Source organism: Danio rerio, chromosome 19, assembly GCF_049306965.1.
Source record: "Danio rerio strain Tuebingen ecotype United States chromosome 19, GRCz12tu, whole genome shotgun sequence".
In the NCBI taxonomy this organism is placed as follows: domain Eukaryota; kingdom Metazoa; phylum Chordata; class Actinopteri; order Cypriniformes; family Danionidae; genus Danio; species Danio rerio.
In genome coordinates, this window is record NC_133194.1 from 31,093,226 (window position 1) to 31,237,404 (window position 144,179).

The 144,179-nt window shown below is 36.6% G+C and overlaps 1 protein-coding gene, 1 long non-coding RNA gene and 1 other non-coding gene across 3 annotated transcripts; all 3 read right to left on the reverse strand.

Moving 5' to 3' along the window:
* Window positions 1-6,631: 6,631 nt before the first annotated feature.
* On the reverse strand, window positions 6,632-109,065 carry linc.sox4a (linc RNA sox4a). Its single transcript, XR_659033.5, has 5 exons — window positions 108,920-109,065; window positions 62,401-62,586; window positions 62,222-62,301; window positions 15,425-15,573; window positions 6,632-7,677 (listed from the first exon to the last, which is right to left on the reverse strand). It is a non-coding gene; the product is annotated as a linc RNA sox4a (long non-coding RNA).
* On the reverse strand, window positions 53,218-53,340 carry mir7145 (microRNA mir-7145). The gene has a single exon (NR_105066.1). It is a non-coding gene; the product is annotated as a microRNA mir-7145 (primary transcript).
* A 5,797-nt stretch (window positions 109,066-114,862) lies between the features above and the next one.
* Window positions 114,863-118,123, reverse strand: sox4a (SRY-box transcription factor 4a). The gene has a single exon (NM_213122.2). The coding sequence runs from the start codon at window positions 117,720-117,722 to the stop codon at window positions 116,631-116,633; it is 1,092 nt and encodes a 363-aa protein (NP_998287.1). The 5' UTR covers window positions 117,723-118,123; the 3' UTR covers window positions 114,863-116,630.
* Window positions 118,124-144,179: the final 26,056 nt, after the last annotated feature.

Below are 144,179 nucleotides of genomic sequence, written 5' to 3' on the forward strand. Positions count from 1 at the left end.
TTCTAATCATTCCAATAAAAAAAATTATAATTATTTATTTATTTTTTATTGTATTTTATATAAAAATATAGTTTGATTTTATTTTATGAATAAAAATCATTAAAATCTTTAGGATTACATTTGCCTGGCAATAACTATTACTTGACGTTTTACCTTACTCACCTGCAGTGTCTTGCATTAACCCTGTTTGAAAATCTAGAATGATGCCATCATTGAGAAATTCACGGCATTTCCCATTGACAATTTTTAGCCCTGTTGCTATGAGGACAGCGAGTTTGTGCACTATGGATCTGAAGGCAGGGTTGGTGTGACTGATAGACTGTAATCACCTCACTCTACAGGAAGCAGGAACTGCAGGACTCCACGCACACACACTAAAGTGACATTTACAAAGACACTCACTCACTATCTAAAACTCACACACATATACGCATACGCAGCACTTCAAACCTCCCTGCGGTCCTTTGACGTTCCCGTATTCGTCTGATGTCATCTCAAGTTTTATTCAAAGCAGGTTAAGCATGTGTCCAAAAAAAGGGGGGGATTTGTGAAGGTGCGCTCAGTGACTGTACACAGCTTTACATGTAGCTTGGAAGAGTGTTGAAGAAAAGCAGCTTAGAGGAGAGATTTTTTTTTTCTTTGATGGCCTTTAAGAGCAATCCTTAAATAGACGTCACACAGAGGCACCAAAACACAGATCCCCTGCACTCTGCAGATGACAAACAAGAACACTATCAGCTTCACCAGTTTCCTCCACAAATTAACACCTGCCATGGGCCAATCAGAACAGACGTCTTCTCTAGAGACAGAACAAGTTGCATAGAGCTGTTAATATATAAAGTAGGCCAAGATTGAGATTGTGTATTTCATTGGAAATATTGAACATATTTAATTTTAAACAATAAATCATTAATTAATCAATAAATCATTTAATTCAATAATCAATGTAATTTATTCCTGTAATTGCATATTCATTGATTCATATTTTCTACTGAAACTTCTTTTACTTCTAAAATCAATTAACCTCAATCAGATTTGATGCTCTAAAAGCATAAATAAAAATAACAACAACAACAACAATGATAAAATTATTAATATTAATAATCATCATCATCATCATCATCATCATCATCATCATCATAATAATAATATTATATTACAATAAAATAATAATAATGATAGTAATAATACTAAAAAATATTAATAATAACGATATTATTATTATTATTATTATTATTAGCAGTAGTAGTAGTAATATTATTAGTAGTAGTAGTATTAATACTATTACTAATACAAATAATAATAATAATAATAATAATAATATGGCGACGCGGTGACGCAGTAGGTAGTGCTTTCGCCTCACAGCAAGAGGGTTGCTGGTTTGAGCCTCAGCTGGGTCAGTTGGTATTACTGTGTGTTCGCGTGGGTTTCCTCTGGGTGCTCCGGTTTCCCCCACAGTCCAAAGACATGCGGTATAGATGAATTGAGTAAGCTTAATTGTCCGTAGTGTATAAATGTGAAAGAGTTTGTCTGGATGTTTCCCAGTGATGGGTTGCAGCTGGAAGGGCATTTGCCGCATAAAAACTTGCTGAATAAGTTGGCGGTTCAATCCGCTATGGCAAACTCGGATAAATAAAGGGACTAAGCCAAAAGGAAAATGAATAAAAGAATGAATGAATAATCATAATACTACTACCGATGTCTAATTTACATAATTCAAACAAACAAATATATAAAAACAAACAAACAAATAATTTAAAATATTTATGAAAATTGTGATAAATTCATCTGTAAAAATATTTAAGAATATTATATAAATATTATTTCACAATTAATTAACCTTTGATTTTATAACCATTACCAGCTGATAATAACTGAGCTTCGAGTCAGCATAGGACGTTGATTTTTGATCCATTTGATATTAAAGGCTGAAGTAACTGAAGTAACAAATAGAGCCTTTCTTTTATATACAAAATATACATATTAAACAAGAACTTAAAAATAATAATAATAATCCAGTTATAATGATAATGCAGTTATAATAATAACAACAACAACACAATGATAATAATAATAATAATAATAATACAATTATAATGATGATGCAGTTATAATAATAATACAATTATAATGACAATACAGTTAAGATAACAACAACAACAATAAAATAATAATAATAATGATAATAATGTTATCCTGCTAATAATAATAATAATAATAATAATAATAATAATGTTATTATTATTATTATTATTATTATTATTATTATTATTAATAATAATAATAATAATAATAATAATAATAAATTATTATTAGTATTAGTATTATTTATTATTGATGTTGTTTACATAAATATTAATCTTTTATTAATGGATGTCAGCTGAAAATGATGGATCAAGATGATGGATTCAACAGTAAAGCCTTACTAGAAAAAAAAAAGGCTCTTGTATATGTATATTCCTCATATGGTTCTGCCCCGATTTTCAGTGGTCCAGAGTTAACTTTGGTGACGTAATGGCATACAGCTGAGCAACTGTGATTCTGGCAAGAGCAAGAATCATAAACAAACACATACAGCCACACAGACGTCAAAGACACATGCAGACAAATGCTACAAGGCCACAAGTACGTCTGCTGGCTTCTCTTACTGTCCGGTTTCTTAAAAAAAGCTGCCATAGATCAATCAGACACAAGAAAGCAGCATCATGCTCTTTGTCTTCGTCTAGACAGCTCAAGACTGAACGCTTCATTTGACTTTCAAATGCAACAGGGAGTGCTTAAATTAAGGGGACTTACCCTCCTATTTCACGGATACAGGATAAAATAACTCTAGACCCTACATAATTACCACAATTACTTCTCCCAAATTACATAATAACCCATACGTTCAAAAACGCTTTAAGAATCTCCTATATGCGGTTTGGGACAGAAAAGCAGGCTGGAATCTTTCAGACATGTTTCCTCTGTGTTTAAGTGCGGCTCTGCAGTAACGATGAGGTTTGGCTGCGCAGATCCAGAGCGGCTCCATGTTCACATTTAATGGAGACGCACAGCTGCACACTGCTGTATGGAAGGCCAATTAAAGACTCGAGGGAGACCGTGATTAACACTGTCGATTGTGTGAATACAAGTCAGGGAGTCAACAAATTTTCCAGCCCCAGAGATTAAGTAATGCTGGTTAATGTGCTTTTATGAGGAAAAGACAATTTGCTAGAAAGGAAGTGGCCAATAGAAAAAGCACCGAGGCTTTTTAAAGGCCAAGCACCGGAGACTTTTCTAAGTTTTCATTTTTATTATTACAATTCTTTTTCTTTATTTTTTTTCTTTTTTTTTTTTTATAAATTAGAACATTTATTTAACAAGGACATCTAAAAATTATTATGATTTAATTCTGAATTGCTAGCTCTCATTTGGATTTGATTTTATGCTTATAGATTCAATACAAACGCACTTGGCATCTTTAAAAAAGAATGGTTAACATGTACAAACACTAAAAATGATGGGTTTATTTTTGTAAAAATAATAATAATAAAAATATATATATATATATATATATTCGAGCGTTTTTTTGTTTTCGCGGATCCGCGAGAGGACGCTATGCGTGCTTTTTCGCGTCTCGGGCGGGCACCTCTCGGGAGCGCGCGGCGTTCGCACCTGTGCCGTTCTCGCGCGCAAAGTCGCCGGATCGAAAAAAAAAAAAAAAAAAAAGCAAAAGCCCTCGTCTTCGATTTCGACCGCGTTTTCGGATCCCGCCGCGTTCTCGCCCTTATTTTCCGGATTCCGTTTTTCGTCTTACCTGATTTCCGGAACCCGCTGTTCTCCGGACTCGATCCAGGTCGTCGTCCACCGCGGCTGGCTCCGGCTCCTCCTCCTCCTCCTCCGGGGCCTCCGCTCCGCCGACGCAACGCTGTGAGCTAGGTGGACAAACTGATTGCGTCGGGAAACCCCTCCACTCGGAGGCGAGCCGTCGGCCGGCGAGCGCGAAGAGGAGGGGCGGAGCTCGAAAAAAAACAAACGCGGCCTTTACGTACCTCCGGCCACGTAAATCGCGGTCTCCAGAAATGTCCGCGGGGCTACGTTTCCAGAATGAGCTTGGGTTGTATTTTTCAAGACACTTCTTTACAGCTTAAAGTGAAATTTAAAGGCTGAACTGGGTTAATTAGGTTAACTAGGCAGGTTAGGGTAATTAGGCAAGTTATTGTATAACAATGGTTTGTTTTGTAGACTATCAAACAAAAACTGCTTATAGAGACTAATCATTTTGTCCTTAAAATGGTGTTCAAAAAATTTCAAAACTGCTTTATTCTTTCCGGAATGAAACAAATAAGACTTTTTCCAGAAGAAAAAAATATTATCAGACATACTGTGAAAATTTCCTTGCTCTGTTAAACATCGCTTGGGAAATATTTAAAAAGAAAAAAAAAAAAATCAAAGGAGGGCAAATAATTCTGACTTCAACTGTTCAAGTGTGCCAAGAAAATATCCTCCACACTGTTATATCACCACCACCAGCCTAAACCATTGATACAAGGTAGGATGGATCCATGCTTTCATGTTGTTGACACAAATTCTGACCCTACTATCAGAATGTTGCAGCAGAAATCAAGACTCTTCAGACCAGTCATCGTTTTTCCAGTCTTTTATTGTCCAATTTTGATGACCCTGTGCAAATTGTAGCCTCAGTTTTCTGGTGGTTGTCCATGAAAATAGAAGTAGATCAGCAGTTTCTGGAATAGTCAGACCAGCATGTCTACATGTCTAAATGCATTGCGTTGCTGCCATGTGACTGGCAGCAACTATAAATAACCTATATTTAAAGTTATATATAGATAAGCTATTTATATATAACATATTTAAAGTCTAAATCCCCTTATTAATATTATTTTTTTTTTTTTTTGGTACTGACTTGGATTTGAAATTCTGACCTTCATAAACATTGCTGCTACTTAGACAACTAAAGTTGTTAGTTACCTGCTAATTAAATGAGAAATGCAAATGCAAATGCAAATAAACTGAGATCTTACTATAAAATAACCTCCCCATTGGATTTTAATTCATCACTAGAGGCCACATTCAAAAGAGTTCCAGCCAAGCAAAGGCCACAGTGTCAATAAAGCAAGAGAAGTGGACTGTCAGTAGTCACCAGAGCATGGCATGCTAAGCTAATTGGAAGCGACCAAATTACGCTCTAATAGTGTCATGTACATGATGATGCATCACCTGTGCTCTCACAAACACAGCATACTGTTTCATCCTGTCATGAGCCTGAAACTCTTTTACACCCTGTCACAGATATTCCTCCATTTGTCCAGGTCATTAGCAAACAAGTGGGTTTATACACCGCTAAAGAACGGCAAACAATGCCGTCTAATTAACATTGTGGCTCTGTGTGGGAGGTGGTAGAAGCTAATTTAGAAAAAGATTGTGTCAATTTTTGCTAAATTTCTAGAAACCCTGTTTGATGAGAGTATAATTCAAATAACAATAAAACCATTTAGCTAAATATTTGATATTTGTTATTATTTACCCATATGGTTCCAAACCTGCACCAAAAATACACTATACCTGACAAATGTCTTGTTGCCCATCCAAGTTTTTGGAACAACAAATAATAACTTGTTTTCTAGTGGATTATTTGGTTTCAGAAAAGGCTTATATAAAAGGCAAGGGCCTCTAGATTACACTTCATTCCTTCATTTTCTTGTCGGCTTAGTCCCTTTATCAATCCGGAGTTGCCACAGCGGAATGAACCGCCAACTTATCCAGCAAGTTTTTACAGTGACTGGGCTGGCCAATCCTGGAGCACCTTGACCTTCTTTGCTTTCAGGTACTTTAAGGGTAAAGTATAAGGAGCACAAATGTCTTAATACCTCAGGCTGTTGATGTTGCCATCCACTCTGCAGATCGTTCGCACACCCCCATACTGAATGTCACCCCAAACCATGATTTTTCCTTCACCAAACTTGACTGAATTCTGTAAGATCATGGGTCCATACTGGTTCCAATAGGTCTTCTGCTGTATTTGTGATGTTTGGGATGCAGCTTAAAAGATGATTGATCAGAAAAATCTACCTTCTGCCACTTTTCCATATGATAGAAGTCAAGCTATTATTTGTTGCTCTTACAACTGGGATCGATGACAAGACTTCTGAATGATGTTATGTTAAATTATTTTAGCCAAATGGAACCAAAGAACAAAATTTATTCTGAACCAACAAGATTTCATCACTTTTATTTGAATTATTTAGCAAATTTAGTCATCTTAATCATCTAATTTCGACAAACAAAATTACAGTTTAAAATTATTATTTTGTTCCATATATAACATATGGATTGAACAAGTAAAAAGAGACTGATCTCAAACTGGTAATAACAAATGAATTGTTGAGTGAAGAAACAATAATTATTGCATAGGAATAACCTCCGAACTCAAAACTTCAATTGAAACTCTTCCATATATTTAAAATAAATGGAGATTAAATAGGTCTAACCCTTTACTTAGTAAAAATTATGCTGGGAAGGAAATTATAAATTTACTACTCAGTTAGTAATATCAACAAAAATAATTTAATAAATAACATAAAATAAGGACTATTTAAACTCAAAATTTCAAAATCAGTCCGACAATAAATTGAATTGGGTTTCTTTCCATTTAAAGATGTTTACTGAATTTTCAAACAGCATGACAATAAACTCCGGTCTTGTTTCTTTCATTTTTCTATATCATAATAAAACTTAATAATAATACATAATACAGCAAACCGTTTCAACCAAAAGAATAGGGAGAAATCAACAAATTCACACAAGTAAACATGTAAACAAGTGTAAACTGTACATGAATAAGAGCACTAATAATAAGTTGTATTAAATCAAACTATGGCTCTTACAGACTTTTTTTATACACATTTAAGCCGACTGAACAATAATGAACAAAAATACTGAACATTTTCAAACTGTAATTAAAATAAGCAGCAAATGTAATTTTCTCTGTGTGTATTTTTCTGTTTATGGCATGTGGGTGAAAAAAAACAACAACAGGATTTTCCTTTTTAGGTAGCTGTACTTTTAACCCCAAGATCCAAAAATAAAAGGTTAATCCAGAAGTTCATCCTAAAATAAAAAACTCCCTTACTATTTAGTACTGTACATACTCTGAACAATATTGCAAACCAGCAGCACTGACATTCACAGTAGAAACCAAAATGTCAGTGGCTGCTTCTTACCAGCATTCTTTAATATCTTCATTATTGGCATTTGACAGAAGAAAGAAACTCAAACCGGTTGAGCAGAAGTAGAAGATGAGTAAATGAAGAAAGAATTTTTGGGTGAACTATCACTTTAAGAAGACTGTATAACATGAAAGAAGCACATAAAATGACAACACTTAGTCATAAGAGTGTCCACTTCAGCACAAAGCAGACAAAGTGAGAGAGAATGAGAAAAAGAGTGTTCGAGATCAGCCTTAGGTTACAGGAAGAGAGCCAGAATAACACATGTCTTCCTGCAGGTTTTATATATAGGCCGTAGAATCCAAGGCTTTTCCTTTGATGTCACAGGGAAGCAGATGGAGAGATATGTCCACGCTTTCCCGCTTTAGCCCAGAGGTATCATTCAGAACCAGAACACGACTATCCTCCACACTCGGCCATCAGTTATGTGCGGTTCCCACGCTGAAGGCTTTGGGAGATAAAGGATGGAAATACATAATAAAACAAACCACAATAAATACAGGAAAGACAAAAATCCCACTCGCTCCAGATGTGCAGAAATTTGTTTTCCTGCAACCTCATATAAATCTCAAATAACTATTGTCAGTTACAAACGCTGTCATTTTTAGCATGCTGATATGCTTCGCCTGCACCCATTGGGACTGACTTCCTTAAAATGTGGAAAAAAGACACGCTTTCTAAATCGACTAGTCCATCTAAAAAGGATTCATCTCCCCAAAAAAGAATGACATGACACTGAGTAAAGTATGAATGTTTTCCTTTCCAGTTGAATCTGTCCAACATAAATGTGCAACTTTTTTAAAACACTAAACTGTAAAAATAGTTTTGAGCTTTATATTTCAAGTTATGTTTTTTTCTTGATGCTAAGTCCATTTAATTGATGTTAAAGTGACTTGTAAAGTTAATTTGGTTCAACTTAACCCAGCAGGCACACAACGTCATAAGACGTTAATATAAGGTTAGATTTAGGTTGCGACGTCAGGTGACCAAAATTAAATCGCTGTGTCCGAAACTGCATACTTCCATACTATTCAGTACGCCAAAATCAGTATGCGAGCCGAGTAGTATGTCCGAATTAATAGAATTTGAAAATCAGTATGCGAGAAGTACCCGGATGACTTACTACTTTCGGCAAGATTCTGGAGTGCGCATCCCATGCACGCTGCGCTATCCCATGATGCCCTGCGAGAGAATTCATGAATGGGAGTGAAGCGACTGACGCTGGTAGGTCATGTAACCATAACAATATGGCGGATGTAGTACATCAGAATTCCATTCATACTTTTCACATTCATACTGTATAAAGCATACTTTTTTAACAGCCAAGTAGTACATTTAAATTTAAATGCAGTACCTACTAAATAGTAGGCAGTTTCGGTTACAGCCGTTGTCTAGTCAGCGCTGATGGACAACGTTACTTTGACGTCCAATAACAATGTCAAACTAGAAAAGTAAAGTTTGTAGACAAACTTTATGGTGGCTTGAGAAAGCCTCGTCTTAAAGTTTGAAGTCATTTAAAAGTTTAAATTATTGAAGTAGTTTTTAAAAGGATCAAAACAGTCGGCATATAGAGAAAACTACATATAGGTTAGCATGTTTCTAGTATGGTTTGGCATGTTTCTTGCTTGGCCGTTGATAGGAAATTCAGAGTGTTGCTAGGGTGTTCTGAGTGGTTGCTAAGGTGTTGCTAGGCAGTTGCTGGAGTGTTCTCACTGGCTGCTAGGTGGTTGCCAAGATGTTGCTATGGTGGTTTGACTGGTTGTTATGGCATTGCTAGGTGGTTGCTAAGGTGTTCTCAGTGGTTGCTAGACAATTGCTAAGGTGTTGTTAGGCAGTTGCTTTGGTGTTCCAGGTAGTTGTCAAGGTGTTGCTAGTTGATTGCTAGGGTATTCTAAGTGGTTGCTAAGTTGTTGCTATGCGGTTGCTAGGTCATTGGTTGCTAGCCAGTTGCTAAAGCATTGCTAAGTGGTTGCTAGGTGTTGCTAGGCAGTTGCTAGGGTGTTTGAGTGGTTCCTAAGGTGTTGCTGGGTGATTGCTAACATGTCTTGAGTGGTTACTAAGCGATTGCTAGGGTCTTTTAGGTGGTTGCCAAGGCATTGCTAGGTGGTTGCTAATGTGTTCTAGGTTGTTGTCAAGGTGTTACTAGGTGCTTGTTAGAGTGTTGCTAAGGCCTTGCTAGGCGGTTGCTAGGTTGTTCTAAGTGATTGCTACGGTGTTGCTAAGTGGTTACTAAGGCATTGCTAGGTGGTTGCTAGGGTGTTAATAATATTGTGAAATTCAAGATTTGTGAGTCATACAGCTAAGTTGCTACTAAGCAGTTGCTAACATAAATTAACATGGTTCTAGTATGAATAAGCACGTTGCTAGCATGTTTCTAGTATAAACTAGCATGTTGCTAACATGAATTTAGTACAAATTAACATGCTGCTAGAATGTTATGAATTAGCATGTTGCTGATATGATTAGTCTGTTGTTATGTCCAATGTAAAGTCAATGCCAGTATTTTTTTTTTTTACAATGAAAGTCTATGGGACAGTTGCTAAGGTGCCATAAGTGGTTGCTAGGGTGTGGCTAGTAAGTGTAAAGGTCATCAGAGATCGGCAGATTGGTAGTCTGAATTAAATAAGTCCAAACTTAAGTCTGTATGACAGTCTGGGGGGAAGTTATGATGTCCATTGTTAAGCCAATGGTACATTCGGGTTCCGTTTTGGGAAAACAGTAAATCAGATCAGTTGGAAAAGATATAGCAACTTAATTTAGTAAAGTTTGGAAGTTTGGAGTTAGTTTGGTGGTTGTAGTATGAATGGTTTACGAGGAGATGCATTCTTAAATAGTCTGAGAAGAACAAGAAGACGGAAGAATAATACGTTTATGTAGTATAAAAGTATGTTGACAAATACTGACATTTATTCGTCAGGTATGGCAACCAAAATACAACGTCTGATAGATGTCATAGTGGTAACGTCCACACAATGTCAAACTGTAACATTATTAGACGTTGATATTTGGTTGATTTTAGGTTGGACACTGACATCGGTCAGATGTTGGGTTCTGACATCAACCAGATTTTTCACTTCTAAATAAAATGCAAAGTCCCAACTATGTTGGGGTACAATGTCAATCTGAGGTCATGTGGATAGCCTGTGCCTGCTGGTCAAATGAAGGCAACAAAACTTGTTTACAGTGTAGAAGTCGTCTAACATTAACTTGCAATTGACATTTTGTAAACCCAAAAAAATGCAAAACATGTTAGTATGTATAACCAACACAATGTTCAAAACAATGTTAACCTAAAGGCTTATTTATACTTCTGCATCAAGTGATCGGCGTGACCCACGGCGCATTTAACGCGCGTAGCTGTGCATTCATACTTCTGCGCGCTGTTTCTCTCGCTCTGCAATAACACTTCCGAAACGCTAGTTGGCAGTGAGGTGTTAATTTTTCTCTGTGTTGAGTTACTATGCTAGTGCTTTGTTTTTTCTGAACGCTTCCTTGATGTACAAGTGGTTCTAACTCGCTCATTTTAAGGCAGGAACCGCCGGACGTGCAACAACTTTAACCATGAAGTAAACACAAAACAAAACTTTCCATCCGGAGCTCTTACACGGGACTCCACACTTGTAAACAATCGCTCCATCGGGCTCGCGCGGCTCTAAGTCCCACCCAAACTCCTCAGAGCTAACAAGCCGACCAACTTACAGAGGTTGCACTACGCATCGTTGCACCGTAGTTTTGAAAGGTGCACGTCAGCGACCCCGAAGGCCACAGCGAGGGCTATGCGTCCACTCGTAGGCCGCGCCGTAGCATATGCGTGAGCTTGACGTAGAAGTATAAATAAGCCTTAAGGCAAAGCACGCTAGCAGTAATGTTCAAAACCTGCTTTTAATTTGCAATGTTAGCCAAGTCCAAAAATATAACAATATGTAAACAAAAAATATTGTTAGAAACGTCCTAAAACATCCTAGCAACTGGCTAACACACATAAGCAGTTTGCCTAAATTCTAGTAACATGCTAAAACAGTTGTTTCACTTCATTGACATTCATAACTGCTTTCTTGTGGCCTCAGATGGAATCTTATTTTAAGGAGATGTTCAACTTTTTACCACGATTTTTATTTATTTTATTTGTTTTGCTTTTACTGCCCTGCAGATTTATACAAAACACTTTTGAGAGAGTAGAAACTGAAAAGCTAACACACAAAACTAAAAAATAACACAAACACACACTCAATCAAAATCCAATTTCAACCACTTTGTCTTTTGTTGAAGTAATTTATCCATTCATTCAAATAATTTAGGCGGAAAAGTGACTAAAAGCTGTTGAATATAGAGAGACAACTTCTAACGGCAATTTTTAGATTGCTAACGGCCCATCAGTTACCGAAAACACGGTAAACAACATGTTGTCAGCACAAGAGAAACCCTCAGTGGGAAGTTTAATTTTCAAATGAATTCCCTGAATGCATGGCTGCAAAAAAATAAACACAAAAAAATTTCCAAACCTAAATTTGTTAGATGACTACTCAGCCATCCTGACCCATCATTACAATTTAGCTTGTTCACAACCCAAAGTGTGGCAAAACAACTCTCGATTCCAAAGTCATCCAATTGTTTTCAAACCCCCAACCAACCTCATTTAAACATGACAGCCTCTCTCATGGAAAACATGACTGGAGAGCTTAATGCAGACCAATTAAACACCTAACAGCATCCCACTAAACAAAGGGGATTTTCAGATTAGCAAACCTAGTTAAGCCACTTCAGACTGTTTATTTCCCCACATCGGCGGCTTCCTCTTCCAGCTCGACTTGTGATGAAGCTCAAACCACCCCCAGATCCCATTTCTCCTCCTCTTTCCCACATTCCTCACCCTTCTCTCTTCTCCACATCCTCTGCATGACGTGCCGAAGAGGAGGAACAGGAAAATGAGAACGAGCAACAGCAACAGGGATGTTTGTCCCAATACGTCCTGTGCAATTTTACTCCTGTGTCATTTGAACTCGCTTGGATCGCATAGTGCTCTAAAGCGGATAAAAGGATTTGTCAAAGAGCCACTCTGGACACTCTAAAGGTTGCGGATTTTTCGAACTTCCATCGTGCTCCACTTTTCAGAAATTCCAATCACAACTCAACAAGGCCGATGCTTAACAGAGAATCAAATTAAAAACCCATCACGCAACCAAGTATTAATTGGCGCAAAGTCTACCAGCAAGCCGCTATGACTCTATTAGTGCTAATGTTCCTGCTCAGGAGTAGATAAAGCAGACTTAACAGCAGCTACTAAGCTGAGCTCCCAGTCCTCCTTGTATAATGAGTGGAACATCTGTTGACAGACTAATACAATTAAAGGAAGATCTCTTAATCACCATGCCACACTACGCCTAATCCTGCCTAGCACTGAGGTCAGTCCACTCCATTAGCGCTACACGCGAACTGACATCAGTGCTTTAGCATAGGCAATGTTTACTGCAAGTTCCTTTGAGCGGTCAAAATCAAGAGAGAGAAAGAAAGAAAGAAAGAAAGAAAGAAAGAAAGAAAGAAAGAAAGAAAGAAACCACATGGGATGTTTTTTCCTAATTATCTTGAATATATTTTAATGTACATTGTAAAAATATCATACACAGTTGGCGTTAACAGTTGCTCATTTGTTTTCTTTTAATATTGCATTATGGCACCTTGCTCTTTTTTCTCACTTTTGATAAAGAAAAGGTCTTTTATTGACATTTCTATTAGTTTAAAACAATGTATTGCCTGGGTTGGTCCTGTAAATTATATTACAAAGATGAATGATAAATATCGGAAATGATCTGTCAGAATTTGCAGTTATAGCTTAAATTTCTCTCTATATATTTTTTTTTTCATACAATATATTGTTTCAAACTATTTACAAAATGTTAAGTCACTTTGTTTGTTTAACCATGCTTACATCTTTTTGCCGAGTGCACAATTTTTACTATTACTATGTTAGGGGCTGTTGCACCGAATGCACTTTTTGCATTGAGAGGCACCTTTTTGAATGATTTACTAATGGCTGTGAGCGTTTTGAGCGCTGCTTATGCGCCCTGTTGCCTTGCGTTTTAACCGCCTCGCATTTTTGCCATAGACCACTCACAGTTGAAATAAGTCAACTCTGAGCGGAAAAAGCATGTTACAGTCACATCGGTTTCACTCTCTAATCAAATGAATGCAGAGGCAGAGTTTCCATTGAGGTGTCTGCAGTGTTTATGTTGTCAAGACAACTATGAAGACTTTTGAAGATGGAGGAGAGACTTGGGGTTGCTGTTTAGAGTTATCCGGTACTGTATGACTCAAAAATCTGGAATTTCAAAATATTATTAAATATGAAATTTGTACCAATATCAATAGCAACACTCTTGCACGATACCAAGCTGATTCAGTCATTGCGACATAAAAAGCACACTGTGTTTCTTTTTTTCTTGTCAGCAAAAAAGTCTATTGTGTGGTGCGCCTCGTGTTTTTGAAACAGAAAAGCATGTTCGGTGTGATCGGCCACTTAAGAGGGTTTTTAGTAGTAGTAGTAGATGAGGTCACACTTGTTTTTTTATGGTCTGTTGAATTTAAGTTACATTGCATCTACATGCCAACTAGTTCTCATTAGATTATAAGTAACCCTAAGGGTTATGGTTAGTGTAAGTTGACATTTACTTGCAAAGTTTCTTATAGTCAGTTAAATGTCTGTTGAAGGAGCAGTATCAACAGATATTAAGCAGACAGTCTAATACTCAAATGGACCATCAAATTAAAGTGTCACCGTAGATTATTTATAATTATTAATATGCATACATTTTTCATAATTTTGTACATTAAATTATTTTTTTAGTCTCACTAAATCAAAATGGTCAATGGTCGCCAGCTGAAACTAAGCAGGGATGTGTCCAGTCAGTACCTGGATGGGGAAACACATGGGAAAGCTGGGTTGCTGCTGGGAGTTGTGTTAGTGAGACCAACAGCGAGCACTCAACCTACAGTTTGTGTGGGTCCTAATGCCCCAGTATATTGATGGGGACTCTATACTGCTCAGTGAGTGCCATCTTTAAGATGAGATGTTAAACCGAGGTCCTGACTTTCTGTGGTCGTTCAAAATACCAGGATGTCCTTTGAAAATGAGCAGGAATTTAACCCCGGCATCCTGGCCAAATTTGTCCACTAGCCTCTGTCCATCATAGCCTCACCATCCCCATATCATGATTGCCCTTATAACTCTGTCTCCTCTCCACCAATCAGCTGGTGAGTGGTCTGGCACAATATCGCTGCCACATCATCATCCAGGTAGATGCTGCACACTGGTGGTGGATGAGGAGATTCCCCCCAAAATTGTGTAAAGCACTTTGAGTGTCCAGAAAAGTGCTATATAGATTTAAGGAACTATTATTATTATTATAAAATCCAAAATGAATGTCTGATCAAGGAAAAAAGAGAATTACAAGACATTATTATATATATCCCCCCTTTCCTTTTTGTATGTTAGGATGTCTTTGCTTTAAATATGAATCAGCAGTTTTTAAAACAAGCCTTCTTTTAAACCGCTTCCATTTCCATGCTTTAGGTTAATGCTAAATCGGTCACTCTGAAATTAAAGCATATCCTAAAAGAGGCCTATTCACGCAACATACTGCATTTGTAAATCGCATTTTAATGTAGTGAACCAATATAGACTAAAATGAGTTTCAAGTTATTGACCCAGAATCACAATGCAACTTCTAAAAGTGCTTGCTAATACTGAATCAGGTTTTATTCTGGTAACAAAATAGATGCTGGCTTCAGCTGTTTGTAATTCTGTTTAGTTACCTAGGGAATAGGGGAAAGGCCTTCATTACATCATATTCCAAGTAGCAAAAAGTGTTTTCAGATGCCTGTATAAGTTTCACGAGGAAATAAAATAGAAAGCCAAAACCGAGTCCCAACTTTTCACATTAATACGAGTGACTCTTCAGTGACCTGCCGTACAAGACTAAGCCATTTGATAGAAACTCAACACCCAATAAATCTCATACAAGAGAGCTATCACTTTACATCAATCTGTTACAACATGATCCAAATGTTCAGTTTTAATCAAAACTGAAAACTCAGAATACCCGGACATGAATATGAAAATGCTTTGGAAATATCTATAGGAAGATGTGTACATGTAAGTGAGTAGATGGATGGTTTAAAGAGAAGTGGCTAGGGTTTACCTGATACTGAGAGCCGCTGAGCTAGTTAAACCGAGAGTACGAAGAGAGGTCATTTAAGGTCAGGGTTCAGGAGGTCAGGGCATTGCCGGAGAGCTGAACTGTGAGTGATGTGGTAATGCTTCCTGATGCTCTTTGCTGCTGAACTCCAACTGTAATTAAGAAGAACACATTGCTCACAGATGTTCCACACAAGTCAACACCTTAAAGAAAGCCCTGAGAGAGTTTGAAGGGGAAGGACAGAGAGACTTTTTTTTTGTTTTGTTTTATGTGGATTTCAAAGAGTGTTTGCAGAACCGAATCAAAAGTGCAGTCAGCAGAAATGTGGCCAGGGTCATTGCTAAAAAAAAATCACGGAACCCAGGACAAAACATTTATGGATGCAAGTTTTCTCTCTTCCATTCTCTTAAAAAGAAACGTTACAAAAAGGAATTTAGCAGTGGTGATGTTGAAGAACTATTTTGGGTTCTTTAATTTAATCAAAGTCAATGTGTGAAAAACATTTTAAACATCTAAAAGGACCTTTCTTTAACAATAAAGAACTTAATTAAATAAAAAAGTTCCATGGATGTTAAAAGTTTTTCATGAAATCACCAATGCCATGTTTTTAAAAGTACAGGGTCAATGTGAAAAGGCTAGTAATGTGTAAATACATAGCAGTGTTTAAACCATGCCAGCTGTGTGCTAAATCATGATCTAAACAAGCTAATAACGTGCCGAAGAAAACAAAAACATGCCACTTATCTAAAATTACTAGCATCAGGTGTGATGTTAAGTGTCATAAATCATGCAGGCTTTTTCGATAGATATGGTATATCATGCTAGCAACTTGGTTCAAGTTAGCAGTGTCTAAATTGTGTTCTAAACATTTTAGCAATGTGCTAACAGTGTTTCAAATCATACTAGAAACATTCCAACAATGTGTTCCACCTGATATCTGTTAAAACTGTCTAAATCTTGTTACAAACATGCTAACAACATGCTAAAACATGTTGCTAGTGTTTTAAATCATACTAGAAATATTCAAAGTGTGCCACATGTCATATATTCTGAAGCATGTTTGCAACATGTTTAAAAAGTTGTCGCTTCACTGCACTGCCATTTATTCAAGAGAAAGTTAAGAACCCAGTCATGTACAGCAGCGAGTTGCTATGATACTTTCCCACATGCATAGTGTGGGCACATACTGCTTTCCTTGTTTTTAAAGAGAGACAAGTTCTACAGAGGTTTTTAGCATGCTAATACTACAGTACCTGTTAGCATTCTATACAACACGCTGTCAGCTCATTAGAAACCCTAAAGTTCTGTTCACATGAATCAAAATAACTATAAATATACTATAAATATTTGAGTCCACATTGATGATTGATACAATTCTGTTAATTTTTCATTTGGTATTACATGCTTATAACCAGCAAATGTCCTCAGTGTGCTGCTAGCACATCTTACTAGTGATTCCAGCTCATGTAATCTTAATTTGTTCATTAATTGGCTTAGTCTCTTTATTAATATGGGGTTTCACCATAGCGGAATGAACCGCCAACTTATTCAGCATATGTTTTACGCAACGGATACCCTTCCAGCTGCAACCCAACACTGGGAAACACCCATACACTCTTGCATTTACACACATACACTATGGCCAATTTAGCTTATTCAATTTACCTATAGCGCATACCTTTGGACTGTGAGGGAAACCGGAGCACCCGGAGGGACATGCAAACTCCATACAGAAACACCAACTGATCCAGCCGGGGCTCGAACCAGCAACCTTTTTGCTGTGAGGCGATGGTGCTACCCACAACACCTCCGTGAGCCTATGTAATCTTTATTTACTAAAAATGTATTAAAATCAAAATTATTTAGTGATCAGAGTCAGAGCAGTGGAATAAAAACAGCACAAACTATTATTCCCAGCATTTTCAAAAGAGGGAGCACAAGACTCTGAATCTAGCACTGGATGAGGTACTTTTATTTGTATACTTCAATTTGATAGCCTGACTTGCATAACTTAAAAATATTTTGTATAATTATTTCCCATGGTATAATCAATGAAAGGAGGGCTTAGCATCAAGCAGTGAGCTTCTCCACAATGTCATGTAGCTATAAATTATGTGAGCCCTTTATGTTTATTTCAATGAACTCTGATTAGCTGTCAGTCTTTTACTATATTAGCTGAGAAAAAAAAAAATCACAACAATCTCTACAACTTTATCATTACCTCAGTGGTCTGAACAACTAATGTTGTATCCAATTTAGAAGTATTAAAAATGTTTTTATCAGTATCTGTATAGTAGTTATTGTGGGTGCAAACAGACCTTAAGTAAACTGTACATGGTCTAGGCCTATATAGTTTATCACATGACCCTGGACAATATTTTAATTTCTCTCTGGTGACAGCCCTGAATGTGGCAAAATAATGGGTGAGAGAACAAAAAAGCCCTATTGTTTCACCAAATATGAAAACATGAACACAAGTGTTACATAAAGCACAGACACTTTCATTGAACTGATGAACAAAAGGGAACCTTGATTTTACTTGAAGACATTGAATATGCAAACGTGCTGTATCAAAGTTTTATTCAAAAACTGTTTTTTATTAATTTATATTTTTGCATGAATCTTTTTAGTAAATGAAAGATTAAAATTTTTGGCCAAGACTGACTGTAGCACACATATAAAATGTATTTGACAGCGGGCTTTGAAGCAACATTTAACATTTAAGAAGTCATTATTTTCATGTGAATTAGACAGAACTGAACTTGACATTTCATTCATGAGGAAAGTGAAAAAACTTGCTTAAAAACGCAAAAAGAAATTCTTTGCAACCTTCAGGCCTGAAGAAAAGGCCACTGAAAATATCAATGAATGATTCCTGAAAAAAAAAAAAAAACTCTTTGATGAATAACTTTAAATGTTGCAAGTTAAAGGGAATTAAAATCATTTATAATCATTGTGATATTTCATGTTTGAACTTAAACACATCTTAAATGCTTTAAAATAAAATTTAATTTGTAACTTTAACTGTATCAGTTATTGTTCATAACCTTTATAACTTAACAGGGAAAATATGTCTATACTCTAGCATTTATTCATTCATTCAATTTTTTTTGGCTTAGTCTCTGTTTCAGAGGTCGTCACAGTGGAATAAACTGCCAGCTAATCCAGCATATGTTTTACGTAGTGGATGCCCTTCACACACACACTCTTACAATACGGCCAGTTCAATTTATTCAATTTAGCTATTGCACATGTGTTTAGATTGTGGGGGAAACCAGAGCACCCGGAGGAAACCCACACCAACATGGGGAAAATATGCAAACTCCACACAGAAATGACAATTGACCTAACTGGAACTTGAACCAGTGACCTTCACGCCCCATTGACACGGGGCATCAGCGTCAACGCTTCCAATTCTCTTTGAATTAAGCAATGTCAGACATTGTCGAACTGCATTGTGAACTTTTTAAAAATTGTTAAAATTTTGGTTTTGTACACCATGATTTCATATAAAATTCACTTTAATGTGTTATATGACTAAAACATGGTTATAAACAAATATTTTCTCAATTCAAACGAGTAGCTGCGTGGACCCAGAAACAGTATTTCATATTCGTGACCACTTAACAAGCGGATAGTGTGATTGTAGGTGGTATGAATTCAATTTAAATGTACTACACCCACCGTGTTTTTGACGAAATCCGGCTTCACTCTCATTCATAAAATATTTCCTATGGTATCATATGTCCATCAGATGCACAGAATCCAGTAGTAGAAGTAGTAGCTCATCTGGACACTTTTCACCCACTGTTTATCCAATACTGTGAATTTGGACTACTTTTTGGCTCACATACAAAATAGGGAAGTTTGCAATTTTGTTTATGTTTATACATATATACTGTCTCTGAGAATATATGTAACTTTAAAAACATTTGTAAAAGTATTTTACTGTTTTTGTAAAAGCCATTGAATATGTTCTGAAAACATTTACAAGACTGGTTTAAAAGTAAGTTTTCAGTCAGGATTAGATGTGGATGAAACGTCTAATGGTTTCTTTGTCCCATCAATACAGCTTCCACAGACAATCAGTCTGCCAAGCCAGTCTGCCTTCCAGGCAACTTCACCGTCTGATTTCATTCCCGCAAACAGCACAAAGCATTTAAATTCCCACATACGCTCTCCAGGATGTGTTTAAACAGCCCACTTCTATCTAACAGTCACAAACACTCGCATTTCACTTCCAGCTCATGTCAAACACCCTCAGGATCCTACAGTTTGGAGGATGATAATCTGCCTGCTCACACACTAACTTCCCCATTCTGATGGTGACTACATCCCTCTGCAAAACAGTGGAGAGTACAAAACGAGAAGTAAACGTGCCTGGAGGCAACAACGGTTCGGCTCAGATAGCCATGAAGAGACGCTGCCTGTCTCCATGCGCACAATGGAGGCCCTCAGTAAACAACGCTTTCTCTGCCACATATCAAAAGCCAAATATCAAGGCAATTGACCTTGTTAATACATCACTGCTTCTGTCTAACCCTCTCTAAAAGGCTGTTGAGCCATTGTTTCAGGCTGACTGATTTTCTATAGTCACTGTGTGCTGTCCGGATTTCACACATCACTGATTCGTTGCTCTATTGATGGCGACACCGACTCAAGCCCCACCGAGAACTGATCGCGTCTATGCAAGTATGCCGGATCACACACGCACACAGACAAAGTCCTGGCGAAGGTCAAAATGAGAAACACTATCACCTCTCTAATGTCCGTCAATTGATTCTTGAACACAGCAGTGAGATTAACCAGACAGTAAATGGAGATTTTAGCTTAAATGAATTGTTCCTCGTGCTCTTGTTGACTTTTACATGTACCCAAGAGATAAAATGGACATTCGCCAAGAACCAAATGTGTGTGAAAATCAGCATTATTGAGTATATGAAACAGTGGTACTGTTGAGAACAGATGTTCACCTAAGGCTTTCTGCCAAAATACAAACTCCACAGCAAAATATTTGAAACTTTTCCCTTTTAGTTAAAGATTGAACAAGAAATGACATGTGCATGAGAAATATCACTGGCTGCAGTTCACTTAGCGACCACCAGTGTCACTATTAACAAGGGTTTCTGTTATTCTATTTATGGGCCATTTTAAACAAACATTTCAAACTAAATTTAAAACTGAATTTTTATTCAGAGTGCTATTTTACATACACAGTTAAAATATTCATCAATAACAGTTGTCTGGACTTCAGTGTTTTTTTTTTTTTTCTATTTTCACATTGCATTATGGGACATTGATCTTTGGCTTATAAACCTTTGATTTTGAAAAAAACTACAGTTTAACAAAAAAACTTTTCCTGAATGTTATGTAGTTTTAAACAATACAGCATATAGAATAATAAATAATACATATAAACGTGTAAAGTAACATAAAAAGTACTGCAATTTACAAATATATATTCACACAGACAGACAGACAGACAGACAGACAGAGAGACAGACAGAGAGAGGGAGAGAGAGAGAGAGAGGGGGGGAGCGAGGGAGGGAGGGAGGGAGCAGAGAGAGGGAGGGAGGGAGGGAGGGAGGGAGGGGAGAGAGAGAGGGAGGGAGGGAGAGAGGCAGGCAGGCAGGCAGACAGACAGACAGACAGACAGACAGACAGACAGATAGACAGATCAATCGATCGATCACAGACAGACAGACAGACAGACAGACAGACAGACAGACAGACAGACAGACAGACAGACAGACAGACAGACAGACAGACAGACAGACAGACAGACAGACAGACAGACAGACAGACAGACAGACAGACAGATAGATAGATAGATAGATAGATAGATAGATAGATAGATAGATAGATAGATAGATAGATAGATAGATAGATAGAAAGACAACAATAACTCAAAATACCACTCGATACAACTGAGGTATGCAGAAGAGCATCTCTGAATGCATAACATGTTGAACCTTGATGCGGATGGGCTACATCAGCAGAATGCCACACCAGCTGCGACTCCTGTCAGCCAAGAACAGGAAACTGAGGCTACAATTCGCACAGGCTTACCAAAATTGGACAATAGAAGAGTGGAAAAATATTGCCTGGTCTGAAGAATCTTGATTTCTGCTGCGATATTTGTATGGTAGGGTCAGAATTTGGCATCAAAAACATAGAAGCATGGATAGATCTTGTCATGCATCAATGGTTCAGGCTGGTGGTGGTGGTGTAATGGTGTGGGAAATTTTCTTGGCATACTTTGAGCCCATTAGTACCAATCGAGCATTTTGTCAACACCCCAGCCTACCTGAGTGTTGTTGCTGACCATGTCCATTCCTTTATATATATTGTCTGAGTTGTGAATGTAAAATACAGTACTTTTTGTTACTTTTTTATTAATCAAAAAACAATCAACATCAAAAAAAAATTAGAAGACATGAACAACATTGTTATTAAAAAAGTAGTAAAGTTGAAAAAAACACTCTTCAGAATTGTGCCTTCCTCTAAAGTACTCCGATTTGTAATAAAATGAATGTGTGTATTGAAGTTATAACAGAACATTCATTTCTGGATCAATTATCCCTTTAAGACCCCTCTGTCTTTTGTGAGTAATCTCACAAAAATCTCCTATAGAGTTTCAGACGAGATCTCAACAACATCACACACTGCTCAGACTTTAAAAGCCATCAAAATGAACTCAGCGAACCCATTTCTCATTCAACTCTTCAAAGACCAGCAGATTATCCAAGTTATGTGATCCAAATTAATTTCATAGCGCTTTACTCCAACAGCAAGCCAACAACTGTCCCATTTATTTGTATTGTTCCTAAAGAGTTTTAGGTGAAAAGGGATAAAATACTAAATTCAAACAAAACTAAGAACTCATTTAAATTTCCAGAGCTAAAACAGGGTAACCTCTGAGCAATAATAAAACAAATGTAAGAAGTGATTATCTGAGACAATAGATGAGTGTGTACACAGTCGCACAACTGCCTCATAAGATTTAATGGATTTGTTTCTAATTTGGAACGTGGTATTGGCCAGATCTGTGAGAGAATTGGCAGTTTACAGTGCCTTACCTCATAATGGACTCATTAAGGTTATTTTAGTAAATGAAAACTGAGCTAAGACTAAAACTATTGATCAAAAAGCAATTGGATCTGAAATGAATTGAATGAATAAATTAATAAATGAATGAAACTAAATGAATTATTTCTGAAGAAGTAAAAAACTAATTGAAATAGCAATTCGTCAAAAACAAATAATAATTTTCAAAATAATTAAGTACTTATCATGTGTCAGTAAATCTGATCTGTTATTTAATGACAGACAAGTCTTCGCATTGATCCCGTGGGCCAACCTGATCACCTGCCGGTGACCTACTCACACATGCAGTTCTCCACGATGGACCTCCTGTGTTCTCCAGCTTCCGGCACATAGACTGCAGTTCTGCATAGGAACTGAACTGTTGAAATACATCCAGTCAAGCACATAATTCGAGCACATTTTGTTATCAGTAATTTGAACTGTTCTAAATTGTAAACCTGGCATAATGAGAATTGCACTATATTTATATATATATATATATATATATATATATATATATATATATATATATATATATATATATATATATATATATATATATATATATATATATATATATATATATATGTATATATAATTATTTTTTTATGTATATATAAACTACATACATGAACTAAGATGTTTGCAAATGAGCTCATGCAAACTGTGCAAACATTAAACTTGGTTTTGGTAGAAACTGGAAGTGCTTTGTGAATTCTTCTCAAGGACCTGAAATTAAACATGAATTATAACCAGTTATGAAGTTATAATCACTTCCTATTATTTTTGCCAAAACATCGATATATGTCAAGCTACATCTTGGTAATTTACGTCACAAAAAAACCTAAGATTACACTTGCTAAATTTATTTTTGATCTTATTAAATCTCTAGGATGAGTTTGTTAAAATACAGTACAAAGTCTGAAACGGAAAAAAATGCAAAGTAAAAATAACTGACTTCCAGTTGGGTTTTAGATTTCGCTTAAAGAAGCTTTTTTTTTGTAGGTAATGAGAACTTCCATGTGTTTTTGTATGTATACATGAATGTGTCTAGGTCACAGGTCTCAATCTCAATTCCTGGAGGGATTGCACAGAAGAAACTCTGCACAGTTTTGCTCCAACCCTATCAAACACAACTGATCCAAATAACCGAGGTGTTCAAAAGAGTCATGAACGACTTCATTAGTTTGATTAGCTGTGTTTTATCAGGGTTGGAGCAAAACTGTGCATAGATGTGGCCCTCAAGATATTGAGTTTAAGATCTATGGCATATACAGTTAAAGTCATAATTGTTAGCCCCACTGAATTATTAGCCACTGTTTATTTTTTCCCCCAATTTCTGTTTAACAGAAAAATGATTTCTTTAACACATTTCTAAACATAATAGTTTAAATAACTCATTTCTAATAACTGCTTTATTATATATTTTCCATGATGACAGTAAATAATATTCTACTAGATATTTTTCAAGACACTTCTATACAGCTTAAAGTGACATTTCAAGACTTAACTAGGTTAATTAGGTTAACTAGGCAGGATTGGGTAAAATATTTCTTCAGTAGACTATAGAAAAACGACATAGCTTAAAGGGGCTAATAATTATTATTTTTTTTTTTATTGAAATTGCTTTTATTCTAGCCGAAATAAAACAAATAAGACTTTCTTCAGAAGAAAAAATATTATCAGACATACTTTCAGACATGTCCTTGCTCTGTTAAACATCATTTGTGATTTATTTAAAAAAATAAATTCTAAGGGGGGCTAATAATTCTGACTGTAGGTCAGAGGTATCCAAACTCGGTCCTGGCGGGCCAGTGTCCTGGAGAGTTTAGTTCCAACCCTAATCAAACACACCTGAACGAGCTAATCAAGCTCTTACTATATATACTAGAAATTTCCTGGCAGATGTGTTGAAGCAGGTTTGATCTAAACTCAGTTTGGACATCACTAACATAGGTGGTATTGTGAAGCCATTTGCCACAGATTTCTGGAAGCCATATCTACCTAAATCTTAGCCTTTTCTGGCGTCTGTGAAAAGTTTTGTGCGTTTCCGAGAATGCTTAGGCCTTCAAAAAATGATTTACTTTAGAAAAGCAGAAGCCGGAATACTAATAAATGAAGCAATTCTAAGAGGATCTTCGCACCCGCAGTGCTCAGGCCCGAATAACTTTGCAACCGAAAGGCAAATGAGTGATCCTCTCAGCACTCAAAAGACACCATATTTTTCCTTACGCTCTGCATTTTGTGTTACGTGTTCATTTACAGAGTGCCAGACTTTAATTCAGCCTCAGTTTTGGGCTGTGAAGCACATGTGCTCATGATGTCAGCGCTGTGGTCTCTGGAAAGAGCTTGCTGTGCACTTACTGATGACTGACTGTATTTTGTGGTGTTGGAGATCAGTGAGAGAGCTGAGTTAATGTGTGTATGAGGAGGTATGGCTTTGGCTTCAATGCCGTGACTCTACAGAGAGCTTGTGGGTAGCAGTTACAGCCTCTCAGCTCAGGAAGGATCTAGTCTCCAGTCTTTAGTCTCGAAGCGCAGTTCAAAAGGAGCTATGATGGATGTTTAGCATGCATGTGTTTGTTCGGTTGCTTGCTGATGGCCTACCACAGAGATGTTAGGGGTTTTATGAAGAGAGCAGGGTTTACTTTTACACTGTAAAGACTAGCATCTGGGACAGTCTACCAGACGCTTTAGACCAACAGGCATTTAGTGAGTCGCGGAAAACTGTCAAAAATAAATGAATATATACACAAGCAGATTAAGTTAGCCATACATGTTTTATGAATCAAAGATTGTGCTAGAAAACAAGTCGTGAACACATAATGTGCTTTGTGTTGTGTTCACTGTACATTACAAAAAAAGTGTTCACTTAGATTGGCAATTAGGTTGCATATATTAAACAGGTTTTTACAGACAAGGCATATGCTTAAGACTAAATTGTATATCTGAGCTGTTTTAATTAAAATAAAAATGACCTGAATAATGTTATATATCATAATATATTGTTATATAATATAGCATTAATTGTTGTGCCTCAAGATAATCACTTTTTTTTCTATGGTAAATTTATAAAAATGACTTGCTTGAACTACAGCCTAATTCTGTCTAAATCTAAAAACTGATTGTTAATCCAGGCCAAAATCAATAGACTTTGAAGGGCCAGTAAGTAAAAACTGGATATTACTCAGTATCCTTTGACTTAGTCCCCGATTAACACATGGGTCACCACTGCTTAATGAACCGCCAATTACTCTGACATATGTTTTATGCAACAGATGCACTGTCAATTTCGTCTTCTGTGCCCTGAGTTTCTTTGCAAAAAAAAAAAGTTAAATAAACAAAATAATGACTGCAGGTTAAAGAAGAATTGTGGAGTAAAAGTACCTAAACAACATAGGAAATGTATTTAAGTGAAAGTACCCTTTATGTTCTAGTAAAGTACAATTCCTGAAAAAAAAATTATACTGTCATTTGAGTATTTGCAATTTGTTCATTCACAACACGGCTAATTTCTAATAGTACAAACATTTTATTTCAAACAAGCTCTGCTTTCCAGGTCCCAGAAATGATGTTGTCGTATACACTCACTGACCACTTGTATTAGGTACACCTGTTCAACTGCTTGGTAACACAAATTTCAAATCAGCCAATCACACAGCAGCAACTCAATGAATTTAGGCATGTTGACATGATCAAGGCGATCTGCTGCAGTTCAAATCGAGCATCAGAATGGGCAAGAAAAGTAACTTATCTGACTTTGAACATGGCATGGTGGTGCCAGACGGGCTGGTCTACTTTTTCTATGGCTACTTCCAGCAGGATAACACACCATGTCATAAAGCGTGAATCATCTCAGACAGAGTTTACTGTACTCAAATGGCTTCCACAGTCACCAGATCTCAATCCAATAGTGTATCTTTGGGATGTGGTGGAGCGAGAGATTCCCATCATGGATGTGCAGCCGACAAATCTGCAGCAACTGCGTGAAGTTATCATATCAATATGGACGAAAGGAATATTTAAAGTACCTTGTTGAGTTTATGCCACGAAAGATTAAGGCGGTTCTGAAGGTAAAAGCAGGTCCAACCCGGTACTAGTAAGGTGTACCCAATAAAGTGGCCAGTGGGTATATAATAACTGCCAGAAAGTTTTACATTTAAAAACTAGTAGACCAGATATGCCTATGTCTTAATTTAAAAACTGACATGACAGTATATGCCAGCCTAATCTGGTCTTTTCAAGAGAGTTATGATATCTGGCGCTAATAAAATCTGGAGAGTGGGTTAAAAAAAAGGTGAAAAAATGCTCTAACAGACTTGCACGAACAACTTTCAGGTTTATCCAACGCTAGCGTGTGAAAATACCTCATCTCATTTGACCCACACTTAGAAGTCATAAATTAATCAGCAAGTGTGATTTTTTCTATTTCCTTCATGCCCGTTTTTGGCCAGCAGAACATTGGGTGAGAAAAAAAGAGACACAAGTGCTACCAGACTTGTGGCTTGCATCCTTTTCAGAGAATAGCAGAAAAAGGAAAAATGTAATTTCTTTCCATGCGGTCCCTTCTCTATTATTAGACTGCCATCATTCACAGTTAAGAAGATGGACAGATAGGTGCGATCTCTCAATGGGTAAATGCAACACCAACGCTCGAAGAGCATGTGTCATGGTGGCTGGGGAGCAGGAAAGGAGTGTGTGCGAATAACCCACGGGCCTGTGACAGCGTGTGACTGATGATGTCACCATTGAGAAGGAAGGATGAGGAGTGTCAATCATTCTCCCTCTCATTTATCTTTAAATGGCCATCAAAAGGAAGTAGTGAGACCTCAAGTCAGTGGAAAACGACTTCCCATCCAATACCAGATGACAGGAAATGATGACTAAGTTTAGAGGCGAGAATTGTCTTACAAAAAAGGCAAGACAAAGGCATATGATTTTTTCCCTAAACTCTCTCTTTTAAGGAACACTTCACTTTGTGTCCACTTTGGGCGGTTGGCCCATAGGATTATTTTACAACTGCCCTAGAGTTAAACAGTTAAGTTTTCCTAGTTTTTTAAGCACTCAGCTGATCTCCAGGTCTGGTAGGAGCACTTTTAGTTAGCTTAAAAATGAAAACAAGAGTTTTGATCTTTTTCCTATTTAAAGCATGACTGTTCTGTAGTTATGGTGGCTTGAGAAAGTCAACATACTGTTATACTACAGAAACTTCATATTCTTCCATCTTCTTCGTCTTAGACTATTTTAAGAATGCATCATAGTAACTTTCCCATAGACTTCTATTGTAAAAAAAAAAACTGCCATTGAAAGCAACCTTCAAGCAACATCTTAGCAACCACCAAGCAAAACTCTTAGCAACCAGCAACCACCTACCAACCACTCAGAACATTCTAGCAACACCTTAGCAACTACCCATAGATATATACACTAGATATCGCAAAGGGACCCTGAGCATGCGTCAATAGCGCCGCCACATTGGTACAGTGCTCCCAGGACAAATGTCATTCAACTGCACTAGTTATTACGTGAAGATGCGGGACTTTAGCGCTGTTCAAGGGTGTAGTAATGAGCAAACAAAGAAAACAAAGCACAAAGGCAAAACATTTCATAGGTAAGATTAAGTTTTTTCAGTTTTTGTATCTTCTGAACTTTTGTGCTAATCAGGTAACGTTATTGATGATAACAGTCACTTACTCCATTTACCATAAAACAAAGTAGCTCCAACTCGCACTAAACACTCGGCTTATGCTAGTTTTGTTGAATAAAATCAGCAAACAATGCAAAAGAAATATAACAACGAGATGCTGCGCTGCCAGAAACTTGTATTATTGTCGGCTAACGTTAGTAAAAGAGTCGTTCGGGGGATTCATTCACAAACGAATCGCTCCCTCCGTCAGTATGAGAAGTGAAAGCAGGAGAGGAGAGGTGCGTTTCAGGACACGGATTAGATTAAATTTAACAGGGAGGGTGAATAATACATTTCTGTACACACAAACACAAGCTTTTTGTCAGGAATGCCCGTGCTGTCACTGATCCATCAATGAAAAGTGATGTAAAATTATAATTTTCGTAATTAGAAAAAATAAATTACATACTAACATCCAGGAAAACTCCCGATCATAGATATATGTGTATATCTCTGGCTTTGGATGGCCACAGTCCTCCACTGTACCTTGGTCCTGCATTCATTTCAAAGGAGCGCTACCCTGTAGCAAGATGGCGGCGCTATTGACGCATTCCGTCCAACAGACAACAATAGGCCAGGCGACATCTAATGTATATATCTATGAGCAACTACCTAGAACACCTTTGCAACCACTTAGAACACCCTAGAAGCCACTTAGCAATGCCTTAGCAACCAACTACAAACACCTTAGCAACAATTTAGAACTCCTTAGCAACTGCCTAGCAACACCTTAGCAACCACCTAGTAACGCCTTAGGAACTGCCTTGCAACCACTCAGAACACCCTAGCAACCACCTAGCAATGACCTAGAACACCTTAGCAACTGCCTAGAAACACATTAGCAACCCCTTGAATTCAAACAAAAAATATGCTAATTTATGTTAGCAACTGCTAGCAACTACTCAGAACACCTTAACCATCCCCTAGCAACACATTATTAACTGTTTAGCAACATCTTAGCAACCACCTAGCAACACCTTAGCAATCACCTAGCAACCACTTGGAACACCCTTGAAACACCTTATCAACAACCTAGAACAGCCTAGTAACCCCCTAGCAACACCATAGCAACCACTTAGTAATGCATTAGCAACCATCTAGCAACACACCTTAGCAACCACTCAGAACACTAAAGCTACACCTTAGCAACAACTTAGAACACCTTGGCAACTGCCTAGCAACATGATTACAAACTACATAAAACTACATAAAGAATAAAATAAATGTTTGTCACATGGCTGTGAACATTTATTATTAACTCTTGAATTGCAAATAAACCTGGCAGAAACAAAAACAGCTGATTGTAGCCTATATTTTCCTATTATTTAGTTGAAAGATTGAACCAAACAGTCAAGAAAAGTGGTGTGACAAATAAACCTATAAATATGGATATGAATGTATTTACTAATTATTAAGATAATTCAAAGTACCAGGATTAGCCTAGGTTATTAGTTTCAGCACTTGTTATCTGGGTATTAATATACCTAAAAATGCTTAGACTGACAAATCAGAATTAAGCATTCCAGAGAGCAGTGTTATAATTTCTAGTAACCTAATTTAATTAATTAAAACAATTTATTCAATGTTCTTAGGGGACATTTTCAGCATCCCAAATTTTAGGCATTCCTCTCCTCACTGTTCTAACTAATAAAGTTACTAATATTCATATTGATACTTAAATTAATAAAATAATATTATAATTATTCAGAGTTAACTGACAAAGTGACCAATTTCAGCCACACCAAGCAGGACTGTTCAGATCCTAAAGATACTACTTCAGATAATACAGAGAATATTTGATGAGAGGCTGAAGTGGGTGGTGATGTCAAAACAAGTAAGAAACTGCAAGTTTTAAATGCCTAAATCTAGTTTGACTAACATATTGACACTCACACCCCAAAAAACTTCCATTTTAATTTCAGGGGGAACTTGAGTGTGTATATTTTGGAGTTTAGTGTTCATATGTTTTAGCACAATGAAATCATAGAAGAGCGTAATGAAATAGTGTGGAGATTTCTGAAACGTCTCCCTTGTGGCAATCCAATCAAACAGTATTTTCTTTCTGCTTCAAAATATTTACATATCAAGGGCAGGAATACAGTTTTCTTTGGAATGGAACAATATTTATACCCTAGAATAATGAACTAGCGTTGCATTTCTTCAAAGTAAGTGAATTCAGATCATTTTCATATCAACACCAAGTTGTTTAAGAGGAAAACACATCTTCACTGGAGTCTCCCAAGAGTGTTGACTGTCTCTCTAAGATCTGACGGTGGAATATCAGGACGATGAAAATAGAACTGTCTATTTTGACCTCTTCAGAGGAGCAGGACCTGAGGGAGAGCAGGAACAGTTTTTGCTGCATCTGGATCTCTGACTAAAGCAAACACACCCAAAGTAAACTTACGAATGAGGTTTTTAGATTTCAGATGTTTCTTTAAAACAGCAAACAGCTAACCTGAGTTTTTTATTTATTTTTTAGGAGTAAAATTTTCTGGTTTTCATATGTTTCTTGTCTTTTGGAACAAGAAAATGCATTAAAATAATGTAATGAAATAATCAAAGCAATCAGTTATCAGGGATATACAATATGCACAGAACTAAATGCATTATTTAGTGATTATCTAAAATAATTATAAATTGGTATAAAATAAAAATCTCTGTCTATATACTCCTATTGAGATGGGACAGGCTTAAAGGGTCATGAAACCCCCCTTTTTCAGTTCAAGTTAACCTCAGAATTTTTTTTTCAAATTCAAAAAATACTACATGATGGGCATGGAGCGCTGTGAGCAGAGGAAGGAGTGGCCAATGGCTGACAAAGGAGGGGGAAAAGAGAGGGAAGAGCAACTGTCATGATTTTATAGTTTACTAAGTTAAAGTGCAAATAAATAAACAGTAAGTAATTTGATACTTTGCTGCACAGACAAAAGATTATTCATAATTTTATTTAAGATATACACATAACCACAATCTGTTAAATCATCATAAAGATAATCATGTTTAAATGAGGACGACTTTTCTCCTCCTGAATCCCCGGGTCTGAATTCAGACACAGTGGATAGCAGTGCAGCAGGTCTCTCTATTTCAACCATTAACCCTGCCGGTAATCCAGAGGATATTAAACATAAGGGAACATGGCAGCACGGATATAGGCAATGAGTCTAAATGGTAATGAACTCAACCAAGAAAAGACAAAGTCCGCCATTCCCTAATTCTCGTACAGCTATCCCCCCAAAAAATGTTTGCTACACACAAACAGCATTGCTGTATCGACCCTGACAGCATCGCAGGGTAAACCAGGTTGTTGAAAGATCAGGTACGGTTGCGGCTAGAATTTACAGAGAATTATTTATATTATTTATTAAATATACCGTTATTTTATTAACGTCTACCCTTACCCCTACCCTAAACCCAACCGTCACATTACTGTAAAAACAACAGTTGTACCGAATATTATTTGTTATTTATTTAAAATAACAAGTTAACGAGAATTATTTATGGTTTTTATTAAATTACCCAATAAGTTGTATTTTATTAACGCCTACCCCCACCCCAACCCTAAACTCGTCACAGAACTGCAAAAATATAAATTGTTGTTATACAGTGTTACAAAAATTATGCTCAATTGATCCTTAAGGATCGACATGTTGAATGTTCAGAGATGCACTTCTGCATACCTCTGTTGTAACGAGTGGTTGAGTTACTGTTGCCTTTCTAACAGCTTGAATCTAGCCATTCTCCTTTGACCTCCAGCATCAACAAGGCAATTGCACCCACAGAACTGCCGCTCACTGGATATTTTTTTCTTTAAACCATTCTCTGTAAACCCTTGAGATGGTTGTGGGTGAAAATCCCTGTAGATTAGCTGTTTCTGAAATACTCAGACCAGCCCGTCTGGCACCAACAATCATGCCACTTTCAAAGTCACTTAAATCACCTTTCTTCCCCATTCTTATACTCTGTTTGAACTGCAGCAGATCATCCTGACCATGTCTACATGCCTAAATGCAGTTGCTGCCATGTGATTGGCTGATTAGAAATGTGCGTTACCGAGCAGCTGGACAGGTGTACCTAATATTAGTGGCTGGTGAGTGCATATAAATCAACATATTTTACAATGTACTTTCTCAAGAAAATTCACCTACTGTAAAATAAAGGTAAAGCATTTAAATGTCAGCACATGGCACTTACAGTAATATAAAAGGGTTCTCATAAACATTTTATATAAATGTCAATAAGGTCATAACATTTATTATTAAACATTAAAAATACAATAGACTTCAGTATTACATGATATCAAAGTATACCAAATATCCCGTCTAAATAATTGTGAAGTTTGTTGAGACAGGACTGTCCAGCTCATGAGGACTCTCTCCTAAATCCCAGTTAATAAGACCTCCATACATGTGGGACTGGTCAAGACGCAGCGACAGAGCCAGCACTCCACTCTCCCACGATTTGTATATAAATAAAAACAATAGCAATTTACAGCAAGAACACAAAGAGAGAGAGAGAGTGTAGATCCTTTAGCCCAATGGGAACATGGATGTGCAAAGCGTACGAGAAACGCAGAACTAATCCGTCTTGTGTTGTTTCATTTGACAGATTTAGAGAAAATCGCCACATGTCTGCAGTCAAAACGATATTATTTGGGGACATGACCCCTAGTGATGGAACAGGATCTGTTGTGGGCATAAAGCGGGAGAGAGGAGAAAAAAAATGAGGAGGATTTTTGGAATGGGATTAAAGAAAAGCTGACAGAGATGGAGAGGCTGGGTCGTGTTTCTTTGCATGTCATGCGTCTCTGATCCAGCCAATCAGATGGCATGAGCGCTGGTTCATTTGCGAGTTTACTGGGTCACCGGCACAGCTGTGTGTGGGGAGGCGCCAGGGAGCTGTTAAAGCAGTGTCTGGAGGTACCAGTGAGTGTCTGATTGGGAGAAGCCTGCGCTAGAAAGCCTCGCAATTTTTTGGCTGCATGTCTGCGAGGCAGAAACAGAGAAGCGGAGAGTGTGTGCAAGCAGAAACGGAGCCAGAGAGAGACAAAAAGGGCATAATTCTAACCGTTATGCATATGCGTGTGTGTGTTTGCATGAAAGGAGGAGAGCGAAAGCGCCACGGGTATTGCATCGGAATTCAGGGTAATGTTCAATGAGGTGAAAAAGCAATTCAGGTCTAGAGAAGGGTTACGCAAACACGTTTTCTGTGTGTCTCTGTGTTTCCAAGACTCTGAAATGTGCAAGCATAATAATGGAGTGTTTGGAAATGCTCTGTAGCCATGCAGTGACCTTCAGCTTAAGCCAGTATCCTCACACATGGGTATTGAAGTTGCACACTGTTTTAATGTCTTGTTTATAAGCAACAAATCAAATTTCTTTGACTGTTTTCTAGTAAGTGTGGTGTAATGGGGAGGTTGTTTGTACAGAAACACTTATTCATTCAAAAATTCTCAGAGGCTATGAAAAAAAAAAATATATAAATTTGGAATGGAATACTGACTGTCAAGTGCACGCTGTATACTGCAAACCAACCAACAACTATTGATGTGTGATACCGGCCTCAATGTGTTATGGGAATATATTGATGTTAATATTTAAACAATATTTGGCTGAGTGTGAGGTTGTGATGGTGTCATCTCTGGTTTAGGTCTCTCAAGGATAAATATGACACTAAAACAAGCAGCAGGTGGTGGCAGGTGCTTGTATTAAGTTCTTTGTTGAATTACTTATTAGATGTTTCATTACAATTTGTTCAGAATTAGGGTTGTCACGATACCTTTAATTCAACTAACGATTCTATACCAGCTGAAGTATCATTATACAAAGCAGTATATCGATAACAACTCAAATTAGAAAGAAAATTGTCAGAAATACTATATTTTACATGTTATAATAGGTCTTGAATTTAATTTATCACTTTGTGAGTCGTTCTTTTTAAGAGATTGTCGTGATTGTTGTAGTTACTAAATCACATTGAAAGGAACAGAAATGAACCGATTCAGATGTGCATTTGAAACGTCAGAAAACTTGCAACCTTAAAGGGCTCCACAGACTATAAAATAAAAACGGTTTATTGTTGCACAAATGTGTGAGTATTTTAGTGACTTGTCCACATTATCTATCGCAGATAGACTGTTAATGACGGCAATACCGTTTTCAAACTACAGTGGCACCACCAGTATTTTGAAGCTATAGTATCGCGACACTACCATAGTACCGGTAAACCATGCAACTCTTTTCAGAATAGCTCACTGTTAAGTGACTTTCTTAATTAATTATCATTGAATCACTGGCTCTCTTGATTTGTTCAAAAAAAGAAGTTTTGTGAAAACAACCACCTGGATGTAGTTTATCCTGCTTATTACAAGACTACTTGCCCCCTAAAATGTAAAAATTATACAAAAAAATTATTCTGAGCTGTAATAGTTTATTTATTTTTTTATTAAGGACAAAGTTGACAGAAACAAAATGGCTGAATGGAATATACACTAACCTACATATTCAGTCATAAGATGACATTAACCGCAGTGACCTGTTATATAAGACAATAAAATATAAGATGTAAAAACAACCGCCTGGATGTACTTTATCGTACTTTTGATGCAGGATGATTCAAAGTACCTGGATGAGCTTGTGTTATAATTTTCAGCTGTTGTGATCTAGGAATAACATACCCTAGAATGTAGTCCAACATGGTGTTTTAACAACTTTTAATAAATTACAAGATAAATACAGATAGAAAATGAAGAGCAAATAATTTGCATCAATTGTTCAATGACAACCACAAGAGATGACTTCTCTACTATCTATACATTAGGGGTGTAATGGTAAATGTATTCGTCCAGAACCATTACAGGGGTCACGGTTTGGTTCATGCATATATATATATATATATATATATATATATATATATATATATATATATATATATATATATATATATATACATATATACATATACATATATATATATATATATATATATATATATATATATATATATATATATATATATATATATATATATATATATATATATATATATATGTATATGTATATATGTATATATATACATATATACACATATATATATATATATATATATATATATATATATATATATATATATATATATATCATTATATGTTGCTGCTTGTTCAAACTAAATATTTAAAATGAACTGAAACAACAAATCTTTTGGGGGATACCTTTATTGTTATATGTTCATTCCACCTAAAATTGTAAAAACTATTTCATTAACTTAATAGACTTTTATTGGGACAACATGAAGGAATTGTGTGGAACCCTACATCTACATCTTTTGCAGTGTATGTCAGAATTCATAGAACAGTAGGTACCTGGATGACCTACTACTTCCGGTGAGATTCTGAAGTGCGTTTAAGATGGATGCTACACTATCTCAAAATGTACCGCAAGAGAATTCATGATTGGGAGTGAAGTGACGCAACTGTCATGTGGAAATGAAAAATGGAGGATGTAGTCTGCCGAATTCCATTCATACTACTCACAATTCATACTATATAGAACAGGGGTGGGGAAACTCTGTCCTTGAGGGCTGGTGTCCTGCACAGTTTAGCTCCAACTCTAATAAAACACACCTGCTTATAGATTTCTAGTGATCTTGAAGACACTGATTAGTTTGTTCAGGTGTGTTTGATTAGTGTTGGAGCTAAGCTGTGCATGACACTGGCCCTCCAAGACAGAGTTTGCCCACCCATGTAGAACATACTTTTCTAAAGGTATAAAATTCAAATAATGTTTCTCCCTGACAAGCCCCCAACTCAAAACTCAGAGCTTTAAGAACAATAAGAGTTTCCCACTCATAATGACGACTTAGGTGCCATTCACTTGCATTCAATTCATAAATACTATTTATCTGACATGACTTGAACGCACCGTAAGATCACACAGTAGCAGTGACTGTGGCGCTGCATGTTCCACAAAGCACACAGAGAGCATGTGAATAGCCAGGAACAATTAGGCAATTTGTCATGAATTAGAGGCCACCGTCATGGCTGGTTCCTCATTAAGTCATGAGTGGACGGCCTAATTGAGCAACGTTCTTGTGTCTGGAGAAGCTTTGAAAAATGAGAGCCATACAGCACAGAGCAACATTAGGAGCTCTCTATTACTCGCTCCCCATACAGCCCACCACCCTAATGAGGTAGAATCGAGTCCCCTTGCCCCTCTCAAAGCAGTAGGGGAGCACAATAATGCTGGAACACCTGCTCCTGCCAGCAGGGGGCAACCAAATGGATCAGTCCAGACCCTCATTCGTCCCTGGGCTTTCACTCACTTTCCCAGTCGGATCACTTGAAATGAGCCAAGTACATCATATCACTAATGTGAAAGTAATAACTGCATTTCTAGTCGCAAAAGTGCCTTAGGCTGCAGCGGTAATGATGTGCAGAGCTTGGACCAAAAAAAAAAGGAAGAAAGAAAGAAAGAAACCCTGCACAGGGATTGTGAATGTTTTAAAAGGAGTAAGGGTTGGTGTGTCTTGTTAATGCATTCTGCTGGAAAATACAGCTCGTATTGGTGATGGCTGGTTTTACATGACTTCAAGATGGCCGTTTATGGCCATTAGCTGGTCCTCTATGCTTCAGAGGCTTTAGTTGGATGTTTTTAGCAGGCTAGAGTACAGATGAAACCAGTAAAAAAAAAAATTAAAAAATTATATATATGATCTCTCTACCTGTAAATGACGAGTCAATCTAGTGGACCTACAAAGTGGTTATAATTGAGGATTCCTATTTGATTTATCCGCTAATAAATATAAACTTTGATGAAAAATCCTCTCTCTCATATTTATTTTTCAGTTTTTCTCTTTTAATAAATCTGCAAAAATGTGTTTTTCTGTCAAAAAGGGATGCTGGGTGTACATTAAAGAGGAAAAAAATTATCTGGATTTTAAATTGTTTTAGCAAATAGATACACTCTCACCAGTCCTTACTCCTTGTTTGCGTCTAATACCCCAGTTTGTCAAGTAAAACTGCCGAACTGCAGTTAAAGTCAGGCATGCTGCTGATTTGATTCAGAAGGGCACTTTTTTGTCAGATGGCTCACCAGTCAGGTATACATTCACGCTAAAATATAAAGATAAAAGTCATCATAGCTTGCGTAAAATAGACCCAGCTCCCAAACCAACTTTGAGAATAAATTAACGGTGATATCGGCGGAAAGAATGGCAAAAGAGTCTTGCGTTAACAGCCCACCACTATAATATATATATATATATATATATATATATATATATATATATATATATATATATATATATATACACGCACACACTCATAAACTGTTCAAACACACACACATACGCACACACAAATGTAGAGAAGAGATGAAGAGATGGAAAGATAGTTTTAAAATTGGTTCTCACACCTGTTACCATTTAAGCACATGAAACGACTGTTAGATTCTGGTCAGTTGTCTCTAGTGATGGTGTTGAACCGCAACTTGAGCCCCTCTGCTGTGCTAAACAGGAAGCAGAGTTTGTGAGGTTACAGTCCTGCGTGCTGCACATCTCTACATCTGCTGGTTGCCTTTCCTGTTTTGACGGCTACTGTCTGCCTCTCTCCAAATAATGCTTTTGGCACCAGCACAACCTTAACTGCCCTGCTCAGACCTCATATCGTTCCTCACAAAAAGAGGAACTGACTTAAACGTACATCCGTTAAAACTCCACAAACACTCTGACAAACAGGGAACTCAGCCTTCTCCAAACAGGCCTGGAAGAGGAGACGTGTTTGCAGGGGTGTCAGTTTTCTTGAATACTGTACCTTCAGTTTTTGGGGATTTGTACTCAATTACAGTTCCAATTGACAAGTCAAACTTTTACGCAAGTTTTCACAGTATTTCCTATCATTTTTTTTCTTCTGGAAAAAGTCTTATTTTAGTTTGGCTGGAAAAAGTTTGATAAAAGTCATTATTAGCCACCTTAAGATACATTTTTGAGAGGCTACAGAAAAAAAAAAAAACACTGTTGTCCAATGCCTTGCCCAATAAAACTAAATTGCCTAATCTAATTATAATCTACTGTAGTTAAACCTTTAAATTGCATAAATAACTCATAAAACACTGAACATGGCAAAAACATATATTTTCTCTGTTGCAAAGGACTTGAAAAATATTTGACACACATATACACAAACATTATTAGTCAATAGTTTCCTAATTAACCCAGCTTAGTTAACTTGCTAGTTTAGATTTTACTTAAGCAGAAAGTGTCAAAAATGATACTTAAGTGAAAGTACAGATACAGAATGAAAAATGTACTTATAGTGACCCAGATACTGGTACTTTTGAGCAAAAATAAATTCACTCAGTATCTGTACTTTTACTTGAGGATCATTTTTTATATTTTTTGTACGCCTGCACATTTGCTTGATGGGTGAACTGACTCCCAGTTTAAAGAGACTTATGTTTTTGTCAGTTATAAAGCTTGTCCTCTGCATGGCTGTGAAAATAAAGACATTTATCTTTGCTGAATGAACGCAGCGTTCCTCTCTCTTGGGCCGCAGAGGCCTTTTCAGCTGGAATGAGAATCAGTAATTGTGTGGTGAGGAGGCCAAATAACAGACTCGAAACTACATGTTTATTTGTCTGGAGAAGTCTGAAGCTTTGGGAAGAAAAGCTTGTGTACAATAAACTGGTGTCATTTGATAATGCATTATTTTTAAACATTTATATAAACAACTGGTTTTGTATTATGTTTTTTGTACCATTTAATTTTATATATTATTCCATGATAAAGAGAAGATAACAATAAATGATTCATAATGATAAATGTATATTTTTTATAAATTACAAATATGTTTTAACTTATAAACAAATAAATCATAACTAGTAAAAATGTTCATCATCTCACCTACAAAAATATTATTCATGAATGAATTTTAATGAAAATGATCACAGTTTATATCCTGAACTAACCTTTTTTTGTCATATTATTTGATATTTATCAGCTCATCAACACGCAATTCTGATGATCATCATATCTTTATACATCTTTTTTTTTTGTAACTGCATGCTTGTTGCACCACATGATGTTGTTGATTGAATGGCTAGTTTGTGTACTGTCTTTATTTAAAGAGCCCCTATTATGCATTAAAAATGTCATATTTTGGTTTTGGTGGCTCTAACAACAGGCTGATATGGGTGCAAGGTTAAAAAACACTTTCATTGTCTTTTAATATGCATTTATTTTTACCTAATTATCCCAACAACTCCCATATGATTCGTTCAGCGATTCATTTTTTCCCAAACCCCTCCTTAGCGCGATGCTAATCTGCGCTGATTGGTTCGATGACACAGTCTGTTGTGATTGGTCGACTGCGTTCGCCGAGAAATAGAGAGAAATGCCCACCATGGCTTTTCAACAATACTGAAGTAGTCAGAGGACAGAGTGTATGTGTGAGCCCAATGCAAGAGTGCATTAAAGCAGTACAGTTAAACACCAGTATATTGCTCTATTTTTAACCGTAAGTAAAAACACACATTCAGTATTAATCCGCACAGTGGCAAAAGCTGAACTATTTTGAAACTTGACCATCGCACGTATGTAGGAACAGCTGACGGTGGCCATAGCTATGACAAACGGCAATTAACTAGATACAGTACAAGCCACATGGAGTGGTTAAAAGCATCAAAACACATTTAAATATATGATTTGCAGGCTGGAGAAAACAAGTAGGCAACCATTTCAATCGCACTTAAGTTACTAACACTGGTGAAGTAGAGGAAGAAACTGATCCAACAACTTTGTAATGTTACTAATAAAGTTCCTGTCAAGCTCTGAGAAAGTCCCATACATCGATATTCTTTTCTGATTCTTTCTTAAACAAACGTCCAATGAATCCCTGTTGTAAGCGTGTAGACTGCTGAAGCACTTGTCAGAAAACGACAGGAACACAGCACAAGGCTGGGGCTATAATGTTAAGGTAATTTTGCAAAAATAATCTTCAACCACTGACTCATTCACAGCCTCATGTTTGGGTAGGGATAATAACCCTAACTTTCCCTCACACTCAGCACAGTGTCTTTGCGACATGATTCAACCAGAATCTGCTACAGTGTTTGTTTTCCTCTTTTTCTTTCTACAGTGGGCGTTACCAAGGGTTTAAATTTTCCCGGGTCTGCGCACGCAACAAATGGATGGGGTTCATTATTGAAATTACGCTGACACGGCTAAAGATTTGTTACCGATACAATTAATTCAAACCACTTTGAGTCTTTTATAGATGGATCAATAGTTTTAAACACGACACACTTTCAGATTTAAGCCTTAGCAGAATATTTCACTTAACTTGCAACTAACGCTGCATGGAAGGTCATTTTCAAAAGTCCATAATAGGGGCTCTTAAATAATATTAAAATACTATTAATTATATAAGATTAAATGAATAAATAAATAAAATGGCCCAATTTCTGTTTTAAAGAAGAGAAGATTTCTTCAGCACATTTCTAAACATAATACTTTTAATAGCTTATCTCTAAATAATGATTTATTTTATCTTTGCCATGATGACAGTAAATAGTATCTTTATTTTATTTTTTAATTTTTTAAATAATAATCTACATATTTTTCAATACACTTTCATACAGCATTAAAAGGCTTAACTAGGTTAATTAGGTTAACTAGGCAGGCTAGAGTAATTAGGGATTTATGGTTTGTTCTGTAGTTTATCGAAAAAAAAATGCTTAAAAGGGCTAATCATTTTGTTCTTAAAATTGTGTTTAAAAAAATGAAAAACTGCTTTTATTAATGCCAAAATAAAACAATAAGACTTTCTCCAAAAGAAAAAATATTATCAGACATACTGTAAAAATTTCCTTTCTCCGTTAATCATCATTTGGGAAATATAAAAAAATAAATAAATGTTCAAAGTGGGGCTAAAAATTCTGACTTCAACTGTGTGTGTGTGTGTGTGTGTGTGGGTGGGTGGATGGATGGATGGATGGATGGATAGATGGATAGATGGATAGATGGATAGATAGATAGATAGATAGATAGATAGATAGATAGATAGATAGATAGATAGATAGATAGATAGATAGATAGATAGAAGCACACCACACATATATTTACATATATTTATATAAAAAAACACAATGTATTATATGCCAACTTATTCCTGTGTACATATGTCTTAAATCTGCATGCATGTGCCCTTGTGTCCAGATGTGTGTGTAAATCCAATGATGAGGGATAATTCATGTTTATAGACACTATAAATGTCCATATGTGAACAGTATGGACATATTAAAGTAGGAAATGGACTAAACATGAGGTTTGCATGCAGATATTGCATGCGTGTCTATGTTTAAATGCATGCGTATGAATACACACAAAAAGTATACATACACATACGTATACATGAGAGTGACAAGACGTCCTGTTGGTCCCTGGACAGACCCATATTTCAGTTGTATCTTTAGTGTACTGACATATAATGAAATAATTGTGGTTTGTCCTCATTGCTGAGCTCTAGCAGTAATTCTCGGTTATGTCAAAATAGCTTAATTAATAGTAGACATCGTATAAACTGACAGGGCTGGACACAAGACAGGAAACAATCGACGACGAACTGGCAAAGGACTGAAAACATGAGGGGGATTATAAAGCAAAAAGTAAATTAACACAGGTGAACACAATTAACTAATAATGGGTTGACAAGGAGGGTGGGACTAGACAATAGACGGGAGAGCGCATGACACAGAGAGACAATACAAGCCATGCGCTCACATAACACAACACTGAAGCACACGACAAAAGCACGTGACCACAATGTAAACACCGAGCCACGTGCTTTGACAAAAGACGCAAGACACGAGCACACGATAGATAAACCCCTTACCGTGCGCTCACACATAAGCAACGCGAATGCTTCATCTCAGCGCCAACCAAAACTGAAACCAACTAGACGGAGGCGCCGAGAATAAAGCAGCGCGCTGCTGACAGAACAAACACAAACACTAGTACAAGAGCGCGCGCGTCTGAGGGACGCAGAGCGTGCGCGGCCACATCATGTGGCAGCGCGCACACTCTGCGTACACCCACGACGGCGCGCGCGCACACAGAGACAGAAACAGGACCAGACATTGAGTAGTGTCAGAGCTCTGCCACCAAAACAAGAATTTACAAGACCAAAGTGGCAGAACCCTGACACTAGCCCCCCCCAAAAGGGACGCCACCTGGCGTCCCTAAAGGGAACATCCAACAAGGTACAAGACAGACAAGAAACACTACAAGATAACAAAACAGGCAACATCAGACACAAGACAGGGAGGTGAACAGCCAAGCCAGACCCAACAAGACAAACAAGGGAGGGATGGGAGGGCAAGACCAGGGAGGATCAGGAGGGACAATCCAGGGTGGATTCAGTGGGTCGAGGGCCCCGGCAGGGAGCCAGGGTGGAGCCGGAGGGTCCGTCCAGGGTGCAGGGAGGGAACACCAGGGAGGAGCAGGAGGGACGACCCAGGGAGAGTCTATCAGGGGAGACAAGGCAGGAGGTCGGTGGGGAGCCGGCTGGGCTGGAGGCCTGTGGGGAGCCGGCTGGGCTAGAAGCGGCTGGGCTGAAGCCGGCAGGGCTGGAGACCAGAAGGGAGCCGGCAGGGCAGGGAGCTGGGCTGGTGCCGGCAGGGCTAGACGTCTGGTTGGCGCCGGCAGGGCAAGGAGCCGGGCTGGGGCCGGCAGGGCAAGACGTCTGGGTTGTGCCGGCAGGGCAAGGAGCCGGGCTGGGGCCGGCAGGGCAAGACGTCTGGGTGGTGCCGGCAGGGCAAGGGGCCGGGCTGGGGTCGGCTGGGCAAGACGTCTGGGTGGCGCCGGCAGGGCAAGGAGCTGGGCTGATGCCGGCAGGGCTAGACGTCTGGTTGGCGCCGGCAGGGCAAGGAGCTGGGCTGATGCCGGCAGGGCTAGACGTCTGGGTGGCGCCGGCAGGGCAAGGAGCTGGGCTGGCGCCGGCAGGGCAAGGAGCTGGGCTGGTGCCGGCAGGGCAAGGAGCCGGGTTGTGGCCGGCTGGGCAAGACGTCTGGGTGGTGCCGGCAGGGCAAGGAGCCGGGCTGGGGCCGGCAGGGCAAGACGTCTGGGTGGTGCCGGCAGGGCAAGGAGCCGGACTGGGACCGGCACTGAGGGGCGCTCTGGGGCTGGAGCCGACACTGGAGGGCGCTCTGGGGCTGGAGCCGACACTGGAGGGCGCTCTGGGGCTGGAGCCGACACTGGAGGGCGCTCTGGGGCTGGAGCCGACACTGGAGGGCGCTCTGGGGCTGGAGCCGACACTGGAGGGCGCTCTGGGGCTGGAGCCGACACTGGAGGGCGCTCTGGGGCTGGAGCCGACACTGGAGGGCGCTCTGGGGCTGGAGCCGACACTGGAGGGCGCTCTGGAGCTGGAGCCGACACTGGAGGGCGCTCTGGGGCTGGAGCCGACACTGGAGGGCGCTCTGGGGCTGGAGCCGACACTGGAGGGCGCTCTGGGGCTGGAGCCGACACTGGAGGGCGCTCTGGGGCTAGAGCCGACACTGGAGGGCGCTCTGGGGCTGGAGCCGACACTGGAGGGCGCTCTGGGGCTGGAGCCGACACTGGAGGACGCTCTGGGGCTGGAGCCGACACTGGAGGGCGCTCTGGGGCTGGTGGTATGGTGGAGGAGCCCTTTCTCCTCCTACGCTTCCTTATTTTTGGTGGCGGGAAGCTGGCCACCTTTTCAGACACTAGTGGGCACTCCACTACCTCTGAAAGAGTTGCAGTGTCTGTTTCGGGCACCTCGAGGGATGATGCTGCCGCCAGGGTGGTTGCTGGATGGGCTGCAGTGGGTTTAGTCACCTCTAGGTGGGTGACAGGTGAGGAGGGCCCGTTCTTCCTCCTCCGTCTCCGTTGGTGGGTCATCTGAGGACTGGGGATTTGGCAGTCTGTGAGCGGGATGGGCGGTGGGCCAAGGGGAGGCAGGCCACCATCTCCCTGGCTGTGGTACAAATAGCTCACAAACTGCCAGAATGACAGTATCCCCAGCATCCCCATCTCCCAGGCCTGAAGGGGGCTGTTGAGTCCAGCATTGAAAGCCTCCTTCAGTGCTGTGGTGGTAAACTCAAGCCCCTCTGCTGCGTAGACAAACTGGTAGGCAAACTCCTTGACTGTAGATACCCCTTGATGGAGTGAAAGGAGTCTGCCTAAACGCTCCTTCTGCTGGCATGCAGAGGGACGAGAAGTGGGAGATGGGAAAAGGAAGATACCCATTTTTCTGCTGAGTCCTCTGGTGGCCAGTTCGTACTGTCACGTTCGGTGAGGGGAAAAAGGAGCGAGGACTCAGGTGCAGCAAATAATGGATGTTTATTAAGAATAAAATAAAAACAAAAAGGCAAAACAAACAACCCCGAGGGGGAAAACTCTAATAAAACAAATAAATGAACAAACAAACTTGACTAGACTGGCAGGACTGGCAGGACAAGACAGGGCTGGACACAAGACAGGAAACAATCGACGACGAACTGGCAAAGGACTGAAAACATGAGGGGGATTATAAAGCAAAAAGTAAATTGACACACAGGTGAACACAATTAACTAATAATGGGTTGACAAGGAGGGTGGGACTAGACAATAGACGGGAGAGCGCATGACACAGAGAGACAATACAAGCCATGCGCTCACATAACACAACACTGAAGCACACGACAAAAGCACGTGACCACAATGTAAACACCGAGCCACGTGCTTTGACAAAAGACGCAAGACACGAGCACACGATAGATAAACCCCTTACCGTGCGCTCACACATAAGCAACGCGCATGCTTCATCTCAGCGCCAACCAAAACTGAAACCAACTAGACGGAGGCGCCGAGAATAAAGCAGCGCGCTGCTGACAGAACAAACACAAACACTAGTACAAGAGCGCGCGCGTCTGAGGGACGCAGAGCGTGCGCGGCCACATCATGTGGCAGCGCGCACACTCTGCGTACACCCACGACGGCGCGCGCGCACACAGAGACAGAAACAGGACCAGACATTGAGTAGTGTCAGAGCTCTGCCACCAAAACAAGAATTTACAAGACCAAAGTGGCAGAACCCTGACAACTACTAATAATAATAATGATGATAATAATAATAATCATCATAATAACACATGTAATAATAATAATAATAATAATAATAATAACAACAACATGTATAATAACAATATATATATATTAATAATAAAATAAAATAATAATAATGTATAATAACACACATAATAATAATAATAATATTAATAATAATAATAATAATATTAATAATAATAATAATAATAATAATAATAATAATAATAATAGTAATAATAATAATAATCATCATCATCATCATCATCATCATCCAGAAATCGTTAACTTACAAGTTTTTGAACTGTCAAAGTTTTTTTTTTTTTTTTTTTTTACGGTTAATCATTAAATTACTTTGTAAAAGTTATGTTATAATATATGAATAATATTTTAGGATAAAAATATTATTTAAATTTGTTATGGTTAACTTGCCATCTGACAGAAAGCAAGGAAGACAAATTTAGTGATTTACAGTATTTATATGGATTAAATCAGGAACGAATATTCTCAAGTATTTTGAAACAATATAACTGCAGCGCATTTCACATTTTGTCTGTGGAGCTGCAAAAAATTAATAATCATAAAACCATTTGTCAGACACTTTTCATGTAACTTTTTTACCTTAGAAAAGCCATTCAAGACTAAAAAATAATTAGCAGAAAAAAATAAACATAGAGAGAAGCATATTGCAGAAAACATGCACTATTATACATATTATAAGTTTTGTTCAGTCATTATTAATGTTGAGAGAACAGCATTCGTTTAAGTCTGATTGTTCAGTCTTCACGTGTCAGTTTCTATATCCACACACTATCAGACACAAAAGGAGAACAGCAAAAGGTGTAAAATACACACACAATGTGCTGTTAAACCATTTAAAATCATGACTGAAATGTTTATATTCATTAACATCAATTCCACTTTTGTCAGACATTAAAATATTTGTGCCTGCAGCAGTGTAACTTTGGATTAAGAAGGAAAAAGTTTAAATCCTATTTCCTGCATTTACATACAATTAGGGATTATGGAGATAGAAAACGCAGAAAATAATAAAACTGATTAAACTTCAATTTCAAAATAATCTAAAAATAAATAGGAAAAAAAAAAAAAAAAGATGTGCATTGTAAAAAGTGATGGTTTTAGTGCATAAACCAGGCATTTAAAGTGATTAGTTGACTTTAATAAAGTGTGTAATACCATAGCCTAAAATAAAATAAAGTAAATGAACTATGCACATAAGCATTATGTCAACTTAACATTTCCAAGTTTTTGGAACTGATTTACTCACTTATTTTAAGTACAATCAACTTGTAACTATTAAGGCTATTGGTTTAGTCACTTTAAGTAAAGTAGCTAATCACTTTTTACATGATTTAATCATTTAAAGTGTGTGTTGAATCATAATTTTACAATGTGCAGCTGGGATGCAGCACAGCATGATTTTGTCAATATATTTGCTTCAATATACCATATATGACTAAACATGGTGATAAATGACTTTTAATATAGAGTTCTCTCAATTTAAATAAGTAGAGGCTTGCACCCACAAACAGCATTTCATACACCACAACCTAACAAGTCTTTTAAAAAAACACATATTTCAATGTTAATTCAATATAATTGTCTGTTTAGGGTTTTGTCCTGTACTCCACTTTGAGAAATCTGGTCACTGCTGATGCTTCTGAGGGGCTGTGGTTGAGATCACTCTCACTAACTCCCAACTATCTTAGTCAGCAAAGCTTTGCATTGGTTAAGTGTCTGCTCAAAGAAATTACAAACCCCGAGAAGATAAAGTCTTAAATTCGCTATAAATCCATCTGAGGGAGGGGGTGTTGGGAGGAGGGGACGAGGGGGATTTGGATATGGCACAGAATTTACTCAGCAAAAAAATCTCCCAGCGTAAATCAGCGTGAAGAGAGTGATGGGAAACCGGTTTGGAGGCATTGTGTCAGTCTCATCACGGCAGGAGAAGTGCTGGAGAGGAAAATACTTAAGTGGGGGAAAAAAACTTCAGGAATCCAGAGTGGCTGAATATACACACTCATATGCACTACACTACACACACACACAGCAAAACATGAAAGAAAATGCCTCAAGTTCCTCAATCAAAGCGGTCGGGTTGTTATGAACATGTGGGTGACTGGTGTGTCAATGAAAAGCGCAGTCGCTAACAAGCACATTTTTAATCTTTAGCATTTTAAATGAAGGAATGGCACTTTGACTAAACATGCCGGACAACCGAGACAGACATGGAAAACTTTGATCATTATTGTTTGCAGGGCTTTCAAATTCTCCTAAATAGTCTTTAAAACATGCCAGCCTTTGATGTTTAAGGTTCTGATGAGCAGATGGAAGCCTAAACTTAAGTGCAGACTGATGAAAGAACATGAACATGCTAGCTTAAAGCGATAGTTCACCAAAAAAAGACGTGAAGTATTGCTTAGTCACCCGCATGTATGATTTTCTCTTTCATGAAAAACTCTTTGGTCTGTGCAAATATAATGAATGGGGACTGAATATTGATTAAATACGAAAAGGAAAAAAAAAAAACACCACAAAAATGTCATGAAAGCATCTGATATGACTCAGAGTCTACTGAAGCTATATGATGGTCTTGCACATAATGTTGTTGTTTTTTTTTCACTAGCGAGGTTTTTTATCAAATTTATAAAAATTTATATTTATATTCGCTTATATGCATTTCAAAAAGTTAAATAAGCAAAGATTGTTTCACAGAGAATACAATAATTTTGCATGAAAAGCAGTTAAAATTATGAAAGCAAAAGTTGCTAAAACTGTCAACAGTAGGATGAAGGGATGTACAGACAGAGGGACAATTGGATGGACAAATGGATGTACAGACGAATGGACGAAAGAACCGAGGGGAAATTATTAAACCAAATAGTTGCAAAAATTGTGGATGGATGCATAAATGGATGTACTGACGGACTGACGGCAGATGGACGGACGGACGGACGGATGGATGGATAAATGGACAAACGCGCAGAGGGATGGATGGATGGATGGTTGTACAAACAAATGGATGTATGGACAAGTGGATGTACTGCTGGATGGACGAATGAATAGATGGATGAACCGATGGATGGACAAATGGATTTACTGCCAGATCAATGGACAGACAGATGGATGTACTGATGAATAGATGTACAGAAGAATGGACAGACGGATGGATGGTAAAATGGATGTACAGACAAATGAATGTTTGGACAAGATGGACGGACAGACAAATGGATGTTTACTGTCGAATGAATGGATAGACGGAAGAATGGATGAGAAATTATGATACCAAATAGTTGCTAAAACTGTGGATGGATGGATAAATGGATGTACAGACAGATAGATGGATGAATGGATAAATGGATGGACAGATGAATGATGTATAGACAGACAGACAGATGGACGGACGGACGAATGATTGATGTATGGATAGACAGATGGGTGGAGAAATGGATGTATGGACAGATGGATGAACAAGTGGATGTATTGCCGGATGAATGGACGGACCGATAATTGTACCAATGGATGGACAAATGGATTTACTGATGGATGGATGTATGGGCAAATGGATGTACAGATAAATGGATGGAAGAACGGACAGAAAATTATGATACCAAATAGTTGGTAAAACTGTGGGTGGATAGATAAATGGATGTACTGACAGACAGACAGACGGATGGATGGAGGGATAAATGGATGGACTGCTGGATGGACGGATGGACAGTTGCATGTACCAATGGATGTACAAATGGATTACTGCCGGGGGGATGGGAGGACGGAAGAACGGACGGGAAATTATGATACCAAATATTTGCTAAAACTGCGGATGGATGAATAAATAGATGATGGAGACGGATGGATCGAAGGATTGCACAGATGAATAGATGTATAGACAGACGGATGGATGATGGATGGATGGATGGAAGGATGGATGGATGGATGGATGGATGGATGGATGGATGTACAGACGCATGGATGGATGGATGGACGTACAGACACATGTACAGATGAATGGACAGACAGATGGATGGAGAAATGGATGTACGAACAAATGGATGGATGGATGGATGAATGTACAGACGTGTGGATGGATGGATGGATGGATGGATGGATGGATGGATGGATGGATGGATGGATGGATGGATAGACGCATGGATGGATGGATGGACGTACAGACACATGTACAGATGAATGGACAGAAAGATGGATGGAGAAATGGATGTACGAACAAATGGACATACGACCCAAATGGATGTATGGACAGATGGATGGAAAAGTGGATCAACTGCCTGATGGATGGACAGATAGATGGATGTAGCATTGGATGGACAAATGGATTTACTGCCGAATGGATGGATTGACAAATGGATGTACAGACAGATGGATAGAAGAATGGATGAGAAATTATGATACCAGATAGTTGCTAAAACTGTGAGTGAATGGGTAAATGAATGTACAGACAGACAGATGAATGGACAAATAAATTAATAAACAAATGGATGGATGGATGGATGGATGGATGGATGGATGAATGAATGGACAGATGAACAAATGCTTATATAGATAGATGAATGTACAGACAAATGGACTGATGGATAGATGGAGAAATGGATGTACGGACAAATGGATGTTCAAATAAATGAATGTATGGACAGATGGATGGACAAATGGATGTATTGCTGGATGGACGGACCTGATTCATGGGTGCATGTGAATCAAGTGTGAGGTGCAAGGCATTGCGGTACATGTAGTCCTTGTGAGTGGCCGATAGAAAGAGATGGGTGGATGTACAGGAGGAAAGAGACATGGATGAATGCATGTACAGTTGGACAGACAAATAAACAAATAGATGGGTGGATGGATGGATGATTAGGTGGATGGATCGACGGATGGATGGATTATGAGTTAGTCCAGGAAAAGATTGGAAGTTTAACTTTAAAGGGTCACAAAACACCAAAACACATTTTTTGAGCTGTTGACAGTCATATATGTGTCCCACACTGCTAAAAACACTATTAGGACACATATATTTCACTAAAAAGTGTAAATTGGTTGTTTTTGCGTTATTTCATGCAAATTCGTACTTCCGGTTTGAAACGAAAGCTGCGTCACGGCCATGACATAATAGCGTTGTATTCCAGAGTGCAGACTGTGCCAGAGTGAGTCTTATTACGTCTTACAGTGTGATGCATTAATGCATGAGTAAGGCTTGGTTCAAACCAATCAGCGCGCTCTATTGTGCAACTTCATTAATATTCATTGCTGTCAGAGTGTAGACGGCAGAGACGCCACGTTGTATTGGCAAAACAAGCATGGAGTGTTGCTTTTATAGTTTGCTGCCGTTAAGTTTTGTTTTCATTTTCTCTCTGTGAGAGCTCAGACTCACGCGTGGATTAACAGTGTACGCGACGCGCGACAACAATAACTTACGTGTCTAAGGAGGATTATTGTTTACCTGAGAGCTGTTCTCATCTGCAAATGCTGAGATCCGGATTCGCTTGTAGTCTCCTCTAAATAAAGACGCGGCTCTAGTTGCTGGTGATTGTCCTGTCTCTACAGATTTGGTAAGTGAGCGACCAGTGCTCTTTGTTTATACAGTTCGTATTTTATTCGTATCAAACAAACTATTGCACCGAGTGTAAACAAGTTAGCACTAACAGTTACAACCAAACTATAACCTCGTGTTGGATTTTGTGACCGGAATAACACACGCGGCTTTCTGACGCTACCTGCCGTGTGCATCTAAGTTTCCGGGAAATGCTGAGTTTTTTTTTCCTCTCATTCGCCGTGCGGTATCAAACATTGCATGAAAAATACACGCTTAGAGCAGATCCTCGAATCCAATATCTCGTTTGTCGGGAGGGACATGAATGAATTCCCTGAATGAAAGAGCCAAACTGCAGTTAAAGTCCACCATTTAATAATTTGGCAAATAATTCGACAACAGATGTCCATATAAACACAGTCACATTGTCCGCTGTGGTTGTGTGTTTTGACTCTGAAATTCAGCGCGCCCAAATAGACACTCCCACACCAAGCCTCTTTTCTTCCTCCGACACTCCCCCCTAAACAGAGCTGGACACGCCCACTTTTCAGACTTTTTCCAAAGTAGAGGTGTGAAAACACCCTGCTGAAACAAGGGGGTTTCATGGCCCTTTAAAGTTCCCATAATCGTGTTAATGCATGTGGAGATGTTCTGCAATAAACTGTATAACCAACTAAAGTTAGTTTAAAAACATTAACATGTACTTTAATTACATATTTTTATTATAATTTTTAAGAATAAATGTTTTTGGGTAGGTAGTGAAGACAACGAGCTAAATCATAGCCAGATGGAGGGAAAGATATGCAGCTCATTCTCAGATACCTTCTGTTAAACAGCTATATTATATTATACTATATCTTGCAAATGGGGCATAATAGGATGACTTTAAAATCAAACACACTTCTTGTGTGAAGTTCTCCAGCTCCAGTAGATCTTTTCATGTTTATTTAGACTATTCACGACTTGTAAGATTATCAATACAATTCTCATATTGCAGTACGTGCTCTCACTTCTTTCATCATTTTTTAATTAAAAAGCTCCTCTGTGAGATCTGATAAGAGGGAGATCTCAAGCAAAACAAGAAAATAAAAACCTCCCTAGCCATAAAAAAAAACAATCCATAATTCATAGTCTTCTGTCTAGTCTGCGGGCAAAAGTCATAGTGACATGTATTATTGATCGCACGCTTCTTATGTTATTAATTCACAATACTGGCTTGAGGAAGAGAGATGAGAGCTGACGATTTCTGCTGTGCATGAAGATCTTCAGAGTACAACATTATAAATGCTGTCTTTAAGAAAGCCTTTTAGACATGAGAGACTGCAATGAGTGCTCAATTCAGCTGGCATTTCTTCTTTGAAAATGTTATTAATAAATCATTATTTTAAAAAGTATTATTCACTGTTTGCCGACTTATACTAAAGCAAAACATACTACAACATGTCAAAATGTCTTAGTTCTCTATTATATGAATTCTGTTATTGCTTTTCTGAATGAGAAACTGCTCCAGAAGAGTTGTTGTCAGAGTGAGCTGTCAAAATGATTCAGACAGAATCGTAAACTGATTCACCGTGTTTTGCTAAAATGTTTGAGCAAATCATTGTAAACAATTGACTCAGAGTGACTCATGTGTGAAACAGATCTTACTAGTTCTAAACAGCAGACCGGGAACAAGAGACATATTAAAAGCCAAAATATTGTTACGTGTGCACTGGGAAACATGCAACTTGTTATTCTACTAAATCATTAAACCTGTAGAGCCTGATATCAGAATTGTTTTTATTTATTTAATTTTTTTTTCTGTAGCAATTAGACAAAATATTAATATTAATATTAATATATAAAAAATATTTCATTTTGAATATAATTTTAAAGTGTCCAGTGTTATTATGAAGCACATTTTTTATATAGGGGGAGCAATAAGCAAAACCAAAGATTCACTAAAGCTGCATTAATATTTATTTTTAATTATGTTTTCAAACAGATATATAATATATAAATAAACAATCTTTGCTAATAACTTTTATAATAAATTATTGAAAGAACAATAGAAAGAATAAATTAATGAAAAAAATTGCAGAATTTCAGAATCTCAGAAGCCTCGAGTATTTTATTTGTTACTGACATTTTTTAAATCCCAAAAAGCAAAAACAAAACAAAACTCAAAAAACAGACAAAACACACACACACATTAAAACAAAACACGCAGTCAATGAATAAATAAAATAAAATAAAATAAAATAAAATAAAACTCTGCTAAATAGTTTCTTTTTGTCATAATTTTCCCACCCTTCATTAGCTCCAAACCAGGTTGAGTTTGTTTCTTCTGTTAAGCAGAAGACAAGATACATTCATGAGTGTTGGAAACTGGTAACCATTGGCTTCCATTGTTGTTTATGTATGTATTTATGTATGTATTATTGATTATTTAGTTTGTGTTGAATACTATACTTACTGATAACAGTTTTCAAAATGGAAAACAAGGTCCCAAAATATTATACAATTTTGTATTATTATTATTAAAAATGTGAGTAAAAATAGATATACATACATGTGGCTTTCAAGAATTTGTATTTATTCCAGCGACGCTCCAGGGACAGACGAGTCTTCGCTGAGGCCCTCTTCCAGCCTCCACCACAGTGACTGAAGCTCTGCACAAGATTTTTGGCCAGCGGAGAAATTAAAATGGTCGTGCCCAACTGAGTCTGGTTCTCTCAAGGTTTTTTTTCTTCACTCCCATCAGGTGAAGTTTTTTTTCCCTCTCCGCTGTCGCCACTGCCTCGCATGGTTCAGGATTGGTAGAGCTACGCATCGATGAATTTGCTCTTTAGTGTTTGAACTCTCAGTAATGATTAAATCACACTGAACTGAGCTAAACTGAACTGAACTGAACTTAAACACTAAAACCTGAACCACACTGTTCCAGTTACTATGACCATTTATGTGAAGCTGCTTTGACACAATCTACATTGTAAAACCGCTATACAAATAAAGCTGAATTGAATTGAATTATTAAATAAACAAACAAATAAACCCTAATAACAGTCAATGAACAAAAGAAAAGAAAGAAAGAAAGAAAGAAAGAAAGAAAGAAAGAAAGAAAGAAAGAAAGAAAGAAAGAAAGAACAAATACAAAAAATACAAAAACAAAAAAACAAAGAGAAAACAAACACAGAAATAAAAGCATATATAGCACAGTCAATGAATAAATAATTAAATAGACAAACAAACAAATACAAAAAACAAAGACAAAGACAAGACACACACAAACAATACATAAATCAATTAATAAATAAATAAATAAATATATAAATAAATAAATAAATAGACAAACAAACAAAACACAAAAAACATAGACAAAACACACACACACACACACACAAATAAAAAACAAAGCACAGTCAATAAATAAATAAATAAATAAATAAATAAATAGACAAACAAACAACACAAAAAACAAAGACAAAACACACACACACAAATCAAAATAAAGCACAGTCAATGAATAAATAAATAAATAGACAAACTAACAAATACAAAAAACAAAACAAAAAAACAATGACAAATAACACATACTCACACACACACACACACACACACACACACACACACACACACACACACACACACACACACACACACACACACACACAAACATAACCAATGAACAAATAAATAAATAAATAAATAAATAAATAAATAAATAAATACAAACAAACAAACCCAAAACATACAAAAAACAAAGACAAAACACAAGCACAAATATAAACAACACAGTCAATGAATAAATAAATAAACAAACAAAAAAACAAACAAATATACAAAAAATATTTTTAGACATGTTTATTTTGATACATATTATTTATTTATTAATTTGTGTGTTTAGTTTTTTGAATATGTTTGTGTGTTTCGTCTTTGTTTTTTGTGTTTTTTATATATATAATTTTTTTGTGTTTATTTGTTTGTTTCTTTCATAAATATAAATTCTTAAAAGCCACATGTGTGTATATCTATTTCTACTCACATTTTTAATAATAATAATACAAAATTGTATAATATTTTCAAACCTTGGGACCTGTTTTCCATTTTGACAACTGCTATCAGTAAGTATTCAACTAAATATTCAATTACAAACTAAATAATCAAAGTAAATAAATAAATACAGATATAAACAACAATGCAATACAATGGCTACCAGTTTCTAACACTTGTCAAAGTATCTTCTCTTGTGCTCAACAGAAGAAACAAACTCAACCTAAGCTAATGAAGGGTGGGTAAATGAATAAATGTCAAATAAATGAGTGGCAGAATTTTTTTCTTTAAGATAGATTTGCTACCCACACACACACACACAAAGAAAAATTAAATAATTACTTAATGACCACCTTAATACTTAAAAACACTATTAAATTACTAGTCTAGCTTTAGTATTGTATCCAGCACTGCCTGGATGAAGCTGTAACACACTCATGTGTCTCTAGAGAGCGGCTGCTTTTCAGAGTCTGTCATTGGGTCTTCCTGTGGGGAAGGTCAAAGTGGAAAGAGCCAACACAGGGTAACTGAGCGGCCCCTCAACAAAAGAGAAACGCTGGGAGTCCCACACATCAGGCTTTCTCCAGGCCTGCAGGATATGCCCCCCGCTCGCGATCTGTTACCGCAGGAAGAAACAGCCCTGTCATTGTGAGCAAGTAGGTCAGTGGACCCCGAGCAGCTGAGAGACCACAAATCAGTCAAATATAAAGTCCAGAAGAGCTCAGAGGACAAGCAAAACACTCGCTTGAAGCAAATGTTTACTGTTTGGCTGTGTATAAAAAATACAACGTGTTACTTACAGAGTTAGCTTACCAAAAAGTGAAAATTCTGTCCGTTCTTTATATCTGAATATGAGACAAAATAAAATCTGAGTATGTATTTTAAGTCAACAGATAAAAATATATATATAAAAACCTTTCTGAACTGATTAAAGCTCCTTTTGTGCTCCAAGAAGATCACGAAATAATCAGTGAATTAGCATTTTGTGGTGATCAAATTATTTAATTAAATGTTTGTTATCATCATCATCATCATTATTATTCATCATTATATCATCATCATTATTGTTGTTGTTTTTGTTTTTTATTATATGTTTATTATTAAAATAAACAAATAAATGTATGCATGTATGGATGGATTGATTGAAAATTATAAACTGCACCTAAATTACAGTTTTAAAAAGAAACAGCAAGCAATTTAGTAAGCTAGACTTAAACTTTAAAAGAAGTAAAATAAAATGGAATTTTATTCATTCCAAAAATAAAATAAATAACAAGTTAAGTCAAAAAAGTTCATGTGGTGCAAATTTTTAGAAGGTTCTGAAACCAGTACTGTATATATCAAGATTGAATTTGTTGTCTCTTTATTAAAACAGAAATTACAAATCATTTAGGTAATCTTTTTTTGAATAACAAATAAATTATTTTATTATTTTTATTTTATTTTATTTATTTATTTTTTTTATTTTATTTTTTTGCATCAGTAGCAAAATTACTTCTTTAAGCAGATGTTGGTATTTAACGTGACCTTTCTTTGAACGATGCATCCAAGTACAACCGATTTTGGGAGACTGTATGAAAATTTATAATAATAATAATGTGTAATGTAACATTAGGACTCTTTAAGTACTTTACAGAGTTGTTCTTTAGATTTAGCGCTGTCATAGATTGTATTTTCTGTCAGAGTGATTTCTTACTATTCAGATCTGGACTCTTTGGAGGCCATTTCATTATCATGCTAAACAATAAACCAATAATCAATCAAGTGCATGATAGGTGCATCAAAGGTATTACATAATGGGCTCTACTTTACACAGTCTAAAGTGCATGGCGTAAAGGTATTAAGGGCATCTTCAAATCCACTTTTCTAATTTTAAGGATGGAAAAATAAAGTTTGGGCGCATGGTCTAACAGGGTTGTGCTTATTCATCTAATAAGCCGATATTGTGTTTTAAGCATATTGTGCATTAAACCAATCAGAAGCTCATCTCCTATTCCCTTTAAGAGTCAGTGTCATTGTGCCATGGCACATTAGCTATTTACATGGTGGACTCTGTAAGAGGAAAAACTTAATACTTAACGAGCAAAAAAAAAAAAACAGTTAAACAGCCCATCTGCAGCCCGAAGATAAAGAACGAGTCTCCTCCATTCTGCCTTTTTACTTTCTCTCTATTTCTTCACCTTTGTGGATAAGGAAACGGTATTGTACGCACTCCACTGAGATATCCATAGCTAATATGTTTAATTTGGTTTTCATGTTAAGCGCAGAGATTTTTTCAAAACTATTTATAAATTCAGTTATAATTTTCTACAAACAAATAAATGAAAAACAATAAAGCATGGTCAAGTTATATACAAACACGCCTCCTATTCTTATGCCCCAAATGGTGATGCAGACGTCTCTAAAACCCGACAGGAGGACAAATCTAAACAAATCTCTTAATAAAACAAATAAAAAATAAGCATATAATAAATAATACTAATAATAACAACATTATACAAAAGCAAATTGTCATGAATGAACTGACAATTTATGTAGAAAATAATAATTGTTGTAATATTTTATTTCATGAATTCCTTTTCATTTGTAAAGATATTTGCGTATTGCTGTACATCCTGTGTGTATTAAACAGTGTGTATGCATTAAGGGTGCACAACTAGCAAGCTCTGCGCTGGACTTTAGACCTGTTTTGAGCTGGTCAATAGCGCAGTCTATTTTAGTTCCACAGCTCCTTTCTAGACCTGAACACCCATAAGTTCACAAAGCGGTGCATATGGATTTGCTATTTAAACATTGTAGCGCAAAATGGGAAAATTAGAGTTGTGTTGTCTGAAAATAGCAACACATCACACCAAACATGTCTTGCGCCTTATCGCACCAGGTGTATAACAGGGCCCAATGACTTACAGTCTGTTTTCAGCAACATTTCACCATTCACAATCCCATCAATTCAGACAATAATGTAGGGCTGTAAGATAAAGTTCAATTAAATCGCCTGAGGATGTTTCTCCATGACTCCAAAACAGCAGAAAAATTCCATAATAATTGTTGAATAAACAGAAGATTTAGCTGTTTTCACAGATTCAGTGTGACTAATAGCTACACAACTATCATAATACAAGGTTTATGAGTTGTATTATTATTTTTTTCAAGCAATATAATATTATATAGTAATACAATGTACGGACGGACGGACGGAGAGACAGACAGACAGACAGACAGACAGACAGACAGACCGACAGACAGACAGACAGACAGACAGACAGACAGACAGACAGACAGACAGACAGACACAGACAGACAGACAGACAGACAGACAGACAGACAGACAGACAGACAGACAGACAGACAGACAGATAGATAGATAGATAGATAGATAGATAGATAGATAGATAGAAAGATATTATACTCTATTTTCCGAAATTCCATTCCTCAAATATGTTTATCTTGCCATCTCAAGGAAAATATCCATTATTTGCCCTACATAAATAATCAATAACAACAGTCCAGCCTGAAGCCCATATAAAACAAAACGAGTGTAACTGACAGGCAAATGTGTTTATCTATGGTGCCTCTGGTTACACGCATGCACTTCAGTTTGTATTATGTGTTTACATTACTACAGAAACTGGCAAAGCCAAAAGGGTTAATGCAATGAATGACATCTGACCTCATCTTCAACCCAGGAAACAGCAACAAACAGCATAAAGACATAGACATCCATATATGCATCCGCACAGGGGGGAGGTTAGCATCTGGCTAAGCTATCAGCACTCTTGCAACGTCTCTTGTCAATTTACGAGTCCTGTTTTCTGAAGTTAGAGCTCACTATGGTGCTTTAAATATGCAGCTGAAGAGAGCACATGCCCATCTCTGACCTCAATACAACAGCATATTCCTGCTATTCAACCTCAGTCTTATAACACACATAAACTGGCGCTGTTAACAAAACCACCACTGGCTTTCAGCTTTGTAAGAGGTGCAGCAATAACAGTAAGTTTAAAAATATTACCATGTTGACTATCAATGATAAATGACAATGTAGATTATATCAAAATGTCTGGTCTATTAAAATGGCCAGAGTTATGAAAAATTAAAGGACATTGTAATAAAAAAAGAGATATCTGTATTGGCTATTTTGTCAATATTTATATCATCATGTGGACTATTAATGATAAATGACAATATAGATTATAAAAAAATTTCTGGTCAACTGAAATGGTCAGAGTCATGAAAAATTGAAGGACATATATTTTTTTAAATAACTGTTTTGGCTGTTTTTTTTTTTCATTTTCTGCAGTGTTTTAGTAAAATTATTAATCTGTGTTGGTCAAAGTATTTATCAAATGAATAAAATAATTAATCACATGATTCGCAGCTCTATATACAGTATATTAGCCCTCCTGAATTATAAGCCCCTTGTTTATTTTTATTTTTATTTTTTATATTGAGAGATTATGTATTTTTATGTTTAAGAGTAGAGTATATGCTGGTGTTTAACTGCATTGCTTTATTGCATTCCTGCAGTGGGCTCTGTAGCTACTGAAGCTGTAGTGGGCATTTCTTTCTGTCTCGTGCTGAACCCAGTCGACAAATCTCAATAGACTGGGTTATCGGTCCAATCATCGCAGATTAGCGCTAAGGAGGGGTTTGGGAACAAATTAATCGCTGAACGATTCATATGGGAGTTGCTGGGATAATTAGGTAAAAATAAATGCATATTATAAGACTATAGCCCCTTTCACACAGTGATACCGGCAAATATCCGGAAAATTTCCGGAACTACTTTACCGGAATGTTCAAAAAAACGCTGTTCACACAGGCGAGGACGTTATGGAATTTTTCCGGAAAAGAGCATTCACACATCCATCGCAAAATGCCGGTAAATTCTGACATCATTAACCAGAAATGACCCCTAATAGGCTGCGCTTGTGTTTGTAAACATTTGACTACATTACAAACTCTTCGGATGGATCAGTATTGAGTACAACTCTAATGAAAACATAGGGAAACACTTTCGCATGTCGAGATGTTCATGATATGTGTGTGCTAGCGCTATGGGTGCTCACGGGCACACGCAAAGCATGAAGGTAAACAAACAACGGATTATCATAAACATTTTATCGATAATTATTTACACAGCATTAAGAAGGAACATAGAAACATTATCTGACTAACATCTTGCAGCTAAAGGTGTCTGGAAAAAATATTCAAAGGCTTTTATTCTCATAAACCGCGCGCACGTGAATGCGTCTGACTGTTCTGATTGGCTAAAGCAGGTGTCTCACGTCAGCCCGTTCTAGACGTGCACGCGCTTATTCCGGAAATCTTCCTTCTGCGTTCACACAGCGCAGCATTCCGGCAAATTACCGGTAATGTTACAACTTCTCTTTCTGGAAAATAGCCAGAACGAATTTACCGGTATTTTCAAAAAGGACCTGTTCACACATACAAGCTTTCCGGAAAATTGCCGGTAATTTTCCAGAAAGGTCTGTATGTGTGAAAGGAGCTAATGAAAGTGTTTTTTTGACCTTGCACCCATATCAGCTAGCTGTTGGTGACCAAAACCAAAATATGACATTTTTTTATGCAAAATAGGGGCTCTTTAATCTTATTTTAAGATATTCTACCTGATATTACTTCAGTTTATATATAAAAAGCTAATTTAGTTGTGCTACATAAGGTAAACAAAGTGTTGTACATAAAAAGGTAAATTTATATTTAGTCAATCAAACAGTTGCTGGTAGTCAAAGACTTACAATGTCAATTAATTTATTGTCCCTTTTAATTTCATGATTTTCTTAAGATTGTTTATGGTTGGTGGCAGGGCTTTACATTAACACCCGCCAACCCGCCAAATGCGGGTGGATATCGGAGGTGGGTTAGACAGTTACTGTGGTGGGTTAGACAGCCACTCCCACAAGCCACTATGGCCGAAACCTCACTTTTAAATTACCAGTGCTGGCTCGTCATCACTAGATTAGACTGTCTGTTAGTTTATGACCGTTTGTCTATATGTGTACAAATGTGATCTTAGAATCGAGAAGCAGCACGTCTGACAAAAACAGCTTTCCGCGCGAACAAAAAAAAGCAAGTGAACAACGAATGAGAGGATCAGGCGCACTGTGATCAAGCTTTCCTCGCTCACTGACGAGCTTTAGTGTCACACGTGCACAGATGATTTGATGCGCGCAAGTGTTTAAAAACTCCTGTGCCGTTTCCTCACTCGAAGCAACCGTGCCTGGAATTGAAACTAGTGTGATGCTCGTGCATCCACAGTTCTTCAAGGTCTTGAGATTCTTTGTAAGCAGCAGCAGCAGTTGTTGTAGTTTTTGCTTTACCCGTTGTTTGAACAGATTATTAATTGGACTAACATTAACCATGTGCATGGCATCATCCTTTCATTATCGCGCACAGAATGTTTTTACCCACTTTCTTTAGCTTGCTGTTAGTTTTGTTAATATAGTTTAATAATCACCCTTTACAATAATATTGCTTTAATATGTTGTTGTAGGCATAGTTGACCGGTGATCTGAGGTCTGGAGCCAGAACAAACCACTGTGCATAGTTCTAGATGCATGAGAATATGTATATTTTTAAATGTCAGCTGTTTTGTTGAATAAAAAGTGTATGTATACAGCAGTATTTTGCTTGTTTTGACAATTTTTTTAAAATTTGAGGCAAGGAAATAATTAGTTTGGTGTGGCCAGAGAAAAAAAGGTAAATCCTTATTGTGTTGAGCCCTGAAAAGTCCTGTAAAGGAAAACTAATTTGCAATCCGACACTTTTTTATGAAAGCATAACCTATTTGCTCATGCTCATTGAGTAAGCTCATAAACAAAAAACAGTTAAATGAACGAGGAGGCAAGTGGAAAAAACACAAAATCTAAATGAAGTAATTTTAGCATGCCACAACCCATGCCAAAGTCAAGTTTTTGCAAATAAAATATATTTTCCCAACAACAAAATTGTAGCTAGTGAAAAAAGGCGAGTGGCTAGTAATGGTGGAAAACTACTAGCCACAGCGGCTGGTGATCAAAAAAAGTTAAGGTCAAGCCCTGGTTGGTGTTTTTTTCTCATATGAAAAATGTATTTAGACCTATTTTGTTATCATTGTGTGTGTGTGTGTGTAAACAGGACACCATCCAACAACCCCCTGCACCAGTACCCTCTCCCCTGAATTTTTTATTTTTTTTTTCTGCTCATAATGTACATACTGCTCTTCTGGTTTTGAAGTATTTGTAAAACGGTTTGGATAAAGGCACCTGCTGAACAAATAATTATATTGAAATGTAACCAAATGGAAGATAAATAGAGGGGAGAGTTAACTGCTACTCACAGTGACCACTAGGTGCAGAGTTGTGTGCAAACCAGCAAAATGACTTGGCAGCATTGTGCCGAGATAATTTGGACATCAAGCTGAAAGCATAGTTAAGCAACAAGGTCAGCATGACAGGTTACGCTGCCTCACAAGTGTGGGAAAAGCATGGCACTCGGCCGTCGGCCTTGATTACTCACTACTTCAGAGGGAGCCAGGTCCAGTTTCTCCACAAGCCTGGTTAAAGAGAGGCCGGAGTCATCGGTCTGTCACTGCCGGTTTCCAGTCACGCAGACAGGCAAACAATGAGGAGGAAGTCATGAAATCAACCACAGGCTCTGGCTTCTGTTGTGTCTGGGAAAAGACCTCAGCTCCCACACAAGAACCTGTGGAGTGGACAAAAGAGAGAAGGTCAAAGATCATTCCGGAAACAACAAGATTCTGGCCTGCAAACTCTGTCTAACTGTTATTTTAGGACATCAGGGCCACATTCCTTTCGAGCTCTTGGCTTTTAAACACTAAGACAATCGATCAGAAGGGAAGATGGAGAGAAAGATCTGTGTTTTTTGAACAGGCTAAAGGTTTTGCTAAATGTTTATGTTCATAAAGATGATATGATACCATGTTAGGTGAATGAAAACTCTTACAAAAAATAGGTGCACTTCAAATGTGTAAATTACATTTAAAAAGATGATGTGAAACTGCAAGCATAATTACATTAAAAGAATGGAAACTAGAGCTGTGCAATATGACAAAAATCTCTTATCATGATAACAAATAAAGGACAACTTTTATTATTATTATTTAAAGTGTTCAATCGGTAGCATGGTGGCTCAGAGGTTGGGACTGTCACCAATCCCGGCTGGGTCATTTGGCATTTCTGTGTGGAGTTTGCATGTTCTCCCCGTGTTCGTGTGGGTTTCCTCCGGGTGCTGCAGTTTCCCTCACAGTCCAAAGACATGCAGTACAGGTGATATGGATAAATTAAATTGTCCGTAGTGTATCAGTGTGTGTGTGAATGAGAGTTTCCCTGAACTGAGTTGCGGCTGGAAGGGCATCTGCTGTGTAAAACATATGCCAGAATAGTTGGTGGTTCATTCCACGGTGACAACCCCTGATAAATAAGGAACTAAGACAGTAGGAAATTGATTGAATGAATAAAAGTATATAATAAATCAATGTACTCATTCATATGTAATGATATTTCTCACTTTATTAAGAACTTCAGGGCAAATGTTAGATTAATAATGTAAATATGAATATAAATAAAATAAAAAGCACTTTTCAAAAAGTAATGACACAGACAGGTCCAACATAAAAATGAGAAATGTAAACTTTGTACTTTTAAGATTTCAACTAGATCACAATGTTGTTATCCGTTTTTCTCCCTGGATCCCCTGTAACAACAGGTAATATTGCATTCAAATAAATTATGACGTACACAATGCATTTGTGTCACCACAAAATAAACAACAGACCATAATATGAAACAGTGTATATATATATATATATATATATATATATATATATATATATATATATATATATATATATATAGATGATAGATAGATAGATAGATAGATAGATAGATAGATAGATAGATAGATAGATAGATAGATAGATAGATAGATAGATAGATAGATAGACACACACACACACACACAGTTGAAATCAGAATTATTAAACCCTAATATATTTATTTTTTTTATTTTTTGAATATTTAAATGATGTTTAACAGAGCAAGGAAAATTTTACAGGTTGTCTGATAATATTTTTTCTTCTGAAGAAAGGCTTATTTCTTTTATTTCGGCAAGAATAAAAGCAGTTTGTAACTAACAACCATTTTGGGGTCAAAATTATTAGCCACTTTAAGCTATGCAAGGTTCAAGCCCCGGCTGGGTCATTTGTCATTTCTGTGTGGAGTTTGCATGTTCATCTAATCTAAAGGCCACGCAACGTTTGTAAGTTAGTTGGTGAGTTGCTGACTTTCCATTGACCCAGTACACTCTGTGGTTTTACATGCCCTACGATGTTATGACTGAGTTGCTGATGTTCCCAATTGCTACCACCTTGTTATAATACCACTAACAGTGGCCATGAAATATTAACTGACATGGAATATTTAGTAGTGAGGAAATTTCACAAATGGACTCATTGCACAGGTGGCAACCTATCACAGCACCACGCTTGATTTCATTGAGCTCCTGAGAGCAAGCCATTCTTCTTTGTAGAAGCAGTCTGCATGACTAGCTGCTGGATTTTATACACCTGTGGCCATTGAAGGGATTGGAACACCAAAATTCAATGAAAACCTTTGGCAATAAAGTCTATTATGACTCTAGAATCATTTATTATACATGAAAGCTTGAAGGCTGAATGGCTGGAAGGACTGATTGATTTACATTTGCTCATTTATCCGATGTTTTTTATTCAAAGCAAATTACAAATGAGGATATAAAAGTAACTTAAGATCACAAGAGAGCAGTGATAAAGACTTGGCATAAGCTTGGGATAAAGTTAGAAGTTAGTTCAGCATTATTATTAATACTAATGTTGTTCTGTATTTGCATTTGAGTGTTTGTAGGAAAGTGTCTGATGCATATAGAGAGAAGAGGAAAGAGTGTGTTACCTACAGGTGGTTTCTCAAGCCCACTCACCAGTGTAAAGCACACTCAGGATTGCAAAACGGTACCCCATGAACATGAGTGTACATAAGTACTGTAAGTAAATCTGATGCATATGGAGGAAAAATAGTGTGTCTACTCTAGGTGATTTGTCAAGCCCACTCATCTCAGAACATTTTAGAAGGAATTTACAAACGTTATATTTAAAGGGCACCTATGATGAAAATCAACTTTGTAAGCTGTTTGGACAGAACTGTCAGTATGAACAGTTGAAATCAAAATTATTAAACCGCCTTTGATTTTTTTTCTTTTTTAAATATTTCCCAAATGATGTTTAACAGAGCAAGGACATTTTCACAGTATTTCTGATAATATTTTTTTGATAATCTTCTAGAGAAAGTCTTGTTTTATTTTAGCTGGAATAAATGCAGTTTTAATTTTTTTTTTTTTTAAGGTCAAAACTATTAGCCCTTTAAAGCGATGTTTTTTTTTGATAGTCTACAACAGTGGTTCTCAAACTGTGGTACGCGTACCACTAGTGGTACGCGGGCTTCCTCCTAGTGGTACGCGGAGGAATCGCTGAATAATGAAAGAAATATTAACACTTTAAATCCTTTTATGTGTAATATAACATCGATGTGATCAGCATTGGCTTTTTTGTGAAGCGTACGACCACAACGCTGTGCTTAGAGTGTTTATTTTAGTGCATTGTGTCATAAGCTGCTGAAAATCAGTTTCCGAAGTTTAAGAATTGATTCTGGAGCGTGATTTGACTGACATGAAAAGTAGCCAATCACAGTCGACCTTGTCTAGTTGCGTGAAATGTAAGGGCGGGACAAAGGCTTTCTGTGTTGCAGAGACAGAAAAAACAACTTAAAAACAAATGTTTTGTTGGAATAATGCTTCTTGGATGTTTTCACTATAGAGACGTCTAGCTGAGTAATTAAACCGCGGACATATTTCCTGCCTTTTTGATGATCTACAAACACGTTTCGCTCTCCGACAGCCAGTCGACTCGCCTCTGACCTGTCACTCCTCTATACAGTCTTAATGGCGGCGCGGGAATGAAGGTATTGCGCAATAACTCATTTCTGCAAATGTGGCGAGTGCTCTATTTTAACACGAGAGCGCATTCATGTACGCAAATCGCTAAAACAGATATGCGAGCTCTTAAATATGCTTTTTTCAAATGAACTGCAAGTGCTCTCATGATCGCGTGTGTGCTCAGATAGAATACAATCGCGATCTTTCCACTATTAAAGTAGACATTATTTATCTTTGCTCCTTGACTATTTAGTCAAAAGTATTCAAAGTTATCAAGTATTTAAAAATAGATTGATGCATGATCGATGACAATGCTAATGGTCTTCTTATTTGGCTGTGTTGTCAAGTGAAACTTACTTTTAGCAAAGGTGGAACTTTTTTATTTCTTTACGACAAAAGAATTATGCTGGAAATGTTTCTGGATGAGGTATTTGTGTGATTTACACATTTAGCTGTATTCTGATCTGTCTTAAAGCATTACAGGTCAAAGCAATCCATTGTTACTTATTGTTTATTTATCAACATTTACAATAAGGCTCTTAAAGCACTGCTTTGATAAGTGTAGTGTTGTCATATTTCAAATACCTCAAGTAAAATAAAGTCATTTGTTTTATTTTTTACTGACAGTGTACTTGTATTTTTTAAGTTTCTATTTTAGATTAAGATCAAGTGTAAAATAAAATCTACATGTGATGGACAGCTATTTAAGAAACAAATTTGCCATATTGTAAAGAAACATAGTGTAAAATATGTAAATAAAAGGATAAATAAAAATATTTTACCATATACTTTAATTTAACCTTTCAAAGCTTAAAAATATCTTTTTTTAAAAATGGGCAAAAAGTGTCTCTATGGCCTTAAAGATTATTTGGTAGTTTTACCAGTGCTATTGAAAAAGATTAGTTGTCATGAAAGAAAAAAATCGGCCATACTTGCTTTTGTAGTGCAAATTCCTATACATGTAGCTTTGGGATTTAAGCAATCAAACCATTAAATCAGGTTTACACTTAAAAAAAGTGATTTCATAATGAAAATCTGATTTTTTTTTTCAAAAGTAACCAACTAGTACTTTTTAAAAGAGTACTTTGTACTTTTACCTAATATTAGCATTATTTACTAAAAATTTTGTTATTTTAGCAGTGTAATAGTATTTTTACTTGAGTACAAAAAAGATTTCACAAGCATTTAGTGCAGGTTTATTATATTATTAATATATGATTAATAAATATTATTATTAATGGTTTTTATTTGTATCTATTCCTATGCAATGTTTTATGGGTTGCTGAGAATACATTTCAGGTCTTCAATACATAGCATGTCAGTCTTGAAAAAAAAAATAGGTGCTGGAATTGATTTTCATTAGGCTGTGCCTGTATGAACCCTGTCATATGTACATTTAACATTTATTTCAAGATTTGTCTGAAAGTGTAGAAATATGACATATAGCCTATATTTATAAGGTCCAAGCAGCATTTCCAGCTTTTGATGAATAGGCTACTATGAATACTTGAGATTTAAGTACAGCAGTTTTCTTTTTACTTTTTAAGAACAGCGCCATTTTTTAACAAACTTTTAAAAATACGTTTTAACTAAAACTGCAAGCACAGTTAATGTTCAGACTATTTAAAATGTTTAAAGTGACTGACATTAATACATATTCTTAATAATAGGAAGTAATCTGCATAGTTTTTAAACTATGCACACCTGTAGCTGCTTAACTAGGCCTATGATGCTATTTTTTAATACTGGTTAAAAAATAGCGTCGTAAGGTGGTACTTGGAGAGACGATTTTTTTCTAAGGTGGTACTTGGTGAAAAAAGTTTGAGAACCACTGGTCTACAAAACAAACCATCATTATACAATAACTTGCCTAATTAACCTATATAATCTAGTTAAACCTTTAAATGTCACTTTAAACTGTATAAGTGTCTTGAAAAATATCTAGTAAAATATTATTTACTGTCATCATGGCAAAGATAAAAGAAGTCAGTTATTAGAGATGAGTTATTAAAACTATTATGTTTAGAAATGTGTTGAAAAAAATCTTCTCTCCGTTACACAGAAATTGGGGGAAAAAAAAGGGCTAATAATAATTCAGACTTCAACTGTATACTGTGTCCGCTGTTATATTAGAGTGATATAAAGCCAACAAGCCCCCATTTTTTTTTATTTCCTGACGTTAAAATAGGACAAAAATCCCTGTGATTTTGAGGCCCACGGCAATGTGACATGAGAGTGTGTTTTTCCCACCCACTGAATTGATAAGTGCCACGTTTCATGTTCATGCTATAATAATATGTATACATATTTCCACAGAACATTTTTTTGCAAATAAACTGGGATTAAAAAATCTGTTCCAAATCTTTGTGATTTTTATAATTTTACAATGATTTTAAAACTGAGCATGTTTGTAATAAAGACAAAATAAGTAAAATCAAAATAAAAACAAAGTAAAATTGCCATGTAAAGCCGTGGTCGCACTGCACTTTTCTCCCTATAGACTTCCATTCATACGCACACAAATGCATCAGACTGGAAACACAAGGTCGTGCAGCAAGTTTCGCAGTTCGCTGCATTGAAAAGTTCAAGCTTGGTGAACTCTGACCTGCGAAATCACATCCCATGATTGCGTGAGACCAATCGAGGAACAAAACATGACCTCTCTGGAGAGAAATTTAAAATATGGAGCAATCGTTCACTTTTTTAATGTCTATTCATCTTGTTTAATCCCACCGCTTTTCGCAGCGCCGTACTACAGAATTTCGCACACACAAACTCTAGTGTGACTGTGGCATAATTCTCAACCGCTATTATCACCACAGGTGCATGATGTCAGTAAACGCTAATGTGTGTACTGTGTGTGTGTGTGTGTGTGTGTGTGTGTGTGTGTGTGTGTGTGTGTGTGTGTGTGTGTGTGTGTGTGTGTACAAAAAGCATTTGTGTAAGACTCATTTCAGAAAGGCTTGAATAAACTCAAATAAATAAACTTACTTGGTATTTTTGACTAATGAGCTGTATTTCAGCTTCATCTGTGTCTGTCTCTGTCACTGTGCTGTTTATCTGACGTCATGCATGATGAGAAGCAGACACACATGTAGGAACGGTGGGTGGGGAAAAGCAGCTCATTTGCATTTAAAACCGCAGCTACAATGTATTCAGACACCAAAATGGGCAGATTCTGGAGGCTGTAATATATTATTTGATGGGTATTTTAAGTTGAAACTTTACAGACACATTCTGGAGACACCAAAGGCCTATCTTACATCTTGTAAAAGCAGAACAAAATGTGTGCTTTATTGCATAAAATTGACAGGACAAAGATTAGAAATAACATGAGGGTGCTAATTAAAAGCAAAAAGTAAAGTATTTGGTGCACTATATCCCTTTAAGCCAATATTTTTTTCAGGAAAACATCCATGATTTATGTCGCACCACATAGTTTTCACCCTTGCCTTGCATTATAAAAAGGTCAATTATCTCATACTTCAAGTGAAAGTTCAGATTAGAGTTACTATAACTAGACATTTGGGAAGTCCCGGGTTAAAAAGCTATGTCAATGAGTGTACAATTGTGTGACAAGTGTTTGTGTGCTAAAACAGGTGAGAGGTTGTATAAATAGGCCTATTTAAGTCAGCCCCATATGAAATTGCTCCATGCCCTTTAAAAAAACTAAATAAGATCTACAAAAAAAAAAGGTAAGTTTATGACATTCCAATGCCATTTTGATGTGGGCAAGATCTACAGGATTCAAACAGCATTAGCATACTTTACATTTCAATGCCCAAACTGCTGTGCACAGCAACCCACACACACACAGAGACACACACACAGGTCCTTCTTTCAGGCCTGTGGGTTGAGGAATGTGAGTGTGTCCAGGTGCAGACGGAAAAGATTTGGGACTTTCCCCCTCAGCCCTTCTGATCCCTGCAGCAGAGCTCATGACTCAACACGGTCACACACATCAGGGGAGAGAGAGAGAGAGAGAGAGAGAGAGAGAGAGAGAGAGAGAGAGAGAGAGAGGCCTAATGCCTACAGAACATTTTCCCACCTCTTCCCTATCAGCACTGGCTAAGTTTACCCACAAGTCACTGACAAGTGCTCTCTGAGGGCTCAATGGCAGGAAAGGAAGTGTGAAAAGGGCTCTCTTGTAGGTATTTATTAATACACTCCACATTTATACTTATCAAAATATATATTTAGAGCATAATATATAGCTATGAATGGCATACTTTGATTATTCAAATAGAGCTACATGCCATAGCAGAGGATTCTAACAACAAATTGATACACATATGTTTGGCTTGGTTAACAGTATAAATTATACTATGGCAACAATGTATTTAAAAACATATACATTTATATATAATTCAATAATGCTCTCATATGTAGCACAAACCCAGCCAACACTATCTTTTTTTTTTTTTAAATGGGATCAATCAATCAATCAATCAATCAATCAATTTAGTAAATAAGGAAATAAGTAATTGATTAGAAAATAAATGTGTTAAAACGCTGTGACTAAACATAACAACTAAACATAACATGCTAATTGACTTGAAATTGTTTAATGTAAAACCTTTAAAAAAATACTAAAAGGGCACCTATTTTACCCCTTTTCAAAATTTAAGATAAGTCTTTTGTGTCTCCAGATTGTATCTTTAAATTTTCAGCTCAAAACACCCATCAGACTATTTATTATACCTTTTAGAATATCAGAATTTTTCCACTTTGAACACAATGTAGTTGTTTTTGTTGCCTGTGCCTTCATTGCTAGTTCTCCCTGCCTACCGTTCCCATGTGTCTGTCAGTGTGCCTCAAGCTCCGCCTCAGCTGTGTCAGATAAACAGCATAGTGACAGAAAAAAAGGAAGCAGATCTTACATAGCACTTGTGAGAAATACTACAGTAAGAACATTGCCAATTATTATTTATTGTATTTGTTATTGAGTTGTTGTTGTTCAAGCCTTTCTGCAATGAGTCACATACAATGTTGTTACAAAGTTCACACAAGCACAAACACACACAGCGCTTACGTTTAACTTTATATATATATATATACATATATATATATATATATATATATATATATATATATATATATATATATATATATATATACATATATTATTATTATTATTATAAGTCCCAAACCACCTCAAACCTGTTTGTTTGTTTAAAGGTTTCGTCCACTATGATATCATATTTTAAACTTTAGTTGACGCGTAATGTTGCTGTGTAAACATAAACAACATCTCTTAATGCAGTACGCTCAAAGTTCAATACCAAGGGAGATATTATCTTTTACAGAGTTAGCTTATCAAAGCCTGCAGCAAAAGTTTGGGGACTGCAAAAAAATACATTCGGGCAAGTGAATTAGTGAATTCACAAATGCTTCAGGTTATGCACTACATCACGAGCATACACCCTTCACAACAAAGGGGTGTGGCCAGAGGCGCTGAAATCCTGCAATGCAGCAGAGAAAGCTAAAATACTGTTGAAACACTGCTATTTCCACAGAACGTCTGTTTCTGTATTTGGGCTTCCAGATGACATGACACAAAGAGAGAACTGCTTACAGTTTCATTTGAATTATGTTGCAGAGAATTATAAACAAAATATATAGCTAGCATTTGAAAAAGGACAGCTTTCAGAATCTCTCCCAGCTCAGTGCTGTATTTAGCTAAAAACTCCTGAAAGAAGGAGCACCTCCAACCATGATAGAAGAAGCTCTAGATTGTCGACAACAACATGTAAGCATTTATATTGGTTAAATTGATCTATTACATGCATAGTTTCTAGCGTTAACGGTATGCGGTAGCATTGACAGTTTTTACACAGTGCAAAAGCGTGTGCTTGCATGGGCATGACGCTTTTCCAATCACAGCACATTATGATAGCTGACCAATCAGAGCCTCTTGTGGGTGGGCTATCAGAGGAACTAGGAAATATGACAGTTGCTTTCATGTTAGCTGAGTAGCTGTATATAATCAAACGGAAGACATATGAAAAAATAACATGATTGTTTACAAATGAAGCATGAGCACACATTGCCTTGCACCCCATAAACACAACCAAGCCTTAAAAGTACACTCTGGACCAGGATTTTTATTTAAAATTTGGCACTTCCATCACTCATTTCTCAATACTTCAAAATATGCATCATCATAGCGTGATGGAAAGCCAGCTAGTATTTCATGTCACAACTTAACAAGCAGATTGTGTACACTAAACTCAGAATAAAAATGTATGTTTGTTTTACAGAAATGTCAAGTAAAAACCACTGTGACCAGCTTGACCACCTTAAGATGTCATGACCTTGATTTTCCAACAGGGCAGTCCAAGTAAAAGAGCAGCAGAGACTGGTGGTATCTGCAGTGCACATATGCTGAGGTTGATCACACTATGGCAGTTCTCAGAGTTCACAGCTGTGCTGCCCGCCAGAGCTGGGCCAACCTGGCAGTGGTCAACAGCTGAAGCAGAGGAGGGCACTAAAGCAGCTTTGTGACGGCCCACGTTCCCTTCATACAAGCCTGATGATGCATTCCCAGCCCTTAACAGAAAAGCGGCCCTTTACAATAACTGACACTGAATTCTCAGCACTCAGCACTGAGGTTCCTCTTCATAGATCATACCGCCACACAGTCAGAGGTGGCACATTCTCTAAGTTCCTTCACGCTGCCTGTGAGCACATGAAGAGGCCACTTGACCTTACAATCAAGCTAATTAATTAAGCAAGGATCTGGCAAAAGTGCAAGGCTAAATCTGATTTGGTTTTCAAACTGCAAATGCTAAGAGACAATTTAGGTAGGAATTTGCATATGGTACCAAGCTTTTTATGTATTTATTTATTTTAATAAAAAGTATTGTCTGCGCTATGTGTGCCAACAATATTTTTTTCTAATGTACTTTCCATCTAAACAATGTGTCCATCACTGGTGACTGTGTACAACTGCTGTATCCATTGCTTTAGGTTGCCGTAATCCTGTAAGCAGCTGCAAAGAGCTAAAAAAGCCACATGATTTGAAGCTATTGCCAGCTGCTTGCCATCTCAGAGTTAAACACACATCAAAAGTTCCTCATTTAACACTGTGGAGGAGGGAGAAGGGAAGATAGAGATGGTGGGAGAAAGAAAAAGAAACAGCAGAGGGAAGAAAATTTGGATAATAAACGAAAGCATGTGTTGGAGAGAGTGTGGGGACAGTCGAAGGCCTGCTTAACACCACACGCACAAGCAGTAAGTGAAGCAGCAGCGTGACTGCAGTTGTGCATTTACACTAACCACGTTTCAGCTTAGCTTTTGGTTTGGGAACAAAACAGTCACTGTATTTTTTTTTTTCCACTGAACCTCCATCATGTTCCTTCTCTTTAAGAAATTGAACATATGGAATTCGAGAGAGATTCTACAGCATATTCGACCAATTCAAAACTATTTTCTAAATGTTAATTAATAATTTAATCTCAGAAAGCAGTTATGCATTTGTACATTACATTTCTGCATTTGTAAATATAGTGGAAGTCAGATGAAGTACCTGAGGTGGTTTAATGAGTTTTACTTAATAAGCTTTATATTAGGTTACACTTGCCATCCACATTACTCTGAGATCTTTGACCTATGAAAATGGAGCATTTTAAAAAACACTACCCGATGTTCCCCTCTCAATGAATTGCAACCTTATAGTGGTAGAGGGGTTTGAGTGCCTGAGTGATGCAGGAAGCTGATTGCCCCTGGTAGGGTTTTCTAAGGCAAAAAGCTCCTAGGTGACAGGTCAGACTAAATGCGGTTCAAAAGCAGTTGCACAGCTGGAACCCCTCCCTAGAGCCAAACCTGGGATTGGGGCACATAATAGAGCACCTGGTTTAATTGATCCTGGCCAGGTTCAACCCAAACAAGCAACGTGAGACCTGCAGGAGGAGCCAAAAGGGGCTTTGTGCATTGTGTAATGGGCAGTGGTCAAAGTTCAGAACCACGATGACCTAATTGTTGGACAAAGAAACTGGCACTTTGGAGGTCCATGATCAACTTTATGGTTGTTTCATTTGCTTTCCAACTGCATGTCTTGCTCACTCATGTAAAAAAGGGGAAAAAGCTTTCAACTAGTCACCACCTGCTGGTGAGCTGAATTTGCTGACAGAGGAAGAGGCCTGACCGGCCCAAATGTATTGTGAGGGTCCTCTGGGAACATCTAGATGAACCACATGTCAGAGGGGTTTTCAACTCTCACCTCCAGATTAACTTTGACTAGATCTTGAGTGAGGATGGAGACATTAAGATAGAGTTGTCCATGTTCTCCGATTGCTTTGTTGATGCGGTTGTAAGGAGCTATGGATGCAAGGCATGTAGTATCTGTCGTAATGGCAATCCACAAACAGTGGTGGACACTGAAAGGGATGCAGTCAAACTGAAGGAAGAGTCCTACTAGGCTTGGTTGGCTTGTGGGACTCCCAAAACAACTGATGGGTACCAACAGGCTAAGCGTGGTGCAGCCCAGGCAGTTGCCATAAAAACTCAGCCCTATGAAAAATTTAGGGAGACCATAAAGAAAGATTACCAGTTGACATCAAAGATATTCTGACAAACCCTCCAGCATCTCAAGAGTGGGAAGCAGTTCTACACCAACACTGTTTACAGGGAAAGTGTGGAGCTGTTGACTTTGACTGGGGATGTTGAGGGATAGTGGACTCATGACAGATACTGACTCGCCTTCCATTGAGGAAGCAGAGACCGGGGATGCAGAGGTTGACTCACCCATAACCTAAGCTGAAGTCACTGATGTGGTTTGCAAACTCCACAGTGGCAAAGCAGTAGAGGTGGATGAGATCCATTCCGTGTACCACAGATCTTTGGATGTTGTGGGGCTGTCTTGACTGACAGGCCTCTACAACATTGGCTGAGTTCAGTTAAAGTGCCTCTGAACTGGGCAGCTGGGGGGTTCCTATTTTCAAGAAGGGGGACCGGCGCATGTGCTCCAACTATAGGGGATCACTCTCCTAAGCCTCCTTGGAAAAGTCTATGCAAAGGTACTGGAGAGGACAACCTGATGGTTGAACCTCAGATACAGGAGAAACAATGCAGATTTAAATTAACCCGTGGAACACTGGATTAGTTTTACACCATCATTAGGGTGTTCAAGGCTTCATAAGAGTATACCCAACCAGTCCATATGTGTTTTGTGAACTTGGGAGAAGGCATTGGACTGTGTCTGTGTGGTGTTCTGTTAAGGACTGCCCGGTCTCTGTATGACTGGAGCAGGAGTTTGGTTCGCATTGCCGGCAATAAGTCAGATTTGCTTCCGGTGCATTTGATTGCAGTTGGATTGTGACAGGGCTATACTTTGTCACTGGTACTGTTCATTATGTTTATGGACAGAATTTCTAGACAGAGCCTAGGGGGAGAGGGGGTCTGGTTCGGGGAACAGGATTTAATATTTGCTATTTGCAGATGATGTTGTCCTGTTGGTCTTATCATACATGGACATTCAGCAAGCACTGGGAGAGTTTGCTGCCATATGTAATGTAGCAGGGATGGGAATCAGCACCTCCAATTGGAGGCCATAGTGCTTATCCAAAAAAGGTTTGCCAACTCCAGGTTGGAAGAAAGTCATTGTCACAGGTGGAGGAGTCTAAGTATCCTGGGGTTTTGTTCACGAGTGAGGAAAGGATGGAACATGATATCTTGTTGTGCTGGAAAAACACATCAAATGTCTCAATTGAAAATATATGTAAAAGATAAATACATTTTTTTTTAAGTAAATGAGTTCAAATGATAAAATCTCCACTACATTTTGTTGCTCAGTAACAAAGCTGCTGCTTTTTTAAATGAACAAAACTGATTTCTGTGTGAGTATATTAATCAGTAAAACTGTAATCAGGAGTCAATTACTGCTTGAACTTGATTTGATTGTCATGAATCTTACACAAAGCAGACCAATTTTAGACTCACTTTCAGTTAAATGTTCACATCTGCGGTTGCGTCATAATGCACAAAGCATATTTCCGACTCAAGCATATGAGGGAGACAGGAAGTTTGAGGGCATTTTAGGTCCTGAGAGTCTTTTTATTAAAAGCCACTGCATTACATAAAGTCAGCACTCGGATCAGAAAATCAGGTGATAGAGGAAAAACACATAGACCTCAGAGAAGAGTACGTGCACTGAGAGAGAAAATAGGCACAGAACGCTTAGTCACGGCTTTGAGCGAGGCCGCCACACAGGGTGAAATAGATTTGGTTGTAGTTCCTGGCACAATGAGGTCTTTCACATGTTGCCCTGAGGGTGGTCCACTTTGGCCGATCCTATCAAGCAGCCCTCCACTGTGAGATCTACAATCTACCAAACACACAGCGCTCACACAGGTGCGTCAAGCCACACAGGTGCTGGTGGTTGGAGAATAGAGAGGGTCATGGGAAAGGATGGAAAATGGGTATCTAAAGAGACACGTATACAGTGGAAAGCTAGCATGCAAGCACAGAACAAAGTAGACTGTACCAGTCTTTGTAAATCTATCCAATTCTGATATCTAGGGCTCTGCGGGGAAGGCAATGACTTCACATTTATGTAAAGGTCAGATCTATATGTGTGAATTAGTCATGTGTATATGCGCGTGCACACACACACACTTTTTCAAAAAGAGGAATTGGGATTTTTCTGTGCAAACAACTAAATGCAGGTACTTGAAAAAAAAAACAGTAATTTTATCTTTGCATATTTTTTTATACAAGGAAATGATAGTACATATCCATTGTTTTTAAACCAGAGATTTTTATATTGAGGTGTTGCAAAGGCATCAACCGAATTATAGGGGAGTATGAGGGAAAGATAAAATATCATTTACACATACATAATATATAAAAAGAGTGGGCCATTTATATGGATACACCTTAATAAAATAGGAATGGTTGGTGATATTAAAGTCCTGTTTGTGGCATATTAGCATATGTGAGGGGGCAAAGTTTTCAAGATGGGTGGTGACCATGGTGGCCATTTTGAAGTCGGCCATCTTGGATCCAACTTTTGTTTTTTCAATAGGAAGAGGGTCATTTGACAAATATTGGCAATTTCACAAGAAAAACAATGGTGTGCTTGGTTTTAACGTAACTTTATTCTTTCATGAGTTATTTACAAGTTTCTGATCACTTATAAAATGTGTTCAATATGCTGCCCATTGTGTTGGATTGTCAATGCAACCCTCTTCTCCCATTGTTCACACACTGATAGAAACACCGCAGGAGAAATGCCAGCACAGGCATAATACTGCTAATATAATTTTTTTATGAAATTAAAGATTTTTTTTTATTTGGAAATTATATTACATAAAGCAAATCTAATAATATGTAGCTTAAAAAAGTAAATTAATTATTAATAATAATTTATGTAAACAGCGATTAGCATTAAAACGTCTATCCCTCACTTCCTTTCTCTTCTAAATTAATTTTTTCTACTAATCTAACAAAAAAAAACACACATAAAATGTGTGTGTGTGTTTGTGTGTGTGTATATATATATATATATATATATATATATATATATATATATATATATATATATATACACACACACACACACAACAGTTCTTTCTGGATCTCAAATCTGATTGGCTGATAGCTGTGATATTATTAAGTAATATCAGCATCCCTACAGCATGTTTACCATTTGTGTATTACTTCGCCCACATACAGCCAGCAACAAGCAGACACTATGGATTGACAAATATTACTTCTCTTCGACAACAAAATATACTTTTGACGCTTTTTTAGTCGAGAATGTAGTTGTTTAGATTGCAACTATGCAGTTTATTTGCAAGAATAGTGCCTATTTTAAAATATTTACAATTTCGAAAAGACAGCTCGTCGGCGACAGTTGACGTTTTCTATCAACAAGATGGCGACAGAACCTCATAATAAGCCCTTACGCTTAGAAGACATAACAGTCTGATTTCTAACTATAGCAGATCAAATCAATATTGAACTGGTAAGCACACCTGCCAACACTTCCGTTTTTAATGGGAGTATCTCGTATTTCAGACCAGTCTCCCACAAACATCCCATTTTTATTTCTTTCTAATTAAACTCTCGAATTTCACCCACCCCTCTCTTTGGTACAGTCTGTAAACTAAACACCCCTGGGTTGCCAACTTTGGTACAGTACCCGATCGAAGCGGTCGCCCAAAACCCGCTGCATCAACCCCCCAACCCCTCCCCCCAATATATATACTGTATAAATGCAATATCACACTCATAGCAGTGCGATATGGCTGTATATTGTCACAGGTGGTACACTGAAGCACTTGGGCTGTGGCCTCGTGTCAACGCACACCTCCCACCAGTGCAGTTATACAGCCTTATCGCATTGTTACTCGAGTGATATTGCTCATTGAACTTGTTTGAAATTAAATGTATTATCTTCCTATTGCTAAAGATGCTAGGTCACCAAACTCTTATTTAAATGAATACAACTTTTTAATAAAACCGGTTTGTTTACATAAGCCAAAATATACTGGCTATATTCAGTCAAAAATTGATAAAAATATTAATTTTCAAAGGAATGTACTCGTTTATCCTGAGCTATTTCTTATGTGTAATAATCAAGCAGAAATACAGATCATGCAGTTTTTCCATTTATGAAATCCAGACAGCACAAATATTAAAAAAATGGTTCCCATATTTTGTACAGTTAGTTATTCTTGTAAGATATCCCAATCACAGCTTCTCTTAATATATTCTAAACTAAACATTTTAGCCCATTTGCGGAATTCGCCATTTCAGTTTCATTCTGCTTTAAAATAGATAAATTCTGCTCTATAAAATAAATTTTAAAAAGATAAAAACTAGATTATGTGATAAACCACACACTTACTTATTCCAATAATTGCTTTTGCATCTAAAAACACATTATCAGCATTCAGAGTAAATTTTCTCCAGACAATATTTTAATTAATTAATTTATTTTTTTACTGGCTTCAGTACATAAACAATATAGATGTCATATAATACTGCGTAAACATCATTTAAAAATCACTCTTAATATTTTCACATACTGTATAAATAGGCTATTATATATGAAAATATACAGCTGGAATTGAAGCCTTTGCAATAATATTATTATTTCTGGCTGACTTTGGTAACAAAAATCAAAAAAAAAAAAAAAAAAGTAGAAGAAGAAAGGAAAATAAAAGAAAAGTAAAACATCCTGTCACAATGTCGCAAACAGAAGTAAGCTTAGGCTCATTAAAAAATGACTTCATGGCATAAAAATGTCTAGTACATGATGCTATAAAGTTTATTTAAACACTAATAGAAATGTATTATGGCAATTCAGAAATCAAATGGTCAATGAGTGACATTAAATGATTCATCACATTTAAAAAAAATCCCTCTAGCATAACCTCTTATTAAAAAAAGAAAACATTTTAAATAAAAACAATCAACAAATAAAAATAAATAAATAAAGACACCAACATTTTAGCCAATCACACTGTCTATTTTTCTTCTCTCTGCTCCTCTACAAGCAAAGAAAGGATATATACACTTAAAGAGACATTTCTTGTGACATTATTTAGCTCTAAAATAAACCCTGGACCACCCCTTTAAAGGGGTGATCCGGTATGTAATTTTAAGGCTTGGTTGTGTTAATAAGATGCAAAACAATGTGTGCTCATTTTTCACTTAAAGAAAATCTTGGTATTTTTTCATAAATCTCACTTTGATATATACAGCTACTCAGCTAACATGAAAACGACTGGTATATTTCCCTAGTTCCTCTAAAAGGCCTGCCCTCAAGTGGCTCTGATTGGTCATGTGTCATAATGTGCTGTGATTCGCAGATCGACTCCACGTCACGCCCGTACAAGCACACACGTTTTGTGTAAACAGTCAATCTCATGCCCGCTCTCTAAAATAAAATCTGACTAGTGTCTGTAACGAGTGAAAATGGGGTATGGCTTCTTTAAGAGAGTTTGCCATTGTGTGTGTGTCTTATGTGTGTGCGTGTGTATGAACTATCTGTAGACGCGTATAACACAAGAAGCGCATGTGCATGGAGTGATGTTTTTTTTTTATTTTTCTCTGTTGCTCGGATTAAGTTATTTTCTGTAATTTACAGTGACACTGTTGACAGAAGAATAAAGCACAAGATGTGGGATGCGACCTGTGTGAGCCTTGATTATTTTTTCTGCTGCTACATAAGTTAGGCAAGCTCTCCTGTATTTTTTGTTTTAACTCAACGCGTTACACTACGTCTTTCACATATATCCGGAATATGCATGTGTAAGTAATATGAATCGTTCACATATCTTTTGCAGGTTCATTATCTAAGATGTAATATGCATGGAAAAGCAACCTGTGTTTTGTGAAATCATGCTTGCTATGTATTTTATAATTCTCTCTGGAACATAATTTCTATTGAACTGTAAGCACTTCTGTCTTTGTGTCGTGTCCTTTGGAAGCCCAAATACAGAAACAGAAGAAGCTCTGTGGAAATAGCAGGACAGTTTCATGAGAAATCGGGTCCCCCCTGACAATTGGGTCCGCCCAGGACAGCATCTTCTCCCTCTGCTGTAACATTTACAGCACCTCTGGCCACACCCCTTAGCTGCACAGTGTGTGTGCACGGTAAAATGTTTGTGATCTCACAAGGCCCGGAAGTATTTTTTGTAGTCCCCAAAATTCGTTCATTGTACGCTTTGCTAAGCTAACTCTGTAAAAACCAAAGTCTCCCTTTGCATTAAACTTTGAACATTTTCATTCCGAGATGCTGTTTATGTTCACACAGCTACATTACACATCAACTAAAGTTTAAAATATGATATCGTAGTGGACCACCCCTTTAAAGATTAGTTACTTCATTTTAAAAAAATGAGCGAACCCACTGCATTGAAGTCAATAAACTCATTGTAACATCAAACTGTTTAGTTTACTTATTTTTCATAATTATGCACATAGTTCATTTACTTAATAATTTTAAGGCAATGGATGGTATTTACTCATGTTTTAAGTAAACTCAATGAACCGCTTTAAAAAGCAACGGGTTGACTTTTTTTTTAAGCAAAGTCAAATAATCACTTTATAGGCTTGCTTTAGAAGTTCTGTAAAAGCATTGGCAGAGACATGTTTTTCAATGAGCCTTGGTTGCACTTTGCTTCCCAATAAATCCTCAACTTTCCAAGTAATCACAGCAATGCTTCAAACTAAGTTCAGATTTGCCAACACATATAAAAGTCATCCGAAAGCAACAGTTTCAATGTGAAACATTAACACATTTCTCATCGAATAGCGAATCATCCAATTTGTCCTTTTAACATTCATCTTATAGCCCAATATTGTAGATTAATTTCTCATTTAATCCATTCTATGTCCCTCAAAGAATTTTAGGAGAAACATCTGAGACAAGGTTAATGCATGACTGGGTAATCCATTAAGTCTCTTAATCTACGAAAGCACAACATCTGAGGAATATGAAATTTCTCCTGGGCTCGGTCGCTATACTATGTTTGTTGATGTCTCCTTTTTACAACCGAGCCATCTTATGAAACAAGACCTGTTTGAAAGGCTGAAATGAAGAAAGCCGAGAGCTTTCAAGTCACAGATTATTACACGACCTGTCACAGGAAAAGAACCAGATATAAACGTAAGCCTCGCTTAGCATCAAGCCCATAAGCGTGGGGCGGATGAAACCGGTAGCATGCTGAGAAAAACGCATGTGTTAAAGTGAGAGGAGGTGGGTGTGCTTCTTTCCTTGCATGTGTGAGGTGGGCAGAAGGTTGTGTATTTTTGTTTAAAGTCGGTGCCCAAGAAAAACATCAAGGCATCATTACTCGTGCGGACCCTTGCTGAATGAAAAAACCTTCCCACTCCAACACTGACGATTCCTTATGGATAACATACGTCTGTGGGGGGAAAAAAAGGGAGGTACAGAGTCCGACGTAATGAAAATAAAAGCTGCGTATCAATAATCGTGTTTGACAACGGCAACTGACTGGAACAGAAATATTTCAGAGAGGAACGCAACTGTGCGAGATGCAGCAGTTCACAGGGTGTGTTTGGTCAAAGGCGGCCACTGTTAACGCTGCCAAAAGTTGCATTCCACCTCCAGACTGGACGGCTTTAGGATCTGCACGCAGGCAGGAAGGGGGTACGGTGTTTTCATCATACTTCACTAACGGCCTGTGTTTTAATACTGCCAGAATTAATGAGGAACATGTCCACCTAGAGCATATATCACACAGCGAGTCCATATATCAAACCACAGGCTAGGAAAATAAATGCTGACTTACAGCAAACGGCTCTAATTCTTTCTACTTTCTCCCCAGACTGTTAATAATAAAAGATTTTAATTACCATCAATGGTGCTATTAATTCATTCATTGTACATAGGGTTTTTCAGAGTATTTAAATATTCTTCATATCAAGAAGAAAAACGATGGGTTTTAGTATCTTTTGTTGAAGGAACTAAAAATGGTTTTCCTCCTAGTGCATTGGGATAAATGAAATATTAATGGTCATGGTCAATAAATGCTTATTTTAAATGTTTTATTACATTAAACAGGCACAAAGTCAACACAGTCTCAAAAACTGACTTTTGTTACTTGTTCAAACTACTTCTTTAAAATGAATTATTTTAAATAATTGTTTTAGGGTGACAATTGCTTTATTTTCAATTTACATAGAATTGTAAAGACTATTAAAGTCTAAACACAAACACCACTCGTTTCCTCGTTTTAAACTAGACACACAGTGTCTAAAGTTTAAATTGTTGAGTGGACTAAATCAATAAAAAAACATCATCTATGAAAAAAACTTTCATTGAGGAAGCAGAGACAGGGGATGCAGGGGTGGACTCACCCATTACCCAAGCTGAGGTCACTGGGGTAGTTGCTAGCTCCGCAGTGGCAAAACAGCAGGGGTGGATGAAATTCACCCTGTGTATCTTAGGTCTCTGGATATTGTGGGGCTGTCTCAGCTGACATGTCTCTACAATATCGCATGTAGGTCGTGGACAGTACCTCTGAACTGGGCAACTAGGGTGGTGATTTTCATTTTTAAGCAGGGGTACCAGAGGGTGTGCTCTAACTATAAGGGGGATCACACTCCTCAGCCTCCCTGGGAAAGTCTATGCCATGGTACTGGAGAGGAGGATCTGGCCGATAGTTGAACCTAGGATTCAAGAGGAACAATGCGGTTTTCATCCAGGCCGTGGTATACTGGACCAGCTCTATGCCTTTACCAGAGTGCTTGAGGGTTCACGGAAGCATGCCCAACCAGTCCATATGTGTTTTGTGGACTTGGAGAAAGCATTCGACCGTGTCCCTAGTGGCATTCTGTGGAGGGTGCTCTGGGAGTATGGGGTCAGAGGTGCTCTGTTAAGGGCCATCTCTCTCTTTATGAACAGAGTAGGAGTTTGGTTCACATTGCCGGCAACAAGTCAAACTGGTTTCCAGTGCATGTTGGACCCCGGCACGGCTGCCCTTTGTCAGCAATTCTGTTAATACGTTTTATGGACAGAATTTTAAAGCTCAGCCTTGGGCTGGAGGGAGTCTCCACAGGATCTCATCTCTGTTATTCGCAGATGATGTTGTTCTGTTGGCTTCATTGAACATGGAACTTCAGCATGCAAACTCGGTTTGCTGCCAAGTGTGATGCGGCTGGGATGAGAATCAGCACCTCCTAGGTCAAGGCCATGGTGCTCCACCGGAAAAAGGTGGTTTGCCATCTCCAGGTAGGAGGAAAGTCCTTACCTCAAGTGAAGGAGTTCAAGTATCTTTGGGTTTTGTTCTCAAGTGAGGGAAGGATAGAACGTGAGATTGACAAGTGGATCGGTGCAGCGACAGCAGTATTGTGGTCGATGTACCGGTCCGTTGTGGTAAAGAAGAAGCTGAGCCGAAAGGCAAAGCTCTCGATTTATCAGTCAATCGATGTTCCTACTTTCACCAATGGTCATGAGCTTTGAATCATGACCGAAAGGACAAGATCACAGATACAAACGGCCAAAATGAGTTTCCTTCGCAGGGTGCATGGCAGGGTGCACCCTTATGGAAAGGGTGAAGAGCAATGTCATCGGGGAGCAAGTGTCTGGAGAGAGGGAAGTCTGGGGTTCTCTCCTATGACTGCTGCCCCTGCAACCTGGCCCCGGAAAAGCGATTGAAAATGAATGAATGAATGAATGAATGAATGAATGAATGAATGAATGAATGAATGAACCAATAAACATCAAGGTTAATGTAGTTTCCACTACACATTCTAGTGTTCCGCAATTGTTTAGAATACCAGTTAAAAATATAAACAGATGAGATCAACAACAGCATATTCTATTGATTAATAGACTCATCACTCACAGTGGGTTTGTCATTATGTATATATAATTTTTAAAAAACCCTATGGAGTTTGGCCTTCCAGAACCTGACTATTGGACTCAATTACTACAAACACTTTTAAAAGCACATGAAGATCTTCCATTATGGGTCATTTTGAACTTTGATATAGAAGTGTTAATCAAGTGCAGCGTGTTCTAGCTGTTCAATGATTGAAAGCTGCAAGTCTTTAATCCAGAATAATGGTGTAGGGTGTGCCCTCACATGACACTTTATTTGCTGAATTCCTACACCACAAGTGTGAAAGTTTGTTCATGTGTTTCTGCCTAGTAAGGCTGATGGCAGACAGAGATGACGTGCATGCGTGGAATCAGGCAGAGGATTAGACCACACTTTCAACTATGCTGCCCTCCCTTGCTTAGTATAGCATGCGGAGTATGTACAGCATAAGTTAGAAGAGATCAGGTTGACTAAACATCATCATCATTTATACATGCAAGGAGAAAGTGTAAAAGCATATGCATGTATTGCTCTGAGTGTGTGGAATGAGACTAGAAAGCCCTCAGTTGGTAGGAAAATCTGACAAACCTTTCAGGGAATTTCCTCAAAGGAAAATAGAGATTCATAAACAAGGTACAAAAATGCCTCTGAAATTTCTTAAACTGCATTTCTTCACTTCATTCTTTTGAAGAGCAGGCTTGTGGTTTTTGAATGTGTATACTCACCGGCCACTTTATTAGGTACACCTGTCCAACTTCTGGTTTATGCAAATCTCTAATCAGCCAATCACATTTTGCAGTTCAAACAGAGCATCAGAATGTTGAAGAAAGGTGATTTAAGTGACTTTAAACATGGCATGGTTGTTAGTGCCAGACGGGCTGCTTTGAGTATTTCAGAAACTGCTGATCTACTGGGTTTATAGAGAATGGTCTGAAAAAGACAAAAATATTCAGTGAGTGACGAGCTGTAGGTGCAAATGTCTTGTTGATGCCAGAGGTCAATGGAGAATGGCCAGACTGGTTCAATCTAATACATAGGAAACAGTAACTCAAATAACCACTCATTACAAACGAGGTATGCAGAAGAGCATCTCTGAAAGCACAAAACATCCACCAACCTTGAGGCAGATGAGCTACAGCAGCTGAAGGCCACACCGGGTGCCACTCCTGTCAGCTAAGAACAGGAAACTAAGGCTACAATTCACAAAGGCTGACGAAAACTGGACAATAAAAGATTAGAAAAATGTTGTATCAACAATTCAGGCTGGTGGTGTAATGGTGTGGGGGATATTTTCTTGGTACACTTTGCGCCCATTAGTACCAACTGAGCATCTTGTTAACCCACAGCCTACCTGAGTATTGTTGCTGACGATGTCCATTCCTTTATGACCACAGTGTACCCATTTTCTGATGGCTACTTCCAGCAGAATAATGTGCCATGTCATAAAGTGTGATTCATCTCAGACTGGTTTCTTGAACATGACAATGAATTCACTGTACTCAAATGGCCTCCACATACAGCAAACTCAATCTAATAGAGCACCTTTGGGATGTGGTGGAACAGGAGATTCACATCATGGATGTGCAGCCGACAAATCTGCAGCAACTGCATGATGCTGACACGTCAATGATCAAAATCTCTAAAGTATATTTCCAGTATCTTGTTAAACCTATGCCACAAAGAATTAAGGCAGATCTGAAGTCAAAAGAGGGTCCAACCTAGTAAGGTGTAACTAATAAAGTGGCCGGTGAGTGTATATGCAATGACCCATATAGAAGCATTTCTTAATCTAAGTTAATATTAGGTTCACATATACTGTGTTGGTCCGATTCAGGTTAATACATGTGAAACAAATGTATTAACTAACACAAATATAAAAGATTGCTTTATAAAAGTAACCTTCACCACAAGTTTTAATATGAATTAGCAAAGTTACACATTTAAATAATTTGCAACTAAAGCAATGTTTTCATTGCATGTGCCAAAGAGAATAAAATGATCACTTCTTGAGAAACTTGTTGTAATATTTAAAACAACAACTATAACTTGGAACATTTAGTGGTAACACTTTACAATAAGTTTGTATTTGCTAGTTACTGTATATACTAACATGAACAAACAAAGAACATTAATTAAAGTGTTTATCCATCTTAGTTAACATTAGTTAATATAAATAAAGTTGTTCATTGTAAGTTCATGTTAACTCACAGTGGATTAATCAATGTTAACAAGCATGAATTTGGATGTTAATAACGCATTAGTAAAATGTTGAATAATGACTTATAAATGCTGTACAAGTATTGTTCATCATTAGTTCATTTAAGTAAATACATAATCTAGGACTAACTAATAAAACCTTATTGAAAAGTGTGATCAATAATATGGTATATATAGTCTACAACAGGGTTGGCCAACCCTGTTCCTGGAGAGCCACCTTCCTGCAGATTTCAGTTGCTACCCATATCAAACACACCTGAACCAATTAATTACGACCTGAACACCACGTGATAATTACAGGCAGGTGTGTTTGATATGGGTTGCAACTGAAATCTGCAGGAAGGTGGCTCTCCTGGAACAGGGTTGGCCACCCCTGATCTACAATATTAGGTATACCTAGTATAGTTAACTTTAACTAAAAAATAAACCCTGATAATCCAAACACATGGTGACAACTCAACAAATGTATGCATGTTGACGTGGTCAAGATGATCTGCTGAAGCTCAAACTGAATGAGAAATAAATTTGATTTAACTGGCACGAATGTGGAATGGCTGTCGATGCCAGACAGACTGGTTTGAGTATTTCAGAAACTGCTGATTGATTGAAATTTCCACCGCACAAAGGCATCTTTAAGATTTAAAGAATGGTGCCAAAAAGAGACATCCAGCTACTACTTTGTTGACACCAAAAATTAGAACAGTAGGTCCTGATAGAAAGGTAAAAGTAACTCAAACAACTACTCATTATGAACAAAGTATGCTGAAGAGCATATCGGAACACACAACATGAGCTACAGATGAGCTACAGCAGCTACAGCAGCAGCAGAAGTGCTAACAGTCTTTCCTGTCAGAAAAGAACAAAAACGGAGGCATGGGCTAACCGTAAATAGATAAGAAGACTGGAAAAAACTTTGCCTCATCTGATGAGACTTGATTTCTAAAGAGACAAGATGATAGTCATAATTTGGTACAAACAACATGAACACATGCCTTGCCTCAACAGCTTAGGTTGCTATTGGGTCTTTGATGACGTGTGTAAGACTTCTTACCCATTTTGGGCCTCTTAGTTGCAGTTAAACTTAATTCACACCCCACAGCTAACCTGAATACGTGAATCTTGACCACAAGGTCTTATGTTGCACAGGTATATTTTTGGTAATAGCCAAAATACAACGTGTAAGTCAAAATTACTTCTTTTTTTCATGGCAAAAAAACTTCAGGATATGTAGTAAAGGTCATGTTCCATTTATATACTTAGTATATTTCCTACTGTCAATATACCAAAATCAATATTTGTTTAGTAATGAGCTTTGCTACATACTTAATTTAAGATTATTGTTGTTTGAATAAAGTAAAACCAGTTTAGATACAGTGCAGTGTATTTACAGTGTAGTAAAGTAGAGTCTCTCAGATATAATAAATGAACTCAAGACAAGTTCAGAAACTGGTATCTCACTAAAGCTCTATTATTCTGAGTAATATAGTTACAGGAGGAGAATAAATGATCAAATTAAATATAGTTTTAATTCAAAACAAAAAAGAAGGAGATATATGATTGTTCCATGACAACAGTATGTGACTCTGGACCCCAAAACTAGCCACAAGATTTATACATCACATGAGATGAGATGAGATTTGTACATCAGATGAATAATACAAAGCTGAATAAACAAGTATTCCACTGATGTATGGCTTATTGGGATGGAACAATATTTGGCCGAGATCTAAAAATCTGGAATCCGAGGCTTTCAAAAGTTGAAATATTAACAAAATCACCTTTAAAATTGCTTAATTAAACTGACACACGTATATAAACCATATGTACTATATGTAGTGCAGATATACACTACTTTTTTACACACATATAAAAAATTAGATACAAACAGGAAGTAATGAAGTCAGTAATATGCAATTGTATGCAAGACATCATCCTGCAACATCAGCTGCTTTCCATTGAAAATAGCTGCAAACATAGGTCCATCCCTTCAATGGTTAGATTTTATGGTTTTAATGGTTACTTCAAGCTGGGCATGGGACGATAACCGGTTTCAAGGTTTACTGCGGTATTGAAAAGTCAAGGTTTTAAAACCGCAAAGATTTTCTGTTATACCGTTACCACAATATATATGTAAAAAAATATGTTTGTTTTTTATGTGTGTTAAGACTATTAAACTACAATTTAGTTTATTAGGGGGGAATTACCTCCAGAAGAAAAACGGTTATTAAAATCTAATGAAAACAGCAGAAGTCACCAATGATTTATTTAAATATTTAGCCTCACATGTAATTAACATTTCAAATGTTTCTTTAGAAATATATAGTGTTCAATGTAAAAAAAAAGTTTGTTTTTCCACATTGGATTTTTTTAGAGAAATCTTCTTTTTTTCACAGTGGAAAAGATTGTTTTTTACCCAGACATTTAAAAAGAACATATTTTAGAGCAGTAATCACAATACCGTGATATATTTGTCCAAGATTATCATATTTGTCCAAGATTATCATACCATCAAAATCTTATACCGGCCTATTTCTAAGCAGGATAACCCAATATATTAGAAGTTTTTTTTTTTTTAAACATAAATTATATCAATAACCACGGTGGCTCAAAATGTTTTCTCACAGCAAAAGTTTGCTGGTTTGTGTCCCGGCTGGGCCAGTTGCCATTTCTGTGAAGAGTTTGCATGTTCTCCCAGTGTTCACGTGGGTTTTGCCGGGTCCTTCGGTTTCCCCCACAGTCCAAAAACATCCGGTATAGGTGAATCAGATTAACTAAACTGGCCAAAGTACAAAAATGGACAAAAATGTCTAAGAAATGTCTCCATGACTTTGTTGAGTCAATGCCAGAAATAATGAAATGTGTAGTTATGGACTTACTCTTGCCTTAACTTGCTCTAAACTATTTTTTCTCTGTTGACCACAAAAGATGATGTTTTTGCAAACCTGTAAGCATTGACATCTATTTGTTTTTCTCAAATGGTTACAGGTGTCCAGCATTTTTCAAAATATGTTCTTTTGCTAACATATTAAGAAATCTCTAAATGATTATTAATTTTTGAGTGAACTATCCATTTAAAATGGTTAAGAAAACGAGGTTTATTCTGATAATCGTTGTACCTAATAAAGTGGCCAGTTAGTGCATACATTATATTTAAAACTTAAGTGTCAAATTGACATTTTTCAGATAACCTATCAAAGAAAAAGGATCAAGAAAAAGGGCTGTGTGCATGCGGACAAGTGACATTTAATTTAGCATGTGGGGATCTCATTGAACTGCGTATTGTTTATATCTCCTTTATGTATAACACCTTATTCAGATCATCTCTTCATTACCAGAGAACTCCATGAACTGGACTGAGTGTGTCCAGAAAACAGAGAAACATACAAAATGTTCAATGCCAAGAGCAGGACTGAAAATCCCTGGAACAGACAGTACAGTGTCAACATACTGCATCAACAAGACTAATGGCCGAGCTACATGTTTCATTATTTCTCATAGATCAGGTCGCATGACTAAGCTGGACTTGTCCAGGTTGAGTAAATGCAGCTTGATCTCTAAATAGCTGCCTCGAGGCGCGCAATAAACTGTATGTGTACAAAACTGCTCAGTGAATCGAAGACTCGATGTGTGGCCGAGTTCCTTGAGGTCACAAACCTCATCAATGCTAAAGTAAACTTTGTTTTAAGCAGAACTCTGTTTGTCCCCCTTAGCTAGTGAGCAATCAGCTATGACTGCACTTACTTTAGAGCATGCGGGCTGTAGTTGGCCATTACACACAGTGCCGTAAAGCCAACAGTGATGTATTAGTTGCTAATAATAAAAGAAGCACAGTGCACACCACTCTAACACCCTTGATTGGTACCTTTTATAAAAGCACAAGTCTTCCACATGAATTTAGACACTTAATGAGACAGGATTCTCTTTGGCACACCACAGCTAGAAAGGGATTAATTAAAAAAGACAAGTGAAAAGGGTAAATGGCGCCAACGCTCTTCAGATCCTAAGAAAAAGTCGTTGGAACTGCAGCATTAGGAATACAAATGTTAAAGCAGAGTAGCCGACTGAAGAACAACTCCATCCACTAGAGCCAGCTCAGACTCCATGAGAAGTTTTAAAACCAATTAGTGAATATTGATGAAGCTACTGAAGGTATTAGGTGCCACTAATGAATTAAAGGCTAAGAGCTTAAGACCATTATTTCCAAAGTAAAAGCTTCACTGACAGAGCACTACACACATTGGACTTCACAAGTGACAGCTTTAGCACGTCTTTTTACACATACAAACTCTTAATTACCTTATATGAGTTTAGAGCCGCTGACTAAGGCTACATTCACACTGCAGTTAATGCAGACCATTTGGGTTTTTTTCTTCTCATAATCAAGCAGAATCAATTTTAATGCAATATTCAAGCTTCAAGCAGCACTGAAAGGGACCTTGCACCGAGGCCCACTGCCTCAAAAAAGATTTGAAGGGGGCTAATAATTCTGACTTTAACTGTATAAAAAAAACCTGAGAAAATTACTGATTTATGCCAAATTTCCTTTCGCAGCAGGTGGCGCTATGACTGTGACTTAATATTGGCATGTAGATGTCTTCAGGAGAGGAATCTCATCGAACGTGAATTTTCAGGCAGATCGCACATTGTGTGGCTAAGTTATAAGTACTTCCTCCTCCATGGCGATACACTGAACTTTGTCAGTCTGCCACAGACACGCCCTTGGACAATAACTCGAGATCTTCATAATTTAACATCACACAGGCCTTTGTATTAGACTGAACTTGGATTCGATCTGATAAAATTTGTAGTATGAGTTTGTTACAGTGTAAAACATGATATCCCTGTTGTCAGCAGGTGGTGCTACTACTGTAACTGAATATTAGCATGCAAACATGTTCAGGTCAGGACTCAAAACATTTGGCGCAGATGGTTTGACGCAGATCAGACAATGCATGCCTGAGATACTGTATAACAACTTCCTGTTTTGTGTCAAAGTTTGTGAGGTTGCCCCGGACGACGAAAACTAGACCTTCACAATTTAACATTGCCAAGCCTTTAGATGACAATAAAATCGTGCTCACTTTTTCGGCAGAGAAAGTTAAAAATATCTGATTCCTGTTGGGTTTGAGATTTTGCTCTAAGAGACTTTTTTGTAGGTTGTACCATATGTTTGAGAATTAACAATAACAATAGGCTAATCATATTAACCTTTATTTTACATTTACAATCGTGCAGCCCAATAGCGGACTGTATAAAAAAAATAACATTTTGAAATATTTATCAGCTATAGTATATCGGTTATATCAGCCTCCAAATTTTAAGAAATATCGGTCATCGATATCGGCCAAAACATCCATATCTGTGCATCCCTAACCACAATACTTTTATTTGTCTACCATGTTTAACTACAGGGTTTGTAGATACATCAGACATTGTGGACCTGAACATGATTTTTTCTAGGTTAATAACAAGAGCATTAAATAGTGATATTATTAAGCTGATTTTAAGCATGGATAGGTTTGTCTTTCACAACAAACAACCACATCTCACATTTCATTTAATTCACAAAAAAAAAAAAAAAAAAAAAAAAAAAAAAAAAAACATCTTATTTTCTTTTAATAGAGACTCAAAGAATGGACACTATATCTTAACGGGGCAATCAAGAACAAAAAAGTTGCTTCGTCTTGCAGCCATATGCTATACATAGAGTAATTCTAATGCATGATCAAGCATGAGCCGCACCTATGTATTTATGACATAGCTTAACTCTCAAGACAAGGAATTTTCCACTGACCCCAACTGAAAGTGTAATAAGTCTCAGATATGTGCCTCTAAATGGCCACAGTGTCTCGGATACTTTGCGTGTCATGACCGGGATGCTTCCAACAAACCAGGTAATGGCTATAACTCACACTAATGCGCTGACCCCATTTAACCCACCTTAGAGTAAAGAAATAACGCACATTTGCTTTTAAGCTTCCACGAACACCAGTCGCCTGGATGGGGTCAGGAAACATGTCGAACAATCCACACCCGCACTAGTGGCACGACCTCCTGTGGACTGTGAACTGTCAGAGCTCAAAAACACCCTCCGCCTACTGCCTCTAATGAATCTGCTATAATTCACAGGCACATTGGCAGATGTTCCAAAGGTCTGCCAGTCTCTCATTTGTGCCGCCCACCTCAAAGCTCTCGCTTCACATCTCCGAGTGCTGAGTCCTCTCATCCTTTCAAAACCACTGCACAATAACCACCAACTTCTCATGGGAAAATATCTCTCACCTTCCTGTTTACACAGCTCAGTTTCTTGTCAATATCCAGTTCAAAGTTGATTACTGTGAACTGTAGGATTGAGGGTTTATTGGATTAATTGAAGCGTTCAATTTTATATTGATTCTCAAAAGCAGTGAATCAATTTTTGTTCTACATCATAAATGTATTAACATTGGGGCCGGCACGGTAGCTAAGTGGTTAGCATTGTCGCCTCACAGCAAGAAGGTTGCTAGTTGAGTCCCAGCTGGGCCAACTGCCATTTCTGTGTGGAGTTTGCATGTTCTCCCTGTGTTGGCGTAGTTTTTTCCTGTGCTCCGGTTTCCCCCCACAGTCCAAAGACATGCACAGTCTAAATTCATGGGTGAACTGGATGAACTAAATTGGCTATAATGTATGAGTGTGTGTGTGTGTGTGTGTAAATGAGTGTGCATGGGTGTTTTCCAGTACCGTGTTGCGGCTGGAACATATGCTGGAATAGTTGACAGTTCATTCCACTGTGGCGACCCCAGATAAATAAGGGGCTAAGCCGAAGGAATTTAATGCAAGTAAACAGCAGGGCTCGGGGTTATTAGGCCTGGGCAATAAAATCTGCATCAGTATTTGTTGACCAAACACCATTGATATCAATATCGATTGAAAAAAACATTTGAAATGTAGTATCGGTATGAAGGCTAAACTGTAGTTGTATTAAAATGTGGCTGCTGAGCATGCACTTTCAATTTAAAAATGCAGGGTTCCACATAATTCCTTCATGTTGTCCCAACACAAATTGATTAAGTTAACACTTTTGACAAATTTATGTGGATTGAACATAAAAAATTAAGTTGTCCAAATAAAATCTCAAGAATTGTGTTGTTGCACTTCATTTTAAATAAGTTTTTTAAATAAGTATTTTGAACGAGCAAAAAAACTATATTTTTTGAGTGTTGGAAGCAATGCCAATAAGCTTAGGGTGTAAGTTTGTCACTTAAAATGGAGGTGCATTTTCCAAAGCACATTGAAGATGATGAAGGAAACCACATGCTCACGCTTGTCACTTCAGGTCAGAATAACAACCCATGCGAAAATGAGTATTGTATAGCAGCAGTGAGGAGACTGCAAATATAAAAGCATGTAAGGATGTCGCCAGAATGGCTTTTTGGTTTCTTTTCTTGTGCATCCCAACCACTAGCACCCCATCTGAAAGATCTTTTAGCATAGGGGTAATGTAGTCATTCAATTTCACAATTTGTAATGTTGCAGTATGTATTTGAATAATGATGGTTGGTTCCTTTACTTGAATACTCAGATTTGATTATCATAATTTCTTTTGTTTACAGGGTTAACAGTGTCAGTTTTGGTTTATGGTATCATTACTATTGACACAGTTTGCTTTGATTGTTCAGCATTTACACTCAACCATTGCACACACTTTGTAACATTTTATTTATCAAGTTTAAGAGTCTCTTTAACACTTATGTTTATTTTATTATAAAGATATTAAATATTTTCTTTAAAATATTTTTGTTTTTGACTATTAAATATATTTGCCTTAGTTGGTAAATTAAAATTAAGTGGTTAAATAAAAAATACTAATGAATTGTTAAAACATTTAATTATTCGATACCGAATGAAATGAAAAATGATATAGTGATATTTTTTTGCAATATCGCCCCACCCTAGGAAATTTATAATAATGTCAATCATCAGATGTTTTAAAATTTTGTTTATTTGTAAAATGACTGTGCAGCAAATCAATGCGTATACAGTATATTAAAGCAACAAAGAAACACAGATGAAGCAAAAAAGAAAGAATTTCCTAAGTGTTGTTCAATGAAGAGATGCGTTTTTACACACATTTTTAAACAATATTTTTTATTATTAACTAATGTATTTGCCATGATGGCATGTACATACTATTTCACTAGTTATTTTGCAAGACAGTAGCATTCATTCATTCATTCATTCATTTTCTTTTCGGCTTAGTGCCTTTATTAATGCGGGGTCGTCACAGCGGAATGAACCGGCAACTTATCCAGCATATGTTTTATGCAGTGGATGCCCTTCCAGCTGCAACCCATCACTGGGAAAAACCAATACACACTACACACACATACACTACAGACAATTTTAGCTTACTCAATTCACCTGTACGACATGTCTTTGGACTTGTGGGCAAAACTCAAGCACCTAGAGGAAACCCACGCCAATGTGGGGAGAACATGCAAACTCTACACAGAAATGCCAAGTGACCCAGCCTAGGCTCAAACCAGCGACCTTTTTGCTGTGAGGCGACAGCACTACCTACTGTGCCACCGAGTCGCCTAGTAGTATTCAGTTAGGTACAATTTAAAGGCCAATTAATTAGGTAAGGTTAGCTAGGCAAGGTCAGTTAGGCATGTCATTAGACAACCATGGTTCATGCTGTAGTCAATAGGGGAAGGAAAATAAATTCTTTGCTCTAATCAACATAACATAGGAAATTACACATTTTATTTACATTATTATAATGACACGTCATTAGTTTAGTTATGGCATTTTAAATGCAAGTGTGACATTGTTTAAGATGTCTTTCTTATGACAACTTTATAAACACATTTACGGCATCCTGTCTTTGTTTTTGTCACGACAACTTGACATTACCAAGACAACATATCTTGTCATAAACATAATTGTCATGAGGCCATTAAATTGTGCTATGGATTTTTTTCTGATGAATTTTGACATTTAAATTTCTCAGTAAATGCATCAATACTCTGTCAAGTTATTGTATATCAGTCATTACTAATTAATGATATTTTAATTTGAGTGTCATTTTAAAGGTTTAATGATGCAAGACACAACTAAAATGACCATCAGGTCTATCACAGATTTATGGCAAGTTATGTTGTCTTGATAATGTCATGTTGTCATGACAAAGAAAAGTAATGTTCTAGCAATTATTTCAGCTTGAACAGTCACATCTTGATTAGTATCCATGTAAACAGTCAATCCAGTCTAAAGTGAAAGAAACTCAGTGGCATTATCTGACTACAACCAGGAGCCTAATAATACAGCAGCTTGATATCCCTGCTTGAAAGAGATAGTTCATCCAAAATCGAAGATTTACTCATTATTTACCCACCCTCAAGTGGTTCCAAATCTTTAAGTTTTTTTATTCTGTTGAATACAAAATAAAATCTTTCAAGGATGGCTGAAAAACTGTAACCACTGACTTACATAGTATGAAAAGTGCTATGGGAGTCCATGTTAAGGGTTTACAGCTTTCTTCAAAATATCTTCATTGTGTTCAACAGAAGAAAGAAAATCAAACAAGTTTGGAACAAGTGAAAGATGAGGAAATAATAACATCATTTTCAGTTGTGTGTGAACTATCCCTTAAGTCTACTCCACCTGAAAGAGTATTCACTGATAATTTTTAGAAATGCCAATAGCTTCTGAATCAGATTCAAATCCAATAGAATCAGGACATATGAATCAATACCCAGCCCTATTTAACTGCAAATTTAAGATGGTATAGTCTCTCTCCACCATGTGAACAGGGTTTCCTGTAATTCCGGAGCACTATTCAGTCCTCTCTGAAGCATGTGGAACTGCTTAAGCACGAACACGCGCAAACACACGCACACACACACACACACACACACACACACACACACACACACACACACACACACACACACACACACACACACACACTAGTGAGTGAACAGTGAAGCCAATCTCCAACTGTCACAGGACATTGACCTTCATCCTCAAGTGAAATATACAGTGATTGCTTTCACAGATGTGTTCTGTACAAACAAAACCTGAAGAACGTTTCAGCGGCTCTTTCTCCTTCTGTTTATCTGTAATTCGCACCTTCTCACATCCCATATTTTAGATTTAGTAGTCCACTGCACTGAAATGGGTCTCTTATTTCTTAAAATACTAAATAAAAAAAATATTGTTCATTCATTCATTTTCCTTTCGCTTAGTCCCTTATTTATTAGGGGTCACCACAGCAGAATGAACCACCAAAAAATATTAAATAACTTAAAATAAAAAATGAAATTAATACAAATTAATTGATTATCTTAAAATTGTGTAATATTCTAAAACAACTATTAAATAAAACTGTAAAAAATGGAGTAAAGCAAATTCACAGCAGAAGACTCTTTTTTTTATTTTAAATAAAATGTTTTTTATTTTATGGTTTATTTAAAAAGAAAAATTACTACAATAAAATACAATATTACAATAATATTAAAATATTTAAAACTGCAAGCAGGGATGAAAGGGATCTCGCACCCGGTGGCCTTACACCCCATTCACATGGGAAGTCAGCTTCAACGCTTTCTATTTCCTTTGAATGGGTGATGTCAGGCGTTGCCGAACTGCATTGTTGATCCGTAAGTGCCACTTCTGTGGCGTTGCCTGCTGCAGAAGTTGAGACTTTCACAAATTTTGAGGCGCCGACGGAAGCGTCAGCCAATCAGATTGCTGTATGCAAATACACCTGCTCAGACAGCAGCCAATTGCGGTCTAATGACAGAGCAGAGGACAATAATAATTTAAGCTGATATATATTTCAAAAATCTGAGAAAATCACCAATTTATGCCAAACTTCCTTCTTTCAGCAGGTGGCGCTATGACTGTGACTCAATATTGTCATGTGGATGTCTTCAGGAGTGGAATCTCATCGAACCTGTGAATTTTTAGGCAGATCAGACATTGTTTGGCTGAGTTAGAAGTATTTCCTTCTCTATGGGAAGCACTGAACTTTGTCAGTCTGTCACAGACACACCCTTCGGCGAAAAATATAAATCTTAACAATTTAGTATCAAAAAGGCCTTTGGACTAAACTAATGGAACATGGATTCGATGTGATAAAATTTGTGATTTTGTAATTTTAAACATGTAATTTCCTATGGCCAGCAGGTAGCACTATAACTGTAACTGGATACTGGTATGCAAACGTGTTCAGGTCAGGACTGTTATCAAACGTGTTAATTTTGAGGCAGATCAGACAATGCATGCCGGAGTTATAAAAACTTCCTGTTTCATAGCGAATCGTCAAAATTTGAGCCACGGACATGCCCTTTGACAAAAACTATAGATCTTCGCAATTTAACATCGCCAAGGCCTTTAGATGACAAAACCCAATATTGGTGTTGATTTGATAAAATCACTAGAAGGAGTTTGTTAAAGTACAATGCCACTTTTTTGGCACAGGATGTTAAAAAAAAATCTGACTTCCTGTTGGGTTTGAGATTTTATTCCAAGAGACTTTTTTGTAGGTTTTGGAATGTTTAAAATGTGTGGCAATTTTCATACGTGTGCGTGAAAAATTTGCATAGGTGGTGCTGTCGAGTTATTTTGCCACACCCACTTCTGAATCCTATAACAAAAGTACATTTTCGCCACTTCTGGGGTGTGGGCAAAGATTCATGAGTTTTCGGGCATGTTTAGACCCTCAAAATCGCATTACGGAGGAGAAGAAGAAGAAGAAAAAGAAGAAGAAGAAATGTACCATTAGCAGAAGTACAGTAAATTAATAAAATAAAATGAAAAAGGACAAATCCCGAAACTAAAACAGCAGGATTATTTGAGCAGGATAATAATTAATTATCAAAGATTATTAGATAACTGCATTCACTAAACTTGGAGCACTAGCTTTAAACAGACATTAAGTACAGTAATCCAAGCTGAAATAATTGCAGTGAATAACAAAGCAATAGAAAAAGTGTGAAGTCTGTGAACCCACAAACTATAAAACAGCCAAAGCATAAAACCATAGAAATGTATCTTATTCAGCTCAAATTGCATTTTTCCACAGCAGTCGACTAATAAGGAAAATAAGAGAGTGACAAACTGAAGAAAACAGAAGTAATAATATATAGGTGTCAGGGTGTGAGAGAGGACGGAAAGCAATGGAAAACAGGCGAAAAGACGAGGAGGATAGAGGTTATACTGGGTGGAACGAGGAAGCTTGGAGGTTGCTTGGTGTGCCAATCTCAACCATAAAGGGATTTTGTGATGAGAAAGCAGGAGAGGAGAAGAAACTTCACAGTACAGTACAGAAACATCTGTGTTGCATTTGCATTGAGCTGTGAATCGAGCACCAGGTTCATGTGTCCTTATGTGCTGGAGAGCAATTCACGACCCAGTCTCTGCACCTCTTTATTCCATATACAGGCCCTGGCATGATAAACCAACATTTAGAAAAGCAATATGCTTACAAAAGTAGATCATTACAATTGAGAAATTGTAAAACTGTGTAATATTAAAAACTATTATGACAATATGGTATGGTTCATAAGATACACTTACCGGCCATTTATTATGTACATTATTATTATGTACACCTGTCCAACTGCTCCTTAACGCAAAATTCTAATTAGCCAATCACATGGTAGCAACTCAATGCATTTAGGCATGTAGAAATGGTCAAGACGATCTGCTGCAGTTCAAACTAATCATTCGAATAGGGAAGAAAGGTTATTTAAGTGACTTTGAAAATGGTTTGTTCGTGCCAGACAGGCTGGTCTAAGTATTTCAGAAACTGCTGATCTACTGAGATTTTCACGCATAACCATCTATAGGATTTGCAGAGAATGGTCCGAAAAAGAGAAAATATCTAGTGAGTGGCACTTCTGTTTGTGCAAATGCCTTGTTGATGCCAGACGTCAGAGGAGACTGGTTCGAGCTGATAGAAAGGCAACAGTAACTCAAATGACCCCTTGTTACAACCAAGGTATGCAGAAGAGCATCTCTGAACACACAACACGCCAAACCTTGAGACAGATGGGCTACAGCAGCAAAAGACCACACCGGGTGCCAGTCCTGTCAGCTAAAAACAGGAAATAACACTCTTAATATATAATTACAGTTTAATACACTGTATACATTTTTGTGTGACTTTATTATGCAACATTCTAAAAAAATCTAAATTTTGAATTTGCATTTTGACTTTAATTTTTTTTATGCCTTTTGTGTTTTTGTATTCAACTTCTGTTTGTTTCAACTTGTGTATTTTTTATTTACCTATTTATTGGTTAATTAAGGTAATCATTGTTTGTGGCTGTTATGTCTATAGTTTGACTATTTCCAGGCTTCTGTTGTATTTCATGTGTGACCTGATGAAGACCTTGTAGGTCAAAACATTGTCTAATTAAATTGCCTTTTAAGAGCTAAAGTTGAAGTGTGCCAATTCTTTTTAGTTTTTCTCAATTTCTCCAAAAAAAAAACTATTTCAAATTCATCCGATACGCTCAGTAACTTACAGATTACATTATTATCAATACTGGTAATTGACATGGGCCGGTATAAGAAACTGATGGTATGATAACCTTGTATAAAAATATCACAGTTTTTATGGTGTTGTGATTACAGCTCTGAAATACATGTTTTTTTTTTATTTCTGTAAAAAATATATTTTTATATATTTTTCCCATTTAAACACAATTTGTTTTTGTTTTGTTTTTTTAAGAAACATTTAAAATATTTTGGAGCAGTAAACATGTCAAGCTAAACAATTCAAAGAAACTTTTGAAGTAATACAAGTAAAATATAAGTTAAAAAAACGCCACCTTTGGATATCTTTTCTGCAAAAATTTTACATATACCACAGGAACAGTATAGCAGAAAATTTTAGTGGTTTAAAAACCTTGACTTTTACAAACCGCGGTATTCCTTGAAAATTGGTTATCGTCCCATGTTACTTATCGATACTGTCATTGAAACTATTCTCTATAATTTGTTGCAAAAGGAATAAAAAAATCTTGAAAAGTTCAAGTTCTTGTATTACTGTACAGCATGAAGATGCATAAAATATGGAAATATACAGCAAAAAAAATACAGCAACACTTAAGTTGTATAACATGTTTTGTTGGTAAATGTTATATTATATTACTATTGTTGCCACCTCTGTTCACTATCACACTACAGCATTTGTAGCATTTTACACAGGTGTTGCTTAGCTTAGTTATGTAAGCCCACACTTTAGACCTGACAGCGTGATGACATGGTCAATCCTCGGAGGATCATAATGAAATACACAAGCAGATGTGGTGAAACAGGTTAGAAATAAACTATGCAGGACTGTGGGCAGAGTTCTAATACACTGTTCAACATACATTAAAATGTTATTTCTGTTTCATTCAAATTGGTTCATTCATTCATTCATGCATTCATTCATTTTCTGGTCGGCTTAGTCCCTTTATTAATCCGCCAAACTTATCCAGCAAGTTTTTACACAGCGGATGCCCTTCCAGCCGCCACTGCCTCGCCCAAATTGGTTCATATAATCTCTCATATACACTTACGGGCCACATTATTAGGTACACATCCAGCTGCTCGATAATGCAAATTTCCAATCAGCCAATCACATGGCAGCAACTCAATGCATTTAGACATGGTCAAGACAATCTGCTGCAGTTCAAACCGAACATTAGAATGGACTTTGAATGTGGTATGGTTGTTGATGCCAGATGGGCTTGTCTGAGTATTTCAGAAACTGCTAAACTATAGGGATTTCCATGCACAACCATCTCTAGTTTTTACAGAGAATGAAACAAAAATGGAGAATATTCAGTGAGCAGCAGTTCTGTGGGTTGAAATGACTTGTTGATGCCAGGGGTTTAGAAGAAAATGACCAGAGTGGTTCGAGCTGATAGGAAGGCAACCACTCGTTACAACCGAGTTATTTTGATGAAAGTGGCCACTGGCCAGTGAGTGTATACGGTAGTGAAGAAAACATGTTGGTTATCACCGTAGAACAGCAAAGAGGATAAATATGATAAATAAATTGATGAACATGAAAACAATAAAAAAAAGAATATGGCAATATATGGATTATCTGTCTTCTTCAAGCCATCCTGGGTATTTTATAAGCATAAAGTACATTTATAAAGTCTTGCTAACACCCTATATCACTTTGAATATTGAATACTGTAAAACAGTATGATTTCTTCTACATTTTGTAATATTAAATCATGTCTGGTCACAAAAATTTGCCATTTTAAACACTTATGTATGAAGTGTATTTGGAGTAAAATCATATCATTAAATCTCTTTCCAAACAGACTCGAACACGCAAAACTACTGCACACAAACTACTGTAATAATTATTCATTGCACAACCATCATTATCATTACTATTACGATAACCTTTACTTCTACATTACTTTTTGTTTTTATCGTAAGCAGAATTTTCGGCATCTTGCTAACTTAATAACACAGTAATATATCACATATCCCTACTTCTCAGGACCCATCCATTATAGTAACAGTAAGTATAACATAACAAGAAATATTGGTAAAACTTCCTGTATTTTTCCATTTATTACTTATTTTTTGTGTTACATATCACAATGTCCAATTTTTTCATCATCAAGCCTTATTTTAAACCCAGATGTGCCCTTCATTTCCTCGAAACGCCCAAGAGTGTAAAATCAGTACAATCCAACATCAAAACACCACATATAAACCAAACTCCAGCAGAACAAAGCACCGACCCGCATTCATGACGCAGAAGCCTCCCTTCAGCAAATGTGTGCATTCAAACCGCACATAAACATGACACAAACATACACCAGTTGCTCGCGGCCATAAAACGACAGCACGTCACATGAGAGCGCAGCGAAACTTCTGAAGTGGGCAGAGCCTGCAGAGCATCCCTACAGTTCAGCACTGTCAGCAAATTCGCACTCCGTTTCAGGACAGTAAAACATCAGGCTTTCTTGGCTGCGTGTAGAGAGATAGACGGGGCGAGAGTAAATCAAAGCATATGCTGACAGAAACTCAGTCTAATTTCAAAGACCTCTACCAAGATCTTGACAAGGCCCTAAGATACCAAACTATTAAAAACGTAAGGGGGTGCCAAAACAACCGCTGTGATGCTGGGAAGAAAATTAATGCTGCGGATGATGCCTGATGTCACCACGCAGCCGGATCGCTTTTGCTCAGGAAAAAACCTCTGAAATTAATTTCAGAAATAAAGACCCTTGTGCTGAACAGATGCATAACTACACTGGAAACCATAGGGGAGGTGAAGCTGTTAACAGACACTGAACGGCTTTTCGGTTCATCTCCTTCATCCTAAACTACGTCTTCGAGCAAGAAGGTGTCTATTTACCTTTCCGCTAAGGAGACAGAAGTGGGCTCGCGAGTTCAAGACAATAGAGCTGCCAGAACCAGCGTTCGGCTCCTCTTGCACTACCTCTCACACACTATGATTTATGGGTAGTAATTACTCCACTGCCGGTGACATCATCTCACCACGCTTCCCGCACAAAAGTGACTAATTAGCTGTGCTGTCTTCTGATGCCTGCAATGTCTTTTTTCTCCCAATTTTTTTTTTTTTTTTTTGTATGGAAGACAAGGCATGTCAAAACAAGACATTTCAACATCCCAAGGCAACACGGCTTTCTCTGTAGCAACCTTTCTGAGCAGGCATACATTAATATAGCCTGTCTGACGCTCTCTCTCTCACTCACAAACAAACACAGTGTCATGCAGAAACACTGAACCACAGAAGCTGTTGATCCCTTGGTCAGTTTTAAATAACGACAAAAATGTGATAGGACTTAAAATAAAGGTTTATTAATAGCACCTGTAGTTCTTTTAAAGGCGTGGTCCACTATGATATTATGTTTTGATCTGTAATGTCGCTGTGTGAATATAATCAATATCTCTGAATTTAAGATGCTCAAAGTTCAATGCAAACAGAGACATTGGTTATTATAGGGTTAGCTTAGCAAAGCATACAGCAAACAAATATGGGGACTACAAAAAATACATTCAGGCTAGTGAGATCACAAATGCTTTAGGTAACGCACATTCACCGTGCGCATACACCCCGCGCAGCAACGAGGCGTGGCCAGAGGCGCTGTAATGTTATAGCAGAAAAAGCTAAAATTCCGTCCAAGCAGTTCCACAGAGCTTCTTCGGTTTCTGTATTTGGGCTTCCAAAGGACATGACTCAAAGAGAGAAGCGCTTACAAATTAATTTTAATTATGTTCCAGAGAATTATAAAAAATATATAGCTAGCATTTGACAAAGGACAGCTTCCAGAATCTTTTCCAGTTCAGTGCTGGATTCGGCTAAAAACTCAAACCGACAAAGCTGTGAATTGTGAGTCACAACCTGCAAGTATTTGTATTTGTTAAAATTGATCAATTTCATGCACAGTTTCAAGCGTTAATGGAATATTGTAGCAAGGACGTAAACAAGGATGTAAACAACAGGAAAGGCTGTTTGGCACTGCTAAGAATTTAGCTACAAAATTATATTGGTAAGTCAAACCGATGTAAACAGTCACAATCTTCATCAGCGCATGCAGTGCCTCTCTATGCCGCTGCTTTCCGTGTGTTCTACATCTCAAATATTAAACTTGCAAAAGATATGTGAACGTTTCATATTACTTACACATGCTTATTCTGAATATATGTGAAAGACACTTGTCAGATTTTATTTTAGAGAGCAGGTGGGAGGTTCAGCTGTGTGCTCTTCATTTTCTGTCTGATTCAGCTAGTGCTCACACAGCAAAAGAGCGTGTGTTTGTAGGGGCGTGACGTGGTGCCGATCCACGAATCACAGCACATTATGTTAGCTGACCTATCAGAGCCTCTTGAAGGTGGGCCTTTCAGAGGAATTAGGATATATGACAGTCGTTTTCATGTTAGCTGAGTAGCTGTATATAATCAAAGTAAGATATATGGAAAAATAATGTGATTTTGTACAAATGAAGCATGAGCACACATTGCTTTGCATGTTATAAACAAAACCAAGCCTTAAAAAATACACTCTCGACCACCCTTTTAACACAAATGGAAACTTTGTGCTGTGTGTACAAAAAGGTTTGTAATGGTGGACAGTTGCAGATTCCTTGTAATCTAGATTACACATTGGATTACAAATGTACGTTATGTACATGAAAATAGCTTATTTTTGAATGTTTGTAATTAGATTACAATAACTTTGTATTGATTGCAAGATCAGTAATTGAATTATTTGCCTCAATCTGATTAACACAATAATATGATTAAGGCATTTACATGAGTTGCTTTTTGAATGTTCTTTTCATGATCTCGTTTTACATGTTATAGCACATAATTGGATTAGCGTCACCACGCTATCCACATTTCCTACAGAGTTTCATGAAATTTCCAGTGTTCCATTTTTAATTTGTCAACTTTAACTGCAGTTTGGCACTTTCACCTACATTCAGGAACATTTCATGCATGCTGTGTGTGTAGACTATCCTGTCGGATATGCGGTGAAAATCCTACTAGACTGTAATAGTTTTATTTAGGTGTTTACATTTCTGTACTGCACTTCAATAATGCGATTAAAATCAGCATACTCCACATGTCTTGATTTGATTTCTGTTTAGTTCGATTATGACTTTAGTTGGATTAAGGTAATCAAAAATCACAATTTACATGATCGACTCTTAATTAGAGTATTGTCTTAATCGAATTAAAATCGGATTATTGGTGTCCATGTAAACATACTCATTGGTATTCAGTTATTTTTCTTTTACTCTTTTTTTATTTATATTTTCCTTTTTTAAATAATATTTTATAATATTTAGCATTCTTACAATTCAGTTAGATTACAACCAATTTTCTGAATTTTGGTGTGAATGTAATGTTGGCCATTTTTTACCATTTGGGACACTTTATTCACTTGAATCACCCCTGAGATTTTACCAAGGTTAAGGGTAATCCGAAAGTAATCAAAGTATACTACCTAAAATCAATTTACTGTAGATTTGCCACAAACTACAAAATTTAATTTGTAATCAATAACATTTTTCATTTTAGTAATAACACCTAGTAACTGTTCAGGTTTCGTGCATTCATTCTAAAAAAAAATCTAAATGGTGTTTTTGCAGGGTCCCATAGAACAATGTTTCTCAACCACGTTCCTGGAGGACAACCAACACTGCATGTAAATATCTCCTTTGTCGGTTACACCCATTACAGGTCTTTCAGCCTCTGTTATGAGCTCATGATCTGAATCAGGTGTGTTTGTTTAAGGAGTGTGCAAAATGTGGAGAGCTGGTGGTCCTCCAGAAACATGGTTGACAAACACTGCCATAGAATAGCCATTTTGGGTTCTCAAAAATAATATTTCGGTTAGGATTTCATAAAAAAAAAATAATAACAATAATAATTTTAAAAAAAACATTTTTTTAGCATGAATAACATTTTAAGAGTATAAAGAACATTTTTCCACAACTTTTTGTGAAATTGAAAGTTTCCAAAGATGTTCGTGTAACCATGAACCTTTATTTTTTAGTTATACAAACTAATTGCTAATATGCTCAACAGCACTGAGAAGCAAAAATCAAACTTTTCAATACACAAACCACCAATATTTATCACAATTAATCATAGTAATGCTGACTGAAACCATGGCATTGTGAGATATTCATTTAAATTGCACTGTAAAGAAATTTGTTCTGCTTTTAATATTTTAGTTGAATCAAATTAAGCCATAGTCATCTCAACTTACATCAAGCAAACTGACTAAAAATATTAAGTTAAACTTTGTATAACTAAAAAAATCTAGTGAAAACCTGATACATTTAAAACAGGGGTGCCCAAACTTTTCCTTTTGAAGGGCTAAAAACCAAACTTAATTGAGGCTAATGGGCCAAAGGTAAATATAGGTTAGGTTATTTACCATAGGTAATTTCCTAATTTGTTTATTATTGTTTAAAATTACTAGAAAACGTTATTTTATACCAACTAAGTCATTATGTTTAAAATTGTACAATTAACTTATTACAGTAAAAACAAAACAATCTAAATTCTGACAGAATTAAACCAGCTTTTGTCTTGCCAATGTCTTCTGCATAGTCCTCTATCTATCTATCAAGTGACAGTAATTACATTTGATAAAATTAAGACTCATTTACATTTAATTGAAATACTTAAATTCAGTTTGCTTTTTTGTAGCTCAGCAATAAAACATACAAAAAGGTTACATCAAATTATAATGATGATCTCTGAATTAAAGGCATTCACCCCAACTCTCTCCATCAAAATCACTCTCCTCTCAGATTGGATGGTGGGCCAAATCAAAGGATACAATGGGCCAACTTTGGTCTGCGGGCCATACTTTGGGCATCTCTGATTTAGAATAAAAATAAGTTAAAGCTACATAAAATTATTTGTTGTCAAGACTTTTTCCATTATGCTTTTTTAACGGTGTGTTATTATTATTATTAATGTAACAATATATTAGAACATAGATTGTAACAATTATCATTAACGCATTGTTATTGCATATATATTAATAAAGATATAATTAATAGTAAATAAAGTGTCAGTACGTCATCAACTTATAGTTTATTATTTTATGTTTTGGTATTTTGGTAACATTACAATACGGGACAAATGTTAATGTGTTTACTAAAATGAAAAAGCTACGATCAACACATTTGTTACAGTATTTTATCATCTTTGGTATCATTGGTGAATGAAAATACAGTTTATTGTTAGTTCATGTTAATTCACAGTGCATTAATGCCAACAAGAACATCTTTAATAATGCGATAGTATATGTTGAACTATGATTAATAAATGCTGTACAAGCATTTTATTAGCTAAAATCCTATATGTATTAATCAAAATGTGTAAGATATGTAATTTTTTTTATGTTACATGATTTTATTTTTATTTAATAATCTAAGTTTACACTAGATATCTTCAATAATGATTTCTTTACTTGTTTTTTTTTTTTACTTTTTTATTCCATTTTAAATGAAGTGTTCACATTAAACAACTGAAGTAAATTCACATTCTGAAAGATGCCCCACTCAAGCTCATTTCTACTGTCAACTCAAAACAAAATAAAAAATAACATTAAAACAAGTAAAAAAAAAAAGGAGAAAAAAAAGAGGTTAAGCATTTTAATATTTTTTGTTGGAATAGCATTTCCACATTGTAAAGTGTGGCTTCTAGCATTCAAATGCCCTTTTTCTCTTCTGGGTTAAATGAGGTCTCTTTGTATTGCACATTACTCATTTCCTATCGTTCTGAAAGGGTTGCTTGTGTTGCATCCATAGGCCTCAGTCCAGTCAATCACAAAACAGCTATCTATTTTATACTTAATGAGCAAAAAAAAACAAGAAAAAGGAAAAAATAATAATAATCTCTATTTGTAGCAAACAAAAACTGTGACCTAATCTATGGCTTGTAGGACTTTAAAAGAATCAAGGGCACCAGTAACTACGTATAATAACGGAGAACAACCAATGACCTCAACATGAAGTTTAAAATACAAAAGGCCTGAACAAATTAAATATCTATTTTATTATTAATTTAATAATAAATAATGGATTCCTTTTTAAATTAAACTGGCTTTTGTACCTTCTGCATATGGCGTCTCATTATGATACGTTTTGTATATAGATAAAGATTACCTGTCTTTATTAAACTATTATCTGTCTAAATAATAATATTTGATCATATTTTTCATTGTAAAGTTAAATAAAAACACACATTATAATATACTCATAAAATATACTCTTTTTCTCAGAACGGCTACACGAAATAACTGAAAACAATCAAACTACCTGTTGCTAACCTTCATTAATAAATGTTGATTATAGTCTAACTTTCCGAATGAAAAAAATATTATGGTAGTATTTAGTTTAATTGTATTTATTAACCATGCTATAAAATATTATAGCACAGTATATATTATAATATTTACAACATTTTGTAGTGTTAACTATAGTGAATTGATAAACTTATAAATACTACAGTATAATTCAATCTTCACTACTTTAAACAGTGATGAATACTAAAATATTAATACAATACTGCCAATTAATTACCAAAATTACCAGAACATAATAATTCAAGTAATATAGTATGATTCAAAAACGTTTTTACTATAAATTGTTATATATATATATATATATATATTTTTTGTCCATTTGTGTTGTAATCAATATTAAACATACTATACATTAAAATGCATTGTAAAGCAGGTGGACCGAAAACGTGACTTCTTTCTTTGTTGATTTATTCCACTTGTAAATTGTGCTGAGCAGATAAAATCCCACAAACTGTTTCCAACCAGGTCAAGTTTATGAAAAGTCATCCAATGTTAAGATTCCATTCAGTAATCGAGTTACATCCCAATGTCTCGTGTCCAAGTGAAGTTTACAAGCAGTCAGTTCATTACATGATGAACAAAGGAATACTCCACTCCCCCTTTGTGCTCAACTTTGAGAGCAGGCGCACTAAAACTACCGCTGAAATATCCCAAAACCATTTACCTACGTCAGGATGTCATCTTCGGAGAGTTTTGTCAAACACGTGTGGAGGTCCACTGAGAGGCAATCCCGTTTTGTCGTTATAATCCATAAGCGCAAAACTTTCCGCGTTCGGATGTTTGGTTGTATTGATGATGCGCTTTGTCTACACGTGCTTAGACGGCTCGTCTGACCACGCCCCTTTCACGCATGACCCCACCCCTTGTCCGATATCATGCACTTTGCAGAATAGACTTTTGTGAAGAAACTTATTTAATGTAAGTCAATAAATCAATTAATTAATTAATTAATGGTATCACCATATTTCCCCAATTGATGAATTATATCAAGAATTGCAAATATATGTGTTTTAGAGGTACAGCTTTTCTAAAATGTAATGTTTAAATGTGTAAAAAAATATTATATCATTAAATATGTGCTAATTTGCATACATGTGTGGTCCAAGATTCTGAACATTGGATTTATATTCCATCTTACATGGACTCAATAAGGAAAATAATAAGGAATCCCTGCAGGGATTTTGGGGCCCTAAGCAATTCCAGCCATTGGGTCCAAGTCCTGAAATGCACCCTTTCTACTTTTATTTAAATTTTATTTAATTTGCTTTTTTATTTGTGTCTTTTTATTATTATTATTATTATTTTTATTATTTTACATTTTATATTATTGCAATCTCTACATTTTAAATGATTCATTTTCTTAAAATGAATGTACAACAAAAAATCAAAAAATATATATACATATTTTATAGATTTTACTGCTGGACTGCTCCATTAATTATTTTGCAATATTATTATTATTATTACATACCTTTATATTATTATAATAATATTACATTTGATTGTATGTAAAATAATATTTAATTACTTTAAATTTGTATTTGTAACTCTCATCATAACAAATATGGTAGAAAACGATTTTATATATTGTTTATAGGTATAATTTATACTTCTAGATATTTATTGGGGGCCCCCAGGTTTCCCCTAAGCGGCAGCTTACTTCGCTTGTTGGTTAAATCTGCTCCTGTGTACCGCAATTATGTTGTACTGCTTGCTTCAAGCTTATATAACTCTTTTGCACAATATAAAACTTTAATTCCCCAGTGGCGTCCCCAGAAAATTTTCTTAGGGGTGGCCAGAAGAAGCCAAACCAAATCTTGGTGTGGCACACACAAAAATAATGAATTCAGTGTAATGTTTTATTTTTGTTTCTGGTAAACGGAATAATGTGGTTTTAATTCATTTAATTTATTAACTTTGAACTATTGCTATTTATTCCTTGAAATAATTCAGCAAGTACATGAGCAAACCAAATAAAAACCAATATTTAGTTTTAAAAACTATTTTATTATCATATTTATTATATATTAATTAATAAAACAGACAAATGAAAAAACTGAACAAAAGGCATTACTATACACTCTCACTAACTATTCAGACCCTAATAATGCCATTTATCCATATTGCTTTTTGAGCCACAACATTATCAATAAAGCTTCTTCTAAGTACCTTTTTACAAAATACAGGCACAAAATCATTGATATGTGTGGCCCTTGTGAGTCAACCAGCAAAAAAAAATGAGGAGCTACTGTAAATTTACTAGATTATGAAAAGCTGATTTCAAAACACATTTATTTATTTTTTTATTTATTTATTTATTTATTTATTTATTTATTTATTTTGGGGAATTTGTGGTTTTCAATTGGATAAAACAACATTTTTCATTTTAAAAATAATAATTTCCTAATAAAAAGTGTACAATCCCATGAACCCAAAGTCGTGTTTCGTCTCTGTTCGACAAACAATCCTAAACAAATAATGTTACAAGAACTTTATCCTTCATTTTTTTTTTAAAGAACTTAACGCAACCTTAAAATTGCTATGGTAAAGTCAGCTTATCTGCTGTGACTGAACGTCAGCGGTTCAGCCTGAATAGCAAAACGGTGATATTTAGCTCATGCTTACATAGGAAATTATAGTAAAATTTTCATTGTATAACAGCATGCATATAATGTGTGGTACTCAGCCAATGCGAATGTTCTGTAGAAAAGCAAAAACATTAAACAAAGCAAACCAAAATTACCTAATTTCGAGTCTTGTTAAGTGACGTTAACAAATTTGGTTTTTAAAAACTTAACATAGAACATAGGATAGTTTATTAGTCAAGACATAAATGTATGACATACATACCTGTTGTTGTTTCTTTAAAAAAATTGCCATTGCTGTCTATTGAAGGTGTGTGCGTGCTGTCATAGACAATAGGGGAAGGGGAGGGGCATTGAACCAGCTATTTCAGTGGCACCAATCAGTCCACAATAATTTAATGGCTGCATTTTATTTTCTTTATTTTTATTCTTTATTTATTGATATATTGTGAATTTATGTAAGTACATTTAACTCAATAATATCAACAGAAAAATCATATTAAGGTAGCCACAGGGGTGGCCAGAGTAATTAATTTCACTAATATTATTGTGATATAATAACAGCAATATTAAAATGTTATTTGATTTATTTACAATACAGTTTGTAAAGTAATATTTTCTGTCTTTTGGTGGATATATGAGAGACTTGCTTTGATTACCAAATTAATCTAATTGGATTTGCATTGTAAACATTAAATAAAAGTTATAAATGTATTATATTTTATTTCATATATTAAGTTTTTAGTTAAGATACGCCTAAAATCATTCAGCATAGCTAAATCTGCAGATTTGTTTTACATCAAGATTTATTTATTTATTTATTTATTTATTTATTTATTTATTTATTTATTTATTTATTTATTTATTTATTTATTTATGTCTTTTATTTTTATTTATTTTATTTAAACCTTTTTATTTTTGTTAGTTTACATTTTACAGTCAACTGTTTTTTTACTAAGGAGAATTTTGGTATGTCTATCCCTTCATAATTCAGAAAATACACCAAACTAGCAAAAAAAAAAAAAAATTTAAATTAAATACGCATAAATATGCCTCTGTCTTAGACCTTCAGAATACAGATATTAGAATAAAAATGTAAAAATTTGGTGTATGTTAATTCTGCTGTAGAAATTTATGCAGATTAAAAAATATTTAAAGAAAACTGCCTTTAATATTATGCAGTAATTAAAAAATACAACAACAACAACAAAACAAGATGCTTTGGATGCTTTCTTTTAGAGAAAAAAAAAACAACACTTTATGAAAAGCCAAAAAGCTCAACATTTCAAAGCTGACAGATGCATTCAAAAAATAAGTCTTCGCATAGCCTTGGATAAATCACTCATAAATCAGTTCTTAAAATGATATTCATAAATGAGAGATATGTTGATTCACCTTCTGCAGCTGTTTATTTCTTTCCAAAATGTTGATTGTACTGAGATCTTGGTTTTTAAATGAATTGCTTGAGGGTGGTTAATATATAAATGTACTTTTATGGCGGCTTATTAGGCTGTATTAGTGACATAGTGGCAAGCATAGTATGTGGATAAGTGTAAATATTTCTAAGGGTTCCTAATCTCTCTAAGTGCACCGATTCAAACCATCTGTGCTGCCTTCTGTTAGCACTGAATAGTTCTTCAGCATGTTGATCTTGTTAATTAATTTTTATTAAATACTAAAAATAAAGAGGCAGTATATTAAAGCAGGTAAAATAAGTATTGAACGTGACTATTTTTACCAAAAGAACATTTCTAAAGGTCATGTTGACTTTGAATTTTCAACAGATGTCAGTAACAATCAATTTAATCCATGTAAGTAAAACAAAAATCATTTGTTTAGAAATGACATTATGTGAAATGACACAAGGAAAAATATTGGACACATGAAGAAAGTGAGGTTGAAAAGACACGGAAAGCCAAGACAGCAGCTGAAATCTTTCAGTAGTCTAAAAGCAACCCTACCATCATCAGTGGAAATGAATATTTTTAGCTGCTTCAGTCCCAACACCTACATCAACAGATGCTAAAGATGAAACTGGGGTAGACAATTCAGCAAGACAAGTGTCAGACCAGTGCAATGCATGCAACTCCATACAGAAGGCATCTTGAAAAAAAAAAAAAAAAAAAAAAAAAATATATATATATATATATATATATATATATATATATATATATATATATATATATATATATATATATATATATATATATATATATATATATATATATTATAAGTCTGAATTATTATCCCCCTGTAATTTTTTCCCCAATTTTCTGTTTAACTGAGAGAAGATTGTTACAACACATTACTAAACATAATACTTTACTAGATATTTTTAAATACTAGTATGCAGCTTAAAATGACATTTAAAGGCTTACCTAGGTTAATTAGGTTAATTAGGCAAGTTATGGTAATTAGGTAAGTCATTGTATAATGATGGCTTGCTCTGTAGACAGTCGAAAGAAAAACATTGCTCAAGGGGGCTAATAAAATTGACCTTAAATGTTTTTTTTTTAATTATTATTAACTTAAAATAAAAACAATAAAAATGTAAATATAACAAATAAGACATTCTTTAGAAGAAATAATTATTATAGGGAATACTATTATAGGGAATACTGATAACAAACAAGTACATTACAAGCAACACACAGATACATGAGCTTGTTGCAACCATCACCCCTTCACAATCCATCATCCAAGTGTGCTTGACAGCCTGATGCATTCATATCTCAACTTTACACAACTGTGGTATTCAAACAGCTTCCTGTCTCTTTTCTCATTTGGGGGATGTAAACAGATTAACACGAAATCTTTCGAGAGACCCCCCCCTCCCCGCTCCCGACACAAACCAGTGCACCCAGAAGGAATTAATTGGTTTCAGCAGTCATCCCTGCTGAACAATCCACTTGAGCGCCCCCAATGTAGCCTCCCGGCAGAGACATCTCATCTGTCTCGCACTCCTCCCCCACAGAGCCCATGTCTAGACCCTCGTGCTGCAGTGTGCATCCATGCTCACACTTGACTAGGGCATTAGGTTCACACCCTGCGCTATCAGCCGGGATGATGCTAGATAATGACTCAGGCCCGAGTTGCTGGAACACTCAGCTCTTGAGACACTGACAAACCATCTGATCTATTTTTCTCTCATGTAAACATGTCGTATTGCGGCCGTGTAATGTGATTATTGTGTGTCTGTAACGTCTGGATTGTCACGTAGCCATTCGCCTGTGTCTTATTGCGGACATGGGGAGCGATGGATGGATGGATGTTTACTTAAAGACTGAAGAAGTGTATGTCATTATGGAATGGTTCCTCGTTGCTCTGTTTGCATCAGACCTGCTGGTCAATGTTTTGGTGTGCTCCTGTGTGTGTGTGTGTGTTATGAACTAAACAAAGCAGTGATGCAGAAGAGTGAAGTTAATAATTAACTGTGTTCATATTGAAGCTTTGAGCTTAATATTGAAAACCAGAGAGTTTTTAAAGCATTTCTTGAGAGCACGTTGCATTTTAGAAACTAACAAGGGCTTTGTTTACAGCTGTGTCATGATCATTTTGTTTTGCTCTTATAAAGCAATTTGGAAAGTTGCTGCTATATAAATTTGATTGAAAAGATAAAACATGCAAACATTTAGGATAAAATTATGATTTCTATTAAAAATGAAAGATTCCAAAGGGGTTTTCACTGTGATGCCACATTATGTGCCCTCAAAGACTTGTTCAGTAAACTATTCCTTAGAAACAGAACCATATTTTAGTATGAATAACTGTTTTGCTGAGTTTGGATGTTAAATGTTCTTCCTGAAACCATTAATGTCAATATAAAACCTTTATTTTAAAAAATGTATGCAGTGTGGTTGTTTTGCTTCGAGTGTGATAAGCGTGAAGCCATTATTTTTTCTTTCAGTGTTGGTGTAGTGAGGCAATACTGCTGTCAAAAGTGAAGCATTGTGGTGCAGGCTTATTCTTTACTTTTATGAAGTGTTTAACTGTGAAGAGAAATAGTCTTGCAACGTAAGACGTTCAGTTCCAGCTGATTTTATTTCCTTCTTGGAAAAAGACAAAGTTCTGTACAGAGGTCTGACAGGCAGTGACTTGACACAATTGGCTGGCTTTTTGAGTTCACTACTCAAATGTTGAGATATGGTATGGCAAGACAAAACAATATTGTACACAGCATATTGCACAAAATGAAACAATAAAACATATCTATATATTCCAAAAGTCATGAACAACACTCTTAAACATAGGGATGTATAAAGATATATGTTCTCGCTCCTGTCATGATATATCATTGTCAGACATAAACACGCAATCTTTTACTTATTTTACAGTCATTGTACATAGAAATCTTCATGTTGATCCTCTGCCTTAAACACAACTGCTCTACATAAACCTGAATTGAGAAATACAAAATGCTATTCGCCATGCCATAATATACTAAAACAATTAGCTACATTTAGCCAACAAGTAGAAAAGATTAAATATCCTTGTACAATTATGGAGTGAAGATGTACTTCATTGTTCATGAATTATAGGCATTTCGACCGTATCTGTAATTCCATCCAGTGGTTCAAACCGAAACGTGTCACTAGAAAAAGCACAAAGAAGTCGGTATTCAAAAGGTACAGTATCCCCAATAAATCGCAGCCTTCGCTGCTGCAGCTACATAAAACACCTCACTCAGCGCGCGCATCGTAGGCTAATGACGATTGGTCGTTGAAATGCAGATACTGTCTCTTTAAGAAGCCTGTGGATTGACACTGTAAACATGTTTAGGGGGCAGATTTTGGAGACAACCCAACCCCCTGCTTTTAAAAATCGGAAATCCAAACAGCGATATTCACCGATTGACACCCCCTCGATAGATTTTGTACAAAAATACACTCAGAAAATAATGAAACATTTAATCTCCGTTCCATGTGAGAGGTCATCAATTAAATAATACGAAACAAGTCTAGCCCTTCCGCGAGACAGACGGACATGTGCATGTGTAGTAGCCTATACACACAACAGACTGACTAGAACACAACGGACTGAGGGGAGTTAGAGGAGCAATGTTTGGCCGTTATAAATACATCGAGAGTATAAAAATGCCAGCGCAGAAAAGTTACTCGAGGATGAAAAAGTAAAAAGCAGACAGAGAGAGAGAGAGATAGAGAGAGAGAGAATAAACGCTCCTCTGATGAATTTTGGTCCTGATTTGTAGTGTAAAAGAGTCGAATCATCTGAGTTGCGTCTGAATCCTGATGTCATGACGACAGAAAAGCTGGTGATTGTGTTTGTTTTTGCGTCTGCCATTCGGTTTCAAAGAATCAATCAACATCAGTTACGCTTCTCGACAGCCTTTCGTAGTTAAATCGTAATGAAAGCATGCGACTCTGGTCTAACAAACGATTCTGGTAAACAATCTCAAGCGCGAGCAAATGAATCGCTCGCATGCTCTCCGCTCAGTACCTCCAGCACAACAAGCATTCAGACCAGACTTTTTTTTCTCTTTAAAAACGTCCCTTTTTAAGTCGAAGAGGGCGCACAACGTCAACTCGCCACCGCGCAATGCCTTCCTCTGCGTCCAAAGCGCGCCTCCCTCCAGCACCAAACGAGCAAGCTAAGCACTTTCATCTGCACTCTTGTCAGTGGATAATGAAAACCCACAGTATCTGATGCATGATAAACACGAGGAATCATGTCGTTGACTCGTCGTCTGACTCGTCTCGGAGGAGTTTGCAGCCCTCCAGTCATTTTGAGTGTTTTTTTTTTCTCTCAAAGCTGTCCTTTCATAACTAGCGCTCAATAAGTGAACACCAAGTTAGATATCGTGGATTCGAGCCAGTCCCCTGATATCATCAACTCGCTCACCTCTGGTGTGCAGTAGTCGGGGAACTCAAAGTGCGAGCCGGAGCCCGACTCAAAGTTGAACTCCAAATCTCTGTCCAGAGGCGCTGTGCCAAAGGTGCTGAAGCTGTCAAAGCCAGGGCTGGGGTCCGCCAGCTCGTCCTCGAACTCCTCATCCGAGGAGGATGACTGCGAGGAGTACGAGTGCGAGGCGGAGGGCGTCGGAGACGGCGCGCGGGTGTACTTGAAGCGCGCGGCAGGCTCCGCGTCTTCCTTTCCGCTCGCGAGCCCGTCCTCGTACAAGCTCAGCGGGTCGCTGGATTCCGCCGAGCTGCTCAGGGTGGGACTGGCCGGCACCGCGACAGAGGGCGGGCTGCTGTCTGTGCTGCATCCCCCGTACACATGCCCGCGCTTTGCTGGTTTCTCTGGGATTTGTTTGGCGGCGGACACGGACCTGGATTTGTAGAGTGCGTGGTGGTCTGCAGGGACGGAGTGTGAGGTCAGCTCGAGCGTTGTGGACTTTCTGTGCGTCCTGCTGAGAGTTTTCGAGCTCTTTTTGGATGCAGACTTGGCGCCGGGGCTAGCGCTCACGCGCTCCGCCTTCTCTCCAGTCTTTCCGCTGGATGACTTCACCTTCTTCCGAGGTCGATATTTGTAGTCTGGATAGTCTGCCATGTGCTTGAGCCGCAGGCGCTCGGCCTCGCGGATGAAGGGGATCTTGTCGCTGTCTTTTAAAAGTTTCCAGCGCTTGCCGAGTCTCTTGGAGATCTCCGCGTTGTGCATGTCCGGCGACTGCTCCATAATCTTGCGCCTCTCAATCTGCGACCAGACCATGAATGCGTTCATTGGCCTCTTGATGTGTCCCGATGGGGTTTTGCACCAGGCAATGTCCATTTTATCACCGGCTGAATTTGGAGAGCCTGGAGTCGGAGAGGCGTCCATGTCTAAGTCCATCTCCCCAGAATCAATGGAGTCGCCGGGGAGCACGTCGCTACTGCTGCTGCTGCTGGTGTGCGTCTGCTCCACCATAGCCAGGTCTGTGCCCATGCACTACAACAGTCTCAACTTTTAATTGCGCACAAAAATCCTACACGTGCTGCAGCGCTAGACGCGTTGAAAGCGCTAAGAGTCTTTCTTCTTCACTCTTGTATAAAATATGCTTTGGTCAATGTGGAAACAAAGTTGCTGCTTCTGCTGTCTTTTGGTTCAGCGCGCCATCCGCAAAGCGCATATCCCAGTCAGGAGCTCTGTCAATCCTGGCAATCTCGTCAAAATCAACAGTCTGTCGTTCAACTGCCGGTTCGACTGAAAACGAACCCAGAGTGCGCTCTGGACGCAAAGTATCTGAAGCCGTTTAATGGAAACGGACAAGTGTCTTCAGCATAGTTTGTCGTATGACCATGCGGTAGGTTTAGACGACTGCACTTTTTCATGCTCTGAGCTTCCGATCACCCTTCACAACTTTCAATACTTCTGCTAAACCGCCTCACAAGGATTTATTCTCTTCCGAAGGTATAAAGGAAAGAGAATCCAGCCAATCAGCTGCTGTCACTAGCCTATCCTCAGCCAAAGCCGCGCCCCGTCGCTTTCCATTGGCTGAATATAGTATCTAATAATAATCGGCGCGTGCAATGAGAAGCTTTCTGTCTGACCTCATTCCATCTACACTGCAAACTTAGTTTTAAAGGCACATTATGCGGCCCCCCTTTCCTAGATCGCACGCTGAATTTGGCAAGGGTGTCTAAGTTCGGATAAGCAATTCTGATGTTTGATTGTGAGTGATTAAAACAGTGTTATTAAACTCGGCTTTTCACAATCAAGTGTTTACTTAGTCTCACTGCTGATGTAACAAAAATCACAGAGAGGCTTAAAATACTAGGCATTTACAATATTACGTTGCAAAATTAATAAATTGTAGTTTTTAAAACACACAATGTCTTACAAAGTAATATTCACAAAGCCGCGCGTTTTATTTATTTACACACAGAGACAGACAGTGCGCGCACATGCCACGCGCTTCTTCATTCAAAGGCAGCATGTTCTTGTTTATGTTAGTGTCACGCGCACTGGTTGCAAATAATACAAAATAATACATAGGTTTCCAGCAGTGTACGTTTCTTAAACAGCCGATTTAGAGTAGCACATCCTTCCAAACTGTGTATTTCTAGCTCCTAGAATGAAGCTGATTTCTGAATGCTCTCACACAGCAGACAGTCAAATGAAAGAGATGAGGAAACAGCATTTGGCATCATGACTGTTCAAAACGGCTCTCGTTTATGCCTCTAGATGGCGCAGTAGAGCCAAAGTCGAGCTCAAAGCATCAGTTGTTGTTCCACACTGAAAGTGTCTGCCTCGAATAACTGTTTAACTTGATAAAAACAGATCTGAATATGCATTACGTAATCAAGTCATCTATCATGAATAGAAAATAACAACAAAAGCAGTCCATTCTCACATTATTGTGAGATAAAGCCATGCATCTTCACTATCTCCTCTAAGCAGACAGTCATTTCCTAAACCTTCAGTCAATATAACTGAAATCAATAGTTTAATGACCTCATAGCTGAACTATTCAGAGTTTTAAAGAATTGTTAACCATTTACCACACTAAAAGTGCACCGAGTGCGTGACATTTGCTGAGGCGATTATGTGGCCGTATGATTTTGAATACAGTAATCAAACACCTTTGACTGTTTAAACAGGTGTGCTGGGAGAGAATGCACATGAGCTTACCTTATCGTGTCTCATCACAGGGACAGATGGCCAGCCTGCTACACTTACGATTATTTACTTTAGCAGTTACACCTCAGGAACACACCAGGCCACACGACCATTATTTTCTCCAGGTGAGTCAAAGGTTGGAGCTGTTGCCTGTTCTTGCCACATCTGTAAAATTAGGTGTCTGTCTCACAATGTTAACATTTGCTTCTATTTGCCTATAATCCAGACAATCAAAGCAGGTTCTTTATGTTAATTGCTCAATTTTAGTCAGTTTGGGGGATGATTTAGACTATTGAAAAGAATTTTTTTTAAATATAAGTTTATTTTATTAAAACGTATCTATTTGTATCTTATACGGATATTATTTATATATTTTGTATATATACTGTATAGACAGAATTATTAGCCCCCTTTTTATTTTTTCCTTTTTAAATATTTCCCAAATGATGTTTAACAGAACAGGGAAATTTTCACAGTAAGTCTGATTGTTTTTTTTTTTTTGTTTTTTTTGTTTGTTTGTTTTTTTCTTTTAGAGAAAGTCTTATTTGTTTTATTTCGGCTAGAATAGAAGCAGTTTTTTTATTTTTTTAAAGCAATATTAGGGACAATTATTAGCCCCTTTCAGCAATTTTTTTGACAGTCTATAGAACAAACCATCATTATACAATAGCTTGCCTAATTATTCTAACCTGCCTAGTTAACCTAATTTACCTAGTTAAGCCTTTAAATGTCACTTTAAGCTGTATAGAAGTGTCTTGAAAAATATCTAGTATTATAATTCTGGCCTCAAATATATATATATATATATATATATATATATATATATATATATATATATATATATATATACAGTTGAAGTCAGAATTATTAGCCCCCCTGAATTATTAGACCGCTTGTTTATTTTTTCCCCAATTTCTGTTTAATGGAGATAAGATTTTTTTCAAAACATTTCTAAACATAATAGTTTTAATACCTCATTTCTAATAACTGATTTATTTTATCTTTGTCATGATGACAGTAAATAATATTTGACTAGATATTTTTCAAGACACTTCTATACAGCTTAAAGTGACATTTAAAGGCTTAACTAGGTTAATTAGGGTAACTAGGCAGGTTAAGGTAATTAGGCAAGTTATATATAATGATGGTTTGTTCTGTAGATTATTGGGGAAAAAATATAGCTTAAAGGGGCTAATAATTTTGTCCATAAAATGGTGTTTTAAAAATTAATAGCGGCTTTTATTCTAGCTGAAATTAAACAAATAAGACTTTTTCCAGAAGAAAAAATATTATCAGACACACAGTGAAAATGTCCTTGCTCTGTTACACATAATTTGGAAAATATAAAACAAAAAAGAAAAAAATTTGAAGGGGGCTAATAATTCTGACTTCAACTGTATATATATATATATATATATATATATATATATATATATATATATATATATATATATATATATATATATATATATGTATATATATGTGTGTGTGTGTGTGTGTGTGTGTGTGTGTGTGGTGTGTGTGTGTGAGTGCGTATGTGTGTGTGTGTGTGTTTGTGTGTGTGTGTGTGTGTGTGTGTGTGTGTGTATACAATGTATATATAAATATATTTAAAAGCAGTCCTTCAAAATTTAATTTAGAAATATCCACTAAAGTTGTGCTTTCATAAACCAATTGCATTTTTTTTCTTTATTCTGGAGCTTTTTACAGGAGAGTTTGTTTTATTTTAATGAGATTTGAGGAGTGATAAACATATATATCCTCAAAGTCCCCTGTGTAAACACCTTGGTTCCATTAAGTATTCTTAACTTCTAAGTGTTTACATAAAAAAATATATAAATACAATGTACTCAATGTGTTCTTAATGTCTTATAGATCACTTCTGCTATGAAGGTGAGGTATGGGTATGATTAGAGAAAGGTTTGGAGGTTTTGGGTAGGTTTAAAGGTTGGTTAAGGTGTAAAGCATGGTCAATGTGTTATTAGATGGAATTCCAGAAATTAATTATAGATCTAATTACATGTACTAATTACATGTATTGAATCAAGCATAAGTACAATGTGAAACCATTTACACAATAAGAACAATGTAATTAATTATTTTCAATAATATTTTCAGTGTAAATACATATTAGTCAGGCCCACTCAATATAAAATGGGACCAAAAGCTTTACTCTAACCCTGACAACAAAATGAAACAATAATTGTGAACCTGACCATCCAGCGATTAGATTTCTGTTTTGGAAATGTATGCAAATCAGTAAATACACAACTAGATAGTGCCATGTTTGCATATTCAAACATAACATTTGTGAAAACTTGAAATTCTAAAAAACAAAATGAATAAGGCACTGTTTTTAACTAATACATTTAAATGTTTTGAGCATTTTTCATTTACATCAGTGTTTCTCAACCACGTTCCTAGAGGCCCGCCAGCACTGCATGTTTTGGATGTCTCCTTTGTCTATCCCACCCATTACAGGTCTTTCAATCTCTGCTAATGAGCTGATGATCTGAATCAGGTGTGTTTGGTTAAGGATTGATGGAAAATGTGCAGAGCAGGTGGTCATCCAGTAACTTGGTTGAAAAACACTGATTTACATGAACGCTGGTTCAAGCCTCAGCTGGGTCAGTTGGCATTTCTTTGTGGAGTTTACATGTTCTCCCTACATGGGTTTCCTCCAGGTGTTCTGTTTTCCCCTATACAGTCTAAAGACATGCGGTACAGGTGAATTGGGTTAGCTAAATTGTCCATAGTTTTATGAGTGTGTATGGATGTTTCCCAGAGATGGGTTGCAGCTGGAAGGGCATCCGCTGCATTAAAAATGTGCTTAATAAGTAGGCGGTTTATTCCACTGTGGTGACCCCGGATTAATAAAGGGACTAAGCCGAAAAGAAAATGAATAAATGAGTGATATTTACACATTTTTCTATTGACTTCAATAACAAACATTCAAAATGTGATCTTACACACACACACACACACACACACAAAACAATAATAGTAACACTGATGATAACAGATTAGGTTAAATAATATTATAACACATTTAAAACAGTAAAAAAAGAAACAAAAGAGAAAAAAAACAAAAAAAATAAAATAAATAGAGATACATAAATACCACAAATACAGCAAAGAAGGTTTTATGTATTCGTCATATTTACAAAATAATTATCATAATAATCCAAGAATCTATCACTTTTCTTGTTTTAACCAGTCTTAGAGATTTAATAAAAACATCAATTTCAATTAAAATGTATAAAAGAAGGCTGCGAATTTGAGATTTTTTGTTTGTGAAGAAAATATTTTCCATACAAATTAAACAAGTTAATGATGTAGTTCTCTGGTATGACATTTACACATTACATGTTTCTTTACATCACCTTTGACATCCCCAACTAATGGATGCAAAATACAACACTGTCTATGTCAATGAGAATGCTTTTGACAACATATTAATATTCAGTAGGAAAACCTGGTGACAGTAGGCTACATCACCTTGGATTGATAAGATTTCACAAGTAATTATAAAAAAGTGTATAATTTAAAAGCTAGAATATAATTATTTTGTAAAAAAAATACTCAAACAATCTTTATTTGAATAAAAATGTCAACAAAATAATGTTTACAGTGTGTATATTAAGGTAATTAGGGCATACCATTTTTGTGTAATCACCACATAAAAGCGAGCTACAACAAAAGGATCAGACATGGACAAATCCACTCTTATTATCAGTATGTGATCTCGCACGCTGAAACGAGAAGCTTTAGTAATGTTCAGACGGCAGCGTGTTTAATTCACTCATTCACTCCCCACTACCACGCCATTCAATCCCAACCCCTCTCCTCAAGCTTCGGCTCAGTGTTGCCATGGAAATCCTGACTGTTTGCTCTCAAAACACATTCAGACAAGAAAGTACATGATCTCGCCAGTCTTAACCCAACCCCAGCTCAACGAGGACAAGAGAACGTCCTTATCAGTCCGCGAGTCGATCTCTGCTCTGCCTCCAAACAAATACTAAGGGATTTGCATAGATGTCAATCTGATGGTTATATAGACAAGCGGCCGGCAGGGTTTATGAAAATGAGCTACAGTTGCCAGGAAGATGAATTGGGGCAGGGAACAGAGCAGACAGTGTGTAGACGCAGGTCAGGATGATAGTTGGAGCCGTTATGACACGGTCTGGAGGAGCGTGCCTTCCAGTTATTCATTACATTCTTTCTGTCCCATCACTGCTGCCTTCCTCATTACCAGGCTAATTTCTCCAGCTTCGCTGTGCCGCTGCTATCACACAATGGAGTCTTTGTATGTGTATGTGTGTGTATCTGTGTGTGTGAGAGAGAGACTGCTAAGCTCCATTGAAACTGTTCAACTGAAATATAACTGTGCTCCAGCAGGTATTCCTTTTAGTGTTTCGTTTGCCATATGCTATACGTTTTCAGAATCTTGCAAACAAAACACACACGTCTAAAAGGTCACCCAAATGTCTGTCTGTTTCTTTAGTGGGATAAACTTGCTTGTGGTGAGGTCACCCAGATAACTTGTTTAGAGGAGCCAAAACGGTTACAGCCAATTGTCCAGCTCAGCAGATTATTTCCCCCTGGAGCAGAACACTGAGGTAAGGACACAAGTTCAGGAGTGAACGGATGATCGCTTATCTTTCACATGGGTTTTACTTCCCCATTGCTGCAATAAATCAGGAGTGGAGCCCAAACACATGCCTCCTTTTTTAAAATTCAGGTTTCTATCGTGCAGGAGCTTCCAAGAACAGTAACGTTTCTCTTGATAGCATCACTTCATCACCATAACTAGTTTTGAAAGTGGTTTCATAGTAATTATGAGCTGATGTACTTGCTTGATAAAGAGAGTGTGGAAAAACGGAACTATATCTGTTGGAGAGATTCCAGTCGTGTTCATTTGTTTAAAGTGTTACCAACCGTTAGACTATAAACCCAGGTGAAGCTAATTAAAGTGCAACCGACATAATGGCACTTGTAGCACCGTTTATCTAGAGACCGGGTTTATTTCGGTTCATTTATTTTCAGCCACATGTAATTCGAAAGCTGTCAAGAGTTGTATTTCACCCTAATGTCAAAAGAAAATAAATAGGAAATGAAAAGAAAGGTATTACGTTTTTAAATTTTTTTAATGACAGTTAAATACTCCCCTGCAATGTTAATTAGTGTAGTGTCAAAAGAATCCTTTTCTTATTATCGTAATGTGAGAAAACTTTAATTATTTGAATTTTAAAAGGTTTAAATATTAATGCAGTATTATAATATCATCATTTTCTTTGAATTAGTGCTTGTTATTATATATAAAAAACATGGATAATAACCACTTAAGAAATTATTATTATTTTTTTTTTCTGGGGAACAAATTATAGAGGTATGAGTTAAAAGTTTAAGAAAAAGGTCTGAATGTCAGCTATAATATTTAGATTAATATGATAGTTTCTGAGGTTAATTAATTAAACTAAACTGCGCAATGTACAGTTGTTAATTTTATCATTTAAGAGCATGCTGTACTTTACATTTATGGCAGTTTATGCTTACTTCATTACTCCATTTTATTCATTAAACTTCATTTTTGATTGTGTGGACACGGGCCCTTGACAAATTCACACTGAAAAAATTTGTCAAAGTTACTGACATCTTTTAATCCTTTCAATGAAGGAATTTGTTGTTTTGGCATCTTCAGTAGTTCGTTATTGTTCGTTTCATTTTTTGCAGATTGAAACAATGGTTTGGTTCAGTGTTGACAAACAAAGTACAGTGGTCCCTCACTATAACATGGTTCACTTTTCGCGGTTTCACAAAATTTTTTATTTAATAATTTAGACTTTTTTCTACAGCACATTGTTTTTTTGCGTCCTGATTAGCGTATTGTGTTCTGTGTTCTGACTAGCTGTAGACTATTGACAATCAATCTCCTCCGTGCTCCTTTACAGTACAAAATGCGTTCAGATTGCCAAATTTACATAAATCTTAGATCGCTAGCAGTGTGACTGTGAAGTGCTGTACTGTATGTTTACAAGTTTTCTCCCCACAATGTCGACGAAACATTCTGCGCCGTTAAAGCCACCTGCTGTAGCACCCAAAAGGCAGAGAAAGATGCTAACCATCACAAAAAAATGTAACTTCTGGACATGCTGAAGGAAGGTAGAAGTTATGCGGTTGTAGGGCGCCATTACAGAATAAATAAATGAAGATCAAATAGTTTTGATCTTTGATTTCATTCTTTAATACTGGACTTATTTATCTACGAAGGTTTGAACTTTGAGAGTGTTAAAAAAAAGAGAAAAGTGTGAAAATGTTAATGCCTGTTTAAGAAAAGTGTATACAGTGTGTAGTGAGGGGTTTTACAGCCTTATAACATCTTTGATAATTGTAAAAAATAAAGCTGACTACTTTGCAAATTACGTACGTAGCTCGACACGAATGTCGGCAGACTTAAGACGTAAGCGGAGTTGACTGCAACGGCAGGGTTCGAATCCTGTGTAGAACACAGAAAGCAGATAAGACAAAAACAAAAGCTAAAAAATAAAATAAAGTCAGTCAGCTAATCAACAGAGGCCTCTAGAAAACAACATCTGCAAAAAATGTAGCTTCTCTGACGTATTTTGCACTCTCCAGAAATGTATATAGGGGTACGTAATCAGAATGAGCCTGGGTTGGACTTTGTCTATTGCGGGTTTATTTTAGATTGTAATAACGAGAGGCAAACGGTATTGCAAAACTACAGTGTGAGCATTCTGATGATGACCTTTGCATGTGGACATTCAAGTCTGATTACACAAATTACAATAAATATATATTTGGCCTTTAATGTTTTTAATAAATAATGTTTGTTATATTTCTGCTATATATATTTTTAACGCAACACTTCCTGGAGATATTTCTGCTGAGATTTAATGTAGGAGTTGAGAAAGGGCAGTTCATTCCATGGTGGTGACTCCTGATAAAAGAAAGGAATAAGGAGTCAATTCAAAAAGAAAAACAACAACAACAACTAAAAAAAAAAAAACTGCTTTCCTGTCTATAGTTTATGTACAATACTGTACAATATCTGGCAGCTAAAACTTGATCTCTTATTTAGTAAACACTTGAGGTTTTACTCAAGGTTATGAATAGAGCTTTTTCTTTCTTTTCTTTTTCTATTTCCTTCTTTTTTTAACAGAACCGTTAGGTATTATGTTTCTTTTAATATTTCAGCGTGTATTGGGTTGTAAACATCAAACTCAACAGCACCTTCTGAGAATGATTTTCTCAACTAAATAGCAAGCCAAATGTTTTGTTGCTTCTCTGGAGGCAACAAAAGTGTTTTGATGAACAGAGTGCATTCACTTGTAGAAAGGTCTTGTTTATGTTTTGCGAGCAACCTTGAGCAGTAGATTTTTCTCTGGGTAATTGTGAGTGGTCGACGCTTTTAAGTAACAGGAGATGGAAATGTTGCTGCGGACAGTGAAGCGGGTAAGGAAAGAATGGCTAAATTTATACAGGTATGGAAAATGAATGGCCACTCTGCTTTCAAAGTTATGGAATTTTGTCAAGGTTTGTACCAAAAGAGGGCCATGTTTGAATGGTTATTGGAAGAACTTGTTCAGCCTCGTCCTTCAATGGAGGCTTTTGTCCGGTCAGGTTGTGGTTGAGCTGACACCTGACTCTTGGTTTGTGTGTGTGTGTTTGCTGGCAGGCTCGCTTCCATTTTCCTGTCTGTTGGAGTTCAAGAGGACGCATCACTGGCTGAACAGGTGCTGTATCATACAAAGATACACACACAACCGCACACACACAACTGACCTAAATTAATCACACTCTGGTTTACAGAGATATAGAATGAGAAATTAGCAACATATGTGCCAAAAAGTATTGAGATTTTATTTAGGGGTGAAAAAGCGACAGAATAAACAACTGAATAACAGAAACAGAATGGATGATGAGGACTTCGGGGTGCTTTAAATTACGAGTTATATAAAAATGAAAATTCTGTCAGTTGTCTTTTTTTATTTTTCCTTGGAAAGAATGTGCAACTAAAGTTAAAGAGTTGGATCATTTTATGATATTAATTCATTCTTGTTGTTACTAATGGATTATATGCACAGAAGTGTTGTTCAGCCACTAAAATTTTCCAGCCAATGATTGATGTGACTACTTTTCTATATCATAAGGGGCCTTTTACAGCATCGATAATGAAGATTTTTATTTAGTTTAGCAGCAAAACACAAGTAAATATACGCAATTTTGACTAGCCTGCTTATTGGGATGAAGTTGGTTTTATATTCTCATTGGCTTATTTTTGAACAATGACAATCTGTGACGTGGCCCTTATATTGTTTACCATGTTACTTTGAATAATCGGTTTGAAATAACTTGTAAGTATGGCCAAAATCCCTTTAAGGCAAGTCATTTCACTCGGCGGCCATCTTTGAAACACCTTTCAGGCAGTAGGCTCGGGCATTCTGTTTGAATGGAGAAACATTAAATTCTCCAAAACTGCTTGCCAAGCTTATGGTAGAATTTCATATTAGAAATCATCAATAAAATTGAACAACTGTGTCTTTAGTTTTATTTCTAAACGTCACACAAAATCTCCAGAAACTCAAGTCTGGTCCGAGCCCCTCCCCCAGAGTATCGTCATCCTATAGTGATCAATGATTGGCTCCTCTTCTAAAAGGCGGACTTTATTCACCATATTGCAATCAATGATTGACTCATGTACTTAAATGCGGGCTTTTTTTCACAATATTTACTGTTACATTTTTCCCCATTTATAACAAAATTAGTGACACGTCTTATATATTCAATAGTCATTGGTATGGCTTAGTATTAAGGCCCAATCCCAATTGTATTTTTGTACTTCTACCCCTTCCCCTTGGCCCATACAACCGAGGGTTAAGGGGAAGGGCTTTAAAATTTACCTAAGAATTGGGCACCTGTACCTGCACACGTCATCATATGTCATTGCCACCTCTTGCTTCATATAGGATCAGACGATCGCGACTGCTGTAGTTATTACAGTTGTGCTATTTTTTAGTATTTATCTTCAGGAAATCACTGAAGGCATATATTATGTTATCATAACCATCTAATGTGACAACAAGATTGTGACTGTACTGTGTATTTGCACAGTGGCCATATTCATCAATGTAAACACATCAAAAACAACACTAACATTATAGCAGACACTGCAAAAAGCTCATTCCCAGCCACTAGACTTCTCTGACAGGGTATTTGAGTGTCATCGAGTGTCAGAAGGTTGTGGGACTGCTATACATGAGTTATGATTATAGATTATAGATCGCAAAATTTAGAGTTTTTTTTTAGCTTTTTTTTTAAGCATGGCGGTAAAACACGTACGCGGTTATGAATATATTAAAATGTGTTTGTTTGCCGTGAAAATTCGTAATAATGACAAAAAATACTAATTTGTGGATCTCCTTACTTATGGGTCCAGCTATCCTGTCGTTGTGGCTGGTGTATTCTGGGAAATTTTCTTACCCCTTGGTTTTGCGTGTGGTCCTAAAAAATGTTCGTTCGAAGGGCTATTTACCCCTTGCCCTTAGCCCTATGCCTTCAAGCTAAAGAGAATTGACATAACCCTACCCCTTGACGTGAACGCGCAAAATGAGGAGAAAGGGCTAAGGGGTAGAATTGGGATTGGGCCTAAGTGTAATTCCTGCACCCCGCCAGCCAACTACTAAGCGTAAAAACAGTTTTTCTTAAAAAATTGAAGTATTATAAAGTTTTCTAACTGGTAAATGACATGATTTCCTACTTTCTTCTTTAAGGTGCATGTGTTCGTGTTTCAGGAGGCGTGGCTTTGGACAGCAGGGAAGGGTGTTTTCAAAGCTCTTATGCTAACAGTTAACATTTTGGCAGATCACCTACTGCACCTTTAACCAAAACAGGTTTATTAAACATATATATCCCTTAAATATATATTTTTTTCACTTAACATTTTTAGGACTAGATAGAAAAATGAAAAAAGAAAATATATATTTTAAATTTTTAATATATATATATATATATATATATATATATATATATATATATATATATATATATATATATATATATATATATATATATATATATATATATATATAAAATTATTTTTCCTCGTTATTGTATTTTTATATTCTAATTTTTACCAACATATTAATTTGGGTGTACTAATATTTGCACTCTTATCCTAAGTACTCCTATTATATCCAGAAGAGGTACATAAAATACAGGTTAGCAACAATAAAAGTATAAATTTTAAATAATCAGAAGTACTCAGAAGGGTTTTGCCTAAGGGTATGTTTACGCAAAAACAAAAAAGTTCCATGGATAAATGACAATGTTGTCAAAACAATTCCGTTCACATGGATATTCTAAAGCAACTAACAGCGTAATATGCAAGCCAGGTCAGTTTTTAATGATGTTACTTTATGTGGCTCTGTAGATATGCTTCTGTAGTCCAGCATTGTCATTTTGGTTGTCAACATCTCCAATTTCATGTTTTTGTTGAGACAATAACAGAGCAAAGTCTACAATATATATAAAAAGTTTAGTGTTTTCAGAGGAAATTGCTGTGTAAATATACCCTATACTAGAGCCAATGTTAAATGATTAATTATAATTATAACAACAGCATGTTATTCAAAATAATATAAAAATTATTTATTACAAATAGGCCATATATAACTGTTGACCACAATTAACTCTATGTTGTCAAAATTGGAATTTCATAAATATGAAATACAAATGGTAATGCAATTTGTATTTAAATGGGCTCAAAAACAGCTTTAAACGCCAGTTAATGCATTTTAAGGTATACACTTTATTTGTTTCATTTTGGGTAAACTATTCCTTTTATAAACAAGTTCAGTATGCTAGAGGAAAAGAGAGTGTATATAGTGAAAGGAGAAAGAGCGAGCAGTGTTTCTCTTAGAGTCAGAACAATTATTGTTTTTACAATTGCAGACAGCAGGGCATCAGTCTTGGAAATGGGGAAAGCAGATCATTCCAGCAGTTCATTGTGTGCTCACATACTGGCTGCCTTTCCGGTCCTTCTCTCTCTTAACTGTGTCAGCCATATGGAATTGAGGACAAAGACATATTACGTTTATGCTAATTGCCCAAAAGCCATGTGCAGACAAAGGACTGCAAAGGTGTACCTGTACAATGATAAAGTGACTGAGAAAACCGTGGCACACATGTGAAAAGCCAGATGTACAGAGGGTGGGCATGCACGCCTGTTTATGTGTCTGTGTTTGTTCCTTCAGAGGAGAACGTGACATTTGAAGGATGAGAGGCTCTTTTCATACTGGCAACCGGAAACTTGCAAGCCTTTTTCATTTCACTGATGCACTTCATAGGGGAAGAAGAAAGAAAAGAGTTGCAGAAAGAAAGAACAGTGCACAAATGCACTAAACTATAGTTCCTTTAGGGGTGCATCCGCTTGTGGAACATTGAAGCTTATAGAAGTACCTAAAGGCTATAGTTTGCTACAATTTAAGGTCCTAAAATGTACCTTTTAAGGTTTGAGAAGATACAAAGTTGCCACAGTGGCACATTGTTGTATCCCTAAAGGTATGTTTTGCAAATTTTGTGTGAACAGTATAAAAAGGAAGTTTGAAAGCGAGACAGAAATGAAAAACTAATCTAAAATGGAGATGGCTGAAGGGCAAGTAAGATGCATACTGGCTGCTTTTCCCTCAAACAATCTCCCTTTATCCTGTTTATTAATCAATACTGCCACTGTTTCCACCCGGCAGCAGAGTTGTGTGTAGCAGACGGCTAAGACGGGGTTTTCAGGTGGCACGCCACACCAAAAACTTCCCAGCATCCCTTCTGCTCAGCAAATGATGACGCATCATTCTGCTGACACAAGTCACCTGATTGCTGTGTCACGGCAGTGGTTTTAGGCGAGTGGCAGCGCTCTGGCTACAGACGTAGAGTCTTTTTTTTCCTCCCAGACGCACTGCGGCACAGCCAGACGACTAGAGTGGAAGCACAGGAGCTCACAGCTGCAGTCGACTGGCTTGTTTCGGGGAGGCTTCCTTTCGAAATACAGTCGCTGTGCTTCTCTCCGCCGTTAAAGGATCATTTTCATCGGGGCAGAGCAATCAAAGAGAGTAGAGCCAAGAAAGAAGACAAACTTTGAGTCAAGCAACTTGGAATTACGCTCCGTCTCTGAAATTTAGGATAAGCAAGTCCAGATTGTGATTTTTGTCTTGTTTTGGACTGCTTATGCCAGCATCTTCATCTCCAGACCAGGATTCCAAGCTGCGAAGTCGGCGATAAAGGATTGCAGTGCGTCACCTGTCTGTCCCGTTATAAACCTGTCCCATTCGAGTCGTCCAGTCAGCCGGGCCCACTTGCAATCCCACACACGGCGACCAGCCAAAGTGACCACTCTGCTCCAAGGTTAAGGTGGTTTTCAATCCTAGACATAGTCCTTGTCCAGAGGGCAGGGCAGAGTCAAACAGAAGCAGCGACGCAGCAGCTGAGCTGAGCTCAGCCAGACAGACGCGGTGACCTAAATCAGCCCCAGTCATGTCTGGACGCAGCCAAAGCCAGAGAGACGAAGAGGAAAACGAGCGAGAGAGGCAGAGCGCAACCCACACGTACTGACTTCAACATATACACGCACTATGGTAGGTTTAGACGGCTGCAATTAGCTTGTAGTTTTTCTCGTTCTGTTTTTGCTGTCCGTAGTTAAGATTAGCTTGTCTGTGGCTGTGCTTCTTTCTCTGTGCCATAGGGATGGAGAGAAATGGAGGAGGCTGTAAGGGGAGGGGGAGACAGAGTTGTCTCTCTCTCCCTCTCTCGCTCTTTTCTCCACCGCTTTATTTCGTTCATGTTCACAGCGCTGATCTTCACCGTTGCTGCAGAGCGAAACGTAGAGTCGTGTCCCACTCAACCTCCCCCGTTTGCACTTTTGGGTACAGGTAAGACATTCACTTTTTCGTCTTTGACAACCAAATATGTGAACCCCTGAGTCTGAGTGGGCGGGTTTGCACGTCGGTTTTACTTGCTTTTGGTGAATCCGACACACATTAAACCCAAGACTGTGAACAGGAGCACATCCCCCATCCTCCCAAGCACAGACTCCAAGGGAATATTGCAAATTTACAATCGGTAGGTTGTGTTGGCGGTGCATGTTCCTTTTGAACTGAAGGACTGCTAATGAAGTCCCTCAGATGCACCTCAGATGGTGGTTTAATCACAGCATGTTGGGAATGATGAAGTCTTTTTTTAAGTCAAACAAAGATGGGAATGTTTTTGAGTGAGTTCAAGTAAGTGGATGTGTGTAATGTAACTCTTAATTTATTTGCTCCGGGCAAAAAAACTTACATATACACTTTACACGTCAACGCCTGTATATTTTTCTTGGCACAAATCGTCCCACACTCAGCAGGAACTCGGTGCTTATCACAGGGGAAAACAGTCTAGCCATAAGCTGGAGACTGATATCTTGAACATGTCCACTCAGATTCCTTCTGCTAGCAAATCACTTATTAGTCTATGCTTGGGAAAGTACTACTTCACAGTTTCAGTCTCATCCACCTGCACAGCAAGACACATGTAAGATCTCTCACACACAGCTGTTCTTAAGAACCCAAGGAGGTATTTCACTGTTAAGAGGCTCTCAGGTAAAAGTTACAGGTGTCATATTATATTTCAGTGCTGTGAGATCTGTAATCTTGTGGTATATGCTCTTTCAGTGTCAAATACAGTCGGGTGCACAGCACACCACCAATACAACTGTGCCAGATGGGCCATCTGTTTTGCTTGGGGGTCAAAAAGTATAAAGTCATCCTATCCATGCAGGTGTAAATACCTTTCTCTGTTTTATACGGAACATTAACTATATTTAATATAGAAATTATATTATATTATATTATATTATATTATATTATATTATATTATATTATATTATATTATATTATATTATATTATATTATATTATATTATATTATATTATATTATATTATATTATAAACCATTTTAATGTGGTGATGTCTCTGGCCCATGAACATTTCCAGCTTGTTGTCAAAGTACTTCATAACTGTTAAAAAGAGTATTCAATCATAACTTAATGTTAAAACAGCAATCATAGTATTATTTATCAATATGTGCACCTTTATGGGTTCTCAGAAGCTATGGAAATGAAAACATGTAAAACAGGAAACACATAGGGACCACTGCTATTGTTTACGTCCCTCTAAATGGTCTATATTACATTATTATATATTATATTATATTATATTATATTATATTATATTATATTATATTATATTATATTATATTATATTGTATTATATTATATTATATTATATTATATTATATTATATTATATTATATTATATTATATTATATTATATTAATTTATATTAATTTATATTGATTAATGCTAAGTCTAACCAAAACGTTTATAGTGTCATAGATATTTTTAATTATTGTGTGTGTGTGTGTGTGTGTGTGTGTGTGTGTGTGTGTGTATATATATATATATATATATATATATATATATATATATATATATATATATATATATATATATATATATATATATATATATATATATATAAAAATATAAGCAAACATAATGGTATAAACTGTATCATATTTAATAACTGACTTTAGGCTTTTTTTTAAAATGATATCTTCTTTTATTATATCATCCACCTAGTAATGATACTTACCTGTGTGGGTTAAAATATGTCATACAAAAAAACACATTCCCAGACTTTCTTATACCAACACTTTCTTGTCTATTTGGTGTACTTTTTACATTTCCCCATCAAAATGTTTTAAACTTGTTACACTTGCAATTGCTTCTCTATTTCAAATTTAACGGTATTGTATTTGTTATTTACAAAAATAATTCAGTTTGACCTTTTTTCAAAAACTTTATGAATTCTTTATACTTTTTTATCGCTTTAGACTAATTGAAATTTTATGGTGTTTAAATGTTGTTCTGTTGTTGATATTTTGATTACTTACCTTGTCCTCATTTGTAAATCGCTTTGGATAAACATGTCTGCCAAATGATTAAATATACATGCAAATGTATGTAAATTAAATTGAGGAACCAAAAGCGGAGTAGAGAGGTTTTACTTAAGAATAAGCATTAACAAAGTTCAACCGAAAGCTTGCTTTTTTTTGATAATTTAGTAAGGGTAAAAAACACCTTACATATCTGTTTTAAAAACCCTCTTTCACTATTTAAAATTCCAGCATTATTATCTTAAGGATTATTTACATTACAGAAACCGTTATTAGCGATGCCAGTGGCTGTTAGGTGAATTGCTTTAGAAACAGCAATTGTGGTTTATGGGATTGGCCTGTGCAATTAGTAAAATGAGACTTATTGAAGGGTAGGTTAATAAAGTGTATTATATTTGTTTCGTCATTTAATTTCAATGTAAACTTAGACAAGGCAAGTTTATTTATATAGCACATTTTATACACAATGGTATCAGGAAGATTAAAAAAATATATAAAAAAATTGTGAGATGAAAGGGAAATTAAAATAGTATTAAATACAGAATAAAAAGAAAAGAAAAAAAAACTGTTTAAAAAGAATAAAAATATCACAGAGCTGAAGAGATCTTTTCATTCCAGTTGCTTTGTGCATGTCCTGTTTTGTGGATATAATTACGTGTGGAAGCATGTTAACTGTCAATCAAATCGGTGGGCGAGGCAACTGCACTCATACATCATGTGGTGGGCCTCAAAATGGGAGAGATTTGGATTTTGGAACATCAGGAAATTTCAAAAAGAGACTTATTGTCTATCTAATACTCCAATATGACTGTGGACACTATTGCTTCCTTGTCCTCATTTGTAAGTCACTTTGGATAAAAGGGTCTGCTAAATGACTAAATGTAAATGTAAATATCTACACACAGTCCTGTCAAAACAGTTTACAAAAGATTATTTTCATCATAGGTGCGCTTTAATTTGTTTGTTTAAATTCAGCCCATATGGTTTGTAACCACTTACCTTAAATACATTTTGTAGATCCAATGATTCATCAATCCAATGACCTTTGTAAAATGGTGAAAGCTTGCCCACTTTTGCCATCTTCCAGAAGTAAAATAAATAAAAAAACTACATTTAATCAGACCGACAATTCGCCACAGCAGCAGTTTCCTTAAATGACCCTTAAGTGCCTGCTGCATAGACTCTTAAGAACCCATAGTGTAGCATTAAATGCAAGTACATTATGTCATATCAGGATTACAGTACATGTATTCAATCTGTTGCTTTTCTTTGCTTTTCATAGCAGAAAGTGGGTCACGCGTCTCAGCTCATGCCAGACCCCACTCATCTCCATATGTTCCCTCAATCTACTCAAGGCTTTCATTTGCCAGCTCTTCTATCACTGTACTGCAGTTATAAAATCCTTTTTTTGCCTAATATAGTGCATTAGAGCATCAGCTTTGATGCTTGCTATTTTTTGAAGCTTTCTTTGTTCTGAACTGCCTCGCATCATTCTTAAATGATTTCAAATGACTGAGACCGCAAACCATCCACACGCACACATCTGAATGCACTTGAGCCCTTAGACTAGAACCGAGAATTTACAGGCAAACAAGCTGTAAATAGCTTCACCTCGTTATCCGAAAGGTTTCCAGAAGGATTCTTTGTGTTGTGGGTTACTTTTGAAAAGCAAAATCTAAAAGAGACAAACACTTTCTAAGGTTTGTGTAAAACAACATCTTAGGGCAATTCATTGATATTTTACATTTACGTGACTTATTGCCTCAAATCCTAACTCAAATTAAGGCTTAGTGGTGGATTTACATTATTCCTTTTTTCCTTAAAACATTACAGTTTCATACCAATTGACCACAGCAGCTATATTTCTTTGAGAGGGTTAGTAGAGAGCCTAAATATTTTCAAAATTTTCAGTTTAAGCTTAAAATCCCCCATATTTTTTTCTACTGAGATGAGTTGTCAGCTTAGTCTTTAATAATTTTGTCCTAAAATAGTTTACAAAAGGACTAAGAATTACATTTCAGATGACAAAATCACCTAGAAGACACAGTCTACATTTTTGTGAGTCTGAAATGAGATATTTAGTATGTGTTTTATTACACATATAATGTTCCTTTTGTGACCGTACACGTCCCAAACTTTTCAGCACAAGACCCCCAAAATTAAAAAGAGGACCAAATATATTCAACAATTTCGAAGAACGCTACACGGAGACCATCCTCCATGTTCAGTTATGGCCTGTACGTGTTTCTAATGTACGTAAGTGCAGAAAATGTGTCAGAAAGTTTAACCTGGTGCCGTAAAATCAATGTGCTGTGTGTTTAATTTAACGCAATCAACCCAGGGGTTGCAAAAAAATAAAATAAAAATTGCTGAAGGTTTTTGTTATTTGAATGTTTTTTTTTTTTTTTTTTTTTTTTTAAATGTAACTATTATTATTCATTTATTTTCTTGTCGGCTTAGTCCGTTTATTAATTTGGGGTTGCCACAGCAGAATGAACCGCCAACTTATCCAGCATGTTTTTACGCAGCGGATGCTCTTCCAGCCGCAACCCATCTCTGGGAATCATCCACACACACTCTTTCTCACACACACAATCATACACTACGGACAATTTAGCTTACCAAATTCACTTGTACCGCATGGTAGTGGACTGTGGGGGAAACCGGAGCACCCGGAGGAAACCTACGCGAACGCAGGGAGAACATGCAAACTGCACACAGAAACGCCAACTGGGCCAAGGCTCAAACCAGCGACGTTCTTGCTGTGAGGCGACAGCACTACCTACTGTGCCACTGCTTCGCCCATGTAACTATTAATGTAAATATTAAAAATTTGGTTATGGATAATATATGGTAATTCTAGTAGTCTGTTAAAATGATTTTTTAAATTTATTTCTTATTTTTTTATATCATCAGGTGCCCCCCTCCGCCCTCCCCTCATTTTTCTGTGACTACCACTTTGGGAACTACTGACCTAGTTAGCCACTGATCTAAACCCAACCAATAGTGTTTTCAAAAGTGAAAAGTGCATTGCAGCCAGCTAGTTTTACATTGATGTTGCATTAGCTTTGTCTCTGGATATGCTACACTGAATTCAAGCCACAATACACCTTTCAAAGTAAGCTACCAAGCAAACTGACCATGCCTTAAAAGTGGCCCATATTGAAATAAGCACGTGAGGCAAAAGTATTTGATTAAAAATCATAGACACCATTCATTTGTTTTGTGATATTTAGTTGTTGTTTTTTTCTCAAAGAACTGCACAAAAATAAACCTTCTTTCTTTAATAATGTAATTTTAAATATTACACTATGTCCTAACATGCAGCAAGATTCCAGTGATAAGCAATTTGGCTGTCTGCTCCAAAAGCGACATGACAGAAACATTTAAAAAACCAGCCACTGCACTTTCAATGAAATAGTAAAGCCTTTTAATCTAGTTGATACATATTAAACCTTCTTAACATTATTAATAGGATATTGATGCTGTAGGTTTACACTAACTCACTTTCATTTTCAAACTGTGCTAGTTATATTATTTAAAAGATCCGAGGTGAGTCTGTTGCTGCTTTTAGTATGACAATCAATGTCACTTAAAATTATATTTAAACTCACATTGGTAGCATTTAACACTGATTTAAGCACATAATTTGTACCTGAGTTTTTTTTTTTTTTTTTTTTTTGTCATAGTGGTATATGCTGTTGTTAGGCTGCGACAATGCAAAAATAGACATTCTTAGTGTCGCCATCGCAGATGGTTTGGACAAAAACTATTTTTTAACATAAAAAAAAAAACTTTTATCGCATGTTGCATTGCTGTATCACGCATAGTCAACGCACAGTATTAGTGTGAAAAGAAACAAACGTTGTTGGCATCATAGTGCCTTGTAGCATTCGTTATACCTAGAAACTGTGTTTCTAGCGTGTGTTGAAGAATGTTTTTGCAGTTTCACAAACATGTAGGCTTGAAGCAGGACTTTCCAATGAGGCTATGCCGGACCTATCAAAGTGTTTAGAAAGAATAATAATAATCATCACCATCATTTGAGATGCTTTGAGATGAAGGGATATGAGATACATGTTTAGAGAAAATGACAGTAGTTTTGATCTCGGATGCCTGTTAATCTGACACAGAACAAAATTACATCATCACTTTAAAGTGAACATTATCATGATATTCTTTTCTTTTTGTGACTGCATGAAACTATAGAAATAAAGAAGAAAATAAATAAATAAATATAGGTCAGGGCTTGTTTTTGTGCAAAATGGATTGATTGGATATTGTTAATAAGCTATCGGTCAGTCTCATGGACATGTAAAAGGGATAGTTGACCTAAAAATGACAAGTCTTCAGTTATTCACCCCTGACAACCAATTTGAGAATTTAGTTTATGAACATATACAAGAATTTGTGAAATAGGTAAACATTGACATCCATATTTGTTTTCCTATTATGGATGTCAATGGTTACCGGTTTCCAGTGTTGAATAAGTTTCTTTAAAAAAGTAATAAATTACAAATTACTGATTACTGCTGGAAAGTGTAATCTGATTACATTACAAATTACTTCATGTAAAAAGTAATCAGATTACTAATTACTTTACTGAAAAGTTACTTTTAAAACATATAAAATATACCTATAAAAATACAAAATACTGCAGCTCTTTCAGTAATTTAATATTCACTGAAAAACATTACAATGGGTTGATCACAGCAGCTTGACATATTCAAAATACTTAAAGAGTCTGCCAAAACTTAAATTTCTCTCATCATTCACTTGTTCCAAACCTCTTTGTCTTTTTTAACACAAAAGAAGAAAACTGAATACCTGTAACCATTGACAGTCATAGTATGAAAAAAACACTGCAGTGTTTGGGTGTTTTGTGTTTGTCTGAGGTAATTAGTCTACCTAAATGTGTATATTCCAAAGTATGAAGCTAATCGGTCAGTTCTTGTCGCGGGACTAACGTTTTCAACTGGTGTGCCTGGGAAATGCACAAAAGATGCGATATATGAACGGCCCCATAATCAGCTACGCTTCTCTTCACACTCAGAAGCAACCTTCACTCCATATCCTGCAGAAAAATTAAATTTACCCAATTAGGCCGCTGAGTTGGGCCGCTGTGTTTCTGGGCGCCGTTGTCCTCCTTGGTGACGAGTTTTGTCGTAGAATGCTTTCTGTTCAAGTGCTTGAATAAGTTGCTGGTCGATTTAAAAGCAGTTGAAAGTTCTTTAGAGACTGGACATAAACTGCATTTCACAGCAAAATTTTTGTTTTTACGCTCAATGAAATCAAAGTAATGTCTGTATTTCACCTAAAGAAGCAACCACTTTCGACAGCAACCATTTCAGCTCGCATTCTCCAGCAGTTTAAAAGCGCATGCTTATTAACAGACGTTGCAGCAGAAAACGTCATTTAAAAGCTGTTTTTTCTTCCAAAAACTATTTGTAACTTAAGTAATGCAATTACATTGATTATAGTAACTGTTATCAATTTACACAAATTTAAAATATAATTCGTTAAATTACTGCATTCCTCAAAAATGTAATTAGAATACTGTAACGCGTTACTGTGGAACGTGTCACACTAAACTCTCCCGGTTTCCAACATTTTTCCAAAAATCTTCTTCAAAATATCTCCTTCACTCAAGCTGGTTTGGAACATGTGAAGAGTAAATGGTGACGCATTTTTCATTTTTGTGTGAACTATTCCTTTAATGCACTTAATTGTATCTTTAAAATGAATTCCTCAACCGATTGCAGTCTATTTCTGTAGATTCCTGTGAATATACATTACAATTTTCAATGTGTTAACTGCATAGATTGCAGTTGCCATTAACGTGTCACTGATAATGTTTTCTAAGCGACTGCCGTCTGCTCCGATCCATATGTGGGTCAGTGACATGTGAACTGCGAAATCTCGGAGGCCACATTCTGTCGAATTACCACCCTAAAGATCACATGTAATCATATGCTGCCATCCAAACCAGGGACAAACATTTTCCAATGCAATGTAGCGCAAAAAACACATTTGCTAAATTGTTTGAGGCTGACAATTTCCAGTATGCAGCTCATTTGCATATTTATATCTAAAAGCACAGTGCGTTGTTTATATTAATGCATGTTGTAGTTTTTTTTTTTTTTTTTTGCCTGGTCGTGCTGTTCCTATCAGTTTAGTGTCTTTTGAATGCATAAATAAGCAGGAGTATTGCACTGACTGGCTTTGTTATTGTCTTCATTACACACTGACAGTAAGCAAATGTGTGGAATGCACTTCAGGGCGCTTTTCATGCCTTCATTATGGCTGTGTAATATTCAGCCGAGCTTATGTCCATTTTTAAAGCTGGCATGGGGTGCCGTGTGTGCCTGTGTGTTTTGCTGCGGTCACTGGGCTTGTTATTTCCCCAGAGCTTCTTGCCTTTTATAACCACCTGAAGCTAACTCGCCACAATATATGAATCAAAATTGAATTACACATGTACACGGACTGTTTTTATTAAAAATCAGGACTTGTAACACTGTTGCAAATCAAGTTCGCATGGTTACTGTAGTCATTAAGCGTGATAATTACACAGCTCTCCTGAGGACCTGATTCTGATTGGGCAATTGTGTGGTATATTTTTGCATAATAACCATTAAATTACATTAATACATAGATGTGCAGGTTTCATATCTTTTAGCATGTATTGGTGCTTTCTTCTCATATATAAACATAATTGACCAAGAAAATAGTTCCTTTATTCTGTGTAATAAGCCCTCTTCCTTACCTCAAGGATTTTCTACAGATGCTAATATTACATTAGCCTTTACAAGTAAGGTTTACACACACACACACACACACACACACACACACACACACACACACACACACACACACACACACACACACACACACATATATATATATATATATATATATATATATATATATATATATATATATATATATATATATATATATATATATATATATATATATATATATTTTTTATATATATATATATATATATATATATATATATATATATATTTTTTTTTTATTTATATTTTATATTTGTATATTTATTATTATTATTTATTTATTTTTTAATTTATTTTATTTTATTTTTTTTAAGGGTTGAGCTACTTTAGATTTTTGAAAGCTGACTTTTATGTTATCAAAGTCAAGTCAATGCCAAATAGTCCCTGGTGACGTCATCAACAAAACACAAGATGTAAATGTTTTGCAACATCCCACAATTTGCGATTTATTTGCTGGAAATATATACACTTGCTGTTTGAGAGCACATATCATGTTTTTTAAAACAATGCAACATTGTCAATGACTAATTTTAGTGCAAAACAAATGTATTTGTTAACACTTTCATTTTGTTAATAATGCAAATTTAGTGCTGGCTAATTTTACTGCTAAACAAATGCAGTGAACATGGTCAGCATCTACAATTCGCAGAGGACAAAACCCAATCACATTACCTTTCCCCTTTTGAGTAAATGTGATTGGCTATCATCTGCTCCAGGGTATTTGAATGGAACTACCATCTGTTTTACGATTTAAAGTTCACTCAAAGTTCATGTGAATCTTTGACAATGACATAAGAAAACATTTGAAAAATTACTTTAAATAATCCGAGGGCAGTTTCATTCTGTGAACCTACCTTTGTGTGTAAAGGCTGTCATGTAGTTCAGGTCAAAACACATGATCTGTGCAGCATGAATAGTCGACGTCAATCAAAAAATATACCCCTAATATATACAGTTGAATTCAGAATTATTAGCCCCTGAATTATTAGCCTCCTTAATATCTGTTTAACGGAGAGAAGATTGTTCAACACATTTCTAAACATAGTTTTAATATCTCACTTTTACCAACTGAGTTATTTTATGTTTGCCATGATGACAGTAAATAATATTTCACTAGATATTTTTCAAGACATTCTAAAAAGATTAAAGTGACATTAGAGGCTTAACTAGGTTATATATATATATATATATATATATATATATATATATATATATATATATATATATATATATATATATATATATATATATATATATATATATATATATATATATATATTGCTTAACGGGCTAGTAATATTGACATTAAAACGGTTTGAAACAAAACAAACAAAAAAATGCTTTTATTTCAGCCAAAATAAAAACAAATATGACTTTCTTCACATGAAAAAAAAATATTATTGGAACTATTGTGAAAAATCCCTTGCTCTGTTAAACATCATTTGGGAAATACTTGAAAATGGAAAAAAAGATTCTACACTATTCTATTTTTGTTAATATTTATTTATTTATTTCTGATTTCAGAAATGTTTGCCATTTTAATAAACTTTTAAAGTTTAGCTTAATTTTAGTTAATATAAAAAAATCTACATTTATTTAACAATGAAAACATTGGCAACATATCATAATGAGTCATAGAAAGTAAATTACTACTACTAATTCTAGTAATAATAATAGTAATAATCACAATATCCCATAAAACTAAACCAAAATCTTGTTATCGGTAATCAGTTTTTTTTAAAAATATTATTTAATTACTAATGCCTACATTTCAAAACATCAGAATGCTTTTTTATCTATCCACACTTTCCCTACTGATAACATTGCCATCGTTTGATTTTCTTGTTTAAAATGTCACATGTTGATTCAATTGTTAACCTGCCATTTTTTCAACCTGTTTTTTCCACTAATGCACTGACAAAACAAAACAAATTACTTTAGGAATTATTAGCAAACAACATTTAGATTACTAGCCTATTTATATCCAACAAAGCATATCTGATGATCTCCAGTTTCCAGTAAGTCATGGAAAGCAAAACTAATCCTACAACTATTGATTGTTCTAAACTCGGCTCCGTTTGTCATCAGTTCCAAATGATAACAAACGATAACCCCTCTACTTCACAATCCACAATCTTTATTGCCATTTTGGGGCAACTTAGATCTGCTTCTAATGACCTGCTGACTGCACATTTTCCCTAACATATCAAAAGCAGATGCAGATGAAAGTAAAAAAAAAACTCAGTTCTCTATTACAGCTGACTATAAACTCCTTCCCAGTCGACTCCCAGAAATGTTGTTTATATAAATAGATAAGTTGATACAGCTCAACACAGCACGCCCGCATAAACACGATTCGGTTTTTCTCCAGAATAGCTCTCAGCAGAGGCTGTTTGGCATTCCTTCGAACGCTTTATGATCCAGTACGAGGCATTAGGGCCTGAGATCTGAGCAGTGTTTCCTATGAGGATCCTTTGGCTGTACTGTGCAATCTGCCGCTCACCGCTGACAGCAGTCCATACACACATACACACACACCAGCATCATTACCCATTCCCACTGAAGCCAGGCTCTGCTGTGTTTGTGTTTGTGTGTTTACAGTAAACGGTGGGATAAAAGACGGGCTGAAGTGAGTTGGTCAGACGGGCCTTGCCAAACCCACAGGCTGTTTCTGCCGCTCTGCTACCGCTGCGCTGTTTTTGATGTGAGCCACAGTGCAGATGCAGTGTTTTTTGGGCGATCACCAATAAGCTACCGTACTGGAGGAGATGCTGGTAAAGTACGGGAGACCTTTCAAGGTTAGTGCTGAATCCCAAGGGCGCAACGATGCAGCTGTTCTCCTAGCACAGTGTCAGTTTGTAGGGCCGTGTGGCATCTGTGCCTGTTTGCTCTACGCCAAAAGCGGTTCAACAGAAGATGCCCTTGTGGGAAAGGAAGTGGGCTTGATTGTGATGAACTTGAATTTTGAAAAGTGTATTGT

Excerpts from the sequence above, each read along its gene's own strand:
- sox4a (NM_213122.2), bottom strand. The coding sequence starts at position 117,722 with ATGGGCACAGACCTGGCTATGGTGGAGCAGACGCACACCAGCAGCAGC.